The sequence below is a fragment of the Panthera tigris genome, chromosome E3, assembly GCF_018350195.1.
Source record: "Panthera tigris isolate Pti1 chromosome E3, P.tigris_Pti1_mat1.1, whole genome shotgun sequence".
In the NCBI taxonomy this organism is placed as follows: Eukaryota; Metazoa; Chordata; class Mammalia; order Carnivora; family Felidae; genus Panthera; species Panthera tigris.
In genome coordinates this window covers 3,594,512-3,723,976 of record NC_056675.1, presented here as the reverse complement: position 1 = coordinate 3,723,976, position 129,465 = coordinate 3,594,512, and the positions used below count along the sequence as shown (strand labels likewise).

At 49.9% G+C, this 129,465-nt stretch overlaps 1 long non-coding RNA gene across 3 annotated transcripts; it reads right to left on the bottom strand.

The window, feature by feature from the left end:
• Window positions 1-17,060: 17,060 nt before the first annotated feature.
• LOC107179538 lies at window positions 17,061-85,721 on the bottom strand. Of its 3 annotated transcripts, XR_006212666.1 has the most exons (5): window positions 85,602-85,721; window positions 84,926-85,074; window positions 78,001-78,132; window positions 60,992-61,117; window positions 17,061-17,203 (listed from the first exon to the last, which is right to left on the bottom strand). It is a non-coding gene; the product is annotated as an uncharacterized LOC107179538 (long non-coding RNA). The 3 variants fall into 3 exon arrangements; XR_006212667.1 differs by lacking the exon at window positions 60,992-61,117; XR_001510181.2 differs by lacking the exons at window positions 17,061-17,203; window positions 60,992-61,117 and adding an exon at window positions 76,528-76,811.
• Between the last annotated feature and the right edge of the window lie 43,744 nt (window positions 85,722-129,465).

Below are 129,465 nucleotides of genomic sequence, written 5' to 3'. Positions count from 1 at the left end.
CTATCCTGGGTGGGGGGAACGGGAAGGGACAGTTGGGTTGCGTCCAGCGCCTGGAACTGAAGGAGGCCCCGTATGCAGCAGACAGGTACTAAATTCTTAGCGACGGCTATTAAAATGATGTGAAAAACACAACCGCACCGGGAGGTTTGGGATTCCTGTCATCCACACGTGAATTACCATCTGGCAGGTAGAGGGCGGTATCCAGGAATGAGAGGGAGCCCGGGGGACAGATGTTGCAAGGAGAGATATTTATACATTCCCTTCTTTTGGCTAAAAGGTCGTTGGAAAGCCGGAGGTCCCCTCCCTCCCTCACCTGCTTCTAAATTGGGCGGACTCTCCTATTTAAATCTCTGCGAAAGTTCTGATTCTTTATGATAACATCATCCATTACGGAAGGCCTACTTTGGAGATCTAGGCATGGCCGCCACCTGCCTTGTAATTTATCCGCCTTCGCGTTTCATTTGGGATTTGGAAGGCCGAGATAGGTCAGAAGCTACACGCTTCTGCCTTTTTCGGTTTGGATTTACTGTCAGATGCAGCAACAGAGAACGAAGGCTGCAAATCCCCGCTCTCACCCCTCGGGCCCTGCAGAAGACTTGGGAAAATTCCTTATCAAAAATCAGATGCAGACATCCCTTCTCCATATTCAAGGACAGCGGCCTCGGGCAGGCCCGTCATCTGCTTTCACAAGGCTTTATCGAACCCTCAGACTCGGAGTATTTTTCAGGTTGTAAATCTAACACTAGGCGTAGTATGAAAATACTATGTTCCTTGCATCAAAACATCACTCGCGTTTATAATTAGCTTCCTATCTGCACCCCTTTGTTCCCACTTTCCTGAGACGCCCTTATTTCCCAGGGCCGCACAGATGGACCTCACGTTGTGTTTCCCACTTTCCCCCTCCTTCCTTCCTGTTTCTCGTAGTGTGGCCTTGATCACGCTGGTTCTCCTCTTGAATGTCTCATGGGCCACGTCGTGGCCACGATGCTCTGAGCATCTGACTCCCCTTCTTCTCCCGGTTCCCCGTAAATGAGGCGCCCGAAACCGTTTCTCCAGACATGCCTTCATGGCTCTCTTTCGTGCAAATTTTACTAACTGGCTCCCAAAACCGTCTGTCGTCAGGTGTTCATGGGCCCGGCTTGGAGACTCCCAGGGAGAGAGTAAGACCGCTTAGAATAAGAGACAGGTCCAATAAGATTATGGGAAAAGAAAAACGAATCAAAGCCATGAAAAAGAACAAGTAAGATTCCTCAAGGACTAAGCTACTGTGATTACATTTTAAAACTTGCACCGGAAATCCTAGTGGTCTGGGCAGTGAGGGAAATAGCACTGCCCGAGTCACGTTATTTAGTGGGGAATAAAGCTGGCTTGTTTGTCATTTTCTGGTTTTAAACTATAAAAGGACTTTCTCGGTGGATGTCATACAAGGGACGACGCTGAGTAACACAAAATGCAAGACAGAGACGACCTTGACCTGAAAGCTTCCTGCCCACCCCCCCACTCCCCGGGACCCGAGACATCCCCTCCTTGGGGACACTGCTGTGTGCCTGAACTACAATGCCCCCCACCATGGGACTGAACGGGCCGACCACCCGAGCACAGGGGACAGAGGCGCCCGTTCCTTGTGGGGCAGCACCAGCCGAGGTCCGGCATAGACTCTGCTCTCCAACTACCTTCTGCTCCCTGTTGGTGCCGCGAGGGGCGTGGGGTGGGCTCCGGGCCGACTGCTCCCTGGAGCCACTCTGGGTCTCTGACGATAAGACAAGCTCGTTAATTTTACCTGGGAAAGCGGGCAGCAAGCGGGTTTTTCCACAACCTTGGCTTCACCGCTGGCCAAAAATCATTACCTGGCCCAAGGGAAGGCCTCAAAAATGATGATGTGACGTCCGTGACCAATCAGCAAACCTCAGCCTCACCTTGGTTTACCTGTCCCTCGACCTTGGGCCTTTCCCTTTCTTGGTTTCTTCCCTCGTGTTGGTAGAGGGCACCTTCTTATTTTTATTTATTCCCAGGCTTACTGAGATGTAATTTACAAAGGACACTGTGAAGGCGTCAGGTGCACAACGCGACCGCCCAGCTACGTGCATACACGGCGGAGTGCTTCTCACGGGAAGGTTGCTTAACTCACCCTTTGCCTCACGTCTGGAGCTTTCTGAGAAGAGATGCATCATGGTACTTTTTTTTTTTTTTTTCTTTAAGAGCTTGCACACCTGAATGTGATTCTGCTTGGGGGCTAGTTTAAGCATACAATTGTAGGAAGGTCCGTAGGCTTGGCGTAAAGCTCATCGCTGGCCTCGGTGTGGGGGTGGGGGTGCTCATCTGGCCAGCTGACCAAAAACTGGGCAGCGGCTTGGCCAAGGGGACCCATAAAATTAACCATCACAGGAACAAAAAGACATTTCCCCCCTTTTTGCCTAGAAGAGAACTCCCCCTGGGCTATTACTGCTGGGTGAGTGCTGTCTGAACCCCCTCTTTTGCTGCGTATGGTTGCAAATCCCAGCTTAGTTCCTTAGTAAAAATGCTCCTTTTCGCAGGGGGAAGTTCTGGGGTTTCAGACTTTCCAGAAATGGTGCCAGAGGCCCCACCCAGTAGTGGCCAGGTGTAGCCCAGGGCTCTCTTGTCTGCTGTGAGGAGTCTCAGGTTTCCCCTCAGCTGGCAGCCCGGCCCTCTGGCTGATTCAGCCCAGGACTTCCTCTTCCAACTTGTAAGCATCACCGAGAGGCTTTTTTCTTTCCTGGCAGGTGCAGATTCCCAGGGAGGCACAATCGTACTTGGTATTGGGAGAAGCGCGTCCAGGGGGACCCTGGTAAAGGCTCGTCAAGCTCTGTGTGCTAGAGTCAGGCTGTTCTGTTCCTGGCACACGCTCTTAAGGAGGCTTGTTTCCCTGGATGGTTCTGGAACTTCAGTTTCCCGAGCAGCCCGAGATTCACCTTTGGGGAGTTTGCACACATTTGCAAACTCTCCCCCCCCCCACCCCCCCTTATTTCCAAGGCTGCTTTTCTTCGGGCACCTTCTCAGGAGGCGCCCTGGGGCTGACTTGAGCAGGGAGGGAGTGTAACTGAGGTGAGATGGTGCTTGTCTATTGATTTCAAGTTTCAACCTCCCAATGAGGGGTGTGTGTGTGTGTGTGTGTGTGTGTGTGTGTGTGTGTGTTTAACACAAAGGGAGAATCACTGATATGCTAGAAAAGAGATGCTTTGGCAAAATTATTAGGAAGTTAATGTAACAATAGACTCACAGACACACAGACGGAATGCTGGTGGGGCTGTTGAGGCTAATCCAGCTGTGATCCTTCGCCCCAGGCCGGGCCCCTGCGCGCGGAAGGTTAGGCGCTCACGACCAGAAGGCCAGCAGCCAGGGTCTCTACTGCAGGAGGCTCTCCGCTTTGGATTTCCTTTCCTGCAGACCTGACCTGAGCCTTGTTTCTGAAATCCCACTTCTCCCGCTCAGGCCCTCAGTGCCCAATTACTGCCTAAGAACTTCCTGGACTTCCTTCCTCCGAAAAAAAAAACCCCCAAAAAAAACCAAAAAAAAAAAAAACAAACCCGACAACAATAATTTCCTTTCCACTTTTCCCAGATCAACTCCTTCGTGGACGCACCCCCAGACTCACAATTCTGGGACCCTGTTTTGCACAGTGAAAACATCAAAATCACAGCCGGAACTCAGCGACGGGTAGTTTTGGTGTTATTTATTTAAGTGACAGAAGTGAAAACTCGGAGCAAGTGTTTTATTTATTTTTAAAATAACTGTATTCTTTTTTTAAGTTTATTTTGAGAGAGACAGAAACAGTGTGTGTGGGGGGGGAGGGGTGGAGAGAGAGAGAGAGAGAGAGAGAGAGAGAGAGAGAATTCTAAAATTCTAACCAGGCTTCACGCTGTCAGCACAGAGCCAGACCCGGGCTGGAACTCACGAACTGTGAGATCATGACCTGAGTGGAAACCAAGAGTCGGACGCTTAACCGACTGAGCCACCCAGGCGCCCCAGAGCATGTGTTTTAACATTAGCTCCATCTTTTTTGGAGAGGTGACACTGTCCCCTCTTGTCCATTTGCGGTGGACAACTGGAGGGCAAGTCTCCCTTGTCATTCATTCACTCATTCATTCATCTGTCCATCACTTTCTCAATCAACAAACACGTCTCAGACTTAATGGAAATCTGCTAGACTGAAAGAGGTCACCGGTGTCTTAATTTCCTAAATCCCCTGGAAATCTAGCAGGGCTCCTGAGATCAGTGAACAGGGTGGTAACTGGGGGTTCCGAGCGTGCAGGCCACGCTGGCTTTCCCTCAGCATCCGTTTTCCCACGTGGCCCTGGAGGTAAGAATTCAGACGGTTATGAGATTTAGAGACAACCCACGTCCCACCAAACACGTCAGAAAGCACGGGGTTATGCGGTCTTCACAGACAGGCTAAGATGTTCGGACTCTACAGTACTCGCAGACAGTTCGAGAGAGACTTGAAATTCTCCATTTCGATATTTCCTGTGTCCTCTCTCCTTTTCCGTAAGACGTCACGAACCCCTGCGGTGACAGGTAGTAAGTCGCATTTCATCTGCTCTGGGTCAGTTCTGTCCTCATTAGGGGCAGGGCTTGTTACATTTAGATTAGTAATATGTTTTCTTTCTTCTCCCAGGGATTTTGTGATTTTGATGCAAGATGTTTTATAAAGCAATGTGGGGGTGAGTTCTGGAAACTTCCAGCTGACAGGCTTGCTAGGATGAGGCCCCTGTGGTGTGGACGGTCTCTGTCGAGAGCCCCTTGGGATGAAGCCCTCTAGCGAAGGCCTCTGGAGCCTTCCCTTCCTGGATCCCATGAGTCACCAGGTCGAATGTGAGTCAGGCCGGGAGACCTGCAGGGCGTCACTGATCTGCGGCCATTGGTGCCCAGGGACCCCCAGCATGGCTTTCTGTCTCGTGATTACCCTTCTTCTCCATTTCCCCTCCTTACGTCCCCTTTAAGTGCATAAAATGCATTATTTCAAGCCCTTGTAATGTTTGCCCATCAATGCATGTCATTACCTCTTTCCCACGTGATTCACTTTTCATTAAAAGCCCCAAATCCCTTATTGAAATTTTGGATTAAATATGTCATTTTGAAAAGTGGGCTATGGGGCCATCGGTGGGGAAACCATTTCTGTTCAACTTTTCTTACTTTCTCTGCAAGTGTGGGGTTTGTTTGTTTTATGTTTTAACATTAAGCCAAGATTTTTCTTTCAATAAAAAAATACGGAAGAGGGGCGCCTGGCTGGCTCAGTCAGTTGAGTGACCGACTTCGGCTCAGGACATGATCTCACGGCTCATGAGTTCAATTCCTGTGTCGGGCTCTGCTGACAGCTCAGAGCCTGGAGCCTGTTTCGGGTTCTGTGTCTCCCTCTCTCTCTGCCCCATCCCTGCTCGTGTTCTGTCTCTGTCTCTCTCAAAAATAAATAAACATTAAAAAAAATTAAAAAATATGCAGAAGATTGGGGCGCCTGGGTGGCTCAGTCCATTAAGTGTCTGTCTCTTGATTTGGGCTCAGGTCACGATCTCATGATCTGTGAGTTCGAACCCACATCAGGCTCTGTGCTGACAGCATGGAACCCGCTTGGGATTCCCTCTCTCTCTCTCTCTCTCTCTCTCTCTCTCTCTCTCTCTCTGTCTCTCTCTCTCTCTCTGCCCCTCACCTGCTCGGCTCTCTCTCTCAAAATAAATAAACGAACTTAAAAAATATTTATTAAAAAAAAGTATACATGAATATTTCTGTACTCCAGTCTATGGACTTGAAGGCATGTAGGATATTTCTAGATCACGGTGGTTACCGGTGCGCTGGGGTTTGGTGAGGCCGAGGGAGGGGTGGAGTGTGGGGCTGGGCTGCTCACAGCCAGCGGGGGTGCCCCTCCCTCCACCCCTCTTCATCTTCTCTCAGTGGCCAAAGAGAGGAAAGTTGAATATATTCACACAGAACTGATATAAATAATAAATAGAAATATAAATAATAGAATAATGTAAATATTTCTCTATCTACCCATATCTAGTGAGGTAAAGCAACGTTGTCGCTCTCTCAGAAAAGAGCAGATTTATCGTGTATTTCTGTGACATAAATACTCCCATTGTGGTCCATTTCAAGCTGGTTTGGCATCCAGCTCACAAAATTCCATGGTGGTGGTGGTTGTGGTGTGTGTGTGTGTGTGTGTGTGTGTGTGTCCATCCAGGTGGGTGTTTGTTTACAGGTGTGTGTGTGTGTAAAAGGGTGTATGTGCATCAATATGGGTATGTTTGTGTATAAGTGTGTGTGTGTACAGATGTGCATACAGGTGTGTGTGTGTGTGTGTGTGAATATGTATGGGGTGTGTGCACACACATTAAAGGGCAGGATCCCAGCAGTTGTGTTGGGACATCGAGGTCCCTGGCGCCAGTGGGCTGTGCGGGTTGAGGGGCAGCGTCTCCCTGGATTCATTAGCCAGCTCGGCCACCTGAAAGCTGGGGGATGTAGTTATTCAATGCTGGGGAGCCTCAGTTTCCCCATCTGTGATACAGGGATGATAATGGCACCTATAGTGGGGTTTTGGTGACGTTGAGGACGTTAATGCAGTTGACGCTCTCCTGTGATACGAGACACCACCGAGCCACCTAGAGTGCTGGCCAAGGTCGCTGAGATTCGTACTTGCTGCGCAGGCTCTTGTCGGCTGCAGAAGCGACGCAAGTTGCCTGGTTTGGCACAGATCTATTTTTTTTTTAAGTTTTTCTAAACGTTTATTTATTTTTGAGACAGAGACAGAGCATGAGCAGGGGAGGGGCAGAGAGAGAGGGAGACACAGAATCTGAAACAGGCTCCAGGCTCCGAGCTGTCAGCACAGAGCCCGACGCGGGGCTCGAACTCACGGACCGCGAGATCATGACCTGAGCCGCTCAGGTCAGACGCTCAACCGACTGAGCCACCCAGGCGCCCCTAGCACAGATCTATTTGCTGAAGAGCCAGCTTGCTGAATGACTCAGTCCCTGGATTCCTGAAGATACTTTCTGAGGTTCAGTTCTTCCCCCACGCCTGACTCTGCTGCGAAGAAGACGGTTTTCCTGGAACACACTTTACTAATTTGCATCAGGACGTATGTCCTGCCGTGACACCTGCCCATCCCTTGCATTGTCCTTTCTTGGGCCCCCCTCGGCCCCCATTCTGTGGGCACACCTTAAGTCCACACTACTGTTGTATTTTTGTGGGGTGATGTCTCTGTCTCTGACATTGAAACGAGAGTGGTGGAAGTTTCTGGGCCTCACGTCTTGCAGTTTTGGCGAACAGACTTATCTTGAGTTAAGAACGAGAAGGAAACGCTGGGCTTAAAGCCAGACCACGTTGTCATGGCCGCGGCCACACTGGCCAAAGCCCGACCCTCCTGATCCCGGTGGCTTTCAAGAAGCTCACGTCATTAAGCCCACGAGCCTTTGTGTCATGCCACAGGAACGGGAACTAATGATTATTTAAGTGGCCTGTTTGCAGAGTAGTGTGGCCTCTGCACCCGCATCTGCCTCCGCGCACTCTGGCTGCTGTAACAAAATGGCACGGACGGGCCAGCGTATAAACAGCAGGCGTGCATTTCTTCAGTTCTGGGGGCCAGACGTCGAGGATCAAGACTTCGGCGGATTCGGTGTCTGGTGAGGCCACTTGCTGGCTCATCCCCTGGCACCTCACGTGGCGGGAGCAGAAGGGAGCTGGCGGGGGCGTCTTTTCTAAGAGCGTGAACCCCAGTCCTCAGGGCTCCACCCTCACGGCCCTCCTCTTAGTACCACCACTGTGGGGGGTAGGCTTTCAACCTGTGAATCTGGGGGGAGGGGACACGAGCCTCCAGACCACTGAATTAGAAGGTGGCCACGCAGAACAGATGATTCCTTCATTCATGATTCGTTCAAAATCAGTGTGCCCGCGGCGGTGCACCCAGGGCCCAGGAATGCAGAACTGAGCCAAGTGTGTTCCTACTCAGGGGGTCTCGTTATTATTATTTTATTATTATTATTATTATTATTTATTTATTTATTTTTGAGACAGAGAGAGACAGAGCATGAATGGGGGAGGGGCAGAGAGAGAGGGAGACACAGAATCGGAAGCAGGCTCCAGGCTCTGAGCCATCAGCCCAGAGCCCGACGCGGGGCTCGAACTCAGGGACTGCGAGATCGTGACCTGAGCCGAAGTCGGACGCCCAACCGACTGAGCCACCCAGGTGCCCCTCGTTATTATTATTAATGCAACGTCTTTAGTGTATATACAGTGTGACAGATGTCACCATAGGCACTTTCATGAGATGCCACCAGGTTTTGGAGGAGGAAGTCAGGAGAGGGGGCATGAAGCCGTGCCCTCCGTGGTCCCATGCCACCTGTGTGGGAGGTGCCCCGGTGAGGGTGTTCTACAGGCATTTCTCCGGCTGGATGTCTGGCCCGTGGGACCTGCCAGTGAATGGTGACAGAATCGACAATCTCGGTCATAAAAAAGGTGCCTTGGGACGCCTGGGTAGCTCAGTCGGTTCAGCGTCCGACTTCGGCTCAGGTCACGATCTCACAGTTCGTGGGTTCGAGCCCTGCGTCGGGCTCTGTGCTGACAGCTCGGAGCCTGGAGCTGCTTCCGATTCTGTGTCCTTCTCTGCCCCTCCCCCGCTCACACTCTGCCTCTCTCTCTCAAAGATAAACATTAACATTTTTTTTTTTTAAAACAAAAGAGGTGCCTCAGTGTTTGGAAAGAGCTTTTGAAATATTGAAAGACATAAAGGCAAAGGTAGCCAGCACCACACCCTACTGCTCAGAACCCAGAATTTAAACCATTAATGTGTTGTTTTGATTTCAGATCAATATTTTCTAATATTTAAGGGCCTCAGGATAATGCGATAGAGACGAAATACCCTCTGTACCCCTCCCCAGTTTCAAGCTCTCTTTTTCGCTCCCCAGAGGCAGTATCATCATAAATTTGTTATGTGTTTGCCTACTCTATTTAAAATGATTTCATCACGTTTCAATGAATATGTATTTCTATACCATATTGCAGACTATCATTTCATGCATTTTCAACTTTTACACAAGTTCTTCATTATGCATAACATCCTAGAGCTTGATTTCTCATTCAATGTTGTGTTTTCCAAGCCACAGACATCTTGACACATATATTAGCTTACTAATTGTAAATGCTGGACGGCATTCTTTTTTCTGTCGAATGACTATTCTATGATTTATTTATAATTTTTTCCCTACTGATGGACATTTAGGTTGTTTCCACTTTTTTTTTTTATTAATGTTTATTTATTTTTGAGAGAGAGAGAGAGAGACAGAGCACAAGTGGGGGAGGGCAGAGAGAGAGTGAGGGAGACACAGAATCTGAAACAGGCTCTAGGCTCTGAGCTGTCAGCACAGAGTCCGACGCGGGGCTCGAACTCGGGAATCGTGAACGGCGAGATCGTGACCTGAGTCGAAGTCGGACGCTGAACTGACTGAGCCACCCAGGCGCCCCGTCCACTTTTCTGGTCTTACCAACAGTGTTGCAAAGATGCCTGTACATTTCCTGGTGGAAGGCTGCAGTTTTGGACCGCAGCGTGCGTGTGCCGTACCAGATCAAGCCACAGCGCTCTCCAAAGCCGCGGGACCAATGTATAGAGCTTGCACGTTTTAATGCATCTTTCTATTAAGCCCCCGGTGTCGTCAGGCTTTTTGATTTGCCAGTTAGATGTGCGAGATGGTAGCTCGTCGCCAGCCATGTGCTGGAGCTGGTCTGGATCCCAGGAGAGCCGATCGTGGCCGGGCTCGGGGATGTCACGATGTTAGCGTGGAATCGGCTCTGATGGGAGCACCGGCACCACGGAAGCCGGCCAACACCGCCAGTCAGGGATTTCCTCTTGGGGGGCCAGGCGAGAAGCACTGACCAGCACAGCGCCGAGGTCCGCTTTCCTCCCCGAACCCCGTCTCCTTGACCCCCAGGTGACGAGGTTGAGGAGACTCCTCTTTTTGGTGGCCGTAAGTCTTACACAGGGTAGCTGTGACAGCCGTCACCATCACAGAATTTAACAAGGTGGCGGCCACCCCACTGTTCCAGACTGAAGGGGCGCCAGCGAGAGGCTCTCCTGTAAGCAAATTTTAAAATACATACAGACTGCACAGGTCTCTTTACCGAAAGGCTAGGCAAACACATATTTAAATACGTTACTACCCCCTGTTCTTAGACTCCTCTACTATCGAACTCTTTTGCAGCTTTATTTTTCTCAGTTAACAATATTTTTGGGAATCTGTTGTACAGATTATGTTATAATCCGCTTCGTGCCTTTTTACAGCGTCCAAATGCTCCATTTTAGGGGTCTACCACAGTAGGACTCAGTCCCCTACTCATGGACATTTGGGTTGTTTCCAGTCTTTTGCGTATACAAAAAATGCTACAGTAAATAGATTAACGCATGGCCATTTTGCATTTTTGCTAAGGTGTATTAAGGATCGATTCTTGGGTGCAGAGTTTCTGGGTAACATATAGAACACGTTTGTTTGTTTTTAAACAGCTTTATTGAAGTATAATTTATACACCATAAAACCCAACTGTTGTAAGGGCAGGCTCAATGGTTTTTAGTAAATTAGTATCTTCTGCACCCACCCGTTACCCTGTTTTAGAACAATTCTGTCACCCCCCGCAAATTTTCTTACGTCTGTTCCTAACCTCAAAGTCAGGCAATTATTGGTCTGCCTGCCATCTCTGAAGCGCTATCCTTTCTAGAAATTTCATATAAGTGAAATTATACAACATGTAGACTTTCGTGTTGAGCATAATGCTTTTGAGTTGCAATCGTGCTGTTTAATATATTAGCAATTTCTTCCTTTCTATTAGGGAGTCAGAGCCCAATGTGTGGATGTATCACTTTTTGCTTATCTATTCACCAGTTGATGGACCTATGGGTTGTCTATTATGAGTCATAATACCACGAACATTCGTGCACAAGTCTTAATGTGGACATATGTCTTCATTTCTCTCGGGTAGAGATGTATGAATGGAATTGCTGGCTTATAAGTGTACGCTTAACATTTAAAGCAACTTCCAAGTGTTTTCCGGTTTTACATTCCTACTGACAGTGTGTGAATTGAAGCCCCTCCAAGTCCTCGCCAACTGACAGTCCTCTCGATTACAGCTCCCTCAGGAGGTGTGATGGGGTTCCACAGTAGTTTTAACACGCGTCCCCTTGATGACTAATAATACCAAGCATTTTTGCTTGTGCTTATTAACTATTTTTTGGTGAAATGTCTCTTCAAACCTTTCACTCATTTCTAATTGGGTTGTCTTCTTATTATGGGCTTCCTAGAGGGGACTTACATATCATGCAGGTTCTTTGTCAGATACATGATTTGAAAATACCTTCTTGGGGCATCTGGGTGGCTCAGTTGGTTGAACGTCCGGCTCTTGATTTTGGCTCAGGTCATGATCCCGGGGTCGTGGGATCGAGCCCTGCATCAGGCTCTGTGCTGAGTGTGGACCCTGTTTGGGATTCTCTCTCCCCCTCTCTCTCCCCTCTGCCCCTCCCCTCTGCTTGCATGTTCTCTCTCTAAAAAAAACAAAAAACAAACTTTCTCTGTGGTTTGTCTGTTTTCTTAATGGTGTCTTTTGGAAAGCAACAGTTTTTAATTTTGATAAAGTCTCATTTATCCTTTTTAAAAACGATTGTGATTTTGTTGTCACACGTAAGATGCTTTGGCCTAACCCAAAGTCACAGGGCTTTTTTCTTCAATGCTTTTTTCCTTCTAGACGTTTAGGAATTTAATTCTTACAGTTAGGCCTAGGATCCATTTTGAGTTTGCTGTTGTACACAGTGTGAGGTAAGGATATCGACCTGTGCCATCACTGTTTATTGAAAAGGTGATTCTTTCCCTTTGGGTTGCCTTGGAGTCTTGGTGATAAATCAACGGGCTACCCATAGGTGGGTCTGTGTCTGAATTCATTTCTTGCTTCTGTGTATCTCTCTCCTTTCAATAGGCTTTTAAATATCCTTTGGATGGGATCACTTTCTTTTTCTTTGAATTGGTCTTTTTTTACTGTTCACTGTAGGGCCTCTTCTTCTTGGGAATCTGGCCCGGGTACCCTTAAGGTTTGGGTCAGGCGAGGTGTTCACGGGTGTCTAAGGCTGTCTTTTGAAAGCATTTTCGTTACTCAGCCCACCATTCCCAGTCCCGGTGAGCCCCTGCCCCATGGGACACAGTACTCAGCTGGGCCAGGAACCACCCATCTCCTCCGGTTTGCCTTTCCTTGGAGTCTTCCTAAGACCCTAGAGATGCCTAAAGTCTACGACCCTCTGCTATACACACCACAAAGTCATGAAGCGTGCATGTTTATGGTCATTATATGCCCACTGGAATTACATTCCATCTCCAAATATTTGGGTCTTTGCTCTCTGCCCTGAATGGCTGAGAAACTGCCCGGTTACCATCATTCCTTCATGCACCCTCCCCACAACAGCCCTGGCCTACCGGGGAGACACGTGTGGACCAGCAAACAAGTCACCATAATAGTACTTGAAAGGATGGGGCATCTGACTGGCTCAGTTAGTTGAGTGTCCAGCTCTTGGTTTTGGCTCAGGTCATGATCTCGTGAGCTCATGAGTTTGAGCCTCCATCCAGCTCTGCACTGACAGCGTGGGGGGGGGGGCTGCTTGGGATTCTCTCTCTCTCTCTCTCTCTCTCTCTGCTGCCCTCTCTCTCAAGATATGAAAGGACAACAACAGAAATACAGACAGGGCAAAGGGGTGGCTCCCAGAGAGACTGGTAAACTCTCCCAGCACGCTGTAGGTGGTCAGATGGGAGAGCCTTTGGAAAGTTGACGTGCGAACTGGGTTTGGTTAATAAGTAGGATAAGGAAAGGAAGATAACCCCGGGACAGGAAAGAGAAAGGTCTACCCTACTCTGGTATAGACCAGCAGAGGGTCACCAGGGAGTCAGGAATCGGTGGGATCGTGAAGCCCCAGGTTCGGCTGAGGGATTGCAGTAGTTGTGTGACTTCACCCCACTTAAAAAGATGTTATAGACTGTGATAAAATACATATAACAGCTTAACCATTCTTATGAGGAAGACTCCATGGTGCTGAGAGCATTCGCACTGTTGTGTGGCCATCACACCATCCATCTCTAGAACTCTTCATCTTGCAAAACTGGAACTCTGCCCCCATTAAATATGGACTCCCCACCCGCCTCCCCAGCTCTGAGGACCCACCCTTTCATCTTCTGTCTCTCTGAACTTGACTACTCTGAATCGAGGGGCACTCCATGATAGAATCACACAGTGTTTGTCTTTTCGGGACCGACGTTTCACTCAGCACAACGTGCTTAAGGTTTATCCGCACTGGAGCGGGTGTCAGAATTTCCTTCCTTTTTAGGGCTGAGTACTATTCTTTTGCACGTATGTATAGGCCATATTTTGCTTATCTGTTCATCCGTCAACAGGTACTGGGTGGCTTTCGCCTGTAACAGCGTCACCAAGTAACGCTGCCATGAACATCGGTGTGAAAATACCCCTTCGAGGCTGTTGTTTCTCCTCTTTAGGGTGAATACCCAGAAGGAGAATTGCAGGACCATATGGTCATTCTCTTTTTAGTATTTTGCAGAACCATCATACTTTTCCCACAACCACAGTACCAATTTCACATGCCCGCCTGGAGCGAGGGTTCCAATTTCTTCACATCCTGGCAACACTTATGGTTTTCTGTGTTTATTTTTCTTTGGGTGGAAGCCATCCTAACAGGTATGTTCACCCCACTTTTGACAAGAGACTCATTTATCTCTGAGCCACTGGATTGTAAAGATTAGCTACAGTTAATGAATTTAAAAAAAAAAATTTTATGACCAAGGACTTGAGTGAAGTCAGTCAAAGCTTGGTTCTTTGCAAAGCAACAAGTCAGTGAGGGTCATTTCTGGATCGTCAACCACCAGGTGGTATTTTCATTGCAAACCTTGCCAGATAGGTTCTAGCTCACCAGAGCTCTGACTGACCCCTGCTGCTGCCGAGCCCTCTGCTCTGTGAACATGAGCTGCTCCTTCTGGGACAAGGGAACAGGGAGGTGTACCGAACACAGGGAGGAGGAGAGAGAGCAGGTGAAAGTCAGGGAAACAAGGACTTATTTCTGAGCATCGCCACTGAAAGCTGGAAAAGGTTACCTTTTGGTCTCTCCTCTTTTTTTTCTCTAAGTGAAATTGTGTGAGTCCTTGGCTCCCTTTAATCGGATGAGAGAGTGTTGGATGTTCTTGACAAGCTCACGGGGCTGTTATAAGGATCAAATGAGATTGTAGATGAGCAAGCACTCAGGTTTGAAGTGCTACATCAATGTACGGGATTATTATTAATCTCCCATTGATCTCTTAATACAGAAAAAAATATAAGTCTCATCCCTTGGGGTTTCCATGGCAAAGAGATGGCTGTGACTCTCCTCGCCCCGGCCCCGCCTCCCTTTGTCTGCTGGATCCAAAGTTCCGGCCCTGGAAATTTAATCGCCTTTGTGCATTATTACCCATTAGACTTCACTGAAATTGGAGGTTTCGAGTCTGTTCTGAATCGGGCGCATGTATTTGTTTTGGCTGGCTCGTAGAATGTTTAAGAATCTTATTGTTTTGTTGGCAAATTACAGAAGTCAGGAGAGTCCCTGGCCAAAAAGCAAAAATCTGGGTTTCCGACATGTTGGGGAAAATGAGAAGACAGGGCCACGTCGGGACTGCATTTCTACCTGCTAACAAGGGTCCTTTCTTTCCCCTCCTGCCTGGCTCGCTCTGGGGGCTTGAACGGCAAGTCTGAGGTGAGCCAAGGACCTTCGTGAGGATGGCAAGCTTGAAACCGACCGGCAATCTCCTTGGGGAAGTTGTGGACAGCACTGAATGGGTTTGGCGAATGTCTGATTTTGGTGTGTCGTGGTGTGTGTGTCCTTCCTGGGGCCTGGATGTGTTCCTCGTCCCCGTCTCCTGGTGACTTAAGTCCCTCCGAAATGCTGGGAAGCAGTGTCAAGGCTCAGAGTGATTTTCAAAAACTCACTTTCAGGATAAGCCTACGTGACGGTTCGGTTTTGAGAGGAAACACATCCCAGACAAACTCGGAGTGTAATCGGATTAGGGGATCCGGGATGACGAAGGCGTCCAGAAACCAACGTGTGAAATAAAAAGTCCTGGGGTGATGCCAGCAAGATGGTCGAATAAGACGTTCCTCACACGTACTCCCCGCCCCAACATTCATGGACAAACACGTCTTTGTGGGAGCCCTGGAATCCACGTCGGAGACTGGAGCCTCAGCCCAGCCCGAGACCAAGGTGAGGATTTTGGGAAGGAGGGGTCTGAACCCAGGCAGCTGGTTTGCCAAGTGCAGTCCTTGCCACAGCCCCAGAAAGAGCTCTGTGCCCCCAAGAACTCGGCCACGCCCCACCGGGCTTGGTCCTGTCATCGGCACCGAGTGCACGGCACCGGTAAAAACAGACACGTAGACTGATGGAACAGAGTCGAGAACCCAGAAACAAACCCATGCGCATATGGTCAGCTAATATTTGACAGGGAAGCCAAGAATACTCAGTGGGGAAAAGACAGTATTTTCAGGAGCGTTGGGAAAACTGGGTGTTCACGTGTAAAAGACTGAAACTGGACCCCATCTCACACCACTCCCGAGAATGAACTCAAAATGGGTTGGAGATTTGGATGTAAGACCCGGAACTGGTCTAGAAGAAAAGGGGCAAAAATCCCCTTGATATTGGACTTGGCAATAATGTGATGATGTTTTGGATATGACACCAAAAGCATAAGCAAAAAATAAAAAAAGGAAAATAAACACACAGGCTTCCATAAAACTAAAAAGCTTCTGCACAGGGGTACCTGGGTAGCTCAGTTGGTTAAGCATCTGACTCGATTTTGGCTCAGGTCATGACCCCAGGGTCGTGAGATTCAGCCCCACATCAGGCTCTGTGCTGAGGGGGGGGGGCTGCTTGAAACTCTCTCTCTCTCTCTCTCTCTCTCTCTCTCTCCCCCCTTCTGCCCCTCCCCCACTTGTGCGTGCTCTTTCTGTCTCTAAAATAAAATTAAAATAAAGTAAAATAAAATAAGCTTCTGCACAGCAAAAGAAACGATCAACAAAGAGAAGAAGCAACCTACAGAATGGGAGAAAATACTTGCAAATCATTTATCTGATAAAGGGTGAATGTCCAAAATACATAAAGAACTCACACAACTCAGCAGCAAGTTAATAACAATAATCAATAATAATCTGATTAAATAAAATGTGGACAGAGGGCATGAACAGCCATTTTTCCCAAAGAAGCCGTACAAATGACCAAGATGTACATAAAAAGGTGCTCAACATCAGCCACCATCAGGGGAATGCAAATCAAAACCACAGTGAGGTCACCTCACACCTGTTCCAGTGGGTGTCCACGGGGATGTGGGGAACAGGGAGCCCTTGTGCACTGCTGGTGGGAATGTGAATTGGTGTAGCCACTACAGAAGGTGGCATGGTCGTTCCTCAAAAAATTAACAACCCAACTACCACATGATCCATCAATCCCACCTCTGGGTATATATCCGAAGGAAAGGAAAGCACTATCCCCAAGACGTGTCTGCACCTCCATGCTTGTTTTAGCATTATTCACAATAGCCAAGACACGGAAACAACGTAAGTGTCCATCAATGGATAAATAGACAAAGAAAATGTGGGGTGTGTGTGTGTGTGTGTGTGAGAGAGAGAGAGAGAGATGTGTGGTTTATATACATATAAAATGGAATATCATTCAGCCTTAAAATGATAAGGCACAATGCCATTTGTGACAACATGGATGAACACTTTGAGGGCATTGTGCTAAGTGAAATAAGTCAGACAGAGAAAGACAAATATGATACGACCTCACTCACATGTGGAATAAAAAAGAAGAGTCAAACTCATAGAAACGGAGAGTAGAATGGTGGTGGTCAGGGGTGGGTGGGGGGGGAAAATGGGCAGACCCATCGGTCAAAGGGCACAAACTTCCAATGATGGCATGGCTACGTTCTGGGGATCTCGCGTTGAACATGGTGACTGTAGTTAACAACATATTATATACTTGAAAGTTGCTAAGAGAGTAGATCTTGAATGTTCTCACCGTCCCCCCCAAACACCATCGTAATTATGCGATGTGATGGATACGGTAACTAACCTGGTCGTGGGAACCATTGCGTAATGTATACTCGTACTTTCCGGCTTGTTGGTCCGTTGTCTTCTAGCACCAGTGCTGCCAATGAGAAGATAGAACCCAATTTGACTTTTGTCAAATTGACAACATTGTAGTCAATGGACAGATTGTAGGCAATCTGTTTCCTTTTATTTTTGTCTGCTTTTTAGGACTTCCCCTTTATCCTTGACGTTTTGAAATTTCCCAGCGGTGCTCTGTAGGTCCTTATGTGTTTCATGCATTCTGATCAACTTCCAGTGAACTCACTCAACCCCGATACTCGTGTGTTTATTTAACCGTGGATAATTTTATTATTAATTTTTTCTCCCCTTCATTCCCACAATTCTCTGCACATGAAATTCATATTAGGTGGCTCTTGGAATGGTTTGATTATCCAGGAAGGAATTCGTTTTTAGCTGCATCGGCGTACTGGTCACCTGATCTGTTGAGTTTTGAGGTTTTAATATCGAATTTTAAACTTCTTTGACTTGTGTTAAACGTCTGATTCTTGGCTTCGGCTCAGGTCACCATCTCCTGATTCGTGGGATTGAGCCCCGCGTTGGGATCTGTGCTGATGGCTCAGAGCCTGGAGCCGGCTTCAGATTCTGTGTCTCCCTCTATCTCTGCCCCTCCTCTGCTTACGTGCACTCTCTCTCTCAAAATAAATAAACATTAAAAAAAAATAAGTTTCTTCGACTTGTACTTGGTCCTTTTGTAAAACTCATTCCCCTTCCACCTCCACTTCTACGCACATATTTGCTTTACTCTCACAAGGCGTTCTGTATCTGGGGCAACAAAAAACTTTATGAGAAAACAGAAACCTTTTCAGTGTTACCCAGTATTTCAAATAGCTTGAAAATTATGCATTCGCAGTTGACCTTCACCCTGGTCAAGTGCGGGAAGATCTGAAGGAAGTAACTCAGCCAGAAGCGCTGCTGTCTGAAAAAAAATTACTCCTGTCAAGGCTAACGTTACCGATCTTGAGATTCATTTTAAGCTGAAGCAGCATGGGACTTACTCTATTCCCCAAAGAGGGACAAGTAAGCGAAGCAGACATTGTCTAAAAAGATTCAGGAACTCTGCCATTGCTATTCCGACTTGTCACACAGCCCTATCCGTAAGCCTAATTTTAGAAGCGTTCCTTGTTACAAAACCAGGACATTCTGTTTTCGTTCAAAAAGGAATGACACACAAGTCAGTTCAGCTGCTTTTAATTCATAAAACAGATTTAAATTTAGCTGAGGAAATAGAGATGTTAATTACGGCATTATTTATAATAGCACACATTGGAAACAACCCAAATGGTCAAAAAGAAGGAAAGGAGAAAATAGATCATGCTACATTCAATCAAAGTATATTATGCAGACATCAAAAATGAGAGCTATGAGGAGTCAGTGGCAAGATGAAAAACACTTATATAAGGTTAAGTGAAAAGCGGGACATAAAATTATATATGTCTACAAATTATACATAAAAATGTATCATTATGCATATGTAAAATACACTCGAAAGTAGGGAAATAAAAAAGAAATATAAAATATAAAAGAAAAGGCAATGAACTGGGATGCTTTCCTATGAGTGAATCTTTTTACTTTTATTTTATTTTATTCATTTTAAAAGATTTTATTTATTTTTTATTTATTTTAATGTTTATTTTTGAGAGAGAGAGAGAGAGAGAGAGATACAGCATGAGTGGGGGAGGGGCAGAGAGACACGGAGACACAGAATCCCAAGCAGTCTCCAGGCTCTGAGTCATCAGCACAGAGCCCGATGCGGGGCTTGAACTCACAGACCGTGAGATCATGACCTGAGCTGAAGCCGGATGCCCAACCGACTGAGCCACCAGGTGCCCTGAAAGATTTTATTTTTAAGCAATCTCCACATGCAATGTGAGGCTCAAACTCACAACCCTGAGATCAAGAGTGACATGCCCCTCCCACAGCCAGCCAGGCACCCCTTGTTTGCTTTTTAACGCCGAAGTTTTGTAACCTGAGCTTACTTTTAAAGTATTAAATTATTTAGGAGAATATTTACCAGAGGTACAGAATGTGATAGAGAAGTCAGTGGACAGCCGGAAATTCTGGGTTCTGCTCTGGGCTTGGAGCGTCCCTGAATGGCTTTAGCTTTTGTGTTGCCTTTGGGCTATTTTTTGTTGTCTTTTCCCCTATAGCGTGTCATATCCTGTGTACTTCCTATTTTTTATTTTATTTTTTATTAATTTTTTTATTTTTGGGAGAGAGAATGTGTGTGTGTGGGGAGAGAGAGAGAGAGAGAGAGAGAGAGAGAGAGAGACTCTTAAACAGGCTCCATGGTCAGTGCCGAGCCCAACTTGAGGCTCGATCCCACGACTCTGGGATCATGACCTGAGCCAAAATCAACAGCCGGATGCTCAACCAACTGAGCCACCCAGGCGTCCCATATCCTGTGAACTTTCTATACTTCGAAAAACCTTCTAAAGTTCTGCTGTAGTACTATTAGGTGTTTATTTTCTTTAAATTATATTTTCTGCCATTTTATGGGATTTGGAATCAGAGGACAGTGACACTTCGGTACGTCATTTTGTTATGTCTCCATTGTTTATTTTTCATAGACTAATCGCAGTCTGTGTTCTTCGAATGGCATTTCTCCCATAAATCTTTGTTTCTTTTAAACCATAAAGCCTCATTCAGTTGTTTCTAGAAACTTAACCCATGAAGCCAGGCATAGGATAGTATATGCTATTTGTAACTCAACTTTAAGATTTATTTCAGCCTTTAGTAATTTGTCGCCTCTTTGAGTTAAATGAACGTCTTATTGCTCATGGTATTGATTATGGATCTAGATTTTTGCTCTTTGTTCCACACAGCCTGGGTAGGAGGAAATGTTCAGCACTGATTATGTGACATCACACTGAAAGTCACAATGCGTGGGCTCTGCTTTTAGCCGAGGCTCCAGCTTACGGAGCAATTTAATCTCGCCGTATCAAGTTTTGTTTTACTTGACACGTATTTCACGATGAACCACCCCCTGTATTGGCCAGCCCGGGACCCATTCCTTAAAAAACAAACAAACAAACAAACAAACAGCGTCAGTGGCTAAATGTTCATGGGACTGAACTGTGGCTGATTAAGACGGCGACGGCGGTTCCATAGCGGTCCACTTTTGAAAATGTGGCTACTAGAAAAATGTAAAATTACATATGTAGCTTACATTTACATCTTGCGTTGTATTTATATTAGGGCTGAAATAGAGAACCCAGAAATTGATCCATATGCATATGACTGATTTTTTTAGCCTTTGAAAAAAATGCTTATTTATTTATTTTGAGAGAGAGAGAAGGAAAAAATAGGAGTGGGGGAGGGGCGGAGAGAGAGACTGTGCTGTCAGCACAGAGGGCACAAAAATGATACAAAAGCAAATTATGAAATTTAAAGAAATTGATAAATTGGACTTTAGAAGGCATTTAAAACTTCCTGTTACAAAACCATTAAGTAAACAACAGGGATCATCGGAGGGGTTTTTCATTTGTTTGGCCACATTTGTAATATGTAGATTTTACAAAGGGCTCTGGTGATACATATCTTGTTACAGCTCGATGATAAGAAGATGAATTGCCAAATATTTGAAAAGACAATTCACAAAAGGTGATACTGTTGGAAGACAGCTCCTCATGGGTTTCTTGTATTCCTGCATGGTCCAGGCCACCTGCACAAAGAACACGCTGGAATAGCAAGCCCGTGCTGGAAGCGAGAGATGCTCCCACCAGAGAAACGTAGAGAAATACCTCCCTGGTGATGTCTCCAGATAGGAAAGATAAAATCTCCTTCCCCTTCTTGAAATATTTGCTTACGTTCCGGGGGAATGAATAATCTTTCTCTTCAGAGAGGAGGACAAGCAGATACGCCAGCAGCTTCACGAAAGTTCAGAGGCTTTCGAGTTTAGGGTCCTGTGGTGCCTGCACCCCAATGCACGTACGGATAACCTGGCCCTCGGTGCCTGGCCCTGTGGGGATTAGGGTAACACACAGGATGCTGCTCTGTTTATCGTTCTTGCTGTGAGTAGTAACCCCTCCCTGTCTCTGACCCAGGGGTCTTGTGTCCTTCTGCTAGGATATGGATATAAAATTCTGGCAAACCAAGCACTTGGGATGCAAGTTCAGTAAAATCCCAGGCCCTTCCCAGATTCGGACTTAACGCTTTTGGCAATGAGGCTGGAGTACTGGGCTTCTGGACGAGGCAGATGAGGGCCCTGAAGGCCAACTGGGGGGACCTGAGGGAAGTTCAGGAGAACTGGTACCTGACACAGTGACCAACCCGTATGGTCAGGCGGGTGACACGGTGTCCTCTGGTTTGTTGCCTGCAGATAGGATGGTTTGGAGGTGGCCGTGGGGTGGAAGCAAGTAGCCCACATGGGGTTTTGGGTGTTGCCCTCTCCTGCAGGTAGAGGGAAATGGTTGCTCGTCCCAGGGCTGGCAGAGGGCTTTGGGTGGATTGTGGACATTGGGAGACCGGTCGGTTGAGCCACAAGCGGTGGTCGTGCTGTTGAAGCCTGAATGCCAGAGACTCGTTCTCCATGTCACCCTCTGCCCCTCGGTGGCTTTCGCGGTTCAGGGTGGGGCCGAGGTCTCCTCGTGCCAAAGGAGGACTGGAAGCCTGGACATTCTGTGAGGAGAGCATCTCAACTTCTCTTTCTCTGTTGGCCATGGGTACCTGGGTCACCACTGTACCTGGCCTTCGGGGGAAGGGGCACCGGGCGTGGTGGGGGAGGAGAGAAGGTACTGTGACGGTTTATTTCATGCGTCACCTAGGAGGCTGGTTTTGGATGAGATTCACATTGAAAGTGGTGAACGCTGAGTAGGCGGGCCACCCTCCAAATGTGGGAAAGCTGTATGTGCAGAACCGAAGTGCGTTAAGCCCCTACTGTTCGCTGCCATCGATGGATCAGCATCTTGTGGGAATGCCTTTAGCTGTAGGGGACAGACCAAGCATGAAGACATTGCTAACTGCAGTCCCTGGGCTCCAAAGGGAGGCAGGCTTCCCCAGGAGGACCTTTGGGGTTTTGGACTTGTGGCTTTGGCTTGCCTACTAGATACATGACTTTTGAAAAGCAGCTATTAATACCTTGCTACTGACCTTTTTCTGAAACTGAATGCCTGACCTCTAGATGTCTGGGATTCTCCGCCCGACATTCCTATTTTGGGGGGAGTGAGGAGCCCTGAAGACAGTAGACGGTCTTGTATGAGAACGTGGCTGCCGGTCTCCCACTCCGCTGCCTTTAGCAAAGGAGTCGCTGGCTCTTTTGGGGTCGTTCATTCACAAAATTTCCCCCAAACACCTGCGCTTGGCTAAGCTGACACCCACCAGTGTCTCACAGGGGAACACGGCCTCAGCATGGGCCGTGCAGGCTGAGCACGGACAGGTCTGTTCCACCAGCGAGGGGAGCTCAGACTCTCAGACCAGGGTAGATCAAGGACACCCCGATTTCAGGTCATGAACTGTGGAAACAGATCACCATTGCTGAGTGAGCTGGCTGGGTCCCTCCCGGAGGTGGGACAGGGCGGGACAGGGTTCCTGCCGTGGATGGTAAGGTCTGCGTTCACCGGGCACTCGCTGTGTTCTCCGAGGAGACCCATGGGAAGCACGTGGTGGACGGGGCTTGAGACTTGTCTTCAGTATTTCACAAACAAGGCCGTGTGAACATCCAAGGGCATGACTTCTGTGCACGAGGGGAGGTGTGCATCCAAAGAGACAGAGCTCTGGGGTTGCAGGGTGTGAGAATTGAAAACCTTTGGGGACGCTGATAAATTACCTTCCAAAGCAGGATAAAATGTGTTTTTCCTTGTGCTTTTTAGTCTATGGCTTAAAATATATTTTCCTAAAACGTAGAGTGTCTGGCTTATGTTTCATAACAGTATTTTCGTTTGAAAAGCTCTAGTGCCGCCTAGCACCTGATACGTCGTTTTCCACTCGGAAACACTTCCCGAGCACCTACTCTCCACCGGGTGCTGTCCTAGATGTGAGAATGCAGCCGGAAGCAAAACAAAGCCCCTCTCCCTCGGAGCTCCAGCTGGGAGTGGGTCAAGTCAGCAGCACAACGCACGCTAGCGGAACGGAGGTCAGGCAGTGGCGGGAGCTAGGAAGAGAAGCAGACGCGGTCGAGGGGGTGGGGGGGTGTAAGGGGGTAGGGGGTGCAAGGGGGTAGGGGGCGCAGTCTTCTCTAATGTGGTGCCATACGCACTTAGAGCAGTACACGTCCAGGAGAGTCCACATGAATGGCCCCAGCCAGAGGCCGTGGATGGAGGACCATGGATTTGGATGGACCCCAGACCCCTCCTGGACCAAGCTGACGACAGTTGCCAGACCAGGGAGCAATAGGGCTTTTTTTTTTTTTTTTTAATGTTTATTTATTTATTTAGAGAGAGCGAGAGTGAGCGAGAGCATGTACGCAGGGGAGGGGCAGAGAAAGAGGGAGAGAGAGAATCCCAAGTAGGCTCCACTCTGTCAGCACAGAGCTCGACATGGACTCGACCTCACGAACCACGAGATCATGACCTGAGCCGAAATCAAGATCAACACTTAACCGCCTGGGCCCCACAGGTGCTCCACAATAGGGCTTGTTTTAACCAATGGTGCACACACCGAGGGGATCATTCCGTTCTGTCCACGGCCGAAGTTGTCAATTGTTCATCAGCAACCCCCTGTCTGGGATTTAAACCTTGCCTTTCCGCTCAGGGCTTTTCCTCATGGGCACACTCTCCTCTGCCTTTTGAACAGACTCGACTTTGTGCATTTTATTTAAGCTCTGATTAGTCTTTGTTTTCATTTTTGACGGTATCCATGCCGATCTAAATAAAATAAAGACACAAAGAGTCAAAGATGTGAAAAGGTCAGAAGTAATTTTTATTCATCTGCAAAGCCTTGCACGGAGGATTAGCTTAATTTCGGTGTCTTTGTTGTCTGTGGCCTCTGAGTACTCGGCTGCCGATCCCTGCTGAAACGTGCTGCCCCGGCGGGCTCCCGCCCCGGCAGCCGTGCCATCAAAGATGACCACCAGCAGAAACTAACTCCCCAAAGGCTTTCCAAGCAGGTCTCTCAGACCGTGGAAGGCCAGACAAATGTCTCCATGACACTCAGGAAACCGGAGAGAATTTACTTTCCATAAGAGCAGGTGATCCGCTAGAGGTTTGCGCCGGGCTTCCAGCTGTCTGGGCTTCGGAGGCATGTCATTGTGGTGCTGACGGAGCCTCCGCGAGGCTACTCCGGATGCCCGGTGAGTGGAAACGCACGGAGCCAAGAGCTGAGCCAAGATTCGACAAAGTTTTGCTCACGACGCTGAAGATGGCAGTGAACGTAGCAGCACTTGGGGCACAGACGGTGTCCTCGTGGTCTCCAGTATTATACTGTGCTCTTCAATAAAGATACGACATGGAAAACACTGTCTGATGCCTCGTACTTCTAAATGGAATGTATATACTATGCTGCACTCTGATGTTACTTAATTTTGATGTGTTATGTTTATAACTTGATGATATGATATAACGTGACACAACATGGCACAACGTGATATAATACGACACAATATGATATTCATAGGATTACTTGGTTGTTTGGGCATCTCAGTCCTTGGAGGAAGAGCTTTAAATCAGATAGAAAGAGCAGAAATCCAATCTGATTGTTAAATAGCTGGGATTTAATCCACCCAAACTTTGCTCGCTAATTAGGCTGGAAGTGTGCTTCTTGAGCTCTAATGAGCACATAAATCGATGGTGATCCTGTTTAAGATGTGCAGTCTGGTTCAGAGCGTCTGGGGCGGGCCCTGAGAACCTGTGTGTCTGACCGGCTCCCGGGGGGCCGGATGCCGCGGGCCCGTGGACCACATGCTGAGCAGCAGGGACTTGGGGCCTCTCTGTGGCCAGCCTGGAGACGCCGTGTGCCTGGTGTGGGTCCTGCGGGTTGAGATCTCTCTCTGCAGCCAGGCAGACCCTCTTGAGCCAAGAGCAGCCCCCACTTTACTCCAGCTGTTCTGTTTTTCTATGCGTTACACCAGGCCAAGAACCAGCGGAACCATCTGTATCGTCAAATTCTTTGGATTTCAAGGGACAGAAAACCACAATCCAAGATGATTTTGACGAAAAGGAGGCATGGGTTCCTGCATTTGGAGTGTCTGGGAACAGGCCTGGCTTGAAGCATTTAAGTGGTGTCACCTCGACCCAGTGTTTCCCCACATTCTCCTGGGTCCACGTGGCACCAGGAAGGGGCTGGCTCCCTTGTGTCCACACGAGCGTGGGCTCCTATCCTTCCGTGACGGGCCCCAAACAGCTGGCCACGTCGGACCTCACGTCCTCCAAGCTCCAAGCTCTGACCCAGAATCTTAGCGGTGTGTTGTTGCATCTGATTGGCTCCTGTTGGGTCACATGTGCCCATGACTATACAAATCACAACTGTCAGCGGGGTGCCTGGCTGGCTCAGTCAGTAGAACATGTGACTCTCCTTCTTTCTTTCCTCTTCTTTCTTTCCTTTCCTCTCCTTTCCTTTCCTTTCTTTCTCTTCCTTCTTTTATGTTTATTTATTTATTTATTTTTGAGAGAGAGATAGAGAGCCAAGTGGGTGAGAGGCAGAGACAGGAGGACAGAGGATCCTGTGCTGACAGCAGAGAGCCCGACGCGGGGCTCGAACTCACGAACCTCGAGATCATGACCTGAGCAGAAGTCAGATGCTTAACCGACTGAGCCACGCAGGCGCCCCAGAACGTGTGACTCTTTTTTTTTTTTTTTTTTTTTAAATTTTTTAATGTTTTTATTTATTTTTGAGACAGAGAGAGAGACAGAGCATGAACGGGGAAGGGGCAGAGAGAGAGGGAGACACAGAATCTGAAGCAGGCTCCAGGCTCTGAGCTGTCAGCACAGAGCCCGACGCGGGGCTCGAACTCACAGACTGTGAGATCGTGACCTGAGCCGAAGTCGGACGCTTAACCAACTGAGCCACCCAGGCGCCCCCAGAACGTGTGACTCTTGATCTCAGGGTTATGAGTTCGAGCCCCACGTCGGGCACAGGGATAACTTAAAAATAAAATCTTAAAAAAAAAAAATCACCATTGTCAGTGATTGTGATTGAATTGTGTCCCCAAAGAGATGTCGAAGCCCTAACCCTTAGTAACTGTGAATGTGACCTTATTTGGAAATAGAGTCTTTGCAGATGTAATTAGTCAAGACGAGGTCTCGACGGTGGCCCGATGACTGGTGTCCTCATAGAAAGGGAAGTTTGGGCACAGGGACCGGAGGGCACACAGGGAGAAGGCGGAGATGGGGGGGATCCCTCCACAAGCCCAAGGAGGCCCAGGGTTGATGGCAAACCACCCGCGGCCGGGAGAGAGGATGGAGCAGACGCCCCTCGCAGCCTCGCAGGACCCAACCCCACCACCCTGCCCTCAGACGCCCGGCCTCCAGACCGGGAGACGGTAGGTGCCGCGGGGTAAGCCACAGGCTCCGTGGCCTCTGTTTTGGCGGGCTCAGGAGACCAATACCCGGGGCAGCGCGGGACCCACCACGCTCTCCCGGCACTGTCCTCCGCTCCCTGCCCACCCCCGTGACCACCCCGGGCTGCCCTTCCTTCTCCCCTCTGCGCGCTGCCCTGCTCCTTCAAGCGGCCGGCGAGGGACGCTCACCACGTGCTCATTGTCCACCTGGAATCCCCGGGGGTCAGGGGGCAGCTAGGACAAGCGCCTTGGAGGCCCGAGTCTCGGGAAGCCGGCCTGAGCCGTCCCGTCCTCAAGCCTCCCTCGTTTGGGGTGCTCAGCTCGAAATCAGCACTCGCTCCTCACGGCACTGCCTGGACCGTCGCCTCCTCTCATCGCGGCTGCAGCCAGGCCTGGGAGCGGAGGGCCTCCGTCTCGCTCGGGCACCATAGGCGCACCAACTGGCAACTGGGGTCTAGATTTGGGAGGAGAAAACTGAGACCTCCCCTGTGGCCTGTGTGTCAGGAGAGGGACCCGTTTACCCACGACCTCTTTCCTCTCCACATCCTGCCATCGTTCACATTTGTGTACGGCCCGACGTGCCTCGGCGCGGTTCTGGAGAACCTGGCCTAATTTACGACGTTAGGAGGCAAAACCGCTCCTGCTTTTCCGAGAGTTTTAAAGCGAGGAGTTATTAGCGGGAGCGCTGGCTGTTCATCAGCCAGAGGGAAGCGCGGGCACCGCTCCGGTGCTGGTGCTGTGTGTGACAGCTTGCCCGCCAGCCCCCTGCCTGCTGCCGGCCACAGGCCCCTGCCACGGGTCTTCTCAGGCTGAAGGACAGGGGCTCCGTTCTTGCTCAGCCCGTAGGACTCTGGCCACACGCGTGGCTGGTGAGTCCCTCTGTGCCGGTCCCAGGGCTCTCCCCCGACTCCGGCTGCCAGGACTAAGAGACGAAAAGCTTACGCTAACGGTGGGGAGGGCCCTCCCTCTCCAAAGAGCCTTGAAACAGGATAAGAACTCGGTCAACAAAACATCCAATCGGCGTTTTATTTGCCCAAAAAGGACACCGAGCTTACCAGTGAGGCAAGGCTGGCTTTTTTCCTCCAGGCAGAATGGGTGGCTAGATAGGGCTGCGTGGGAACACCGGTGGACTCAGGAAGAGCGTAAGTGGTGACAGACACCTGCACAAGCAGCTATCATCGCTCCCCTCGAGTGCCCCCGTCTGTGGGCTTCCCCAGCCTGCTGCCGTCGGCACTGACCCTGGCCCAGGGGGTGTTGGCGGACATGACGTGAGCAGGAACGTGAAGCGTGCTTGTGTGACTGAGCATACACTCTTGACCTTGGCTTTCTACCCTGACAGAAGAAGAGCGTCCCCTAAGTTGCTTCTGTCCTTTAACCTGGACCCCAAGTGAATGCACGGAATCCCAGAGGAGGACGGGGAGAGGCCAGATAGACTCGCAGCTTGAAGAAGCTGGGACCCCCCGCCCGATTGAGCCCAGCACAGGCCAATAAATGCATGTCATCTTTCTCTGCCACTGAGATTTTTGTGGCTGCTTGTCAGGCAGCAACAGCTGACTGGTACAGGGGGCAAAGGCACCGGGAAGGAGTTGACAGGCGAAACTGTCTTCTGCAGGGGCCCTGCTCCCGTATCAGAGACCACAGGCCCACGCGTGGATTTTTCAAACACCGAACTCTTCTTGCCTCCCTCATTATGATTTGCGGGATAATGATGTCATTAAACAGCTTTTAGAACTTTCACATTAGCCAAGTGATGGGATCGTAACCAACACTTTGGCGAGATTTCAAAACTGAAGGGGAGTTGTGAGGTGGGTTCGTTCGTAATAAAATGAAACGACTCAAAGGTTTTAGTTTTCAATTATGAAAAGTTCTAGTGCCAAAGGCTCAGCTATGCAGTCTGGTCCTCAGCTGTTTTCACTAATATCTCTTCTGTACCTGACACCCAGATACTCAGTCAGTGGCCATCAGGGAGCTCTTATCATGGGCAGGGCTGTGTGTGCAGCCGGGGGGTGGGGGGAGGAACACAAGTGAAAATCCTCCCCACTCTTCGGGAACTTATAACTTAGAATAAACCTGAGCTGCCAAAGAGATCAATTATTCATTTAAAATGCTAAAAGAGCTTTCACAATGGGCTCTTTAGGCACCTTCTTTTTATAAACCATCATAATGATTTGTGTTTATTTTAAATAACTTACCAAATATAAAAAGGCACAAAGAAAATACAGATTGCCAGTAATCCTAACACTCAAATAACTGTTGTTAACGTTTTGATGAATAACTTCCCAGGCATTTTTTTCAAGGCATGAACACAGTAATTTTGTACACGCATTTCCTTTTTTTTTTTTTTTTTTTTAAGTATCGTATTGTTCTTTTCACTTGACATGGCATGGCCATCTTTGTGTATCAGTGACCATCGATCTGTAGCATAATTTTAATGGCTGCAAAGTAATCCTTTGCACAGATATGCCACGATTCGCTTCATCAATTTTCCATCAATTTAGATTGTTTTCTGATTTTCTGGTTATAAAGAGCAATGCAGTTCACACCCTCCTACATTTGGGTATGTCCAATGGTCCCCTTATGACCTTAAGACAAGTTGTGATGCCTAGAATTCTTAGGTCAAATGTAAGCTTTTTTTGTATCAAGCATTGGATATATTTGGGTACCCTGACTTGCAAGGGCTCAATTGCAAATGTCTTCTCTAAACAAAGTTAGTCATCATGATTAGATGATTATGTCACAATCCAAACATGTCATGGATCTGAGTCTCTCTCTTGAGGTCCAAGGCTGTTCTTTTCAAGTTTATAAGTTGGTTCTGAAAGCCTGATGCCCTCATGACTCCGTCAAAAACTTTGAGGGTCGTTCCTTTCGACTGATGTTTGTCAGTCCTTCTCTTCCCTGTGGTAAGGTCTGGCCCGAGGTAGGGACGGCCATGCACGCGCATCCATGGAGGGACTGTCGTGCACGCGCACCTGCGGGAGGGACCCAGGTGCTACTCATCTCTGCCGACTTCGGCCCTAACTTGCTCTGCACACTTTATGCTTCCCCTCCCAGCCCACTGACCCACGAACGCTTGTTTTCAGCAAACCAGTGCTGATCTCTCATCGCCACACACCTCTTTTTGAGCTGGCAAATTGTGGGTGTTGAAAACACGCAGCCTGTAGACTCACACGTCCCCACTGGTCCGCGATGGTTAAGGCTACTGGGTTCACCCACCTTCGCTCCCGCCTTGTTTCTGTGGGTACATGGGCGTCGGCTCTCCTGTTTCCCACCCTTTTCCACCCGTCTCTTGTCTTTAAGAGGCACATCTAAAGCATAAGGCCCACAGAGGTTGAAAATAAAGAGGATGGACGAAAAGGCCTATCGGTAATACACCACCCAAAAGACACTGTACTCGGGTAAACAGTAGGCAGAAAGAGTTCAAGCCAGAACGCGTGGGAAAGCATGAAGCCAGTCTCTGTGCGACGGCACGGGCTCTGTTCAGTGAGGAGAGACGGCCATCCCAGATGTGGAGTACCTAACAAGACCCATGCGGAGGAAGCCAAGAATGGACAGAGCTGCAGGGGAAATGGATAAATCCACCTTTACAATTATTCCCATTATTGGAAGTAATCAGACAGCAAATAAGCAAGGCTATGGGAAATCTGCACGGAGCTGAGCATTGGCCTAACGGGCCCGAATTCAGCCTGAGGGCTGTAGACCAGCCTGGCGCCCACGGGTGGTGAGCGGAGTAGGGGCCGTCGGGTAGCCCCGACCTGTCTGACGGGATGGCTTTCAGACAGCCCATGTCGTCCGATGGCATCGCTGTGAAGTCAGAAGCTAACACGGAAAGACAAATTAAAAAATGCACACTGGGCGGGGGGTGCCTGGGTGGCTCAGTTGGTTAAGCGTCCAACTCTTGGGTTTGGCTCAGGTCATGAGCTCAAAGTTTGTGGGTCTGAGCCCCACGTGGGGCTCTGCACTGATGGTGTGGAGCCTGCTTGGGATGCTTTCTCTCTACCTGCCCCCCCCTCCCCTGCTCAAGTTCTTTTTCTCTCTCTCAAAATAAATAAACTAAAATAAATGCACACTGGTTGGGAATTTAATAACATATGGCTGGATAACTTGGGGGTTAGAAAAGAATTCTGAATGGAAGTATAAAAAGAGCCAAAAAGTTGATTATCTTCGGGGGGAAAAAAAAACCCCAAACTAAGGATTGCAGACAAGTTTCTGGAGACACTGATCAAGGCCCAGATAAATCATGTTTTATATGAAGAATTATAATTATGGATGAGGTGGAGATTTAAAAAATAGAAGAATACTATTAACAGACACCGTTGATTTCAGTTCTTCCAGCAACTGTGTTTTAAAATCTCCTTAACCTTTATTTATTTTTCAGAGAGAGAGAGAGAGAATGTGTGAGCAGGGGAGAAACAGAGTGACAGGGAGACACAGAGTCAGAAGCAGGCTCCAGGCTCCGAGCTGTCAGCACAGAGCCCGATGTGGGGCTCAAACTCATGAACCGTGAGATCATGACCTGAGCTGAAGTTGGACGCTTAACCACCGACTGAGCCACCCAGGCGTCCCCGGTGTCTGTGTTTTATAAAGTCACCACGAACTCTGAGTTAGTGAATGCTGAACCGTGGCTCCCGGGCTGAAGTCGGGTTGTGTCACTGCCAGCCTCTCTGGTCACGACATTTTCATCAGCCGATCAATACATCACCTTGTTTTATGTGCATTTCTGTTTAAAGACACCTTATGGAATATATATTGTTGATTCATTAACATTGAACCCACAGCCAACAGCGCTATAATTCACGCCTGAATCAAGCTTAACTAAGTCGCGTATTTTCTCTGCAAACAGCCTCCTGGCACTTACGAATCCTAGAAAGCATGCTAGCACTGTGCTTTGGGGGCCTTTTAAATAGCAAAAAGCACAAAAATGCAAAAACCATGGCACCAAATAGATGCAGAAAGGACACTTGTTTGCACAGCGAGAACCAAACTAGAGGCCAAGGGCTGCCTCCCTCGACCGTAGCTAAGAACGCGTGGATTGTGCGAATCCAATCTTTCACTGCTCCGCCCATGTCTGTGGATGACCCCCCAAACTCTGCAGGTGTTTACCCTGAGGTTACAAATAGGTTTTAGTGTGTACGCAAAGTCAGAAATTTGGAATCTGTAAATAAGGAGAATCAACTCTATGTGCCAACGATTTTTTTTTTTAGAGCAGTTTTAGGTTCATAATGAAATTGAGAGGGAGGTACAGAGGTTTCCCGAGTGCCCCCCACCCCCAACACCGCGTCCCCACTGTCAACATCATTCATCAGGATCACACATCTTTTATAGAGGATGGACCGCACAGACGCATCATCACCCAAAGTTCATAGTTCACCTTCAAGTTCGTCCTTGGTGTGGTACGGCCCGTGGGCTTGGACAAATGGATAGTGACACTCATCCGTCACTGTAACATAACACGGGATGTTCGGTGCCCTGAAAACCCTCTGTGCTCCGCGTATTTATCTCTCCCCCCTCCCCCACCCAAGAAACCACTGATCTTTCTACTGTCTCCGTAGTTTTGCCTTTTCCAGAATGTCATATGGTTGGAATCACACAGTACGAAGCCTTTTCAGACTGCTTCTTTCACTTCAAAATATGCATTTGAGTTTCCTCTATCTCTTTTCGCGGCTTGACGGCTCATTTCTTTTCAGCACTGAATAATATCCTGCTGTCTGGATGGACCGCAGTGTATTTATCCGGCACCTACCGACGGGCATCTCGGTTGCTTCCAAGTTTGGCCGCGGTGAATGAAGCTGCCATAAACATCTATGAGCAAGCTTTTGTGTGGACGGACCTTTCCCGTCGGTCTGGGTAAACTGCCAAGGAGCGGCACTGCTGGGTCCTACGGTAAGTGTGTGCATGGGTTTGTAAGAAACCACCACACTGTCTTCCACAGCGGCCGTCCCACCAGCCCCGAATTCGAGAGCGCCTGCTGGCTGTTCACATCTTGACAGCGATTGGCGGTCAGTGCTCAGGGTTTTGGTCGTCGTCATGGACGTGCAACAGAACCTCTGTTGCTTTAACGTGCGTTTCCCTGATGACGCCTAATTTGGCCAAGGTCCACTCTCGTCGAGGCAAAGCACAGAGCTGAGATGATGTGGAGAATTTTACCGAGTTCCTGGACTCAGCCAGACTCCAAGCTGAATGAGGGGGAAAACTGGTGTTTTAGTCACTGCTGACTTTCTAGTAATGAGAATGGGGCTCGTCGGATGATAGAAGCCTTATCTGCTGAGTGAATCCTGTTCGTTAAGCAAGACATTAGCACGGATTTGTTCAGGAGTCAGCAAATGTGGCCTCGGTCTGTCATTATAAATAAAGTTTTATTGGGATACAGACACACCCATTTATTTCCCTGTTGTCTAAGGCTGCTTTTGCACTAAATGGCGGAGTTAAATAGTTACAAATAAGACTGTCTGGCTCCCAAACCTGAAGGCTATTTATTATCTGGCCTTTCGCAGAAGTTTACCTGGCCTCGGATTATCTGCCAGGAGGGCAGCATTTTGCAGAACGGATGGGGCACCTATTTCGATTCCTCGACACTTCCTTTTACTTTATTTGTCATTGGTTTAGTCACACGTTGTACCGAGGCCTCAGATTTTATGGACAGCCAGGGAGCCAACATGTCTTTGCTGGTGTTCAGGCTGGTGGGGTGGAAAGATATGTAAATGTCTTTTATATTTTATTAATTTTTTTTCATGTTTATTCATTTTTTGACAGACAGAGACAGAATGCAAGGGGTGGCGGGAGGAGGAGAGACAAGGAGACACAGACCTCGATGCGGGCTCCAGGCTCTGAGCTGTCGGCACAGAGCCCGATGCGGGGCTCAAACCCACGAACCGTGAGATCATGACCTGAGCCGAAGTCGGACGTATACCCGAATGAGCTACCCAAGTGCCCCAAGATATGCAAATATCTTAAAGGTCCACGATCCTCACATGTAACTCCGAAATCCGGAAGTTCTGCAAATGGAAAGAGTTTTGAGACTCTTTTGGTTGCAAAACCTGACCTGAACTGATGAGACACTACTTATAATCATTATTTTCCCCGCTTAGTCTGAATATTCATGTGTTTTTCTACAGAAATATTAATGGGTTTGATTACAGGGTGCTGTCCCCCTGGAGCCTTCGGGATTTTTAATGTAATACAGAGCACATGCATGCATTATCTTTTGGAAGCTGCAAAGTTCTGAATTCCCAAACACATCTGGCCCAAGGGTTTCAGATAAGGCACGTGGGCCTCTAATGGCAACATGACACGATGGAGTTCTAAGTCAGTTGTAATCAGCGCTCAGCTTGGAGCTGGAGGCCAGGTGCGCGCAGTTGGGGTTTTGGGGCCTTGAGGAACTTGGTGGGTACCTGGCAGCTGAACCCCGGCCGTGAGCGCACCTGAGGCACTCAGGGCATTGGGGCGAGACAGAGGAAAGATGGGGCAGTTGTGCCAGAGGAACTTTCTGACTGTTCCTAGGACTCATCCGCCTCCAGGCGAAGTCGTGATGTTTGTATTGCCCTGGTGTGCTGTCCATGCTCCCTCTCCCGGACACCTAGTGGTCTTGAGCTGGAGAAGCCCTGCCCCCCCATCACACTTCGGAACGGGTTCTGCCAGGACTGTGTGCCCCTGAAATGATAGGGAGCCCCCCTCCCTGGCTCCTGACGTCACTAGTGCAGGAGTCGGTGCGGGCAGCGCGTCCGGGGATGAGCCTGAGCTGCAGGTGGTTGAGGAGAGTGAGCGCCCAGCACTCGTCCTCAGCCCTTCCCCCACCACTGAGAAGCAGGGCCTCGTCGAATGTTCGGGCCGAGATGCTGGCTGGCAGGATGAACGGCAGGGCTGGAGTGTGTCAGAGAAGGGGGATGACAGGAGAGCAAGACGGAAGCAGAAAACCAATGAGGTTGTCCGCTATCCTTCGGTACCGGTTTTCTCTTCTTGTCCACGCTCGTCTTTCCATTTCCCCCCCTTCTCACTCGGGATCAAATTATGCTTTCAAAAGCTAGTCATTTTTTAGGGACTGATTGAATGACTTCATTGACTTGAAAAGAACTTTCTGCCAACTGGCTTTAATTGCTTTTTTTCCTTTAAATCAAAGGTGCTTATATTCAGTCCTGGATCTCCTCCAAATTAAGTGATTATACGTTGTTGCCTCGATCCTCGCCTCTAATTTCCTCCAAGTAAATGGACTATTCACATCCCTGCCTAAAAGTAATGACCCATTCACGGAGGGAGCACCTGGCAGTGTGCGTGATTGCCTTCCCGGGGAGAGGTGAATTTGCACAGGTAGGAAACTCCCTCAGAATTCTGATACAAAGGACCAAACTAAAAAGGCAGAAAAAGGTCAGGGGAACAGTTGGGCACCAGGATGATAAATTGAGAAGCACGGTGGCCGTGATCAAGTTGCTTCTCCCCTTGGAGTCGATTCATTAAAACGTGGGGAGAGACAGCGCTCATCCTGCGAGCGCATCCCTGCAGGAATTGTCAGGGGGACTCGGTGGCATCGTTGAGGAGGACGGTCCAGGAGGAGACACAGCTCCAGCACAGACACAAAGGCAGCCGTGAAAGGAGGCGTGATGGGGTATAACTGTGACGCCTCAGGCAGCCGACGCCGGGTCTCCGGCCCCACGTCTGTTTTCCCAGCCTCTGTGCCAGCAGCTCCTTGTGTGACACAAAACCCCTTGGAAAGTCAGTTTCTGGGGCGCCCTGCAAAGCACCGAATGCAAGTTGCTATCATGAAATATAATCTCGTTAGAACAAACTGCCCAGGCATGAAGGTGAATTAGCTAGAGACGCCGACTGGTGGGGAACTGCCTGATTTGGTGATTGCCATCTGCTCAATTATCAGGGTGATAATTATTTGAAATGACCTCTCAGCCCATCTCTAGGATAGCACAGGAATAGATATATTCCCCGACACATTAACTGGTTTTATTTATGTTTTTTCCTTCTCACTTTTGTGTCTTAGCTCAGTTTGAACGCAGGGAATTTAGGACAAACTGACACTAGATAGGGGCACGTGGGTGCCCGTGTGAGGTGGGGGGAGTTAGGAAATGTACACCAACAGCATCCCCAGATGGGAGGCTTCTGCTATGGGAACAAAGGAGGGAAGAATCCAAGAAGGTATCACAGCCGAGAGAAGAAAGAGGAAACGAAGTTCCTGCCTCGTGAAAGTCACTCTCTACTCAGCCTGTCACCTCCTGCAAACATCACCTTCCTTGGTGGCCTCTGTGGACATTCTTGGTGGCTCAGTCTGCAACGTGGGTGCCTTCGCTAACCTTTCCAGTGTCTCTCTCCTCCAGTGTTTCCAAGAAGAAGATGCCACCACGTGAGGGGTCAGGAAAACAGTGCTGAAAAGCAGACACAGTCCCCTCAAGGCCTCCAGTGCAGAGGAGGAGACAGAAGAAGCCTTCGTAAACCATGAATAAGTCATGGAATTACAGATTCTGAATGGCCACAAAGGAGAAAAGGCAGTGGAAGAGAGAAGCAGATGGAAAATGAGCTTAGGGAGGCTTTCCCAAGCCAAGACCTGGGGGAGAAGGCATCTGCTTTGCAAAGGAAAGATTGTTTTGAACAGGACCTACAAAAGTCCTGAGGCAGATTGCCGCAGGGTTGTGTCCAGTAAGTTTTTGGAGTTTCTCAAATAATTTGCTAGAGAAAAAAAAAAAAAAAAAAAAAAAAAAAGAAAGAAAGAAAAGATAAGAAAAGAAAAAGAACAGACTGGGAGTGAGGAAATCTTCATGGAAGGAAGTTGTCAGCACCTTCCCAGAAACTCGAGGTGTGTGTCTTCAAAGGCTGACAATCCCACCTTTGGCTTTGCCTGCGGGTGAATTATTTTTCTTGTTCCCGTGTTGGCAAGAGAAAGAAGTAAATTAATAACCCCTATAAGAGCATGTCCGGGCCTTACGGTTTATGTTTAAAGATTTAACATCACCCATTTATAACATCTTCATTAATTTACGAGGTTACAATGCTGTAAGTTACCTAAAACTCTTGTAGAGATGTTGTAGGGTGGGAATAAATACGTAAGTAATTACAATGATGGTGTCTTCTGAGCCTGGGGTCGGAGAAAATAAACCATCAACGGTTTCGGGCTATTTGCTCGACTGACCGCAGACTGCTGCTTTGTTGTTAATAAGTTCAGTAATGGAGAGCTTTGGAAGCATCAGGAATAAAACATAACACTTGGAGAAGAATTTCATAGAAATTAATGACATCATGCTCGAGGTGGCAAAGCGATCGATAAATACACAATAACAATACCCAGAGTAGCCAGAGGCCAGTCTCATGCGGTGTTGGAAGCTGGGCTCCAGGGGCAGACCCGATCGCTGCCACGCCACTCGTGACTGTCCGACCTTCCGGAGTCACTCAAAGTCTATGCCTCAGTTTCCTCATTGATGCAGGGGCAACTTCGCTATCACTCACCTCACCATTTTTTTTGGGCCCTCATGTAGTGTAATCTGACCTGACACTTTGTATGGGCTGTGAGCTGAGAATGGTTTATACATTTTTTTCTTCTAATTTTCTAATGTTTATTTATTTTCAAGAGACAGCACGAGCGGGGGAGGAGCAGAGAGAGAGGGAGACACAGAATCAGAAGCCGGCTCCAGGCTTTGAGCCGTCAGCACAGCTGACACGAGCCGTGAGATCGTGACCTGAGCTGAAGTCGGACGCTCAACCGACCGAGCCACCCACGCGCCCCTGTACATTTTTCAATGGTTGCGAACACGAAACAAAACAAAAACCCAGAAGAATAATATTTTGTGACACGTGAAAACTATGTGAAATTCAAATTTCAATGTCCGTAAATAAGGTTTTGTTGGAACACAGTCGCGCCCACCGGTTTAGGTACACCTTGTGGCTGCTTTTGGCCACACGGCAGCGTGGGCAGTCAGATCGAGACCGCACAGCCGGCCAAGCCCAGGGTGTTTTCACCAAACCCAGCTGCCCAGGGGTGTGGAGGTGCTAACCAGCACCTTGCCGTCAGAAACGCAAGCTGGACTGCGACAGACAGAAACCTGGTTTTGTGCCGAAGATACAATAAAGGTTACAATCATGCCGTGAACATTTAATTGTCAAGTAAATGAAAGGTAAGAATCACACCAGAAAAAAAAATGAGTACACTTGAGGAAAAAAAAAAAAAAAAAAAAAAAAAAAAATATATATATATATATATATATATATATGCTCTCTCTCTGTCTCTAAGTATGGATTTCAATAGAAACACAAATACAAGTTCAGTAGGACATCTAGTTTTCAAGTTTTTTTTTTTTTTTTTTTTTTTTTTTTTTGAGAGAGAGAGAGAGAGAGAGAAAGAGAGCTCACGTGGGAGAGCGACAGAAGGAGACAGAGAAAATCCCAAGCAGGCTCCACACTCAGCACGGAGCCCGATGCAGTGATTGATCTCAAGACCATTGAGATCACGACCCGAGCCAAAATCAAGAGTCAGCCACTCAACTGACTGAGCCATCCAGGCGCCCCTCAACGGTTGATTTTTAAATGTGTATCAGGTTAATAAAACCGCCTTCTTTCCTGAACATCTCAAAATGAAACTTTTCATTGAGCCCAGCTTTCTTTCTAACCAGCCCAACTGGCTGTTTATGCGGCATCATCGAGCAGTTGTGTGTTCTGTGGAACTTGAAACTTTATCTTCCAATTACCTTCCGTGCTCACTGGGTTTCAGGTTCAGGCGGAGACAGCGGTCAGTTTTGGCATTTATGGCACCCGCGTTTGGGAGTTTTCCGTGACGCGACCCTTTCCCCCAAGGACGGGTCTCCCGGCGTGTGCTCCTGTGACACAGTCTGAACCACGATGGGGCATCAACAGTTAGGGCAGGACGTGTCTTCGCCTTTCCCTGAAACATCTGCGGGAGGTAAGTCACGGTCTTCCTCTGAAAGTTCGAAGTTCTGTGCTTTTAGGTTTTCCAAAAATAGTCTCATGGCCTCTGCCTGCCAGAATCCCAGGCAGCCGTCTTCAGGATGCAGAGCTCATCTCAGAGAAAGAGTCGTCACGCTGCTCTGGGGAGTTCTGCCCTTGGAGTGGGTACTTCCTTAATGCATATTCTGTCCAGGGTCTTGGCACAGATGGGAAAATTGCTTTAGCGTTTCAGAGTATTCCTAATCGGCCCAAAATGTTTCACTGGCGCTCATAGCTATGCAATTCCACATGTGAGAATTTCTGACACAGGGGAACCAGTGCCCCACTTCCTACATAGCTCACAATTCAGAGGAAGAGCAAGGAGAGAGACGGACTTTCTTCTGAAGAGTAAATCACAGAGCTGTCACAGGACGGGGACACGGAAATCTCCCGTCTCCAAGCTGGGCCGGGACAGGCAGATGTCTGGTGGTTCCATCAGCACTAGCCTGCTTGGAGAGAAGGCAGAGAATTTACATGGGGCTTGAGAAGATGGGGAGAGGAGGAGCCCTTTGGAGCGGGAGCGGGTTGGGGTGCCTTTGCGAGAACCCTTGGGGTAACCTGACGCGAACTGTGTGGAGTGGGTACCGGGGTCCCTCCTGAGAAATGCAAGGTGACAGCCGTGTGGAGAGCCCCCTGGTGGCAGGGCAGAGAATGAGGGCTCCTCGGGAACAGGCTACACCCCGTCAATGGCGTCAATGGCGATGGGACCGAATGCACTCGCTGGTGGCGGTGAGCGGACGGTGACCCAATGTGGACTCAAGCACTGAGCCGCTCGAAAGTGACCCCCATCCTATGAAGACTGCCTGGTGGGCTTGGCGACTCAGCAGATGGGTGGACTGCAAAAAGCCTGGGGTTGTTGGAAGCAGTCAGATGGAGGAGGCCCTGCTTGGGCCGGGGAAGTGGAGTGAGATTTCCAGCAGAGAGTCCCTAAGGGGACCCCACAAACACCCTTCAGAGCATCTGCCGTATCCAGGACGCTCCGACCTAGATCACAACCATAGCAGCCAAGCAACAGCTTCCTTCTCGTTCCTCCCCTTCCCCCGACGGAGCCTGACCCTGGGGGACCGATGGTGACAGGTGGTGAGTGTGCATGGACACCGAGCAAGAAACAGGAAACACGGGGCCCTTCTTCTTCACACAGAGGTTGTTTCTGTTTTTGCTTTTGCTTTTTTTTTGTTTTGCGTTTTTGTTTTTTATTTTTTCCTAAAGGCAGCCAGCCCAGCTGATGGAGGAAAGACGTTTCAGAGTTAATGAAATTAGAAAACTACGCTTTATCTCTGAAAAACAAATGCTGTTTGTTGATGGTTTCTGGAAGTGACCCCAACCGCTTTGCGATCTGCCTGAGATTTCACGAAGGGGTGAGAAGAAACGGAGTTCCAAGAGCCAGTAGCAGGAGAGAAGGAAGGTGCTTCTGTCTGCTCCTCTGAGGCCAGCTCCAGGATCAGAATCTTCTGTGGGCTTCTCCAGGAAGGACCGAAAGGCATAAGCCAAATGAGGAGTTCATTGTCCTAATTCAAGGGAGCCCATCCCTTCCAGGCCGTATGTGGGGATCCGCGGCTTACGGTGGGTCCTCAAACATCCACCCTAAGAGGCAAAATGTACCGGCACATACAGCCAACAGTGCCCCGAGTCCGAGGGGCTTACGAGAGGTGTCCTCAAGCTTGGGTGAGGGCAGGGGTTTAGCACTGGGGCCGTATCTCTCAGGGGCACACGGGTGGGCTTCAGAGGTTCTCCAGACCCCACAGGACCGCGGGCAGAGACCGTACACGGTAACGTACATTTTTGTGGGGGGAAAACGTAGCCTTCGTCATTTTCGCAAAAGGGTGTTGAAGTTTCTAGGTCCGAGATGGAGCTGCTCCTGCCTGGGATGCCATGTCCGCAAACCCAAACGCTGGGGAGCGCTCGCGTCCCTGTGAATGCTGTGCTTGCCCAGACACGCACTACCACGGCAGCCAGTCCCCAGCCTGCACGGTTTCCTCGTTCCAGCCTCCGTGGTTTCGAAGGAACTCCATGAGTTCCTCACTCATGGTTTCCTCGTTCTAGATAAGGGCGGATTTGCAACCCCTCCAGTCGGCTAAGGACACACGCACGCTCCTCATTCCCTCGACTGACCTGCAAAGAAATCCCCGGCCTTCTGGCCAATCAGGCCGTTTCCTCACCGTGCTTCTAATGCCCCATAAAACTCGCTCTTGCCCGAAACCCCAGGGGAGGGGCCATGTTTTACAGTTTGTGGGGCACTGCACTCCCCCACCCCATGGATTGCTTTCCCTGGAATGAAGGATGTCACCCTCACTACACAATTGCTTTATTTTTGTCACTTGACAAGGGTCTCTGACCTAAAAACGGCAGCGCTTTTGGTGCCAGGAGCCATTTGAGCCAGAAGGGACAAAAGTCCCACCCCAGTGGCCAGGGGGAACGGCTTGGGGTCTCCAGAAGCAGACACAGTGATGAAGTGTGGGGCAGGATGGTCACGGCAGCCCCCAGCACCTGCAAAGGGAACCGGAGGAAGCAGGAACAGTCAGGTGGCCGCCGTACGAGCCCAGGGGCCCTGGAATGAGCAGCACCCTGTCCCCAGGCTGGGGTGGCCCCGGAGGCTGCCCTGGAGCTCCTTCAGCAGACGTGGAGCCCCCAGGAAGCGATGGCCTCTGCAGGGGAGGCTCCCCAAGCTGGGGGTCCCGTGGGCACAGCCCAGTATCCCCCACGGGGATGTTGCCTGTCGTTCAGGATCATCGAAACCAAGCCCTCCAGAAAGATGGTCTCCCTTCCCTGATTCGCCTTCCTTGCTCAGAGCATCGGGCGGGCACCTGTCCCTGCCATCCGGATAGCTTAGGCTCATGGCCATAGGCGGCTCATCTCACATGTGCTCTGGAACGCTACTGCAGAAGGCGCCCAGGCTTTTACAGAGCGTCACGTTTGATGTTCAACTTGGTACCTTTCCCACGAGAGATGCACCATTCCAGTTTCCAGAGCGTCTCCACCGCGATTTCTAGAGCGCCAGAGAACAATCGGAAGAATCCAGAGAACGCCCAGCAAGGTGCCCAGAAGGGGCATCCGTGGCTCCTTCCAGCGCCAACCTGCTCCGCCTGGCGTGTCCGCCCCAGGACGGAGCGCCCGCCTGCGCCGGCTCACGGCCTTGTGGGGAAGTCTCGCCCCCGTCAGACTCAGCGTGGACTCCTCTGCTGGAGCACGTGTCTCACGCTGCACTTGGCCAACCCCGCTTCTGTATGTGTCTTCTTGGGGTGAGGGGACAAGGCCCTCCTGTCTCAGCACGAGAGGGGCGTGGGTGGGCCACTGCCCTGCATCGGCTGCCGGCAGGGACCCGCGGGCCGTGGGGGGACAGACGCCCATTGCTGAGGCTGTTCCCGCTTAGCCTCTTGTCTGTGTGAGCAGAATGTTCCATCCAACAGTGGACTGTGCTGTGTTTTCCTTGGCAACCCCGATGCCAAAGTGCAGTGGGCCAAAGAGCTTGGATGTCCACGCCTGGCGACCGGCAACGGGTGCCCCGTGCCCAGAAGTCTCGCCCCGCAAAGTACTGGTGTGAGAACCCCCTGTAGGAAAACGTAAGGAGCAGCTAGAATATATCAGGTTGTACCTGAGTAAGCCGTACGTCATGCATGTCATCGTGGCATTTCAAGAGTCCTAGCCCAGTTGTAGGAGACACGGAACTGGTTTTATTTTCCCTATTAAGTAAGTTCCAGGGCCATAAATTTCATGGAACTGTCGCTGGTATGGAGATGAGGAACCATTGACCAACATGGCTGAGATGAACTCACAATTCTGAGATCTGATCTGACGTACCGCACAGACAATCGTAATCCTTCACTCCATCCCCCCCTTGGTCATGAATTTAGATCAGGATGCCGGGTCTGGGAGGGGGAGATGTCCGGAGGCTCCAAAGGAAGCGAATTCTGCGGTTTTGATTCACCGTCACCAGAGCCTGTGGCGGCTACAGACATAATGACCAGCGTGTGACCGGTGGGGGCGTGGGGGCAAATACTGATCCCTTGAGTAACCCAAGCGTTGGATGGAAAACCCATTTGTATATTAGTTATCATTCTTAGAAAGTCGCTCTTAGAAGTGAGACTGTATCGCTGCCTTGCTGTTGCAGAGAAGGAGAGAGACCACTCTTTCCAAGGCGGTGGGTCCGGGGCCACATGGCAGGCACCTCACTGAGGACTTCCGCATCCTTGACCATATTACTAATGCCCCTGATTTAGGGGAAACCGGCCCTGCTCACATCCAGCTTCCCGGCGCCCTCATTCTGGCTGAGCCCCGAGCCCTCTGCTAACCTAGAGGTTGGAGAAGCGCAGGCTCTCCCGGGAGGCTAGGGAAGGCCCGCGTTTGATGTCATTCCCTTTCAAGAACTTTAAAGGCACCCAGCTCTGCAGGTGTGGGAGACAGAGATGTCACTTGGCGATATTTTTTGTGGAGAAGATCTGTGAGTTCCAGTTAACCACAGGCTGACTTGGAGCCAAAGCAGCAATGTTCCTGTAAACAGACGGATAAATCGCTTCCCAATCATAGGAACTGCCACCACCAGTAAAATGTCCGTTTTCCAGAACACATTTGGGTATCGGGTTTGATTTCTCCTTCGCAGGTCAAGAGAGACGCTGACGGGGGTGCCTGGGTGGCTTAGTTGGGTGAGTGTGTCTGACTTGATTTCTCAGGTCAGAATCTCATAGTTCGCGAGATCAAGCCCCAAGTCTGTCAGCACAGAGCCCGCTTCAGATTCTCTCTCTCTCTCCCTCTGGCCCTTCCCTGTTCGTGCTCTCTTTCTTTCAAAATAAATAAATATTAAAAAAAAGAGACACTAGCCAATTAAAGAGAATTGTGATGTCGGGAGGAGTGAGCCTGGAAAGCACGTCGCAAGAGAAGGGGAAGGAAGGACTGGAGATACTTGTTGGTAAAGGCTAAGGCGCCTGCAGGCGGTGATTTGGTAGAGGAGGGTTCGTTCAACACCTGCGAGGAGACGCTTAGGGTGTGCTCTCCTCTGCTCTAGACGCCAGGATGTAGCAAGAACCAAATGGATATGGTACCCACCATCAGGGAACCGGCATCTGGGGGGCAGGGCAGGTAAGGGGACACATACTACAACAAACTAACCAGTATGGTGGGTCGGAGGGAGGTGGATAGGGCCTTGGGAGCGTGGGGTGAGGCTGCAATTTTAAACGAAAGGGTCAGGGAAGACTCTAGAGATGATGTGATGTCAGAATGGCCCCCGAGAGGGGAGCCCGGGTGCCACGTGGGTGATGCAGGACTAGCACGCCAGGCAGAGGGACAGCTGGAGCAAAGGCCCTGAGGCACGAGCGGTGGGAGGGGGGGGGATGGGGACTGGGTCAAGGAACTCCCTGTGGAACACTGAGCTACCTCCTAAGCTGGGACCTTGGAGGGCGCCGTCAGTGCTGACGTCAGCGTGGAGGCCCGAAGGGCAGCCCAGACAGCAGAGAGGGGCTGCGGGCTGGGTCCAGGCCAGTGGCAAGGAAGCGTCCAATTCTGAAGGGGCCTTGCGGGCAGAGGGACGGCGGGTCCTGATCAGTCCTCACTCCCTGGGCCTGAGCGTTGCAAGGACGGGGCCGTATTAGCTGAGCCAGGAGCACGGAGAGGGCCCGGGCCAGTGGCAGCGAGGAGGCCTGCTGGAATAGGAGGGAAGGGAGTGGGAATCTGAGTCTCAGGGGTGGGGGGGGACTCGGCTGGGGCCCCACCAGCATGAAGATGGAACCGAGAGTCCCCAGCACGGGTGAGGCGGCCACCCAGGCACAGAGCTTATTGGCAGAGGGACCAGAGCCTGTGCCTGCCCGACGTGACAGGGAGGGGAGGACGGTGGGAGGTGGCAGAGGGGTCCGGGGAGGAGCCTCTCCCCTCCCCCCACCGAGAGAGAGCCGGCAGGGAAGCCCAGGGGGCTGGTGTCCCTGTCCTGGGAGCCAGAGAAAGCGGCCGGACAAGAAGAGCGGGAGGGGGGGCAGGGGACCAGTGATGTCACGTGTTGCTCCTGGGAGCAGCGAGACACAGGCTGCACACAGAGCACTGCTCAGGGCGCCATTCTGGTGAGTCCACAGAGGGCGGCTGAGCCGCAGTGAGCCGGGGAGACGGCAGAAGGGGAGCCGGCCGTGGCTCCAGGAGCAACATCAGGACCCGCGCTGGGCGGCGTCTGGAACAAAGAGCGTTATGACCGCTAGGGTGGCCCATGGCGGACACTGACCAACAGGAGCCCCTGTACCGGACCCGGTCCGCCCGAAACCCACGCGCACATTCGTCAGGAACGCCGTGGCAAGGATGTCTGCAGCACGTGGAAGGCGGCGTGAGGTGATCTGGAAGGCCACCTGCGGCTCTAAGGCTCTGTCGTTCACTCTGTCGTGGGCTCCGTGGAAGTCACTGCGGTGGCCACACGGTCCGCGGGAGTGAGAACATCTCGTCCCGGGGGCAGCATTAAGGCAGACAGAAGCTCTCGCAGGAAGCCTCTGTTTCCGCCCTGCGTTCTTTTCTTTTCTACACTTGTATTTATATTCCCAGCTCCTCTTCTTAAGCTGCTGAATGATCCAACTCCCCAAAGAGGACGAGGATCCTTCGTCGGATCAATAAGCAAGATGGAAAGAAAATCGCCCAAAAGGAACTTGCACAGTAAGCAGGGCCTCCCAGCAGACAGGGAACAAATGTTCTTAAATTAAAGATGAGAATGAAAAGTCTCTCCAAGATGGAGCGGCACGGGGTGTTCACAGGCCGGGCGCGTTGTTTCCCTGAAAGGAAGGTTTCCAGGAGCCGCGGAGGGGCCGGCTGGGGAGGGAAGCAAAGTCACGCCGTCACTTTCAGTAAGAAGGCGGCTGGAGTTTTGAAAAATGTGCGTGGTGCTCAGTGTGGCTTTTCACAAACGTTACTCCATGTTTTGGCCCGAATGATTCATGTCTCTGGTATCACGACCCCATCGTGCCCTTTTATTTTCTGCGAGGGTCTGTCACACTTGAAAATGATTACGTGCCTCCTGCCGATGTATCCTCCCTAAAATGTGAGTTCCACGAGGAACCTCAAAAACCGTCTCTGTCTTGTAGATGGCTTGGCATCTAACGGATGCTCACTGTGAATCTGTTTACTAAATTTGATTCTAGGTGGTCGAGGTGACGGCATCAGCCTACTTCCCCAGGGTTGGGAGTAGGTGAAGCTCTGGGATGGGCCCTAATTAAAAGAGATGTTCACTGTCAGACAGCAACCATTCCCAGCTCCCTTCTCTATTATTTACCTTCCACTTTGAGAACGCAAAATGGCCAGATGTTGGCTTTCCAGTATCTTGTTTTTTCTTTTATTGCCACAAGGGATTGTCACATGTCACACTCCTAAGGGGATGCACTGATGGGCTTCAACAAAAGCTCTTCCTCTGGTGTTTAAAAGAGAGAACAATTACAGGAAATAACCTTTGGCCACTGCCCCTATTGTTTCCTGCTTTTGAGGTCATGACGCCCGGAGCTGCAGCAGCCACCTTGTGACCATGAGGCAACAAGCATGAGATCAAAATCTCACATCTTAGAGATGAAGGAGCAGAAGAATGCAGTGATCTTGGATCTTTGACGACTCTTTTAAGCTAAGGGCAGCCACCACATGTCTCCTTGCCAAGTGAGTAAGGCTCTATTAGTTGAATTTTCTGTTACTTGCAGCTAAGCGCATTTTATGTGATATGACAGCTGGCACATGGATGGCATCTGTAAGGTCAACGCTGGGCCTTCCAGTCAGTTCCCAGGATGCTGAGTCAGGTTCTTGGTTGAGTCTTGAGTTCCCTATGTCTAGGGCCACGTGGATGCCTGGCCATTGGTGACCGACTTCTACAGAATGATGGAGAGAGCCTCTGCCTGCAGCAATGGGTCTGCTGTAGGCATCTCTGAGGCTTTGTGTTGTCACTTTAAACATTTTTTTAAAATGTTTATTTTTGAGAGAGAGAGAGAGAGAGAGACAGAGCACGAGATGGGGAGGGGCAGAGAGAGAGGGAGACACGGAATCGGAAGCAGCTCCAGGCTCTGAGCTGTCAGCACAGAGCCCGACGCGGGGCCCGAACCCACAAACTGCAAGCTCATGACCTGACCTGAGCTCATGACCTCACCTGGCAACTGAGCCACCCAGGTGCCCCCGTGGTGTCACTTTATACAGGGTTAAGATTTCGGGTGGATCCCTGATGGAGGTTTGGACCTTCCTCCTCTGAGTGTTTCTTGCTTCAGATTACTGACAACAACTTAACATGTAAATGCAGATATAAATTCAACTCCGCTCCTCCTGCATCAGAAACACCAGAAATACACATGCGGATAAAGGACAGTCTCTGCCCTTGAGATGCGGTGGGCATGAGAGCACAGAGGAGGGAGAAGACAGAATCGTAAAATAATTGGGATATCAAGTTACTTATAATAAAAGCATGCATAGGGAGTGGCGTTACCATCGAGTGGAATGTTGATGAGCATCTTTAACGGCTATATTCTACTCGGCAACGAGAAAGAACAAACTCCTGCCATTTGCAACCACGTGGATGGAACTGGAGGATATTATGCTAAGTGAAATAAGTCAGTCTGAGAAAGACAGCTATCATACGTTTTCACTTATATGTGGAACTTGGGAAACTTAACGGAGGACCATGGGAGAGGGGAAGGGGAAAAAATAGAGAGGGAGGCAAACCGTAAGGGACTCTTAAATACAGAGAACAAACTGAGGGTGGATGGGGAGGAGAGGGGCAAATGGGTGATGGGCATTGAGGAGGGCACTTGCTGGGATGAACACTGGGTGTTGTATGTAAGCGACGAATGACGGGAATCTACCCCAAAACCAAGAGCAACCGTATATACACTGTATGTTAGCTAATGACAATAAATTTTAAAAATGAGTTAAAAAACCCAACTATATTCTATTTAATTCTTAGAATATTTTTGAAATAGGTGTTATTACATTTTTTGACTGAGGGCACTGGGGCACAAGAGTTTACTAACGTGTTTAGCCGTACACAGTGGGGAACTGGGTCACCAGAAATTGGCCTCAAACCTGCATTCCAATCAATTCCAATTTCCCCCGTACTTTCCAGCCATTGGAGGCAACGGATGAAGCCAGTGCACACGTAGTGGGTTGGGTGTGCGTGGTCTGTGACACCTGTGGAGGGGCTGTTTCCGAGGTGATGGCTTACTCCCCCCTGGTTCTCTTGGGGGGGCTCACTCCTGGAACCAGATGCCATGCGATGAGGGAGCCCAACTAGCCCCTGCCCAGGGACCGCAGAGAGGTCACAGGTGGGGATCCCGGCCACCAGCCCAGCGCGGGTCCCGGCGGCCAGCTGGCACCAGATGCCGACGCAGGAGTGAAATTGACTTTATGTGTGGGCTGTCCACGTGGTAAGCCATCAGCCACGTGACGCCATTTAAAGGTAAACTAATTGAAATTACGTAAAGTTTAAAATTCAGTTCCTTGGCTGCACAGGCCCTGTTTCAAAAATGCTCAAAGGCCGCATGATACTGTGTCACCCCAGCTTTCGAGTTTGCCCAGCGGAGGCCTCAGACCTGGTGGAGGAGACGTAGGCGACAAGCCGCCCCCGGTGACCCGAGTCTGGATCCACAGAACCTGGGAGCGTAAGAAGGTGGTCGCTTCCTGCCTCTAAGTCTTGGGTGGCCTGCTGGGACCCCGGGGAAGGGCATGCTGGGATTAGCACAGCTGGGTGTGCATGGGCAGTGCGTCTAGAGCTGAAGCCCGTCCCGGCCACCTTGCATGTCAGTGTAGGGGCTGGAAGGGACCAGAGTCACGCGGCTCCCGTGTGGAACCTCCTGTTCTTGGGTGCAGGCTTCCCGGAAGGTTTGCATCCTGGCCTTGTTTTGGCAGTGGCCTTGGAGCCTCGCCGTGAATCATGAGAAGCTGGGTCGCCTAAGAGGCGGCATCCCGTGGACAAATTGCCTCGCTTCACCTCCATTTTATTCCCTATTTGCCGTCCACCAAGGTTACCGGTGATTCCTTTTATCGTGACTTTTGGAAAGTGATAATAATAATAAAAAAAAAATATATATATATAAATTTCACCTTGGGTGTAATAAAAATCACATATATTTTATAAATAGGAAAGCAGCGGCTATGACCGAGGTGTTCCTTGGGTAATAAGAATGAATGTGTTTGAACGCTTTTTTCTCTACCTGGCTGTCAGAAAATCTGTCATTCGGAGTAAAAATCAGTAACAAGAGTAAAAAGTGGAGGAAAAAAAGCTGTTGGTTTGGAGTAACATTTAAGGTGTAGGAGACAAAGTTTAGATCTATTAAAACCATGTCTTCGGTAGCGATTTTTCTCTGTGAGATTCCTCCCATATGTAAGGTGCGGAGATGTGGAAGGGGGTGTCTCTGGACAGTGGCCTGCAGGCCTCGCTCCCTCTGGTGTGGGCCCCACGCTCTCGCAACACAGAGCCGCGGGCTCTCACTGGCGTAACAGTCACTGTCGCGACTGCCGTCTTCTCCGCAGAGAAGGCCGAGTAGGAAAACAAACCAGGATGGTGGAGATCAGGCACTCGTTTACCAATATTTCTTCCTTTCTTTCTCCAGAATTGTTGTCTGTTGTAGAAAAGTCAGACAATGAACTCAACCAAAAGATACAAGAGGAAAGTTGCCCAGAACTCTGTCCACCCACCCCCGGAGCCCCCTGCCAAGGTCTTATGTCTCGCCTTATCTCCATGCAGATGTGTGTGCAGCATTTAGAAACTCCGGGTTACACTACGTGGGTGTGTGATGCTGTGATCTGTCTCTCTCGCTTGAAAATATATGCTATTTCCCATGCAGTTTTCTTCGAATTCAAAAGAACTTTCTAACCTGAGTTGAGGAAAACAGGATGAATAATCAGTGCTTTTTATGCTTCTTTGCCAGTTGAAAACTTTAAAGATATGGTCTCTTGGGTCACAGGATACAAATATATTACCTGAGAAGATATTATTAACTAGAGGACTTAAATGGGTTCAGCAAGAAAAGGAACTGACGATACGCATCTCTAAAGGATGCTGTCTGTGGGGCTGGGCCAATTCTAAAACAACTCTTTTGGATGCGAACCGGGAGTACTGAATTTCATCGACGGAAGCAAGAGGGCGGTCTGTTCGTAGTAAATGTTCTCTCTGGGATCTCTTTGTAAAAGTTTAGGGAATTTTGGCTGGCTCCTTGGGGTTAAGGCCCTAGCATTTCGGGGTGAGGGTGAAGGTCCTCCCTGGCTAGTGGTTGCTATGGACTCTGGGTCTCCTCCAAACTCCTGTGCCGAAGTCCTGGAAGTGATGGTTTCAGCAGGGGCCGGGAAGGTGGAGCCGTCCTGAGGGGATGAGTGCCGAGCGGAGGAACTCGAAGGAGATGGCTTGTCTCCGTCTCTGCCCCGGGAGGGTGCAGCGGGAAGGCATCTATGTGCAAACCAGGCAGAGGACCCTCACCAAGAACCCGCGTATGCAGGCACCCCGCTCGGACTCTCAGCCTCCAGAGCAGCGACAAATAAATGTTTGTTGTTCAGGCGTCCAGGGTAGGGTAGTCCTGTTAGGGCAGCCGTAAGGTGTGCTGTGTGCTGTTGCCGTCCGGGCGCCTCCCAGACCGCCCCCAGGCCCAGCGAGTCACCGGAAGGGCTCATGAACGAGAGAAGATGCTACACCCACAGGGAGGGTTTATGGCAGCAGAAGGATACTGGCTAAAATCGGCAGACAGCACCCATTTCTCCCAGCAACGACCCGTGACCTTATGTGCGGAGTGCCGCCCACCGGGGACGTTCACTCACACCTCGGTGTCTAGAGTGCTCGTTGGGGTCCGTTTCGTAGGCGTGGCTGACCACCCACGTGGCTGAACTTAGTCTCCGGGCCCTCCGGAGGCCAAGCTGATACCGTGTGGCCCAGGGACGCCACCATAAATCACGTCGGCAGTGTTGACTGTGTGGCCGGGCCCGGGGCCCCAGGTAGACAAAGACACTTGTGTCAGGCAGGATATCCTAAGAGCTTTAGCAGTCAAGGGCAAACCTTTCATGTGCGGCCTGTGGACGACCCGGAGCTGCTGCTTAATCCTTTACAGGCACAGGCCCCCTCTCACGAGTGGCCACCTTATCCACGCGTGCCATGGTTTAGGCTTCTCCAGTGCCGTCCCTGCCCTTGACTTGGAGTTTGTCCGGGGGCCGAGATGACAGATGATGAGTGAGCTGTCAGGGATTCCCTCCCGCCCAGCTCTCGCCCTTGAGTCTAATTAAGAAACTAAGAAAGGACTTAAAATTTTTTTTTTTATGGCAGGTGGTGAGGTTCTTCCTGATGTGTCGGTAACCAAAGAATGGTTGGATAAAAAAGGAACGCCAGCTACACAGAGCCGGAAAAGCTCGGACTATGGTCAAAACATGAGGGGGCTATTCAGAATCTCACGGGCCCAGGCAGAGAGCTGGTAGTGTTTAGACTCCCCGGGGCCTCGCGCGGTTTAACGAACACAAATGTAGGCTAGTGGTTCGAGGGAAAGCGTAGTGGATGTGAAGGAATCGTGATGTGGTTTTTCTGGGGGGGGCGGGGGGAGTAGGGCTCTCTTCTCATCGGGATGTTATCGTTTATACGTTAGTGTTCCAGTGGTTCATATCATTACTATGATCTCCCCGTTAAAGGCACTTTTAAGTATTTTGCGTAGATGGCTTTTTTTTTTTTGCTTGAAAAAATCCTCAAGGTGAACAGAGAATCCACAGACACACACACACACACACACAACCCTCCCCATGCCGCACACATGGGTTAAGGAATCAAGCACTCAATATCAGACTTTTGCCGCAAAGCATTCAGTGGACAACAGGCACGTCCTCGTTAAAGACGATGGAAATGCAAATGACAGGCTTACGTATCAGTGGCAACACTTAGAGACACGGACTGTAGCAAAGGCTGGTGAGGACGTGAATCGGGAGGAATATTCATGAACCCGCCAGAGACCGCGGCAGTCGATGCGATGACCTTGCAGGCCATCTGCCGATACCCAGGGCTGGAGGGGCGCCCACACCCGCCGGAGAGCCACTCCAGCACCCGGGGCGGAGCCTGGAGGAAATCCGGCCCACGTTTGCAGGGACTTGTTTGGGAACATGCAGCACAGCGGCGTCACGAAGGCAAAACCACGGGAAGAACACGAGTGTCTGTCACCAGGAGACTGGGCCACACGACGGTGCCCGTGGGTATGGCCCCTGCGTCCAGTCGCGGGGTCCCGTGACGGAGCCCAATCAGCACTCATGCGGCGGGACTGGAACTGCGGGGTGTCAGCAGCCCCCAAGAGCTGTCCCCGACGTCGGCTGCTGGAGGGTGGTGGCTACTGAGCTCACGGGCCTGTCCTGTGTCTCTCGGAGCCCCCGCAGGGTGGAGCCCCACGCTCCAAGCCTGAGCCAGGCTTTCCTTTCCCTTGTTTGTCTGGAGTGATCCCAACAGGCAGGGGTGCAGATTGTTATTTTAAGAGTTGTCATTTATTACTACTATTTTTATTTCCCTCCAAATAAACGACCTGGCCCCCAATCCCCGTCTGAGGGTCGGCCTTTGGGGAAGGGCAGCCTAAGACGCGGCTGGCAACAAGCTGTCTCTGGGAACATTCCGGAAATCCTCTGCAGATGTCCTGCCGGCTCCACCGCAAGAAGCACTAATGGTCTCTACTTCCCTCATTTCCCTCTGCTGACTCCCCGCACCCTCTTCTCTGTAGCCGCCCCCCCGAACCTCGGGCAGGAGAGGGGGGCTCTGGCCCCTGACCATGCCCTGTGTTGTTTCTGGACGGGAGCACCAGCTCGGAACTTGCTAACCACGCTCCCCAGAGAGGTTTAGCTCCATAAAATTCCTCCGGGAAATCTCCACAGCTCTCAGTGCAAAAATCTCTCCTCTGCTCTCAGACGTTCAGACACCCGAGAACAGACTGACTTGTGTCCAAACAAAAGCACGTGCTTCTACCCGAATGTTTTCATAAAGGACCCTGCTGCTCACTGTGTCCCCTTGTCCTCATATTCTGGATGCTGGCTACCCCGCAGACTGGGGAGGAGCGTTCCTGCTGGAGTGACTGATCTTCAAATGGAACATGGACGGAAGCCCCTGAAGATTGTGTCCTCTCGGCAGTAAGGACGAGTCCGATAAGTGATTAAGGATGAAATAAAAGAAAAACTACTCAGTGATCCTAATTTGATTTATAGTAACAACTCATCAAGTCCATGTCATTCTAGCTTGAAACTAGTCATTTTAACGAAATGCAGGACGAAGACTAGAAAGGGCTCTGGGCCCCCAAAGCTGAGTTAGTGAGGCTGAAAGCCGGGGTGGCCCAGGTCTTTTACGTGGCCTCAATCTCTTCTGGAACAAGAAGGGTTATACAACGGGCTGACCACATAATTGTTTTTGGCCCCAACTGGGAAAAATCTGAAATGAAAAATCAATGCTAAAATGGAGATAATGTGAAAAATACTTATTTTTTGGCTGACAAATTCGTTTCATTATCTTGGTGGACCTACAGTTCTTTTCAAAAACTGTTTTCAAAACATATATATTTTTTAAAAACCTCCAAAATCTATGTGCATTAAAGGAAAAACAATTTAGAATTCTTTATATTTAAGAACATATCTATACCATAACATACTTAAGATAGTGTTCATCTGAACACTGGATAATCACGTGGGAAGGATAATGATCCCTGACAGCTCTTCTCTTGACATATTTGTTTTTAGCCACATCTTCTCCTACTATAACATCACTGATGTTCTTCTGAAAAACAAAGTTTTTTAACGTGTTCTAGTTTATTTTTCATCAAATTGCCTGCAGACTTCTTCAAAGTGGTTTCTTTTATGGTCCATGAATTTGAAATCCTCGATACCTTCCATCAGTTTTTTTTTCCGTTTTTCATATTATTTAAAATTTTTATTATTTATTTTTGAGAGCGCACAAGCGGAGGAGGGGCAGACAGAGAGGGGGGACAGAGAATCCGAAGCAGGCTCTGTGCTGACAGCATTGAGCCTGACGTGGGGCTCAAACTCACAAACGGGGGGATCATGACCTGAGCCCGGGTCGGATGCTCAACCAACTGAGCCACCCAGGCGCCCCTCATAATATATTAGATTGCAAGAAGGCTTCCGGAAGTCTTCCCCGTGCAGGTGCTGAGGTACCTGTAAGCTCAGGACAATTCCAGTGAACAGAGACTATTGTATATTCTATTAATTTTGTGTTAAAATGTCTTAACATTTCAGTCCAAATTTTTATAGGTCCTTTTTGCTTCCATCCAGAATACTTTCTGCTGACAAATATTTTTGTGAATCAAAATTCGTGAACTAAGTTTACTCTATTTATGATTCTTTTGAGTGTCTCGCCGACCAAGGATGCTGGGAAGTTGTATGTACTAAGTATCAGTGTATCCAATAAAAAATAGAAGCTTCGTCAAAAGAGTCTTCCTGTAAGTCTCAGTACTCTTAGACACACTTTTAGAATTTTAAAATTAAATCTTGTCGTGGGTTGAACTCATATCGCGTAATGTGTTTACCTCCATGCTTGCTTCTGTGGGAACACATTCAATACCTTCCTGATTGCAGACTTTATTTTCAATAATTGCATTTTGCGAAATCTTCAAGTGCTGAAGATCTTTTGGAACTCTGTGATTACTTTAATCAAATATTTCCAACTGATTTTTTTTTAAGTGCACGCAAAATTTGGAGGATTCAGGTATTTTTTAAGAAGTCACTTACCACTGTAGGATACTTCAACAGTTTTCTCTAAAGCTTCAGACATTTCTAAAACGCAACCATGGGAAACCAGGAGAGAAAGTGCCAAGTTTTAAAAAAGTTTGTCACCGGTTTCATTTCAGGATTTTTGTAGTCAGGTTCCTCTATGCCTAAGTAGAATATCGTAAACTGTGACAGGCAGGGTTTCTGTTTCTATGGGCAGAATATTGCTGCATATTTGGAAGTAACTGGGTGTGTACCTTATATGGGCATGTTTTTGTCCCGCAGATCTTAAAATTTAGTGCGAATGCTGGTTTTTTTTTTTTAATTTTTTTTTTAACGTTTATTCACTTTTTTGAGACAGAGAGAGACAGAGCATGAATGGGGGAAGGTCAGAGAGAGAGGGAGACACAGAATCTGAAACAGGCTCCAGGCTCTGAGCCGCCAGCACAGAGCCCGACGCGGGGCTCGAACTCACGGATCGCGAGATCATGACCTGAGCCGAAGTCGGACGCCCAACCGACTGAGCCACCCGGGCGCCCCGTGAATGCTGTTTTTATCTCAATGTTGTTCTCCATCAAATGTGTACTGTATGACCACCGGCCCCCACTTTTTAACTCTAACGTTGAACTTTTTAACTGAAGTTTCAAAGGCATTCATAATAATTTTAGACATCTTACCTTCAACAATATGATGCATTTTCAAAGGCTTTATTTTGATCATAGGAATGGGATGCGAGAAAAAATCAAACTCTACTTGGAATGAACTGATTTTCTATTATAAAGATTTCAGGGTGCCTGGGCGGCTCAGCTGGTTGAGCTGCTGGCTCTCGATTTCGGCTCAGGTCACGATCTCGCAGTTCAGAAGTTCGGGCCCCGTGTCGGGCTCTGTGCTGGCAGTGCGGAGCCTGCTTGGGACTCCCTCTCTCCTATTCTCTCTGCCCCTCCCCAAGTTGCACGTGTGCCTTCTCTCTCTCTCTCTCAAAATAAATAAATAAACATTAAAAAACAGAAAGAAACATCTCACGACTCTGATACACAAGTGGCATCACGTGGCTGCTTGTGAAATTCGTCCGCCAATGAAGTGAGCGCATTGGCAGCTACTCCTTCACTTCTGTGCAGAAGTGATGAAACTCAGGAGTAAAGATGAGCGACGCCAATTTAAAAAAGCGATCGTTTGATCCAAGGAGGAAGCCATGCTTGGAAGATTACTATGTGAACGTCACACCTGCCCACGCGGTCACGTGGTCGTCTTTGAGCAAAGTTCAACGGCAGTGAACTTGTGCAGTGGATGCTAAGCTTCTCTGCCTTTTTCCCATTTGCACACGGGGCGGCGGGGGGCGGGGCTATCACAAAAGCCAGTTGTTAGTTTGTGCTAAGTACGCACTTCGCCTTTTTATCTTCAGTTTATTACTATTTTAAGAGTTTGCTGCTAAATAACAAAAGCATCACTGAACCACGCGCTACACAACTATTTGCCGACTCACTCCGTGCAATCAATGTCCGAGCTGAGGCAGCAGCAGTATCCGGGTTCTTCTAACACACCCGCTGGCCGGGCTGCCTGGGCTGCATTTCCCACGCGAGTTTTGCCCGCTTGTGTGCCTTTCTCACCGGCCTCGCCAAATGGGCGCCCGGCAGTTAAAACCTTCTGCAGCCAAACCACAGCCAGCCGGGCTGAGTTCCTTCCCCCGCCCCCACGCTGGACGGAGTTAGCTGTGTCTGGCCTCTCCCGTCCGAGTTCCCCCCCTTTCATCAGCAAGCCTGCTTTGTTTCACCAGCGAGACCCTCACTAGGAAGAGAGGCAACTGTTTGTGCCGGAAATACGTGAGAAGCAAGGGACGGGTCATCACCACGGGCGCTGCACGCCTGTCTGGCGCTCGGCCCGACCGCCGGGTGGCCCCGGTCTGGCGCACACAGAGCGTGCTCTCCGCACGCGGCCATCGCAGCAGGTGTTGCTGCAAGTGGGGAATCTGAGATGAACACCAACCTGGGACAGAGGACGTAAACGGGTACTGTTCGAGGCACATCGGGAAGCGTCCCACCCTCGTGGTGACAGATGAAGAGACAGACAGACGGATGACAGAGACGAAGGCAGGGTAGCTGGTAGGTCGATACACAGGTGACAGACGGCACGGAGACCGGACAGATGACAGGTAAACGCATGACAGACGGACAGGCTCGCTAACGGGCAATTACTTCTAGAGCCAACTGTGCGCGAGTTGGTCGCTGATATTTGGCAAACTTTGCTCTTTTGTGATATGGGTGGTTTCACTGTGCGCTGAGAAGGCTTCTCTGCTAGGAATTTATAACTAAATTCCTTCCTGTTTGGTTTCCTTATTTTGTAACTGAAGGTAAGACACACTTCCTGCTCATAACATGAAGGTATGACATCGAATCGGACAATGTTTATGAGCGAGCACTGGAAAACGTGAACTAAAATCATCCTCTTTTCCTAAGAAAAGGATGTAAGAGCTCGGTCATTCCAGACTGTATCCACAACTCTGCCGGTTCCGTGAGGGGAGAAAAGGAAGGGATTTCTCATGCTGGCGACATGGGAGACACGGGGTAGAGATGGCTCTTTTTCCACATTCTTAGGTGTGTTTCCTCTTCTTCCAACTAAAAGAGATCACTTACTGTGCTTGATCTTTTTTTAATGTTTTATTTATTTTTCAGACAGAGAGAGACAGAGCATGAGCAGGGAAAGGGCAGAGAGAGAGGGAGACACAGAATCCGAAGCAGGCTCCCAGCTCCGAGCTGTCAGCACAGAGCCCGACGTGGGGCTCGAACTCACAAACCGTGAGATCACGACCTGAGCTGAAGTCGGACGCTCAACCGACTGAGCTACCCAGGCGCCCCTGTGCTTGATTTTTTAATTGAAATATTTATCCAAGTATTATGGACATGTGGTTAAAAAGTCAAATACGTAGTATCACAGGGCTTACCCTGAAAACCAGTCCTCCTTACACCCAGTCCCGCTTCTCACAGATAACCACCCGTAACGTTACTATGGCAGGAGACACTAACATAAATTTTACCATCATAACCATATTTCAGTGCAGGGTTCTGTGGCGTTAAGCGTGTTCACACTGTCTGTCCGTCACCACCATCCGTCTCCAGAACCCTTTTGTGTTCCCACACTGAGACCCTGTCCCGATCACACGCTACCCCACCCCCCTCAGCCCCTGGTTCCACCACCAACCTTCTGTCTGTGAATCAATGTCTCCTGGAACTCACAGAAGCACAATCATGCGGCATTCACCTTTTGGGCCTGGCTTATTTCACTTAGCATGTTTTCAAGGTTCATCCATGTGGTGGTAGCAGGTGTCAGAATTTCACCGCTTTTGAAGGCTGAGTAATCTTCCATTTATGTATAAATATATGTTTCAATGGAACATACTATTTATAAAACAACACGTATAAAACATATATACCACATTTAGTTCATCCATTCCTCTGTCCCCGGGCACCTGGGTTGTTTCTATGTTTTCTACTGGGAACAGCGCTGCTGAGAACATGTAGGCTCCAGAGCAGGTGGTACATTTAAAACATAAGTTTAGGGGGGCCTGGGTGGCTCGGTCGGTGAAGTGTTCAATTCTTGATTTCGGCTCAGGTCCTGATCTCATGGTTTGTGGGATCAAGAGCCATGTCAGGATCTGCGGTGATCATGGAGCCTGCTTGACATTCTCTCTCTCTCTCTCTCTCTCTCTCTCTCTCTCTCTCTCTCTCTCCACTCCCTCTTTCTCTCCTTCTCCCTCTCCCTCTCTCCCCGACCCTCTCTCTCAAAAAAAATGTTTTAAACATTAAAAAAAACCACAGACATTTACATTACACACCACCTAGCTACTGACGGACGAGAGAACTATTCTTTCAATCTTGACCGAATCTGATGCTGAGAGACCGCGGCACTGCTCCTTCGGTGTCCTCTGCACGTGGGGAAAATTCTCTACTGTGAGCAAAGCCACGTGGTGGGAAAGTAATCGCTGTCGAGAGGTTGGTAACACCAGGAATGTGACTCTACGTGGAAACTCACGGTAGCCTCGAATGACGGCACGGGGCGTGTCGGTCCTTGAGTTCTCTCTTGGGTATTAGGATGTCTGGGGATACGGAATCCAAGCGATGCTGGAAGGCTCCGCCCGGCCCCCCGCCTGCCAGAAGGGGAGGCCCGCCTGTAGGAGTGAGGGGCTCGGGGAGACGTGATTCAGCACACCTGTCAGCACACCTGGTGAGGAACCGCCCGTGGTTACAGATCGGAGCAACCAGAGGTGACGCGTGAGGTCGTGGCGGGATCTGGAAACTCTGGGGCCCCGGAAACGGCTCACTCCACTCCGATCCCTCCACCAGGGATCTTACAAGTGCCGTCCCGTAAGTAGTGCTTTGGTGACTGTAATCATTTTGCATTTCTTAGCAACGCAAGTGAGAGGCCAGGCAGACTCTAATCCCTTCCCTTCGGGACGCTAGTTTTGGGGGAGACACAAAGTATGCAGGACAGTGGCCTCATCTCCAAGCACAGTCTTATTAGATCTGTAGGCCACTCCAGCTTCGGACACGGGATAAAGGGATGTCACCAACCCTGCCCTTTGGCCCTCTGGGCTCCAGTAGCACTCAGGGCGACACCGTGACCCGTTTCTCAAGATAAAGCCAAGTGGGCAGTGGTGACACCGTTCTGCCTTTCCAGAAAGAAATCCCTGTGGCTGATGAGCCAGAGACAGCGGACTTGTAAAGGCCAGACAAGCTCTAATGCTCCCAAGACCAAGGGCGTCTTGGGCTGGATGTGTATTGTCCAAGAGGACAACAAGGACAGAGACTCTCTGGGGAAAGTAGAGAGAGGGCAGACGCGGGGCGGAGGGACGGCCCAGGTGTTTTCCAGAACACTGCGGAGCTGGAGTTACCTGCTCCAGGGAGCCATGGCCGCTGCTGGCGGAGCAGGGAGGTGATGCTCTAGGGTGCCTTCTGGCGAGCCCGGAGCTTCCTAGTCTGGGCGCTTCTCAACCCCATTTTCACGGTGCATCTTCCACCATGTCTCCATCTTCCCCCAAGGAGGCATCTGTGGGTACAGAGGCGTCCCCACCCAGGGCACTGGGTCAGGGAGCGCCCTGGCCTCACTCCTGCCGGGCTCCAGTAGGAGGCGCTGCCTCTCCCTGTGTGCGTTTTCTGGCTGGCGTCCACTGAGCAGTGGTCCTTGTCCAGATCCCAGGATTCGGTGGGCATCCGCAGGTGACTCCCAGCTAGGATAATCACAGCCTGGCCAGTGCCCTTCTCAGCGGGGACGCTCCTTGTTGGGGTTGGTGCTGAGACCCCACCTCATGCCCGATGCCAACAGTTGTCTCGCTTTGGTATCGTGTGCTTCAGGAACTCCTCCAAAACCAACTTATCTGAACCACAGATTTCCCAAACAGACTTTTTATAAGATATGAGGTTGCTCGACCGGTAAGACATTTGCTTATCAAACAACTGTATTCACCAAAACTCCTTCTACATCCTTGCCTTACTGTGCCCACCAAACCTAAATTATTACGTCGAGAACTCTGCACAATCCCAGAGACGAGGGGGCCAAAGGCGAGGTGGGGGCAAAGCGCAAGCTAGCAACCTACCCCCCGCCCCTGCCAGGTGGGGTATGTGTGACATTCCTCAGGCACTCGCAGCTGTCCGAGGACAAAGGAAGGGAAGAACCAATGGCTAACTGTCAGAGATCAGTCACCCAGGACATGAGCTTCCATCAGTTTACAGAGGTCTTAGTACATCACAAGAAAAAGGCAATCTTACCAAGAGCCGAACCTCCAGAAACCCACAGACTCAATTTCCTGGAGCCCCCACATCATCCTCCCCTCCACAGTGATGGAGGGGACAAAGGTAAGACGAAAATAAAATAAAATAACATTTCTTTATAACCTGCAGCCCACTGACAAACATTTGAGATAGGCAGAGTATAACATTCCTCCAATTAGCTCCCGACTGTCTTGTCTCAATGTTAATGCTTTACTAGAGGGAAAACAACCTCAGCTCGACAACAGCAAGGCCTCCAGTATCTTGTAGTAAACAGACACACGTGTGGTATCTCTGTAGCATATGAAAGTCCTTTCGCAAACCTCCCTTCTTCCTTACCTCCCCCAACTCCCAGGTCACTCCTCACAACCCCAGCACAGCTCTTTTTGCCCAGGGGTCCTGACCCTGTGCTCTGATGAAATCGAAGTCCTTCTGCACCAAAGACGTCTCAAGAATTCTTTCTTGGCGGTCAGCTCCAGACCCGCCCCCACCACCCCCAAACCCCATCACCGGTACGGTCTCCCTGTCCAAAGCCCCACCCTAAACCAGTGAAGACGCGTAGGGGGCTGAATGGTGGCCCCCAGACGAACGTCCACAGCCTCATCCCTACAATCTGTGAATGTGGCCTTATTTGGACAAGGGGTGTTTGCAGATGGAAAGAGGGGTCTCGAGATGAGGAGATTCTGCCGGGTTATGTCGACGGTGCCTGACTTCAGTGACGAGTGCCCTCACAAGGAACACGGGGGCGGGAGAGGAAGCAGCACTGCGGCCACGGAAGCAGAGACTGGAGTGCCAGCAGCCACGAGCAGCCGGGGGACAAAGACCGGATTCTCCCCTAGAGCCTTTGAGGGGAGTGTGGTCCTACCAACACTCAGCTCTGCACCTCCGGGCTCCGGAACCGTGGCAGAAGAAATCTGCATTTTCTTTTAAAGCCACCCGGTGTGTGGCGGTTTACCACAGCAGCCACAGGAAATGGATACAAGCCTCTCGCCGCGGAGACCCCACCCATGTGGGCCCCGGACCCCGCGTCCGAAGCGCGCCTACTGCCGACGAAGGGTCGTACCTCGGTTCCGGGGGTCCGACGCGCGGCTCTGCTGGCTCGGCAGTTCCACGCGGGCCTCTGGGGGGGCCGACGGCCGATCACTCTCTTCCCTCGTCCTGCACGCTGTGTCTCGGGGCTCCCGAGGCTCTACAAAGAGGACCAGCGATACTGGCGTAAAGACACGCGTGAAAGAGAGAGAAAGGCACGCGGAGGGGGCGTCGCTTCACGCGAGGATTCTCGCTTTGGAATATGTTGCGTCTGTCCCGGGGCATCTCGATCCAGAACACCGGTAGAGTAATTCATTTGCTGTACCGGTCACACATTTACTGGGTTTGTGTGTTTGTTTATACGACATTTTACCAGGGACCTGGGGAAACTAGGGTTAGAACAGAAAAATAGTTAACGGCGTGCAGAGTGGAGAATGCTTAAATAAAGTAGATTAAGTGGGAAGAAAACACACATCTAAAAGGTGCATTATGGAGGCTTAATGGGCTATATTGTAGGAGTATTGATGCTTCGCCCAGGACGGGGCCACTTCCTGCTAACAGCGGTCACTGCGCACAACAGGAGAATTACCGCATGCTCGAAAATACCCAGAAAGGGAAGGAATCGCAAATTTAGCACCACTCAACGTGGCTGCTTAAAGACGTGCCGTTGTGTCGGTATCGATACAGATCAGCGTGGCACCCACGTGCCCAGATCGTCCATAACAGTCTTCCTTTCAAATCCTGGTCCTTCGGTCAGATCCTGTGTTGTCACGTGAGCACGGGGTTACAGGGAGAAGCCCAGCCAACCCTGGGAACGATCTGTTCGTCTATTCAAGAAATATCCGAGTGACACCAAGTGGAAAGTCACAGATCTTGGACTCTGGTACTACATGACCTGTGACCTCGGGCCAGTCGCTCCGGCTCTCCCTGAATCTGTTTCCTCCTCGGTAAAGGAAGGTTGGTAACTGGTACGGAATAAATGAGATCACTCATGTGTAGGGATGACTTTGTGGCGAATTCACCCGGTTCCTCCTCTTCTCTGTTTGTCCCTGAATGTTGTCACTTATAGCCTGAGGACTCCACCCCCCCCCCCCCCCCGCCCCTCGTGGCCCTTGGCGCAGGGGGACAGGAACATCAAATCAAATCATCGGATTTCAGGTTTTAAAGAATTAAAGCCTGGAGAGGAGGCGGCAAAATTTGGTGTAAGTACCGTGGAGTCAGCATCTCCAAACTGGTGTCACAACAGGGGAAATATATTTCCGAATCTGGGGTGAGAAGCCAGTTGGAAAGAGGCTTCTGCACCCCACGTCCTCCACCGGGTGGACAAGAAGGGTAGAATCTTCTGGAAAGTTCTGGATCTGAGCATAGAGGGGATGCCTGCCTTCCTTCCAACCTGGGAGGGGTCCTCTTCACCACTGAGGTGTGGGGACAGCAGAACAGAGGCGAAGCAGGTGGCTGGCAGCTCACTGTGCTTTCTGCGGCCCCTGAGTAGGAGGGGCAGCAGCCAGGTTTCCTTTGCAGTAGGCTGTGTGGAGAAGGCAGCAGAGGTCTGTGAGCTCAGAGACCCGGCGGGAACACGGGGCTCCCAAGGACTTCCGAGCACCCTTTGGAGCCGTCTGGAACCCTCTGGAACCTTCTGGAAGCTTGTAACATCCAGGAAGAGGCAGAGTCTGTCTCCTCTCTTGCATCTGGGTGGGCTCTGACAGAGGAAGGGACAGCTTCCGCCATGCGTGCTGGAACGCTGGATCTTCAGAACCATGCAGGGAAGTCTGATTGTCCTGAGGTCACCATGTGGTGAGGAGGCCACGTGGAGAGGCCGTGAGACTGTGTGGAGTGCGCCCTGCCCCATCCTGCTGTTCCCGGCCCACATGCCGTGTGGGAATGAGAGACCCGTGGCCAGAAACGCCCAGCCAGACCCCTCGTGACTTCGTGACCCACGAGAACTGCAAAAATTAAGAAATAGATGTTTTCGTTTTAAGCCTTCAAGTTTTTGGGTGACTTGTTAACGTCGCAATCGAAACCTAAAACCAAGGCTGACACCACCGAGGACGCCCAACACTGTGAGTAAACCTCTCACTGGAGGGAATGGAAGTTGAAGAAAAGCTCACTTTAAATAAACTTGTATTTTATTCTTTGCGTGGTGGTTTCGAGCCCTGGAAGTTTATACGCACGCTGCCTGCGTCCCTCGGCAGCTAGCAGGGTCCCGAGGGCCCCCCAGTGCTGGGTGCACAAGGCTGGGTGTGATCCAGGCTCGAGGGCCTCACGCTCGCCTGCCTGGAGCTCTGCTGAAGAGGTGGGGGGAGCGCAGCCCCGGTGGTCCTTCCGGAATTTATTGGAAGAGTTGCGTAGAGAGTCCAGCCCATGAGCGGTCTGAGGGCAACGTGACATCCCAGCACCCCAGGGTCCTCTAGAGCCCATCTCCAGCTTGGGGCCCAGCCCATAAGGGAACCCAAATCAGTAGCCCCTCAACGGGAGCCCAGCTCGACCCGGTCCTGAGCGTGGTGTGGGATGGGGGCTGGGGAGGGGACTCCGCAGCCCATCCCAGGCGGGTCTCACAACTGTGCCTTGTATCCTCACTCCTGCTCCCACCACCCCCAGCTTGACAAGCGTGAGCTCATTCTTCCCAGGAGCTGGATAAGGAGGAGGGCACGACATCACAGCTTACCAAAGCCCCCCAGAGCACGCAGATTTGAGTTTCAGTATTGCCTTTCCAAGATACTCCCCTGTCCTGCAAAACGAAAATATGGCCGTGTGTAACAAAAGGAATATGGTCACTGAAGACAGGAAAAGGGGAGTTCGAACCCTGTCTACGGTGGCCAGCCTCCGAGCGGGCCCCTGATGGATACCGTCCTGGTATTCACAGCTTGTGTTGTGCTGGGCTGGTCCGTGTGACCTGTAGGACACAGCAGAGGTGACGGCTTGTTTCTTTCTACATTGGGTTATTGAAGACACTGCCCGTCTGATGAGGAGCTGAGGCCTCCTGCCAATAGCCTATCCTCCAACCCAATCGAGCCTTCAGATAACGTCAGCCCTGGCTGACAACATGGCTGCAGTTTCCCGGGAAACCCCAAGCCAGGACCACCCAGCCAAGCCATTCCTGAATTCCTGATCCTTAGAAACCACGGGGGATCATCAGTGTTGCTGCTTATATCTTCTAGGTTGTGGGATAATTTGTTACACAGCAAATGTAACTACTACACCATCTCTCCCAGTTATTTTTGGGTAACCTTGAGCACGTGGCTTCCCGTTTTTCATCCATAAAATGGAGACATCAGTGCCCCACCCATATCCCCTTGGCCCTACCAGGGGGTCCCCACGGCTGGGTCTTACACTCACTAGCAGCTCCCCGTGTCCCCTGCCCAAGTCCATTCTTGTGCCACAGGCGTGTCCCTGGCCCACGCACGTTAATGCCCTGGGAGAGGCCCTCCGCCAGTGCAGACGGGGTGGTGGGTGGGCACCCCAGCTCCCCTGCTCCTGGCGGGAGGGCACTTCCGGATGCCGTGCACAGCTTTTCGGAGGGTCTCAGGGGACAGTTGTCACATTCACACACCGGCTACCCGTCCTCCTTGTCTGTCTCGCTGGCCCACTCCCTGGCTGTGCTCCCTGGGGTCGCTCTCAGACGAAATACTTGTTCCCAAATCCTTGTCTCAGGCTTTGCTTTGTGGACAACCCAAACCAAGACGTCCTGATCAACTGAGGTGTCGTGGGTGATGGGTAGTTCTCTTCCTTTCAAGGAGCCTGGCCTGGAGCGCTTGGGGCAATGGTGTGCTGCCCCTCAGACACCTTATTCAGAGTGCTTCAATCATGGTGCGGCTTAGTCGTGGGTGACTTCCTGTGTATTGAGTCCCTTCCTCTCCCTCCTTTCTCCTTTCCTTTCCTCCCTCCCTCCCTTCCTCCCCCATCCCTCCATCTCCCCTTCCTTCCTTCCTTCCTTCCTTCCTTCCTTCCTTCCTTCCTAACTTCCTTCCCTCCCTCCCTCCTTCCTCCCTCCCTCTCTCCATCTCCCCTTCCTTCCCTCCTTCCTAACTTCCTTCCTTCCTTCCCCCCTCCCTCCTCACCTCCCTTCCTCCCTCCCTCCCTCCCTCCGTCTTCCCTTCCTTCCTTCTTCCCTCCTTCCTAACTTCCTTCCTTCCTTCCTCCCTCCCTCTCCTGTCCCTCCATCTCCCCTTCCTTCCTTCCTTCCTTCCTTCCTTCCTTCCTTCCTTATTCCCTCCCCCATCCCTCCATCTCCCATTCCTTCCTTCATTCCTTCCTTCCTCCCTCCCTCCCTCCTCACCTCCCTTCCTTCCTCCCTCCCTTTCTTCCTCTCTCCCTTCCTTCCTTCCTCTCTCCCTTCCCCCTCCCTCCCTCCCTTCCTTCCATCCTCCCTCCTCCCTCCCTCCCTTCCTTTCTTCCTCTCAATTACATTACGTGCTTTTTATTTCTTTTACATGTAAGAAACAATACCTAAGCATAGAAGGCTCAAATTTGAATGACGAGTTGATGCATGAATAGAAGAACTCAGGGAACAGTTTCTAAAATACGTGTAATTAAATTCTTTCTTTCCTTGGTGGTCCCTCTTCTAAAGAAACAACTGTACCGCAGTGATTTTTTTAATTTGTTTTTAATGTTTATCTTATTTCTGAGAGAGACACACAGAGTACAAGCAGGGGAGGGGCAGAGGGAGAGGAAGACACAGAATCCGAAGCAGGCTCCAGGCTCTGAGCCGTCAGCACAGAGCCCGATGTGGGCCTCAAACCCACAAACCGCGAGATCATAACCTGACCTGAAGTCAGACCTTTAACCCACCGAGCCGCCCAGGCCCCCGTGTACCCTAGTGATTTTAGGAAAACCTTTGTAAACTCCATAAAGGAGGTTGTGCAAACATCTGGACATTCAGGCTACGAGTGGTGAGAATTATCTGGGACCAGGGTGGGGGGGTGGGCGGGCAATGAATGAACTAAACAACCCGAAAGGCAGCTCAAGCGGCTCCTTCATACTGAATGGGCTGAGCCAAGCTTCGGGGGTTCTCTTATTCGTAGCTCTGTCCTATGAGGTGACTGAACACCCAACTGGCAGATTCCGGAGCGACTTCGTTTACGTTCCGGCCGGCCCCTGGTCACACTTGGGTCGGTCGGTCAGGTCAGAACGTGACTCTGTGCCGTCTGTATCCGGCTGGTGCGTCTTGGCCAGTATACGCTGAGGACGCGGGAGCTGAGCTCAGGACGGACAGCACCACGACCCCGGGCTGAACGGCGCTCAGCTCTCCGCGCCTCGGCCGCTCAGCTCGCGGCAACCTGAGCTTGGGGACACCGGCCGGCACCTCCGCGCCGCGCCCGAGGGCCACTGTGACGGCAAAACGCCCAACAGAAAGCACACAGAGGTGGAGCGCGTGCGCTACACGGTCCGTGAAGGGGACACTTGTCGGCAGCGCGGGAGCGGCCGTGGCAGGCAGAGCGGTGGCCTCGGCCAGCCTCCGCCCGAAGCGAGTGTCGGGCCACCGTGAGGGGCGGGACGGTGGCCCCTCCGCAGGTCCGTGCCCGGAAGGGGTGACCCCAGCGCGGCAGGATCTGACTGTCGGGACTCAGGCCTCTAAAGAGGCGGTTCGGTTCACGTGAGGTCATGGGGTGGGCCCCCGCCCAACCCGACCGGGGTCCCAGGAGGAGCCCGGGACGCACAGAGGGACCCCAGCGGCCCCTGGCCGCACACGAAAGGCCGTGCGAGGCCCCGGCGGACCGACGGGGACCCCTGTGCTGGCGGGCCTGCACGTGTTCCCAGGCGAGCACGGAGGCGCCGTGAGCACCGAGGGCGGTTTTGAATCAATCTTAGCGGGGACGTGGACCCCCCGAGTGCTGGGTGCACGCACCGCGGGGGTCTGCTGGACCGCCGCCCAGGCCGGCACCCGGGGTCTCTGTGCAGCCACCATCAACTCTGACGGCGCCACAGCCCCCCGGAGACAACAGGCCGGGACCTCGGAGTCCCACACGAGTGGGTAAAACGGGGCCCGTCGGGGAGAATTTCTCACCAAGAGCCCGGCTCAGCGCTCTCTGGGGTCTGTGGTTCCCCAGCGCAGTTACACTTGGTGTTCCCTCCACAAAGGTCATTCACTTCGTTTTAAGTGCTGAACATCGTTTAGGGGCCAGAGCCCGAGGCGGGGGACACCCCAAACCCGAGGGGCGCACGGGCTTTTCCCGCGCACCGATGCCACGTGGACGGGTGTCTGGCCGTGGGCCCCGGGCAGCCGCAGCTGGGCACCGAGCGCTGACCACTGAGCACTGGGTACTGAGCACTGACCGCCGAGCTCTGACCACTGAGTGCTGACCACTGAGTACTGGGTACTGAGCACTAACCACTGAGCTCTGACCACCGAGTGCTGACCACTGAGCACTGGGTACTGAGTGTTGACCACTGAGCTCTGACCACTGAGCGCTGGCCACCGAGCACTGGATACTGAGCACTGACCACCGAGCTCTGACCACCGAGCGCTGACCACTGAGTGCTGGGTACTGAGCACTGACCACCGAGCTCTGACCACTGAGCGCTGGCCACCGAGCACTGGGTACTGAGCACTGACCACCGAGCTCTGACCACCGAGCACTGACCACCGACTGCTGGGTACTGAGCACTGACCACCGAGCACTGGGTACTGTGCGCTGGGTACTGAGTGCTGACCACCGAGCTCTGACCACCGAGCACTGACCACTGAGTGCTGGGTACTGAGCGCTGACCACCGAGTGCTGACCACCAAGAGCTGGGTACTGATCATTGACCACCGAGCACTGACCACCAAGAGCTGGTACTGAGCACTGACCACTGAGCGCTGGGTACTGAATGCTGACCACCGAGCGCTGGGTAGAGCACTGACCACAGAACTCTGACCACCCAGAGCTGGGTACTGAGCACTGACCACCGAGCTCTGACCACCGAGCGCTGACCACTGAGTGCTGGGTACTGAGCACTGACCACCGAGCTCTGACCACTGAGCGCTGGCCACCGAGCACTGGGTACTGAGCACTGACCACCGAGCTCTGACCACTGAGCGCTGGCCACCGAGCACTGGGTACTGAGCACTGACCACCGAGCTCTGACCACCGAGCACTGACCACCGACTGCTGGGTACTGAGCACTGACCACCGAGCACTGGGTACTGTGCGCTGGGTACTGAGTGCTGACCACCGAGCTCTGACCACCGAGCACTGACCACTGAGTGCTGGGTACTGAGCGCTGACCACCGAGTGCTGACCACCAAGAGCTGGGTACTGATCATTGACCACCGAGCACTGACCACCAAGAGCTGGTACTGAGCACTGACCACCAAGCGCTGACCACCGAGCACTGACCACTGAGCGCTGGGTACTGAACGCTGACCACCGAGCGCTGGGTAGAGCACTGACCACAGAACTCTGACCACCCAGAGCTGGGTACTGAGCACTGACCACCGAGCTCTGACCACCGAGTGCTGACCACTGAGCACTGGGTACTGAGTGTTGACCGCCGAGCTCTGACCACTGAGCGCTGACCACCAAGCACTGGGTACTGAGCACTGACCACTGAGCTCTGACCACCGAGCATTGACCACCGAGAGCTGGGTACCGGGCACTGACCACCGAGAGCTGGGTACTGAGCACTGACCGCCGAGCTCTGACCACTGAGCACTGGGTACTGAGCACTGACCACCGAGTGGTGACCACTGAGCACTGGGTACTGAGCGCTGACCACCGAGCTCTGACCACCAAGCGCTGACCACGGAGAGCTGGGTACTGAGCACTGACCGCCGAGCTCTGACCACTGAGCACTGGGTACTGAGCACTGACCACCGAGTGCTCACCACCGAGTACTGGGTACTGAGCACTGACCACCGAGCTTTGACCTCCAAGCACTGACCACTGAGCGCTGGGTACTGAGCTCTGACCACCGAGCACTGACCACCAAAAGCTGGGTACTGAGCACTGACCACCGAGCGCTGACCACTGAGCACTGACCACCGAGAGCTGGGTACTGAGCACTGACTGCCGAGCTCTGACCACTGAGTACTGACCACTGGGTACTGAGCGCTGACCACCAAGCACTGGGTACTGAGCACTGACCGCCGAACTCTGACCACTGAGTGCTGACCACTGAGCACTGGATACTGATTGCTGACCGCTGAGCTCTGACCACTGAGCGCTGGGCACTGAGCGCTGACCACCAAGAGATGGGTACTGAGCACTGACCACCAAGTGCTGACCACTGAGCACTGACCACTGAGCACTGACCACTGAGAGCTGGGTACTGAGCGCTGACCACCGAGCACTGGGTACTGAGCACTGACCACCAAGCTCTGACCACTGAGCACTGACCACTTATTGCTGGGTACTGAGCACTGACCACCGAGTGCTGACCAGTGAGCGCTGGGTACTGAGCACTGACCACCGAGCGCTGACACCCTCGGCTGCCTGTCCGGAGGGATGGCAGCCACATAGGATTCGTGGTCCTGTCCCCAGCCTTCCTGGGCGCAGCCCACTGGGGTTGTGGCTCGTACTGGGCTTGCTGACGTCCCCCCAGGAGCCACTCGCCCTGTGCTTCAGGGGGACGCTGAGTGACTTCTCCGGGATCTCCCAGTTCCGCCCTCTAAGTGTTCATCTCTCCAGCCTACCCCACATGTCTGTAAGCGTCCAACGCCTGTCATGCACCCCCCATCCTGTCACACTTGGGGTGGCTCTGCTCGGCTGGCTGAACCCTAACAGATACACTGAGAAGAAAATTTGTGAGATGGCTAAAATTCCCAAGGTGGTTCCCGTGATTCAGAATAGGCTGGGAAGCCCTTGACTCTCAGGCCTGCCACTTGACCTGCCAACTCTCCAGGAGCTGTTACTGTTGTGCACGAGACAGCGTGAGCAGGGGACATCTTGCCCTGAGTGTGGAAGCTTACATTTTGGTCAAATGACGCGTCGGTGGGTTTTTTTTCTTTTTTTTTTCTGCCTGCGAGATCTCGGCCCACTAATAAGATTTTTATCCTTCTGTTTTCTTCTTTTTTCTTTCCAGTCCTTTGTGGGCTTGCAGAGCCTGTCCGTCTGGATGATATTGTCTGTTTCCGAGACCCTTGGTCTGTCTACGGCAGGCAGCGCCTAACGAGCAGGTCTCATCTGGAGGTTCCGGCGTTTTCCAAGGTTGTGATTCCATTTATTGTTGTACGGATTTCAGGTCAAGTTTTTCTTCCACTACTTCAAAGTCCCTCTTGAATCATTTTCAGGTTTTCGTGGCAGGTTTTCCTGCAGCGATTTTGGGGCGGTCGATGTTACACTCGCGTCGTAACGGCGTGCAGGGTGGGGCAAGCCCCCCGTCGTAACCCCATCCCTAGTATTCCTTCCCCTAGCGTTCCACGCTCCAGCCAGATCCACGGACGCTGCACACACTTCCTTTCCGCGTAAGCCTTTCCCTTCCCTGAGCCGCCTGTGGACTCTCAGTCTGAGCTGTCGTCTTGGGAAGGTTCTCCGGTCTCCCGGGGGAGCGCAGCCCTCCACCATGTCTCTGGGTCTCTGTGGCCCCGGCTCATACATCTGTAACGGCACCTAAGTGTTTTGTGCATGGGGCACAAGTCTGCGTTTATTTCCGGCTCACTCGTCGGCTGGGATTTGCTCGAGGCCGGGGTTGGCGCTGCTTGGCTCCAATGTGAGCTCAGCCCAGGTCTGCTCTGTGTGTCTCTTACTCTTCTAGGATCTCGTTCAGGGGCACCTGAGGCACGTTCTTCACGCGGGGACGGCCTACGTGCAAGGGGGCGAGCCCAACTGGATGAGCGTATTTTGACCCTTTGGATCTCACCCCGCTGGCCAAAACGTGATGTATGGCCAAGCCCTGTGTCCAGTCGTGGGGAAATCCTCTGCCTGCCATGAAGCCACGGCAGGGACGTGGATATACGATCTAACTACAAGAGAGCAAAGAATTCACGCCAGCGATTCAGTCTACCCCAGCGCACTTAAATATGTGTTGCGCCCACAAATATGGAATGTTCAGGACATCCAGGAAGATTCCTCATGGTTGTATAGAATCTAGCAACTGCTAATTTACCCACATGCGAGACTAAGCTTCTTCTCACCTGTCCCCAGCACCACTCCATCCATTTCCCGTTTTTAAATTTATTTAATTAAAATTTTAAGGTTTATTTATTTTTCAGGGAGAGAGAGACAGAATGTGAGTGGGGCAGTGGCAGAGAGAGAGGGAGACACAGAATCCGAAGCAGGCTCCAGGCTCCCAGCTGTCAGCACAGAGCCTGATGCGGGGCTCGAACCCACGGACCGCGAGATCGTGACCTGAACCGAAGTCATACACTCGATGGACTGAGCCACCCAGGTGCCTCCCCACCCCATCCATTTCTAAAGCAGCAACGACTGCCTCAAATCAGCCTGGGGGTCAGCACCCCAGAGGTCAGTGTCATAAGCTGACGAGAGCCCCTTGGCTGGGGTTGTCCAGCCGCATCGTGAAGCCACACCACACAGCGCCATCTGGGTAACCCTACGTTCAGCCCTATTTCTCTGTGAACATTCCCTCCTGCATCAACAGGGAACAAAGGGCTGAAACCATATGAAATTTTTGAAGACCATCTTCCTTATTAGCTCATCGTGGTAAGACGAGTTTTGGCGTATGCATGGCATTATTAACGAAGCTTGCAAAAGAGCAAATATTTTGGCTCTTTATTGTTCTTTTCTTAATGTTTGTTCTTTGGATTATTTGTGGAATTCTATTAAAGAAAACCGAGGGAGATGGGCCCTTTCCTGCTTCCGGCCCACTGATGTTAACCTGAGGGATTTTTTATACAGTGAAATTTGTTTTTCAGGTTCGCTTTTGTCATGTTGGTGCTGAATTTTCCATCACAATTTGCAGCGAGGCAGAGGTCAGGAATAATATGCATAAATATTTATTTCCTAAAAAGTTAATTCTTACTCCTAAAATGATTTTGGAAAGTTGAAGGGAATAAATTTTCATTATGTAGCAGAAAATGCTGAATAATTCAGTCGGCATTTTCAAACACCTGCCCACGAAGTAAAGGAAGGCGCATTAAGGGAAGGGATGTTTGGAGCTGTTCAGACAGGGAGATCGGCCGGCGGCACCGAGGGTGGGAGAGGGACGGGAGAGACACAAGGGATCGAACCAGTGAAGGACGCAAAGCCTACTGATCTGGTTCCCATCACTTGAAGCTGGAGAGGAGAGCAATGCCGACGCTGTCCTATCGTTCATTACTGGCACTGGGGCGTCCTGCCCGCCAGCCTGCCTGTGTACCTCCCTCGAGAGGGCAAAACTCCAGACTTGCGGAGGGGAGGAGGTTCTGCTGGGAAGTGTTTCATTATCATCATTTTCTACAGAAAGCACATGAACTGTTTTAGGGCGATGTCTCACTGCCATGGTACCGCGGCAATGATGAGTTTTATAAAACACCTCATCTGTGTGGGCGTCTTAGCTTGGGCAACGTTGACCTCGTTTGTGCGGCCGTGCGCTGCACCACAGAATGTGCAGTAGAAGCATCCCTGGTCCAGGGGGACAACCAAAAAATGTCCCCAGACATTGGCAAATTGTTCCTCGGGGTGGGGGGGTGGCGCAGGCAGGATCGCCTCTGGTTGAGAACCACTGCTCTCATCCAATCTCAAAACAATTATGTGGTTGGTAATCAGGGACATGCAAACCAAAACAGGAATTAAATACTATTTCCCCCACTAGGTTTGCAACCACATCGAGCTGGATGATGTAGAATGTTGGCAAAAGGACAGGGAACAGGTTGTTCCTGGCAGGAATGTTAGAACAAGTATTTAGGGGGAGGGCATTGGTAGTTTCGATTGAAATAAAAAATGCACATATCCAATGACAGAGACTTCTTTCCAGTATCAACCAGGAGAAATAGCGACACTTTTAGATAAGGAAGCACTGAAGCAACATTCACTGCAAAATTACTTGCTATAGGGAAAAATGGAAAGCCTACGTGTCCATCCACAGATAAGTAGCTAATTAAGTCATTGTGACTGGTGCTACGGACTATTTCGCAGCAGCTAAAAATAATTAGGTACATCTGTCTGTACTGACATGGAGTTCGACAGAACATCGAGACACAGCATTAAGAAATAAAAAGCAAAGTTACCAAATGAAAGGTACTGAATAATTTCACCCATGCTGCTCTCTGTCATGCACACAAACACCGCATTTTCTTTAGGTGCACGTTTCTGTACGCAAATAGGAATACGTAAAAAAAAGATGTAGAAACACTGGGAGTGGCAGGGCCACTATGACCCTCATCTCCTTTTCCTTAGGGATTGGTGAGGGCTGGGTGGCAACTACGCTGGGAGCCTGGAAGGAGAAGGACGGGGAGGATGAGTTGGAGAAGGAGAAGGAGTTGAGAGTCTGCCTTTCAGAGCAGTGCAGACATCGAAGAAGCTGAGGTGGGGGGGGCTCTGGGGAGAGAGACTAGGGGGAGGCGTCAGGGGAGACAACGCAGACCAGCATTTGTGCAGAGGGCATCATAAGTGCGTGTTCACAGCAGCGTCATTCACAACAGCCGAGATCTTGGAGGAAACAACCCAAGCGTCCACCAGTGGATGAATGAATCGACACAATGGAATCCATCCAATGGCTCTTATTCAGCCACAGAAAGAAAGAACTCCTGACACCTGCTACAACCTAGATTAACCTTGAAAACATGACGCTGAGTGAAAGGAGGCAGACACTAAAGGCCATATACCGTGGGATTCCGTTTATGTGGAACGTTCAGAGTAGGCGGATCTGTAGAGGTAGAACGCTGGCTGGTGACTGCCAGGGGGTGGGAGTGAACCTCATCATCAGTCATTGGGAAAAGTGATTTTTTTTTTAAATTTTTTTTCAACGTTTTTTATTTATTTTTGGGACAGAGAAAGACAGAGCATGAACAGGGGAGGGGCAGAGAGAGAGGGAGACACAGAATCGGAAACAGGCTCCAGGCTCCGAGCCATCAGCCCAGAGCCTGACGCGGGGCTCGAACTCACGGACCGCGAGATCGTGACTGAGCTGAAGTCGGACGCTTAACCGACTGCGCCACCCAGGCGCCCCAAAAGTAATTTTTTTTTAAAAGTAGGCACCACTGATTCTGAGAACTAGGGAAGAAAACAGGCTAAGCAACTCTTCCATAACACCAGAGCCAAGAGCGAACCCTTTACGGATTCATGTCTGCTGTCGGGGATGTGGAAATTTTCACCCTGTTAATTGACAGAAGGCAAATACTTGGACTCCTGGCAAAACACCAAGGTAGTAACTCAACTTTGCCAAACGCTTCGTTGAAAAACATGGAGGAGGCATTGACCTGGTCCTCAAGGCCTCGGCAAGTACAAACAGTCACGAAAACAATTATGTGATAGACTGAGTGCCAAAAGGATGTTTCTCGTTTAGGGGAAACACAAAGAAGGAAATTCCGAACTCCCTGGGAAGCTTGGAAGAGGAGGAAAACTCCTGAGGGAGGTCCTCAGTCTTGCTGGGGGGAGAGGGCCGGCAGGGGAGAGCCTGAAGGTACCTCCAAGGGCACACAGAGCACCGGTTTGAGATGGCAGGAGACGAGGTTTACCTGCAGGCGGGCCTCTAGCGTGAGGGGAAGGCCGTCCGGACTCTGGCACGTCCGTTAGGTTCCAGTCATGTGCAACTTTGTCCGCTATCCCGTGAGAACTTCAGCTCTTTTCAAACCCATGTCCACGTCCCAACTACTCCTGCCCTCATTTTAAGAAGATGACTCTGTGTCCTTCCCCACGGAGAAAAGGGAGGTCACCAGCTTGAAACGCCTCTTGACTTCCCAGTCTGTGTCTATAGGTCTCCCTTCCTTCCACCTGCTATGGCGGGGGGGGGGGGGCGGGGGGAGAAGGTGTTACCCCAAGTTAGGGCCCGGCCCTCCCCTGGGCCCTAGAGCCCCTCCTCCACAGTCTCCCTATGGTTTACATCTCACATGGTGTGGCACAAAAGGGGCACCTGGGTGGCTCAGTAGGTTAAGCATCCAACTTCAGCTCAGGTCATGATCTCACACTTGGGGAGTTTGAGCCCCACGTCGGGCTCTGTGCTGATAGACGGGAGCCTGGAGCCTGCTTCCCATTCTGTGTCTCCCTCTCTCTCTGCCCCTCCCCTGCTCACGCTCTGTCTCTCTCAAAAATGAAAAAAAGTTTAAAAAAATTAAAAAAAAAAGGAAACAGTGGAAGGCCCCGGTTGCTTCTGCTATCAGGCTGGGGGTCTCTGCAGCCGCGGCCAGGCTGAGTCTGGCCCGCTTACGTTGCTTCTCAGGCGCTGCTCGGTCCTGGGTCCCTGCTCACCTGGCCCCGCCGCCCCACGCCCTTGCGGTCCTGCGTCTTTTCCTGTGTTGCGCCTGTCTCGGTCTGTGAAGCGTCTCTGTTCTGGCTTCACTGGCTCCTGGTTCTCTCACGAGATCCTAAGGTCCAGTGGAGTCACGCCCCGCCCCCCTTACTTCTGCAGCACCAAGCACCGCGCCCGGCTGGTGAAGATGTGCTCAGTACACACTAACCACGTTTACTAACGTTAACGGAAACGCTGATTGGCTTTCACACACCTGGGAGGCTGTATCAATACTCTCCAAATGCGTGCAAAAATCATCACAATCGCTCTCGTCCTTGTTAGCCGAGAATAAATTTCTCACTATTGCCCATCTTTTGAGTTGGAAGGAAGTTTGGAGGAGACACGGTCATCGACCGTTTTAGGCCAACCAGCCCACAACCGAGCTAACCTTGTCGTCTGCAGGCTCCCGGTGGTGGGGGAGGGAAGGGTGTGTGGTTAAGTGGAGACTTGCACAGAAACCCGAGCTGGAACCCCGGAGTCCCCTTCATTTCCCTGTGAAAGGCAGGCCTCTGCCGGGATCTTGACGTGAACTTGGCAGACTCATTCACTCACGTCAGTCTTAGGTTTCAAGATCTTTATTGTTTCCCGAGAGCCTGTTATAAGGTCACAGAGAAGCATGAGAATGGGGGACTGATGTCAAGGCAACAGATTTTCCAAGGATAAAGTCGCACAACACTTAGCGAAGATCTTCTCTGACGGGGCCCAGCCTCCTGTCCAACCAGCAGCCCGTTATCGGTCTGAGCGGGCCGCCTAACAAGGCACCACAGGCTGGGCGACTTAAACTACAGACTGGTTTTCTCACACCTCTGGGGTCGTAAAGTGCAACACCAAGGTGTCAACAGGTCTGGTCTCCCCTGAGGCCTCTCTCCTTGGCACGGAGACAGCCACTGCCTCCCCGTGTCCTCACGTGGTCGTCCCTGTGTGTGTGTCTGTGTCCTGATCTCTTCTCGTAAGAACTTCAGTCCTCCTGGAGGAGGACCCACACTAATAACCTAATTGTAACCTAATTACCTCTTGAGTAGGAGACGCTGTCTCCCGATGCAGGCCTTGCAGGTTAGGACTTCAACATGTGAACTTGGGGCAGGGCACAATTCAGCCCATCTACGTGAGTAACAACGGACAAGGTCAGAGAGGACACAAGCACATACAACCCTGTCCCGAGGAGTAATGCCAGAATTAGATATTCTTTGAGTGATATTTGGATCAAAAGGAGAGAAAGCCCACCATGACTCATAGAACACACACACACACTTTTTATCAGCCTGACATGTTTACTTATCATCTAAATAAATTTGGAAGGCAGCCCCCACAATGTCAGCAAATCTGACAACGCAGTCACGGGGTATGACACAGATGGGGAGTAAATGTTTAAAGAATTAATCAAAGACATTTTCATCAGCAGGTGGCCCGTGCTCCTGTAAACAAAGCCCGTTTCTCATCCGATGGCAGGGCCGGGTACGGTCCTCTCCTCTCCGGGCATCTTCACACACCTCTGGAGATAATCCCTCTCCCCTTATTTTTCTATCCACTGCCTGGGGAAAGTGTTCAAGCTGCGCAGGTTGGATAAGAGGTGTTTTTAGGCAAACGGAACCTGTGGCTCTTCCTTGGGTCTTTTCTCACCAAGGGTCCCTGATGGTGCATCATCTGGCGAGGGGCTGGGGCTAAACTATCCTATACTTGACATCTTTGCTGGTTTTTGATTTCATAAACAAAAAATATTTTGCCTTTAGGGTTTTCCTTAGCAGAAGACCTAGGGAAAAAAACCCCATTTGTTCTGCTCATAATGCTTGTGGAGCCATTAGTATTTGCCAAGCATGAAGTAGGGTGCTTGCCTGGGTGGACCCGCGAGCTTGTCTCTGCCTTGGGGTTGAGCCTTTCCATTCAACGGTGAAAAATTTCTAGATGTTTCCAAAAGCGTGGCCCAAAGATTTCTTTTGGTCAACTGGGACACTTGTTAAAAATTTAGATTAGAATTCCCTTACGAACATATCTGTGAAACTCCCATTTCCTCTATGCTCCAAAAAAAAAAAAAAAAAGAAAAGAAAAGAAAAGAAAAGAAAAGACTAATAAAAGAAGCAAACTTTGTTTTCGGCAATGAAAGTAAACTCCACAGAAAGGGAGATGCTCCTGAGAGCATCTGCGTTGTGATGAGAGCTGGTGCAGGGAAACAGAGACACGCTGAGGCCAGACCTAAGGGGTGACAGTCCAGATGCCACAAAGCTCAGAAAACATCAGCAAAAACACAGTTCTGTAGAGCCAGAGACACATCCTGACGGGCACAGCTTTCATTTGCTGTTCCATTGTGGGCGGGGGGGGGGGGGGGGGCGGGGGAAGGATCGACAAATGCCCCCACTGGAACCACGCGGGTTTAGAGATGTCAAGAATCACGAAGACAGGCCATACAGGAAGCTGTCTGTTCTGGTTGTAACTCACAAGTAAGAGCTGGCATCATGAAGGCTACAACCGGGTCCTCCCTGCCCTGACTCATGCAGTAGTAAGTAATACATAGAGAGAGACATACGAATATGTCTTCTTACTTAATGTTACTACATTTACGTCTACATATGTCTCTATGAATACATATACACATATATCTACATGATGTACTAAAAGAAAAAAAAACAGCAGCAAATATTTATAAAGAATACTCAGATATTTTGCAATGTGTATTAGTTTCCTATTGCCACAAAAATTGCCACTAGATTAGTGGCTTTAAACAACACAAATTTATTATCTTACAGTTTTGGACGTCTGCTGAGACTGGAGTCGCTGGGCTGTGTTCCTTCTGGAGGCCCGGGGGATGACTGTTTTCTTGTCTTTTCCAGCTTCTGGAGGCGCCTGCATTTCTGGGCCCACGGCCTCTTCCTTCAGCTGCAAAGCCAGCAACGGCCAGTTGAGTTTTGGTTCTATTTCACCACTCTGACCCTCCCCTTCCACACTCCAGGGTGCTTGTGATTACATTACACCTACCCAGATAATCTAGGGAAATATCCCTATATTAAGGTAATCCGATTAGCAACCTTAATTCCATTTGCAACATTTATTCCCCTTTGCTACATAACACAGTGCATTCACAGGGTCCATGACCTAGCACGTGGATATTGTCCTTGGGGGCGACACTATCCTGCTTAGGCCTCCACAGCATCGAGAGGAAAACGGCAAACAACCATCTCACCGTTAATTTTTAAAACCTTAAGGAAATGATCTCAAATAAAGGAGACCATAGATACAATGGCCAAAATATCAGGTGAGAGAGAAGGGGGATAAAACAAAAGTTTACAGAACTCAGGAAAAAGAAGAAAGAAAGAAAGAAAGAAAGAAAGAAGAAAGAAAGAAAGAAAGAAAGAAAGAAAGAAAGAAAGAAAGAGAAAGAAAGAAAGAAAGAAAAAGAGAGAGAGAGAAAGAAAGAAAACCATCTCAGGAATGCAGAGAGAGTCGGAGGGAGCAAAAGGGATGCCACTGAGGCCAAAACTCATACAAAACAACAAAGCAGTAGCCTGCCTCTCATTAGAAGAGAGAAAGGAAAAGAAAAAAAAAAAACGAAAAGAGACACAGTTTTAAAATGGAGTGCAGAGCGGAAGACACAGAAGCTGTGGGAGAAGAAACCACAGATGTCGTAACTGGAGTCCCGGAAGGAGGAAACCAGAAAGGGAGAGAAGAAATATTTGAAGACATGGTTCAAGAAAACGTCTTTGAAAGAAAAGAAGCCTTGAGCCTGCGGAGTGAAGGAGCACGTCAGGGTACGCGGAGCGGATAACGCTGGAACTAGCTGGTCGCTATGCTTCAAGGATAAAGAAAAACTTCCTTTGGGCAGCCATGCAAGAAAAGGGAGACAAGCTGAAGAAAAACCCAAGCAGGTCTCAGATGTTTTTATAGCAACATTTAAAGCGAAAAGAAAGAAAGCAAGCAAGCAGAGAAATGCTTACAACATTCTCACGGAAAGAGGTTGTGAGCCACAATTTTACATCCATCCAAACTCTACATAGAGTGTAAAGGCTACCCACAAAATACCTCTGACATTAAAGACTAAGAAAACACCATGCTACGAGGGCTTCTTGGGGCAATTACCAGAGGATCTACTCCAGCCACGCAGTGTGTGCCCAGAAAAAGGAGGAGATGTTTCAAATTCTTTTTATGAAAAGAACGTAACCTTGACATTAATACCCACCAGATTGCGGTGGGAGCAGACACAGTGATGGCAACAATAAAAAAACTCTCACTCACGAATGCAGATGTAAAAACTCTAAATAAAATATATTAATGGCAAGATTTCATTCTTTTTTTATGGCTGAGTAATGTTAATTATACTTCAATGAAAATGTATTGGAATGAACTAACCCAGTAACATTTTCGAATCCATCATGACCAAGTATGTTACGTGAGGAGTATAGGAACAATTCAATTTGAGGAAATCTAATGAAATAATATAATTCAAGGGAAATGGAAAGATCATCTTCATTTTATGCTAAGGGGGCATCTGAAAAATTTCAATATCCGTTCCAATTAAAAAAAAAAGTACTCAGAGAAACAGGGGTAGATTCATACTAGCTTATCCACCATGGATACATAATAAAACATTTATCCTAGCTCAAAACCCAGCGTCATTCCTAATGGCAATCCCCTAGAGGTGTTTTCACTAGAATCAGCAACATGAAGACGATGCTTTATTATTATTTAATGTTGCACAGGGCGGGGGGGGGGGTTCTAGCCTATGCAAGGACACAAGAGACACCACCTAGAGTCTCACCAAAAGGATGATACATGGGCCGCATCAAGCCTTTGGATTCAGTTGCCAATTAAGCGAGGGTCACGCTGAACTGTGCTGTGGGGTTGCAATCAGCCCCAGATGCCCCAGATACCCCAGAACTTTCCACAGGTAAATTGCAAGAAAAAAACGGATGTAAGGGAAATGGCGAAATTGAACGCAACTTAAGAGACATAGCACGATTTTTTTAAAGTGGGCGAGACTGAACTGTAGTGTCCTAGGGATATGCACTGGGTGACCTGTTCAGGAATGACAAGAGGCGATGGCCACATAGCTCAGGAGAGTGGTCACTTTGTGCAGAGAGGGGGAAGTTGCGACGGGAAAGATGGCGATGGTTTCTGAGGCTGTTCCCATCCCAGGCGTAGTTTACAAGGGTGTCTGCCTTAAGACCACTCATTAAGCTAGACATCTCTCTTATGTGCTTTCCTGTACAGAAATTTTATTTTGCAATAAAAAGGTTCTAAAAGTGCTCAGCTCTGCACAGCATAAACCACCATAAAAATACCAAAAGACAAATTGCAACACTGTGTTGGCAACTTCGATCAGAGGCAAAGCACCGAAGACTTTCTTCAAATTAACAAGAAAAAAAAAAAAACCCCACCAGTTTATTGCAAAAACTGACAAAAGACACGAACACGGGGCCCCCAAATCTACAAAAGATCTATTTCTTTTCGCTTCACTTGTGGGGGTATCCATGATGGCGCTTGTCAGGATTTCTGGTTCCCCCTCTTTTCCGGCCCATGTGCCTTTGAGGTCATGTGACTGGCTCTGGCCAATGGCACGAAGCAGAAGGGAAACGTGTTAGTCGTAGGTAGAAGCATTTAAATGCCTGTGGAAGAGGGTCTGGCACTCCCCTCCCTCTCCCCTCCCTCCTGCCCAAGTGGTCCTGGGAGCGCGTTTACTCCCAAGAAACAGAAATGAACCCCTGCACGGAGAGCAGCTGCAGAGACATCACTCAGTTCCGCCAGGACTTCAAGTGGGCAAGACACAGACCATTTCTGTTCCAAGGCACTGAAACCCAGGGGCAGTTTGTTGCACAGTGTCACCTAGCCTATCTGAGTGTTACGGATGTCCTAGGCGTGCCCTGTGACAATTATTATCTCGGTCCAGACTAGGGAGAAAAATGCCACTGTTCCCAGCGGTGAGCCATCGACTGCATTACAAAGTGGCGAGGCTTCTAAATGCAGCTGATAAGATGAAAAAAATGACAGCCATTTTCGTAAAGCGGAATATCTTCGTATTTCAAAATGCTATGCTGCAGACAATACGTTTTGATGACCACACAATTTCATTTCCTTTGTGATCTCAACAAATGCACTCTATTATGAAAGAAATAACCGCCACTTTCTTTATTTCACTTATTTATTCAACAAATATTTATTGAGCGCCTACTCTGAGTCTGGCACTTTGCTGGGTGATATATCAGGGAATAAGGGAAGTAAAAATGCCTGCTGGCCTAGAGTTTACACTCTGGCGGGGAGACATGGACAGTAAACACACATAGTACATAAATAAAGGGCACAGCATGACACAAGGCGTTAAGGGCTGTGGAGTAAAAATAGAGCAGGATAAGAAAGATCGGGGATGCTGGGGGAGGTGATGGTATTTTAAATGAATGGACAAGAGAGAACTTACTGAGAAAGTGACCTTCAAGCAAACATCTGAAGGTGGAGAGATGCCGAGCCATACAGCTGTCAGGGGAAGGGTGCTCTAGGGAGATGAAGCAGTCTGTGCAAAGGCACTGGGGTATTAGAGGAACAATGAGGAGGCTGGAATGGAATGAATGATAATGGGTGAGTGAGAAACAAAAAAGGGTAGAGAGAGAGAGCAGTTGGAGGACCCTGCAATAACCCATCATACGGAAGCAGGGGAGGGGACGGAGGGGAGCTCAGATTCTGGGTTCATGCTTTCAAGGTGGAGGCTACAAGATGTCTTGACAGTTTGTGAAATGTGCAAGAGCGAGAAATCAAGACTGTCTCCCAGGTTGTAGCCTGAGCAGCTGGCAGGAAGGATGCAACCGACTCGGGCAAGGTCCTGAGTACAGTGGCCCGGGGAGGAACCCAGAGCTCGGTTTCTGGCACGTCAACCATGAGACGACTATTAATCACGGTGTCAGATCCCTGTACGAACTCCCGTGAACTAGGCGGTCTAAAACAACAGAGATTTCTTCTCTCGCAGTTCAGGGCACTAGTCCCAAATCCCACAGGGGGCTCCAGGGGAGACTCTGTTCCTGGCCTCTTCCAGCTTTGGGGTGATCGGTATTTCTGGGCTTCCGGTACCACACCGAACTCCCCCTCTATGGTTACGCTGCTTCCTCTCCGTCTGTGTGTCTTTCATAAGGGTGCTTGTCATTGGATTTAGGGCCCGTTGAGATAATTCAGGCTGCTCTCGTCACAAAGTCCCTCAGTTACATCAACAAAGACCCCTCCCCCCAACCCACCTTTTTTTTTTTCTAAATAAGGTCACAGTCACAGATTTGAGAGATTAGGATGTGGACATATCTTTGGGGCCCCCATTCAGCCCCCGCCATGTGTCTTCAGTGGTTTAGGGAGGGTCTTTCCGTGGGGAGACTATATGGGGATTGTGCAAAGCTCTCGACATAATGGTTTAGGTTTGGTGGGCACAATAAGGCAAGGATCTAGAAGGAGATTTGAAAAGTACACAGTTGTCTGCCAAGGAAATGCTTTGACCAGTGGAGCAATCTCGAGACCCAGAAGGCTTGTTTTGGGAACTCTACGGTTCAGATAGATTGATTCTGAAGACGTTCCTGAAGCAAAGAATGAAGTCCTTTACTGCCTTACAGCTGTAGGTGCCTGAGCGAGGATGCCCAGTTCTCAGCTCCGGTAATTAAGCTGATGCTTAGGAAAGCTGGACTCGGAGCTCCAAGGGGCAAGATGAATATCCTGACCTCCCTCCCTCCTCTGGCCCAGACGCTTGGAGCGGATGCATGTTACGGGCAAAGGAGAAAGCGGACCACAGAGAGCCTCTGCTGGGTCCACTGCCGGAGCCCTGGGTCAGTGCTGCTTCTCCACGGGCCCACGCGTCCCCCGGGGGGCACGGGCCCTGTGGCAGGGGACAACGGCACCACCTTTCCACCCAGAGCCGTCGTCCAAGCGGAGACACCAAGTCCCGTCACGTGGTTAGATACCACGTGATCATGTCTTCAGAGCTGGGTGAGGTCTTCAGGTCATTTGCTGTAACTCCTGCATTTTAGGTGGGGAGCCCCACAGGCAACGGTTAAGAATCTCACTGCGCTTCTCCAGGGCCCTGATGAGAAGGCTGGCTTTCGGATCCCAACTCCCGTGCTCTGCGTGACATCTTTGCCCTGGCTACCTGCAGACCCAAGGAACGGATGCTCAGAGCGCAGCAGCATCTCGGGTTAGGGGTTTTTGTGACTAGCGACAGAAACGGAAACTAGTTAATTAAAGCCGAGAAGGAATTTATTAAAAGGATCAGGGCGCTCACAGACCTCCAGGAGGTCTCCGAGTCGGGCGTGGAGGCCGCTTTGCTGTGAGCAGTGTCCCAGTTCACACTGGCTGGAAGACGCTGCGGCCCCCACCCCGGGGCACTGACAGATCTGTCCACCCCCCTGGCCTCTCCGGTCCCTAACACTGGGGCTCTGGACACTGGACACAGGGGCTCTGCCGCGGCCACTCCTGGCGGACCGGTCCCGTGAGGTCTCTGCTCCTTTGCCTACTGGCTCTGAATCCAAGCTAGAGCCACGAGCCCCCGTCTGGCTGGTTGGGAGGCGTGAGGGTGAGAAGCCGGCACTTCCGGCCTGTCTGGCGGGAGGTCTAGGGGCAGATTTCCGAGTCCCCAAACACAGAAGGGGCCCAGGGGCACGACGGCCACAGTTAACAGCAATGGTCACAGCAAGAAGCTGGGGTGTGCCCACTTGAGACAGTAACAAAATAATCCTACCTTCCTAAAATGCAATTTGGGTCACGTCAACTTTCAGCGCATCCTATCTAGTGGCCAAACAGTCCGGTCACCTGCTCAGGGCTCGGCGGTCAGCTCCGGGCTGTCTGACCAGGCTAGCTCTCAGCACAGCCCCCCACCCTGTCTCTGCTTGCCTACCACAGGCCACTTACTCGCCCCACCTCACCCACTGGGTTTCTTTCTTTCTTTTTTTTTTTTTTAGGTAAAACGCACTAGTCTGAAGTGATATGATTTGATGGGTGCTGACAAGTACACACACCTGTGAAAGCCAGCCCTCTATCAAGATCTAGACTTTTCTATCACCTGGCTCATTCCCTCGTGCCCCCTCCCTGGTCAATCCCTGGAAACAACTATTGATTTGCTTTCTGTCACTACAGATTTGCGTGTTCTAGAACTCCACGTCCATGGAATAAAACAGTACATCCTTTTATCGTGTCCAGCTTCTTTCTCTTATCAAGATGCTTGTAAGCATCATTCAGGCCACCGTGTGTGTGAGCAGTTAGCCTAGGGTTTCTGCCCAGTGTGACAGGATGCAGTGGCCCATGGCAGATCGCAGAGAAGCTGTGACCTCTGCCGTTTTCATTTGAATGAGGATGGTTCCGATCCCTGAGACCAGCTGAGAAAGGAGGAAAGGGGGTCGGGTGGGTTCAGAACCACCTTTCCCAAGCGCCACAGGCAGGCCCTCTCGTGTCTCCTTAGACACTGACGCTTTTAGGTGAGTTTTCGTTTGGGGATGAAAAGAAGTTTCTTGTCTAAACGTCATCTGGGAGAGCGTGGGCTGGTAACCTAGGTGAGCTCACCGGCATCTGTTCTGAGAACTGAGCGCACCTCCAGATAGAAACCACCTTCAGTCGAGCGAGGTGGAGATTTTTAAAGTCAGCGAACAAACATTTGGCTGCCCCGCGTGGGCAAAGCACGTGCACGACTCCGTGGAAGATTCCCGAAACCTCTAGACTGTACCTGCAGTGGTCCACAGCCTCACTGGCGAGAGGAGCCACAACACTTGTCAGGAGCCCTTGCTGCGTTTCCACCGTGAGCTACACTCGGTCCCGTTCAGAGCGCGCAGGCCTCGCAGAAAGCCTAGGCCCCTGACAGGCCGTGGCTGAGCTCTGAAATAGAAGGAAAAGACGAGAGGGGGTGACACGTGCCGTATGCTCACCGTAGGGTTGTTGGCGACACATTTTTGTATTTCTGCACAGGTGCAGCTTTTTGGGCACACGCTCCTGAAACGGGATCCTGGATGAGGACCAAGTTGGGGAGTTAACTGCAGAGGGAGAGAATTCCGGAGAGATTCGCCGAATGCTGCGGGAGGAGGAGGGGCGCAGTCCTGGGACGCCGGGCTTCCCTGGCCCCCAGAGAGGCTGATTTACACCCAGAGGGTTGGGGCGAAGACGCCCTCGGAGCCCCTCCCAGGCCACTAACTCACTACAGCTTTCTGTGTTGGCCACATCCCGCTTCTAGGTGCCAATTTACATAAGGGCACAAAACAGAGCCTATGGGTTAAGGACACAGAACAGAGGCGACCTGTCCCACGCGACAGCCCCGCGGTCCTGCGTCCTGGCCGTGGGGTGGGTGGGGCTCCACACCACACGAAGTCACCCGAGACCCAGGTCCCTTCCCTCCTGCGCTCTCTCACCCCCTAGACTCCTGTCCACACGGAACACAGTGGAAGCGGCATTGCTCCCGCATCTGCTTCCCAGCCTCCGAACAGAACGGAAAAGGGCAGACGTCTGAAACAAGCCGCCCGCGCTTACGCCTGACGCTGCTCACTTCTCTTCTCACACCCCATTGGCCCCTAATAGTCACATGACTACAAGGGGCTGAAAAGGAGGCTGGGAGAGTCCTTCTGCTTACCTCCCATTGGCCCCTAATAGTCACATGACCACATGTGCTGGGGGTGGGGGGAGGTTGGGAGCGACCTTTCTGCTCACAACCCTCTAATTGGCCTCTAGTAGTCACATGGCCACATGAAGCTGAAAGGGAGGCTGGGAGATGTAGTCTCCAGGTTGGCGGCCCTGTGCCTGGCTGAAAACTCCATTGACATGGAAAAGGAGAGGGAGAATTTGGGAACACGCTCAGCCCTAAGTCCTTGAGGGATGGCAGAATTAATTCGTCAACCTGGGTGGGTTTTCCTTCTCCCCTGCCAGGGTTAGGCTATAAACACAGCTCCTTTTTTTACAGCCCGGCCTCCCCTGCATCTCTGGACCGGATGAGGAGCCGGCAGGTGCGGCCGCCGGGTTTCGGGGCGAACCCCTCATCCTGGGACGTGCAGGTTACCCGGTGTGCTCCTCGGCTGCCAGCGGCCTTCCCGCATTCCTCCATTCCCCATCCCGCACGGTTCTGCTCCCTCCTGCCCGGTTGTCAGTCCGTACACGTCCTTTGAAGTCTGTGGGCTGTATCTATTTTCTGGTTTTCCCGAAAATGGAGTTTATGGGGTTTTTAAGTCCTCCTTGTTCTTTATGCATGATTTCCAGGAGGAGACGTAGAAAAATGGTCTTATGTGGCCACGTTCATTCCGAAAGGCAATGGACTAGTTTAACGAGTCACTTTATTCTGGTTAGGAGTCAAGGACTTAGCCTCTCTGGAGACGGTGTTAAAAGGGATTTCTCTGTGGGGCGAAGAGACTGCGGCAAGTAGCAATTTAGGCTGGCGACAGAAAATCGGCTTGATTAACGACGACAAGATCAGACAAGGAGGGGAGAATGCATCTGAGTTAGGGTGGAAAGCGGAACAACCTTGATAACATTGCTCTGGGCAAGATGTGAGCTGGTTTTCCAGCTCGGAAATTGGTCCAGATGTGCCTCGGGTAGGATCATAGGTAATGATCCCACAAAAAAAGTAAGAAACTACAGGAAGAGAATGTGTAAATGCCACTGAGTAAATGCAGAGAGATGTCCGTGGGCCCCGGCATCCTGCGTTGGGGGAAGGAACCAGCTTGTAGAGTTACCGAGAGCAGAAGTCAGGGAAATGTGCTGTGCGGGCCACACTGACTGCGTCCTGTGTCCCCGACCCATTCCGGCGCCACGTGACTGTACTTTGCAGCACATTTTCTCCACAGCATCCGGATTTTCCTTCTGAAGCAGAGTGCTGGTCTCAGAGCCAGAACCATGAACGCTTCTGTTCCCATAATGAAAACCACCACCAGGTTAACTCTAGACATTTTGCGATGGATTTGGATAGATAAAAGCAGCATGGCTTTCTTCCCGGAACGTCTCTGTTCAGGACATCCTCGGGAAGCCAGGTGCCCTGCGGGATGCTGGGGACATGGTGTTGCACTTTACAGGTAAGTAACTGAAGCTCAGAGGCCTCACGTGTCTTGCTCAAAGTCACTAGGATATGCAAGCGGTCAGGTGGCTTGGGTGGATACCACTAACTTGTCTGTAAAAATCCTCATGCCTTTCTTCCTTGCTAACAGGAACCCGGGTGTAAGGCTGCAATGCACCTAGCCCCAGATGATGACTTATGATGCAGACAATCATGACAAAGCTGTTTCCCAGTTCCTCAGTCCCTTCTGCAGCTAGGGGGAGCCATGTGATCCAGTTTTGGCCCATGAAACCTAAGGAAAACACTGCTACGTGTGGCTCTGAAAAGCTTTTTGGTAAAAAAAAAAAAAAAAAAAAAAGAAAGAAAGAAAAAAAAAGATGTGGCTCACATGACTTTTCGCACTTCCTTCCTCTCACTGCCTTGTTAGCAGATGTGATATCTGGTGCTGCTGCAGCCATCTTGTGACCATGAGTGGGGGAAAAAAAGAAAGAAAGAGAAAGAAGGAAAATCCTGAGTCTCAGGCTTAACATGGCCTGGGTCCCTTATGGTATTATTAAAACAGGTAAAGCAATGCCAACAGCTGCCTACCTCCAGATTTCTATGAGAAAAATAAGCCTCTCTTTTATTTATTTAAAGTGTCTTTATTTATTTATTTATTTATTTATTTATTTATTTATTTATTTATTTATTTAGAGACAGACAGAACGAGCCATCAGGGGAGAGGCAGAGAGAGAAGGAGAGAGAGAATCCCAAGGAGGCTCTGCACTGTCAGTGCAGAGCCTGACGTGGGGCTTGAACTCACCAACCATGAGATCGTGACCTGAGCTGGAGTTGGAAGCTCAACCCACTGAGCCACACAGGTGTCTCAAGCCTCTTTTAAAAACCCACGTTGTTCAAGCTGTCTCTTGATTGTAGGCAAATGCAAAATTAGAATGTCTTCAGAGCTGTCTGAGCCTAAAGTCCTGTGGTTTCCACTCTACCGTGGAGGCTGCTTGGCCAAAGACGCATAAGCAGGTTCTCAGACTCCCAGCGAGTCTGGCAAAAAAGTCACGCCACAGGGTCAGGCTGAAGGAGTCACGAGGCTGAGTCTCACCTTGCTGGATGCCAGTCACCCCGGTCCTTTTTGCCCAAGGCCTCACTCAGCCCTAAGCGGAGCCCGCCCACACGCGAGGTCTGCAGCGTGTGCGAGGGCGGGGCAGGTAGCTTTGCCGGCTGAGGACCAAGGGCACTGAGGCAGGGAATCGGTGGCGGGTCTCGTCCTAGAGGAGCGTTTGGAGTCTCCACCCCAGGCAGCCCTGGGTAGGCCAGCCTGCTGTTAACGCAGCACCGGCCCTTCCCGGATCCTTTGAAGCGACTGGCAAATTGCTGTTTTTCTATGGAGAAATATAGTTTCCGTTTTTTGCAAAACAAATTACCCTAAAACTTAGGGGCGTGCAACGATACTTCTTTTATTTTTCTCATGATTTCGGGGACAAGAAGGTGAGGAGGGTTTCAGGCAGTTCTCAGTTGGGCCACTCATGCTGTGGCCGCCAGATGGTGGTTGACATTCAGCTGTATGAGGACCTGGCGGGACGGGCATCCGGGATGGCACGTCCAATGGCCTCCCTCCTCAGGCTGGCGGTTAATGCGGCTGGTGGCGGAGCGCCTGTGGTGGCCTCTCCAACAAGGTAGTCTCAAAGCTGCTATATTTCTTTTATTTAAAAAATTTTTTAATGTTTATTTATTTTTGAGAGAGAGAGATGGAGCGCTAGCGGGGGAGGGCAGAGAGAGACGGAGACAAAGAATCCGAAACAGGCTGCAGGCTCCAGGCTCCGAGCTGTCAGCACACAGCCTGAAGCAGAGCTCGGACACATGAACCGTGAGATCATGACCTGAGCCAAAGTCGGATGCTTAACCGACTGAGCCACCCAGGCGCCCCTCAAAGCTGCTGTATTTCTAACATTGTGTCTGGTTTCCTCCAGATGCCTCCAGAGCAAGCATCCAAAGAGAGAGGGCTATTTCTGACCTGACCTTGGAAGTCATACAGCATCACTTTTCAATTCACCCTGCTGGGTCACGAGCAACTCACTGAGGTCAGCTTTGCTGTGGCAGGAGGGACATAGCAGCAAAGAATTCTGTGGATGAGTTTTTAAAACCAAACACAATCATCTGGAAGGAAATTCTTTCTGCTGGGGAACCATCTAGAAGGGAAATGCGCTGTTAGCCAAGAACACGGTACTGAAGGCAGAGATGTCCCTACACTGTAGGCCATTTTTATAATTGTTCTGTTATTTTTTTTATTTTTTCAACTTAGTTATTTTTAACTTAAAAAATTTTTAATTTTTTATTGATGTGGACTTTGTTTTTTTTTGAGCATCCATTGCCTCTTTCTGATAGAAAATCATATGTGTTAATTGTGGAAGCTCTGGAAAGCAGAAAGTTAAAATCATGCCGCACGTAATCTCATCAGAATTTGAACCACTGGTGACGTTCTGACAAGTTTCCTTTCAGCACTGTCGTCCCCAGGATGATCTCAGATCACATGTAGTTCTATGCAGGCAATGAAACGGGATGGTGACTAGAACAGGCCTGGGGACTGGGGAGTCACTGCCTTCGATGTTGTCAGGGAGGCCTCTCAAAGGGGGTTTCCACTGAGACCAAAATGAGGGGCGACTCGGTGGCTCAGTCACTTAAGCATCTGAGTCTTGATTTTGGCTCAGGTCACGATCTCACGGTTCGTGAGTTCGAGCCCCGCTTCGGGCTCTGTGCTGACAGCTCGGAGCCTGGAGCCTGCTTCGGATTCTGTGTCTCCCTCTCTCTCTCTCTGCCCCTCCCCTGCCCAGGCTCTGTCTCTCTCTCTTAAAAATAAACATTAAAAAAAAAAATGACAAAAAGACTTGGGCAAAGAACAGCCAGTGTAAAGGCCCTGAGGTAGCAGAAGATCTGGAAGGTCTGTGGATGAGAAGGGGGTCCGGTGAGCTTGGAGGGCACTGCATTTCGGCAGGAGGCATAAAGCAGGGTAGGTGTCGTCAAAGACTGGGCTGCGCAGGGCTTGTCTGCTTTGGTAAGGAGGGTGGATTTTATCCTAAGCGTGATGGGGAATTTTAAGCAGAGTGGAGAAAGGGTCCAATTTAAAAACAATCTCTCTGCGTCTGATAGTTTGCTGGGGCCACCATAACAGAACGCCACAAATGATGTGGCCTGAATAACAGAAATGGGTTGTCTCACCATTCTGGAGGCCACACGTCCGAGGTCAAGGCGCCTGTGTGGTGGGTTCCTTCTGAGGCTGAGAGGGAGGGTCCGCCGCAGGCCTCTCCAGCTCTGCTTCTGACGGGGCTCCAGCAGCGTGTGGCCCTCCTTGGCTTGTAGGGGCATCGCCCCCATCTCTGCCTTCATATTGATGTGGCCTTTGCTCGTGTGATGTCTGGGTCCAAAGTTCTCTTTTTTACGAGGATGCCGGTTGTATTGGATTCGATCCCGTCCCGATGACCCCATCTTTAGCCGATCCCCTGCAAAGACCCTATTTCTGAATCAGGTCACATCACAAGTACCGGGGGTCAGGGCTTCAGCATCTTTTGGGGGCTAGGCGGCACAATTCAACCCATAAAATCGGTGTTGTGTGGGTAGATGAGTTTGGGAGCGAGGGTGCAAGGCAGAAGTCTGACCTCATTTCCTGAGCTTTGTTCTCTATTCTCCAGTGGTCAGAGGCCAGAGGCAGGCAGAGTCCCTGTGCTGGGCTGACCGTGTCCCCGCCGGCGGCCTACCCCTGGCCCGCGGCTGTGAGGCTCCTGTGAAGAAATCAGGCTCGTGAAGGTCACCAGGGCCAGGCCGAGCAGGCCCCCCAGGACTCAGGGTCCAGGCTTCTTACCAGCATGAGCCTCGTTTTGGCCCCGCTGTGGCGAGGCCGCTCCATTCTCTCCTGTCCCATGACTTTCGTGGGACAGGGTGACAGACACCTTGCTGGCAGGTCTGCTTTGTCTGATATGTTCTGTATCTTTGTCGTTATCATGGGCCTAGACCCGGTAGCCTGATCCCAGGTCTGATTAGAAGAAAGCTCTTTCTGCTTATACTTAAAATTCAACACGGTAACTCTGAGAAAGGAAATATTTAAGATCCCGACGTCTTGAGTTGAGATAGTAAATCCATGGGGCTTAGCAGGCGCTTGAGGGATGGGACTCATATGGGCTGAACTGCACATTAAGCCACATTTTACAGTCCTGACGGCCGGTATCTAAGAAGGGCTTGCGTCTGTAAGTGGTACCTTGGAAAAGGAAGGGGTAATTAAGGCCAAATGAGGTCCTGAGGGTGGGCCCTAATCCAGTCTGACTGGGGTCCTTCTAAGAAGAGGAGATCAGGACACAGACGCACGCGGAGGGACAACCACGTGAAGCCACGGGGAGAAGATGGTCATCTACACGCCAAGGAGATTGGCCTCGGAAGGAACCAGCCCTTTGGAGCCTTGATCTTGGACCTCCAGCCTCTGGAAGTGTAAGGAAATAAATTTGTGTTGTTCAAGCCCCCCAGTGTACGTGCTTTTTTTTATGGGGACCCCAGCACACTGATACGGGGACACAGGATGGAGATGTGTTGATAGGGAAGGTGAACAGAGGTTTAGAGTATGAGGACTGTCCCTTCATCCAGGGATTCCACTTTTACAAGTTTGCCAGCTCCTTTAAATTTATTTGTGACCCTGAGATGAACACCCATGGCGCTTTCGTGGTCATTCACAGACCTGTGCACGGTGGTGACAGATCTGAGTCACCCAGTGGGCATGTTCCCAGCTACGATGGAGACAGGCCACCCTCTGCCTTCTTGTTTCAGCTCATACCTTTGACTTTCATGCCTTTGGCTGGTGACTCCACTGTTTAAAACGTCCCCAAGCTGAAGCCAGGAGTCCACGAGTCCAGCGGTGATGATTCCACGATATATACGGGTGAGGTAGGCTGACCTTAAGCAGAAACGCATGTACGCAAGGTTATATATTGATCTGTTCACAAAAACCTTGTGACCAGAGGCTCCCTCGGGAAGAGTGTATTTCCCCCGGGAGCGATGGTTCTGCACTGGAGATTCAGCTTTAGCAGTGGCTTCATAGAACACTTTACGGAAGGGACGTATCTTGGCTGCTCGTGCGTGAGCGAGGCGCTTTGTGTTCACGTGCGGACGTCATCCACCCATCCGTTTCCATTGTTTCTGTCAGCAGAGATGATAACTGAGTGTTCTTTCCACATGGGTTGGTCCCGATATCAGCATTTTTGAGTCACCTACCGGCCTTCATATTTAAAAAAGTTTTTTTTTTAATGTTTATTCAATTTTTGGGGGGAGGGGACAAGTGAGGGAGGGGGAGAGAGAGGGAGACACAGAATCCGAAGCGGGCTCCAGGCCCCGAGCTGTCAACACAGAGCCCGACGTGGGGCTCGAACCCACAAACTGTGAGATCATGACCTGAGCCAAAGTCAGACGCTCAACCGACTGAGCCACCCAGGTGCCCGTTGGCCTTAATTTTATATCAATGAGCGTTAGGAGCGAATACGGTTTGTGCTAGGATAGAGGCTAGAATGTCTTCATGTGCACTTGGCCACGAGCCCAAGTGCCATATGGTGGGTTTGTGGAATTAACACCTTCAGTTCTAGTAAGGTGGGGGCACTGGCATCTATTCACATTCTAAATTGGACAACAGGGGTACCTGGGAGGCTTAGTTGGTTAAGCATCTGACTTCAGGTCAGGTCACGATCTAGCAGTTTGTGGGTTTTGAGCCCCGCGTCGGGCTCTGTGCTGACAGCTCGGAGCCTGGAACCTGCTGCAGATTCTGTGTCTCCCTCTCTCTCTGCCCCTCCCCTGCTCGTGCTCGGTCTCTCGCTGTCTCTCGAAAACAAACATTAAAAAAAAAAAAAGTAAATTGGAGAACAAATTCGTTTCTCTTTGAGAAAAGGTTTTCTTGGTTTTATTTTATTTTTTTTAGTTCTTAGCTTGAACTTTGGTTTTACTTTTGATCACCTGGGGGCAGAGCTCTCTTTCCATAAGATGAACCATAGAAATTTCCCAGAAGGTACACGAGAGAAATTTAGCAGATTTCTAGAAGGGAGGACTATTTTAAAATAAGGGGTTGAGAGTGCATTTCACTGGAAAGGGAAGGAGAATAAAGTCCTTTTATCCCTACATTAACTCTGGATTCTGAAGTCTGAAAAGAAAGTACCGCCAGGGTCTCCCCCTTTCTCCCGGATAAAGGACCCAGAGCCACGTGACTATTGATTACAGACCTTGGAAAGGCGGAGAGGGAGCTGAAAGTTAAAATGAAGGGCCATCAAATAAGGAGAAATACATTTTTCCTCTATTGAGATATGCTCTATATTTTAGCCCAGCGCCCATTGGGAGATATAATTAACGTTGGGCAGGCGGACAAGACAAATCACAGCAAACTGATTCAGCAGAAATCATATCGGAGCTGGTTACTGACCTCAGCAGGGGAGAGAAAAAGCAATCAAGGAGGCTCCTAGCTGCCAGTAAATGAAATGCACGCCGCCCCTCCCCCCCGGCAGCGCAGCCCTCTACTTGGGATGAACGATTGGTAATCTGCACGCAATAAAATAAGAACGGCACATAAACAATACTCAGTGTCTTAAAAAATGGAACCATTAGTGTTACTGCATATGCAGCCCATCCTTTCCCTCCTGCAACGTGTGAAAGATTCCTTCGCCAGGGCCAATTAGGATCTTCCACCCCGTGTGCGAGAAGGCCACTTATTATGGGTGACAACATAATGCTGAGAAGATGCTTAGAAATAAAATCCAAGCCGTAATCATTTGCCTGAGTAAGAGTCCCCGGCTTTGGCGGCCTCCTGTATTTGCTAAAAATTCTCCTTTCCACAAAGGTTAGGTCTCTGTTTACTATTTATTACTGTGCGTGTGTGGGGGGGGGTGTGGGGGGACGGATGGGAAACTTGGTCCACAACTTGGGTGTGCCAGCAATGGTTTACGTCTTCCGTGTCTTTAAATCTGCGTAATTTTATCTCTGCTTGGCCGGTGGGAATACAAGAGGCATTTTTATGACGCCCTCCCTCTGAAGCTTCTTCTATAGACTGAGCCTCGCCTTTGGAGTTCCAGGCAGGGCAGAGGCGGCTGAGAGGGTGCTTGGGGTCATGGATGGGTGAACGCAGGGACCCCATCGCCAGCCCCCACGGACCCTGCAAATCTGAAGCTTTACTGCTGCCTCGGAGCTAGGTCTGGGGTCCTGGAATCTCTGGTGAAGCCGGGAGTCCAGACTGAATCCACATCCCTGGGGACGGCTGTCTCTGAGGTCTGGGCACAGTTTGGCAGAGGTCCCCGTCTGTCCTGTGGCCTGTGCTCCACACACCCAGGAGATACTCCTTTTTTATCTAAGAGAAACTCTCTGCCTCCACATTTCCCTCAGGAGCTCACTTCTCTCTTCAAACTTCTCTTTCCAGCAAAAAGGGTGGATTCATACTAATCCACGTTTCTCTTCTCCTTTTGGTTTCTAAGACCCCATTCAGGTCCCGGTTCTGGGTAAGAACCTGTGTTTTCCCCTGTATCCAATGACCCTGATTTAAAGCATTACCAGTGGCGATGCCAGCGGCTGCCATGTTTTCCCTCCAGCCTGGCTTTAATGCAGCTGGAAACCCAGATGTGAGCCGTGGGGCACAGCCAGTAAGTGCTCAGGGGAAGCTTCTAGCCCTGGCTCAAAGTTGGAAAAAGGGAATCCTAGTACCCAGAAAGCACAGCAGTGCCCTGGGCTTCCTTTTCTTCCTTCCCTCTCCATTCCCCCATTGTCTCATCTCCCAGCCCCCGGACGGTCCCAGAGACAGTGGCTGGCGAAGGGGCCAGTGGGAGCCCAAACTCAGAGAGGGGCGCTTCCTTCTGTGTTCAGTGGAGCTGGGACCCTCAAAAGGGCGCCAACCCTGGGGACTTTTCTCTCCCTGTCCCTCCTCCACGTGGGCCCAGGTGCAGTCCTGATCGCACAGGTGGCCAGCAGACCGCAGTGACCGGGGCCGTGAGCCTTGGCCAGAGGACCATGAAGGGGAGCCTCAGAGATGTGGAGACGTTGTACACTTAAGGTTGAAACGATCCTAAATACAGTTCCCAACAACAGTTGAATTACATGAGGGATTAATGGCGGGAGACAATTTGGGAAACTCAGAGAGACACAGAACCAAAAAACAAACTCCTAAGTAACCCATGGGTGAACGAAGAAATCACACAATTAAAAAGTATTTTAGCACGAACGAAAAAAAAATGCAACATACCAAGATTTACAGAATGCAGGCAAAGACTGCTTAAGGGAAATTTATAGGAGTTACACAAAACAAAACAAAACACAAAGAGGGAGGGATGGTTCAAACCAATCACCAGCCTTTCCACCTTAAGACACAAGAAAAAGAAAAGCAAGCAAAACCCAAAGCAAGTAGAAAGAAGGAAGTCTTAAAGATTACAGCAGGAATATGATAAAATAGAGACTAGAAAATCAGTGTAGAATAATATCAACAGAACAAAAATGGGTTCTTGAAAAGACCAACAAAATTGACAAACTGACCAAGAGAAAAAACCAGAAGAGTCAAAATACTAAAATCAAGACTGAAAGAGACGGCATGCTTAGTGACTTGACAAAAATAAAAGAGATTATAAGAGAATTCTATGGTCAATTACAGAGATAACTGTGGTAACAGAGGAGAGAGACAAATACCTAGAAATTCTCAAACCACCAAGAGTGTCTCAGGAAAAAGTAGAAAATCTGAATGGATCTATAAAAAGTAAAGAGATTGAATTAGCAATAATAAGAATAAGAATAAGAATAAGAATAAGAATAAGAAGAACAACTTCCCATGAAGAAAAGCCCATAACCAAATGGCTTCATGGGTCAGTTCTGTCAAACATTTAAAGAAGAATTAACATTAGTGCCTAACGAACTCTTCCAAAAAAGAAGAGGAAGAACATTTATGAACTAATTCTGAGGCCAGAATTACCCTGATAGCAAAACCAGACAAAGATATCACAAAAACAAAAACACCCCAACACTACCCATCAATATCCCTTATGGACAGTGATAAAAAGAATCCTTAACAAAATATTAGTAGATGAAGTCCAGCAATATATGAAAAATATTATATACTATGACCAACCGGATTGTACCCCGGAAAGGGAAGCTGGTTTAAGACATGAAAATAAATCAATATAGTAAAAATATTGATAGAATAAAGGACACAAACCATCTGATTGTCTCAATGGACACAGAAAAAGCATTTGACAAAATCCAATACTCTTTTGTAATACATTCAACAAACGAGGAATAGAAGGGAACTTCCTCCACCTGACACATGGCATTTATGAAAAACCTGTACTTATCACAGTTAATAGTGAAAAACTGAAAGATTTCCCACCAGGATCAGTAACAAGACCATTATGCCTGCTTTTACCACTTTTGTTCCACGTTGCACTGGAAGTTTCAGTCAGTGTAGTTAAGGAACAAAAAGATATAAAAGCATCCAGGTTTGAAAGGAAGAAGTAAAGCTCTCTCTATTTGCAGAGATGTGATCTTATATTTAGAAAATTTCAGAATATACACACACAAAAAAAAAACCCTATTAGGACAAAGGCCGAGGTTAGCAAGGTTTCAGGATGAAAGACTGACACACAGAAATCACTTGTATTTCTCTACACTAGCAGCGAACAATTCTAAAATAAAATGAAGAAAACAATTCCTTTTATAATAGCATCAGAAGAATAAAATAATTAGGAAGAAATTTAAAAAAGGAAGTTCAAAACTTGTACACGTTAAACTAGGAAGCACTGTGGAAAAAAAGTTCAAAAGATCTAAAGAAATGGAAAGACATCCCATATTCATGGATTAGAAGACTCATTTCTATGATGGCGATGCTCCCCACATTGGTCTACATATTCAATGCAATCCCTATCAAAATCCCAGCTACCTTTTTTTGTTGTTGTTGTTGAAATTCACACACTAATCCTAAAATCCATATGGAAATGTGAAGGACCCAGAATAGCCAAAAAAAGTCTTCAAAAGGAGAATAAAAATGAGTACTAACATTTCCTCATTTGAAAGCTTGCTACAAAGCTATAGTAATCAAGATAATATTGCACTGGCATAAGGATTGACATTTGGATCAAGGGAATGGAATTGAGAGTCCAGGAATAAATGCTTATATTTATGGTCGATTGATTTAGAAAAGGCTGCCAAGACAATTCAGTGGGAAACAATAGTCTTTTCAGGATATGGTGCTGGAATAAGTAAATAGCCACATGCAGAGGAACAAAGTGGGCCCCTTCCTCGCATGATACACAGGTATTAATTCAAATGGACTGTAAACCTAAGGACTAAGCTAACACTACAAAATTAGAAGAAAACACAGGAGCAAATCTTCATGGCCTTGGGTTAGCCAAGGGCTCCTTGGATATGACATCAAAAGCACAAATAATAAAAGAAAAAAAGAGAGAAATCTGACTTTATCAAAATTACAAACTTTTGTGTTTTCAATTAAAAATTTTTTTTTCATGTTTATTTTTGAGAGAGACAGAGCTCAAGCAGGGGAGGGGCAGAGAGAGAGGGAGACACAGAATCCAAAGCAGGCTCCAGGCTCTGAGCTGTCAGCACAGAGCCCGACACGGGGCTCAAACTCACGAACTGTGAGATCATGACCTGAGTTGAAGTCTGATGCTTCACCAACTGAGCCAGCCACCCAGGCGCCCCTTTTGTGCTTTAAAGGAAAACATCAACAAAGGGAGAAGACAACCCACGGACTGGGACGAAACGTTTGCAGACTCGTATCTGATAAGGAACGTAAAACCTCTTAACAGCTCAGTGATAATTGATTTTTAAAAAATAACCCAACTTGGAAAAATGCGGGCAAAGGATCTGAACAGATATTTCTCTGGAGAACACATGCAAAGAGCCAAAAAGCACAGGAAACGATGCCTAACATCCTTACCATTAGGGGAATGTGATCAAAACCATGAGAAGCAACCACTCCCTCCCCCGCCCTCCCACCCACAATGGCTGCCGTCACTAAGACAGAAGACGCAAAGCGTGGGCGGGGACGTGAAGCCAATGGGACCCTCCCGCGGTGATGGCAGACACACGGAATGGACTGACCACGTTGGAAAGCACTTTGGCATTTACTCGAGACGCTAAACACAGAGTGATCATCTAGCCCGGAAATTCTGCTCCTAGGTACATACCCAACAGAAACGAAGACACACAACCTTGTACGTCAGTGCGCAGGCAGCATTGGGATAAAAGCTCAAAAGTGGGACGCAACCCAAGTGTCCATCTTTACTGAGGAAATTATGTGCTATATCCATGCAGTGGGATCTTTTTCAGCGATAACAGAGAACGAATTACTGACACATGCTGCCATATGGAGGGGCCTCGAAAACATGTTAGATGAAAGAAACAGTGACCAAACAGCACATACTGTATGATGCCCTTTATCTCAAATGCCCAGAAGGCAGGTCTTTGGAGAGAAAGTAAATTAGTGTTTGCGTGGGGCTGGGGATGGAGGTGACGTGGGGGGTGAATCCTAAGGTACAGGGTTTCCGCTGGGGGTGATGAAACTCTTCTAAAATTAGATCGAGGTTGGTTGGTGTCAATATACTAAAATCCACTGAATTGTGCCCTTTAACTGGTGAATTGTATGGCACCTGAATTCTCTCTCTCCATCTCTCTCCGTCTCCGTCTCTCTCTCTTTCTATACATATATGTATTTAAAGAACCAGCACAGGATTCCAGCTGATTCTTATGACCTCTTTACCGCTGACATCAGAGTTTTTAAGTGTTAAAATATCGCGGTATTCTGGGCTGAGGTCTCACTGGTCAGCTCCTGTTTTGGCATGTGAAACGGCACTGGGCTTTGGCCCGGTATACTCATCAGGATGGAAGCCTCTGTCAATCTGGGCGAGAGCTAGCAGGTCTGTGACGCATACGTTCAGGTCCCAAGCAACCCCAAGCCCTGTCCTGGTTAGAAGCTCCACCTCTAGAGACGGCCATGGGCACAGAAGGGCCGCTGAAAAGGTAGAAGTCCTACCTTAAGGCGGTCCTGGTGCACAACTCCAGGGGGCACTGTTGACATTGCGATCTATGTAGGGGGCGACCTCTCGTGTGAATGACTGCACCTGCCGGCTCACAAGCTGTGTCCTTACACACTCTCCGTGAGTTCTCAAAGCCAATGATTGCAACCGGGGGATGTTTCTTTCTTTCTTGATGTTCCTGTGGCCCATTTGAACCTGCAGAAAGGAAGACAGGACACTATACAGAAGCTCATGAAACCACCCCAGATTTATGACTCTTGCAGCCTCAGGTTGCTGCCTGAGGAAATGACGGGGTCGCCCCCAACAGCAAGCCACACGGGGAGTCATTAAGGGAGCCCTGAGGAAGGGGAAAGTCTGGTAGTAGTTGTGTTTTCAACAACCTCTTCCTAGTTTAACTTTTATCTGCCCCCCCCCCCCATAGGATGGGCGTAGCGAATGACCTTCAGGCGAATGCTACAGGTGCCACACTGTTTTACCTTTCCCCAAATATCTAGACTCTGAAACCATAGTTTTAGGACCATGAGTATAAATGTGAATGAACAAACCAAAATCCACTGGAGTAGGTGGTGGGATAAACCAGACAGAATGACTGGGTTCATAACGCAGCTGGTTAATCCGAATCACATTATTTTGTTTGGCTCAAAAAATGACACTCAATCTTCTTTATTATCTGTGCCTCAGCTGCTCTCCAGGAACGTTTTAGTAACTGTTGTTGACAGATTATGAGACGGCCTGGCTCTCCGAGCTAAGAGGGCTTTTGGATTTCAGGGTTACATTTTATTTTTTCAACTCTCTAGAAATTTGGGTCACCTTGTGCATTATTAAGGACGTTTCACCATCCGTGTTCATCTGCGGTGGCCAAGGATGGAAAGTAAGCCAGGATTCTGCACAGCCAAATTCAAAATGTGGAGGAAGAGTGTTTTCCACGGGAGGCAAGTGGCCTTGAAGGACCAGCACCTGGTCCTGGTGTCCACAGGGACGTGCGTGCCTCTGAAGCGTTCTCCTGGTTTCTGACAAAACACCTGCCGTGAGCCAGGAGTGACAACCTCTTCCGATGAAAGAGATAGTAGATTATCGACTGGGAATCAAAAAAGAAAAAAGCAAACCCAATGACATGTTTTTGTTTTTGGTAACAGTTCAGTTTTTGTTCTACACAGGGGTCTGGAACGGAAAATTAAACCCTGATCTCCTTCGTTAAAAACAAAGAGCTGTTTCCTTATCCAGGTCCGACATCTGTCTGTTCTGCTTTTGCTTCGTCAGGATTTGTATTTGATTGTTTTCGCCTACTTGTGACTCATGGACAACTTTCAGTCTTTTTTTTTTTTGGTTTTTAGTGTTTATTTATTTTTGAGAGACAGAGAGACAGAGCACAAGCAGGGGAGGAGCAGAGAGAAAGGGAGACACAGAATCCCCAGCAGGCTCTAGGCTCTGAGCTGTCAGCACGGAGCCCAACGAAGGGCTCGAACTCACAAACCATGAGACTATGACCTGAACTGAAGTCGGATGCTCAACCAACTGAGCCACCCAGGTGCCCCAACTTTGAGGCTTTATCTGAGTTGACATCACTACAGACTTCTATTAAAAAAATTTTTTTTTTCTTAACGTTTATTTATTTTTGAGACAGAGAGAGACAGAACATAAACTGGGGAGGGTCAGAGAGAGGGGGAGACACAGAATCTGAGACAGGCTCCAGGTTCTGAGCTGTCAGCACAGAGCCCCACGCAGGGCTCGAACTCATGGACCGTGAGATCATGACCCGAGCCAAAGTCGGATGCTCAACCAACTGAGCCACCCGGGCACCCCAACATCCCTACAGGCTTTGAAAACTGAATCACGTGATTTTCTGATTATAAGGTCAATTCACGTTAATGGTAGAAAATTGGGGAAATGCACAAAGTCATGGATGCAACAACAATCACACCTCCCAAAAGCGAGCGTTCCAATCTTGCTGTGCTCTTATTTCCAGGCAATCCTTGCACGCTATTATCCAGTGCTTGCCATACGTCAGGCACTGCTCTGTTCAGTATTTTTTTCTGTGCACATTTCTCTCTGTATTTACTTACTTTAGATTCGGATCTTGCTTTTGCCCCCCTAATGTTTTATCGGTTGCATTTCCCCAGGCCATTTGGTAGCGTTCTCACTGGTACGGAGAACTGCCATACAGGCTTATGGTTTATTTAACCGTTTACTTATTTTTACATATTTAGGAGATGTCTCATTTCTGGTTGTTAGTAACTCATATCTTCACCTAAGCTTTTGTGTGTTTATTTAACCGCTACTTAAGCATAAGTTGCTAAGTGAGACTCGTAGTCAAAGGTATAAACATTGTACACGTGGTGAATGCTTATGCCCCAATGGTGCTCCAGAAACATTGTGGGACTTTTCTCTTCTGTGAGCAGTTGAATGAAAACATCCATTTCATTGCACTTATACTAATGGTGTATGCTTTTTTTTTTTTTTAAATCTTGAGGCTTCAATTTTTAAAACTTCATTTTTGCATTGTTTTATATTTTTGATGAATATATCAAATATTGTACATGTCTGGTAGCTATTTATTTTTTCTAGTTTCAGAACTTTCTTTAAAAGTCAATTTTTTTGAGGGGGAGCCTGGGTGGTTCAGTCGGTTGAGCGTCCGACTCTTGATTTCGGCTCAGGTCATGATCCCAGGGTCGTGTGTGGGATTGAGTCCTGCATCGGGCTCTGTGCTGGGTGTGGGGCCCGCCTCAGATTCTCTCCCTTTCCCTCTCCCTGATTTCCTGTGCTCTCTCTCTCTCTCTCTCTCTCTCAAGAAAAAAAAGCCATCATTTTTCATACACACTGCAAATGTTTCTTCCCACTTTGACTTTCCTCTTTTAATTTGGTTCGTGGGTTTTTTTTTTTCTCCCTGATATCAGCATGTTAGTATAATTTCATTGATCTCTGTTGCCATTTCTTTCACATTTCTATGCTTGGAAAATCCTTTCTACCTTCCTATATACTCCCTATATTTCTTGTTACATGTTGGCTTGGTTTTTGTATTTAACTCTTTAGACCATCCATCATTTATTCTGGCACATGATCCAAGGAGGGAAACCGACCATTTTTGTCCATTAGTCACCTATCTAGCTGCACGTCGCCAGTGAGTCGCGGGTGGTGTGAAACGCCCTGGCAGATATGGACGTAACGAAGCAGGATCTGGGGCCCCACTGCTGGCCTTCATGTCCCCAAACCTCTCTGTGCAATCCCTAAATTGCAGAGAATAGCAGACTTGTTTTAAACATCAAATTACTATTTTTAAATAGTTCTCCTTTGAGATGTAATTCACACACTTACGCATTCACTGATTCAAAGTGTATAATTCAAGGGCTTTTAAATATATTCACATGGTGGCATGTCTGTTACCATAATCAGTTTTAGAACATTTTTATTACTCCCCAAAAGCATCCTTGAACCCTCAGGCGTCACCGTTCAATTCCTCCATCCACCCCAGCCCTAGGTACCACTAACTTACTTTTCCGTCTCTATGGAGTTGACTATTCTGGCTTTTTCTTACAGAGGGAACCACACAATAGGTAGTCTTTTGCGGTAAGTTTCTGCCACTTGGCATGTTTGCAAGGCTCTTGCATGCCCCCGCACGTACCCATACTTCCTTCCTTTCTTTGCCTGAATTCTGTTCAACTTCGTGGCTATACCGCGTCTCACTCACCCATTCGCCAGCTGACGGACATTTGAGCCCTTTCTCCTTTTTGGCTCTTATGACTTACGCTGCTGTGGATATTCCTGATGCATTTTTGGGTCATCGTTTACTTTCATGTCTCGTGGGTGCATGCCTAGGGATGGAAATGCTGGGTCATACGGTGACTCTGTTTAATTGTTCGACGAACAGCCGGACTGCTTCCGAAGTGGCTGTACCAGCCTACGTTCCCGCCGGCAGCGTGTGGGAGTTCTGATTCCCCCACGTCTTGGTCAACCCTTGCTATTTATCTGACTTCTTAAAAAAATTCTTTTTTTAAATTTTCTTAATGTTTACTTATTTTAGAGAGAGACAGAGTGCGGGCAGGGGAGGAGCAGACACACACACACACACACACACACACACACACACACACAGAACTTGAAGCAGGCTCCAGACTGCCAGCACAGAACCCGATGCAGGGCTCAAACTCATGAAGGGCGAGATGATGACCCGAGCCAAAGTCGGACGCTTAACCGACTGAGCCACCCAGGCCTATCTGACTTCTTGATTACAGCCGTCCTACCTGATGTGAAATGTGGGTGTGATCTGCATTTCCCTGCTGCTAAGGAAGCATTTTTTCACGTGCTTATTGGCCATTTGTATATCTCCTTTGGGAAAAAAAAACATAGAATATATAGACAACCATGTCCTTTGCCCATTTTAAGTTGGGTTACTTGCTGATTATTGAGTTGGAATAGTTCTTTATACATTATAAATAGAGTCCCTTGTCAGATCTAGATTTATATACAAGCACAGTCCCAATCAGATATAGGATTAGCAGTTTTTTTCTTCCATTCTATGGATTTTCTTTCCAATTTCCTCATGGTGTCCTTTGAATCACAGAAGCTTTTAATTTTGATGATGCCTTACTTTATCTATTTGTTCTTTTGCTGCTTACTGTTCTGGTGTTGTATCTAAGAATTCATCCTAATATAAAGTCACGAAAATTTACACCTCCATTTTATTCTGAGAGTGTTATACTTTTAGCTCTTACGTTCAGGTCTTTGATCCATTTGGAGTTAATTTTTGTATTTGGTGTGACGTCAGGGTCCAGTAGTCTCAGCACTATTTGTTGAAGAGACTCTTTTTTTCCCCAATGAATGGTCTTGGCACCCTGGTGAAAAGTCGCCTGACCATAGATGTCTGGGTTTATTTCTGGACTCTCAGTTCTATTCCCTTGATCTTTATGTGTAGGCTATGCCAGCACCACACTTTCTTGACTGGCACAGCTTTGCAAGAAGTTTTGAAATCTGGACACGTGAGTTCTCCAGTTTCGCTCCTTTTCAGGACTATTTTTGCAATTCCGTGTCCCTTGAATTTCCACCTAAGTTTTAAGATCATCTTGTCAATTTCTTCAAAGAAAGGGATTCAGGAGGAATTTTGAAAGGGATTGTAGTGAATCTGTAAATCACTCTGAGGAGCACTGCTGCCTGGGAAACATTAAGTCTTTTGTTCCATTAATATGGGATATCTCTCCATTTATGTAGATCTTTAATTTCTTTCAACAGTGGTTTGTAAAGTGTGAACATTTTATACTTCTTTTATTAAGTGTATTCTAATTCCTTCCGATGCCATTGTAAGTGGGACTGTTTTCTTAATTTATTTTTGGATTGTTCAATGCTAGTGTACAGGCTTTTAACTGACTTTCTTGATTGATTGGTCTCGTATCTCGCAAACCTGCCGATCAATTAGTTAACATTTTAACCAGCAAGTATCTGGCCCCTAGTAAGAGTAATGTAGCTGCTGAAAATAATGAAGCAAAATAATACAGTGAAATGAAATGAAACTGTCATGTGACACCACAGAATGGTCCCCACGGCTTTTCTTTGTGGCACAGTACGACTCAGACCACTTTTTCAATTTCTTCTCCACCTTCTCAGGTGTCCTAAATGTTCGTGAGTTAACTTTGGCCCCTCACAGTTACCTGAGAAGTCATTTGTTTCATCTAAATATTCAGATTTGTTGGTTGATTAATAATTATTCATCCTAAATCCAGAGTTATTCCCACAAATATCGGGAAGTGGGAGACGGAACGTGGACAGAGAGTGAGCTCATTTCTGTGTCTCGTGTAGCAGGAGCCAACAGAGAGTAGTTCATTCTTACTAAAAAAACAACGGTTCAAGGTTTTCTTTTAAACTCAGCAGTAGCCACTAAGGGATAATTAAAAACCGTCTTTTGTGGGGCGCCTGGATGGCTCAGTCAGTTAAGCATCCGATTTTGGCTCAGGGCATGATGTCTCAGCTCATGGGTTCGACCCCCGCGTCGGGCTCTGGGCTGACAGCTCGGACCCTGGAGCCTGCTCCGGATTCTGTGACTCCCTCTCTCTCTGCCCCTCCCCTGCTCACGCTCTGTCTCTCTCTCTCAAAAGATAAATATTAAATAAATTTTTTAAAAAGTTTATTTTTTTAATTTAAAATTTGAGTGTGGTTGAAACTAAGGGAAAGTTTCTGATTTGAGGTGGGGTGATCCGGTCATGGCACAGTGTCATTCTCGGTCTGTGCACCGTGCTCCTGTGTCGTGCTCGCCTGTTCATGCCACCTTAACGCCTTGTCCCGCTCCCGTCGCCTTCCTCCACCCCCACCATGGGCATATATTCTTTCAACGCCTATCTTTCATTTGTGTTTTTTTGCAAAATGCGTCTTGTTGCTTTGTGTGGCTGGGTCTTTAATTTATGTAGTTGTTTTGTGCCCTGTTGTCATTCTTTTTCCATTTTTCCATTCTTCACCGGGCACCATGAATGTAATTAAGATCCATGTTTCTGTCTATACGTCTAACCCGCCAACTCCTAATGCGTGCATTGCGCATATTGTATGATCCACTGTGTTGTACCCATCAGCCTCCTGCGCTGATGGCCCAGCTGGCTTCTGTCTATTGTATGTGCCCTGCAGACTGTGGGAGAGGCACCCTGGGACGTATTTCCTGGGGCGGGACAGCTAGGTCATCGTGGGGATGATGGCCATTGCTCTCCAGACTGGCCACTCCGCTCTGTATTGCCACCACCAATCTACGAGGCTCCTCCACCACCGCCCCCCCCAACCCAATCCCACCCAGTAGGAATGATTTGATTCACCAAAACACCCTAGCCAATGGATCTATGGATCCCTCACTGTGTCATTAAAGACATAGCCCAGCAAGGGGTCTGGCCCTTGCCCCGTGGCTTTGGGAGGTGAGCTCAAAGCCCTTGGGATGTCATGCTTGATAGAAGTGTGTCTGCTCACCCAGGGGCCTTGGGTCACGCCAAATAGACGCATGATGTGAATTAGGGTGGGGGCCGTGGGTGTTGCAACATCAGTGCGACCTCCAGGGGGGCCTGAGGTCAGCCACCAGGAAGTCAGTCGAGCTTACACCCCAGGGAAAGTTGAGGGCACCCCAGGGAAATTCCTGGCTCAGAGGAGCCTCCTTGGCTGGCGATGCTCTGCACGCTGTGTGACATCATTGCAGGAAGGTCATACTGTGCATGGCTCCGCCTGGGAGGGGGCAACCGGAAGCCCCAGGCTTGGAACCTTCTGGGACCCTGCCCTGAGCACCGCTTTCCTGGGCCTTTCACTGTATCCTTTCGCTGCCTGAAACAATTACCGTGAGCCCAACAGCTTTCAACAGGTTCTGTGGGTCTTTCGGGAAACCACCGAAGCTGAGGGTGGTTTGGGGGACCCTGACCTTGTAATTGGTATTAAGAGTGAGGGCGGTCTTAGGAACTGTCCCTGACAGTGCATTCCCAAGCCAGCCCGGCTTCTCGTGGACACACCCCAAAGCCCACGGGGACGTCCAAATCAAATCCGATGAAAAGTAAAACAGTGCCGTGTTGTGTCAGTCTCTCTGCAAGGCTCCATGAGAATGGCCGGGGACGGGCACGACCGGGGAGGACCTCATAGCGAGGAGTGCACACCTCCCTCAGGGCGGCACCACAGGGAGGGATAAACCCGGGGCTCCAGTTCCCCGTTTCCTGCACGGATCCGAGGTCCAGGCAAGGAGAGCGTTAGGACCAGGAGAGAGCGGAACATCTTTGCTTTTGGACATTCATGTAAATTCAGATGATGGAAGAAGGCCAATGAGTGCTTGGCTCACTGCTTTCCCCCAGTACCTGGCGAGTACGGACGAGGCCATACTGGTGGCTCTCAAGTCCAACGTGACCGGTGTCATCATACGAAGAACGCCACATGAAGAGACAGACACGTGGAGAACGCCATGGGAAGGTTGGAGTGACGCCATCACAAGCCAAGGAGCCACCAGGAGCTGGGACGGAGGAGGACGGACGGGAGGCGGGGCTTGTGACGGATCTTCCCCCGCGCCCGCACAGTAGTGTGATTCTGCCGACACCTCGGTCTCAGACGTGTGGCCTCCACAACCGTGAGCCGATATTCCTGATGGTTAGGCCCCTGGGTTGGTGGTACCTTGTTAGGGCAGCCCGAGCAAACTCATACAGCGGAGTGGAGCCGTCGTCCAGGACCCAGGCTTGCAGCGACCGCATAGCCGCACGGCGGCTCTGAACGGGGACGGGCTTTGCAGCAAAGGCTGGGCCTGCCTGGCTCGTGACATTCTTACTCCAGGTGAGTGCAGAATTAATCCCTGCTGTGCCTGACTTGTTGTGCAAAGCGATTTAGTTAAATAGGTTCCAGGTGATTCCCCTGATTGTGACCAAGAGGCTTTATGCGAAAAAGGACGCAGACTTAATATCCTTCTTTGAGGCTGTGCTTGTTACGGATCCAGCCCACACACGGGGCTGCTAAATCTTCCTTGGTTCGCTGCTCGCCTGGGCTTCCGATGCCTCCGTGCCTGCCTCATTTGTTAGGCTGTGACCCCACGGCGAAGCCGGAATGTGACTTGCTCATAACCACAGCTGGAAAATTAAATTTTATTTTCAACACATCTTTACCCTTCTTGCCGCTGATTTGTCTGGCTCTAAGCCAGTCTCCCTATGGCTTTGGTTTTAATATGTGGCCATAAACCCCTCTGTGTTACAGCCACTATAAGGTGGTCGTCACTTTTTCTCAATACAGTTAATTAAATTCCAAGCACAGTGTGCAGACGGAGATGATAAAACTCCTTGGCTGGAGAGGGTTGGTAGGACACATCCAGGCGAACATTCAGATTATCTTTTTACAATGGTGTCAACGCGGAATGGGAGGAGGCCATCTGTGACCGGACGGAAGTGATGCTTTTAAGGTCCTTCCAGAAATTCCACGAGGCTCCCACCTTGAGATATCTACCCAGGAGAAATGAAGACACGGTCCCCAAAAGGCTTTCCCGAGAATGACGACAGCGCTATTACTGGCTTTAGCCCCAAACTGGAGACACTTTAAACGTCTGTCACCAGGAGAATGGTACATTGCTGGGTAATAAAAAGGAACAAACAACACAAAAATACATACTGGATGATTGCATTTTATGAAGTTCAAACAGCCAGCAAGACTAACCTATAGTCACAGAAGGCAGGACAGCGGTTCCTTCTGATGGGCGCAGATTGCCTTGGGAGGAGCACGCGGAAACCGTCGGGGGTGATGACCATATTCCATGTCTTGATATGTGTGCTGACGGCAGTGGTACGTGTGTTTATCAAAGCTCAACTGGGGCGCCTGGGCGGCTCAGTAGGTTAAGCGTCCAACTCGATTTCGGCTCAGGTCATGATATGACAGTCCCGACATCGAGCCCTAAGGCGGACTCCACGCTGACAGCACAAAGCCTGCTTGGGATTCTCTCTCTCCCTCTCTCTCTCTCTGCCCCTCCCCTGCTCATGTGCGCACATGCTCCCTCTGTCTCTCTCTCTCTCAAAAAAAAAAGGTCCAATTTATTAAGTGTGCTCTTATGACCTGGGCATTTCACTATATGCAAATGTCACCTTGTAATGACAAAAAGGTCCATGACTATAAAACCCTGAGTTACCAGAAATCTGAGTGCCCCGCCCACTTACCTCTCAGGACAGAACTCCTCGGGCTCCGGCTAGTGCTTGGGACGGCGGTGTAGACGGCAGGTGGGGATGGTGGTGTAGACGGCAGGTGGGGATGGTGGTGTAGACGGTAGATGGGGATCATCACCAGCATTCCCTTGGAGGTAGTCACCCCTTGAACTCTGTGGTTTTATTCCAGACCCTTCCAGACATCCCCCTGGGGATAGAGCCTGTGGGATTCATTCACACCTTGTTTAGATTCTCCGTCTGAAGGAGGACCTCACGGGCAGGGTCCGCCTGCCGGAGAGAAGGGTGTTTATTAAGTAGCTGCTGAATGGGCCTGGCGTGTGCTGCTAAGAAAATAAGGACTTCTGTCTTTCTGAATTCTACGAGGGCGCGTCTGCCCGCTCAGAGCTATCTCTAGAGGAGGTGCTGTGAGCTGCAGGTGACATTGGGTAGAACTGTCCACAGCTCACTGGACGTCATCACGACACGTTTATGTCTCTTCCAGGGGGTTAGGGGTGGTTTGGCTGTGCGCTGCAGGCCCACTGACTGCGTGTAGGGTTGGTACCACCTTTCCTTTCTCAGAATAGTCTGTGTCTACGTGCATATGGACGTCTGGTGGGCACTCGCCGTCTCCCTGGGACGGCGGACTCAACGTGGCCTAACTTCTCTGACCCTGTCAAAATGTTCTTCCCGACTCCCCCCTTTTCTGTCAGTGGTGCAACCATCCACCCGCTGTCTCAGGCACAAAACCTACACGTTTTCCTCGATTCTTTCTTTTTTTTTTTTTTTTTTTTTATTTATTTATTTATTTATTTATTTTTTTTTTAATTTTTTTATTTTTGGGACAGAGAGAGACAGAGCATGAACGGGGGAGGGGCAGAGAGAGAGGGAGACACAGAATCGGAAACAGGCTCCAGGCTCCGAGCCATCAGCCCAGAGCCTGACGCGGGGCTCGAACTCACGGACCGCGAGATCGTGACCTGGCTGAAGTTGGACGCTTAACCGGCTGCGCCACCCAGGCGCCCCCTCGATTCTTTCTTTTTAAACACACCCCGTCCAAGCCATCAGTCCCACCTCCCAAAAGTCTCTCTGATCCAATCGGTTTCTCTGTATCCACCGCGGTCTTCTTCCCCACCTGGACCTCCGCCTCCTCACTGACCTCCGTGCCTCCATTTTTGCCCCCTGCATCTATCCCGTCACATCCCCCCCCCTGCTCAGTGCTTCTCACTGCAGTGAGGTCAGAAGCCCCACTCCATCCCATGGCCTACAAAGCCCCTCAGGATCTGGACCCTGCCCTCTCCCCCTCTGTACCTCCTTGTCCCTCCACCCAGAACTTTCCATGGTAAGGCTGCCTTCTCAGGATCCTCCCGAACACTGGCTCTGAGGGATGCCCTGCACCCAACCCCAGCCCCAGCTCTGCCCCCTCCCCATTCTCTAACCTGCTGTCCTGTTGTATTTTCTTCACTGAACGTATCACCATTGCCTTTCTCTTGCTTATCACCTGTGTGCCTCCTCCCCATCCAGGAGCATTTATGTATTTGCAGGGCTCAGGGCCAGATGGAAATGCGGGTCCCCTGTCTAAAAATTAAGAATTTCAAGATCACGACGGTGGAACGTTAAACCCAGTGTGGGACTCTTATGTTTGTCTGGGTGTTCCCACCCACGAAGCCATCCCTGTCTCCACCTGTCATACCTGGAAGGTGAGCTTCTCGAGGCCAGAACCCTTGTCCTGCTTGACCACCACCAGACCCCTGCGGCCCTCCACCTGGTCTGCTCAACAAAGGTTTGCTGCATGCACAAAAGTCAGGCTACTTTGCGCACACTGGGTAATTTCAGCGTATTCTTAACTATATTTATTCTCTCAACACATTAGTGCTGTTGAGGCAGGATTCCCACTCTGCACCATTCTGTGAGATCCTGGAGTCAATATCTGGCATCATCTAACACATAATTATTGGTTCAATGGTGTCAGCGTTCCCCCATCTGAGAACATTCTAGAATTTAGGCTCACACTTAAAACACGAGCCTTCCCTATGAAGGCTCCCAAGCCACTTGACCTTGTTGGGCAAGGCGCCATTTCCTCCCGAAGTTTCTCTTGCCCCTCTGGGTGAGTGGCCGGGTTCCAGGAAGCAGAAACCCTGGCCAGGCAGGTGGTGGCTTGCAATCACCCATCCCATGATGTTTAGTTGGAAGATGATGGTCTGGGGAAGGTCCTGGAAGGGGAAGGATGACGGAAAGATGGCAAAGGCTCACGGAATTTTACGAGCTGGAGGCAAGAGCCCATAAAAGCCAAGCCCCTCGAATTACAAATTGAAACCACAATGACATATCCCTTTACACCCATTAGGATGGATATTAAAAAGAAAACGAAACCAACAGGCACACAACGTAGGCAGAAGCAAGTGTCGGCAAAGATTTGGAGAAATCTGAACCTTGTGCACTGCTGGTGGGAAGGTAAAATGGTACGGCCGCTGTGGAAAACAGTATGGCGGTTCCTCCAAACATCTAGAAAATGACCACAGAACCCAGCAGTTCCGTTTCTGGACAAATACCCCAAAGGACTGAAACCAGGGTCTTATTTGCACATCTGTGTTCACAGCAGCATCACTCATGATGGCGAGAAAGGAGGAAGCCACCCAAGTGTGCACCGATGGATGAACAGATGGACTGGCGACCCACACGCTCACACGCACACGCACACACACACTGGAACGCCACTCAACCTTAAAAAGGAAGGAAACCCTGACACCTGCTCCATCATGGGTGAACCTTGAGGACACGATGCTGAGTGAAAGAAGGCAGACCCAGAAGACATTACTGGCTGAGTCCACGTCTGTGAGGTCCCAGAGGAAGCAAACTCACAGAGAGGGAGAGCGGGACGGTGGGTACGGGGGGCTGGGGGGTGGGGAAATGGGGACAGAGTTTCCATTTTACGAGACGAGAAGTCATAGAGATGGAGGGAGGTGATGGCTGCACAAAATCCGTGCCCACAGCCCCTGAACGGCACACTAAAAACGGTTAACACAGTCAATTTTATGGTTTGTGTATTTTACCCTGATTTAAAGAACAAGCCAGCTCTCCGTTCGGGAGACAGGCCCCTGGGCGCCTCTGGGACGTTACCTTTGGGGGCTTGGTCGTCCGCGCCGATTCCTGGCCGGCCTGGGCGTCCGTCGATCGTTTGCTGTAGGAAACCCATCGGGTCCGGGCAGAGACTCGGGGGCGGGGGGAGTGACGATGGCGAAGCTGACAGTGACCGGTGTCCGGACGCCCCTTACTGCTCCCTTGGGGAGGGCAGGGAGGCTGCCGCCTCGATGCCCCCAGTCTTCGGCCGTGTCACATCCGGACCGTCCCCGCAGAGCCAGAAACTGGCCACCTCCTGCCCTTGTCTGCTACTGTCTGCAGCCCAGTGCCCACCTCCTGCCCTGCCCGTTCCCTTGCAGAGCGCAGCCTAAGCAAAATTACTAAGCAGGAATTTCTGCCTCTATTTTCATGTGAATTATTTTTTAGATGTCTGTAATTTTTGGACATTCAAAACTATGATAAAAATTAATTGTAAGGCAATTGCTAAAGATACATGGTGTTGTGCAGTTACGTGTTTCTTCCCAGGCTTTTCTCAAGCAATGTTTACATGGATAAGCTGACATTCCACGCACAGTCTTCTGTTTTGGTGTTTTCCACGTAGCATTATCATTTTGGCCTTTTCTCGTGCCGTAAAAGACTCTTCTGCAGGCAGCTAACGGCACCGGGACGAGATCCCAGCATGTGACCGTGCCGTCTTTTCTGTCACTCTTGCTGTGTTTCTAATTTATTCCATTTTGCAAATAATGTTCCAATAAACATATCTTCTTGAGAATCTTTTTTTTTGGGTACACATTTCCAACTGTCGTATTGGAAAAGACTTCCAGATTTTTTTTTTGAAGTGGAATCACCAGGTTAAAGGTGGGAATTATTGTATTTTATATTTATCTTTTTTTTATAAGCATTTTTTTTCCCGAAGTTTATTTATTTATTTTGAGAGAGGGAGGCGGGGGTGGGGGGTGGGGGGAGGGAGAGAGAAAATCCCAGAGCCTGATGTGGGGCTCGAAGTCAAGAACTATAAGACCATGACCTGAGCCCAGATCAAGAGTTGGACGCTTAACCGACTGAGCCAGCCAGGTGCCCCTATTTTATTTGAGAAAGAGAGAGAGGGAAAGAGCCTGCAGGAGCCGGGGAGGGGCAAAGAGAAAAAGAATCTCAAGCAGGCTCTGTGCTGTCAGCGCAGAGCTCGACGTGGGGCTGGAACTCAAGACGCTGGGATCATGACCTGAGCTGAAATCAAGAGTGGGAGGCTCAACGGACTGAGCCACCTGGGTGCCCCAAGGGTGGGAATCATTTTAAAACTTGCCCCTTTTAAAACTTTCCTTGTAGGAATGTGAGCTGAACACTTTTTACTTTTTTCATTATTTATTTTTCATTGTTTTCTAGGGACTTTCTACCAATGTATAGTTTCGGTGAGAGTGTTATGCCTCTAACACTTCCCACATTTCATATGTATACTTCATGTATATGTAACGTGTACATATTATATGTATGTACATATATATACACACATAATATACACATACATATAATATGTGCACATATATGTATATGTATACAATACATATGATAATATATAATTATAATTGTAATAATTTAAAAATTCTAATTTGTTACTAAAATAGAACACAGCGCTTAAAAAAAAATCTCTGTTTTCAGTTACTAGTGAGGTTGAATGTCTTCCCACACGTTTATTTACAGCTGTATTTCTTCTCTTATAAAATTTTTTTTAACATTTATTTATTTTTGAGAGAGAGAGACAGACAGAGCATGAACGGGGAAGGGTCAGAGAGAGGGGGAGACACAGAATCTGAAACAGGCTCCAGGCTCTGAGCTGTCAGCACAGAGCCCGACGCGGGGCTCGAACTCGCGGACCGCGAGATCATGCCCTGAGCCGAAGTCGGACGCTCGACCGACGGAGCCACCCAGGCGCCCCTGTATTTCTTCTCTTATGAGCGTCCTTTGAATGTCCACCTGTGGGGCCTGGGGTTCTTCTCACTGATTCACACAAGCTCTTGATAAATTCAGTCTGGGAACACCTCGTCATATTTTGGCAGATACTTTGCCCCCCTTGCTGTTTGCAGGTTGAATGAGCTGGTGTTCTTGGGGTTTCTCTCTCCTCCTCCTTCCTGCTCCCGGGGGGCTCTCTCCCGCTTTCCCGCGAGGGTCAGCGTGAACGGGTGCCGTGTGGAGGCGGCCTGGGCGGTCGGGGGAGCCTCGGGGGCCTGGGGGTCTCCGCGTTCGGGCAGCTGCTCACCGCGGGGTTCGGGCAGATTCTGTAACTTACGTGAGCCTCAGAGAAACGTGGGACGGGGTCAGGGGGACGGTGAGGACAGAGACCACTACGTGGGAACACCCAGCCCTCGTAAGAGAGCCCCGCTCTCGGGGCACCACCGCCTCCTCTGCCAGCGTCGCTTTCAAGCACCATTTCTGCTTTCGTGCCAGAAGGACAGCACCGCTGCGCTCAGAGAGGGTGGTGGCCAGGTGAGAACACACGGCGAGAGGAGAACGGCCGTAAGTAAAGTAGGCGGGTCTGCCCGCAGGGAAATGCGGCCGAGGAAAAGCTTTTTCTGTGCCACGAGCCTCGCCATTAAAGAGAAATCTGAGAACAGAGCGGGCGTGCCGCGTCTGGGGACACGCAGAGCAGTCTTTGGGAGTGCAGAAACTGCTTTTGAGACTTCTCTTTGCATTATTTTTCGTCGAGCCTGCAAAAAATGCCAGTTTTGGAGTATGCTTTATTATGTACATAATATATTCTCACAGAACTACATGTGGTGCTTCATAAATAAATAAATACACGCACACGTGCGAAGCTCAAAACGTGGTTGCTCACACGGGTGTGCGGTCAAAAGAGCTCAGAGCGCCCGGAACACACGGGGCGTGTGGATAAAGGCTTTGCTCTTTTCTAATCGACTCCTGTGACACCGCACTGCAGCACGTGGGGAGTCCTTCCTAGCCATGTGGGGCATTTCTTGACTTCTTTATTTGTCAGCCGCAGGCTGGCAAACCGCTTCCCCACACTTGAGCTTATTAGATGCCCACAGCAGCCCGGGGAGCGGGCGGGTTTTCGGTTTCTTCCAGGGCAGCTGCGGGGAGGGCAAGGTTCCCCAGGGAGCACCGTGTGCTTCAGGGTGGGGCAGGGAGGCCCCCGTGCTGCATTTGCTGGGAGGAGCTCTTTCTGCCCAGAGGAGGACCAGAGGGCTCAAGAAACGGCACATGATCTCCGCGGCAGCAGTGGTGGGGAAAGTCACCCCCATTATTGACGGGATCTGTGTCCACACCGTAGGAGGTGCTGCTGAGGACGTCCAGACTGTGGCCCCCCAACATCCGGAACTCAAACGGGACTCAAACTCTAAGGGAATAAAGCAGAGGCGGCAAAGGGGTCAAGAGTATCCGGGGACCCCCTAGCGCACCTGTTGGCCTCCTCGCTGGTCCCGGAGCCCTCGCTCGGAGCGCGGTGGTGTTGGACCCCCCGGGCAGATCAAGGGAATAAAGGGCACCGTCCTCCCATCACACGTGTCCGTGGCGTAAAGGCTCTGCCTGGGCCAGCGAGCGATGTTACGACGTGGGCGCGGGAGAGTCTATGAGGGGACACCCACGGTCTCCCTCGCAAAGCTGGTCGTCTGTCTCTCCGCAGAGGGTCGGAGAAGGAATGAATCATGGAGGTCAGCGTCGCAAGGGGCTTCGTGGAAAAGGTGAGCTACAAGATGAGCCTGGAGAGTGGGAGAGAATTTCAGAGAGCGGAGCAGAGCACGAGTGGGTGAACGTGTTCTCTGTTCGGGAAATGCACACGAAAGCCACGATAGGCGTCCTCTGCGCCCCTGCCAGAATGAGGACCCGCTGGGACGCACAGACCTCGTTGCTGGACACACAGAGTGGCCCTCGGGACTTGGGAAAACAGTTGTGCGGCTTCTCCTGAGGACAGACACGCACACGCTCTCACGACCCAAGAAACCCCCTCCCGAGTAGGTCTCCGGGAGAAATGGGTGCTTACGTCCCTGAGAAACTACGTCCAAGTATCTTTGTAGGAGTTTTTGAATTATTTTTAATTATTATTATTATTTTTTAGAGAGCAGGAGAGAGGGGCAGAGGAAGAGAGAAAAAGATGGAGGGGGAAGAGAGAGGAAGAGAGCGAGAGAAAGAGAGAGAGGAAGAGAGCGAGAGAAAGAGAGAGAGGAAGAGAGAGGGGAAGGGAGAGAGAGAATCTCAAGCAGGCTTCACGCTCAGCATGGAGCCTGACTCGGGGCGCGATCTCACCATCCTGGGATCATGACCTGAGCCCAAATCAAGACCTGATGCTCCACCGACTGAGCCACCCAGGTGCCCTGTTTGTAGCAGTTTTAATTGTGAGAGTCCCAACCCAGACATTCCCAGCCCTTCGTGAACCGTGGGCTGGAGATGCCTGGCGTATATTCGCAGCGAACTGTAGCCACGCGCGGTACAGACAGTTCTCTCAGACACAACACGGAGCAGAGGAGACCGGATGAATGAGAGCCCAGAACAGCCCTAGGGCGTCACCACACGTGCACGAAGTTCAAACACAGCCGAACCTCGTCCACAATAAAGAGGATGGACAGGAAGAGAAGTAGGAAACTGGCTGGGGGTTGGGGCGCGGGTGGGGGGGAGAACAAGGGAGAAGGACCACGACGGAACCTTCTAGAAGCTGGAAATAGTCCGTATCTTGATGTGGGCGATGGTCACACAGGTGGGAACAGATATAAAAATGAGGCCACTCTACACTTAAGATTTGTATGGTTACTGCATAGGAGTTATATCTCAATAAAAGCGGTTTTAAAAACGACCAAAAACAGCGGCATCTGGGTGGCTCAGTCGGTTCAGCGACCGGCCCTTGATTTCGGCTCAGATCACGCGTGATGTCACAGCTTGTGAATCTGAACCCTGCATCAGATTCTGCCCTGACAGCACGGAGCCTGCTCAGGATTCTCTCTCTCTCCCCGCCTCTCTCTGCCCCTCCCCCTTGAGCGCGCTCTCTCTCAAAATAAATAAAACAAACAAAACAACCAAAAATAATCATCAAACTAAGAAAAAAAAAAAAAGGCCATTCAGGTAAGGAGAAGAAACCACATTCCAGTAATTCACGGGAGAGGCTTCTTCTGTCTTTTTTGGGAAACCAAAGTCTGATCTTTTGAGTCATTTGTCCCCCTCACACCCTTCCCGAAGCAGAAATCCATACCTTTGCAAAAACGTTTGTCCAAGTCGTTGCCTGCTCGGGTCCTCGTCACCGAAGGCTGTAACGTGTCGTTCGCCCAGAGCTGCAGGGCAAGTGCTTTGAAACGCATCAGTTTCCAAAGCAAAATGGTCCTTTCCTTGAAGCTTCGTTGAACAAGATGTGTTTCGGAGACTGGAAACATGCAGATTTATTTCGTTTCTGAGAACGACACCCTGTACTTGAGGGCCGCTGAGCGAGTCTGCTGAGGGAGACGGGGAAGGCTGTTGGGACGTTCGGAAAACCGTGGGCGGTGGCTCCTCGGGTCGCCCGTCGGCACCGGCGGGGGCAGGGCAGAGACGGAAGAGGGCCCAAGGCGGGCGGGCGGGCGCCTTTCCTGGTACGGGTTTCCCACGGAGAAGAGAGTTACAGGGGATCCGCTGGGTGGCATGAAACGTGCCCGTGGCAGGCGCCCAGCGAGTACTCGGATGTTGAACGAATCAAAGAATAACCAGAAGGCCTGAAGTCTCTCTTCTGCTAATAGCACAGAGCCGGCTCCGGATAAACCGTCCAAGTTACCCCCTGGCTTTTCAGTTCTGTCCCCTCGGCCTCCCTCGAGGGCACCCCCCCCAGGCCCCCACAGGTGCACCTGCCCTTCCCCAAGTCTCCCCGGCAATTGAGCCTCGAAGACACCTGTGACCCGTCTTCACACTGAGGCGCTGAGTTGGGCCGGGAGGGGGTCATGGATGAGGGGCAGGGGAGGGGGATCTGCACACTAATGGGGATCAGCACTGGAGCCTCTGCCCCGAGTGTCCGTTCCCTGGCAGAATCCCGGCCACGAACCCCGGCAGCTCCACAGGACGCGCGTTTGCACGGTGCGATGTGCCTCTGGGCTTCACGGCCTGGCCAGCAGGTGCCGGAGGCCTCGGGCCATAATTTCCAGCTCCAGTAAAATCCTCACATATCTTTTTATACCTGTTCTAAATTCATTTGGGCTCTGGGCCTTTTAGGCCTCGCTAATAATGTGCAGGACTGGGACGAGGCAAATGGGGCTCGTCTGGCCTCGTGCTGTCGTCTATAAAAAGGGGAAAAGAAAACCCTGAATATTTATGCCTGGGCGCCTGGCCCCAGACCCCCCTCCATCCATCTTTTCCAGTTCCCGGACGCCGTAAAGAGCCAGCGGCCGCCCCCCTCCTCCCCGAGGGCCACACCACTCGATTCCACGGATGCGTTCCCAGCCACCGCTTTCCTGGGATGTTACACCAGAAACTCTCTGCAGCATTTGGTGCGGGGAGACATCTGGGGGCACAAGTGACATCAAAGCCATTTGGCATTTGGTCACTGATGTGTCCGTGGGTGACCGGCGCGGAGAAGGACATTTGGGTGCTCAGGGATGCCCCGCTTTCCGAAAGTTCACTCGATGCCACCTCGCTTTTACGAAAGGTCAACAGCAGTGCCTGTTTGCACTAACTGGAAGAAAGCTGAAGAGGGATTTTGGATTTTACAAAAAAAGCTGGTTTCCGTGCTAATGAGGGTCTTTTATGAACGGGCATGGCGGACTGCGGACTTTCAGGAAGCAGGGATGCTTTGCCGTACGTCACGGCGGCTTACGGAAGGTTTTACGGACACGCTCTCTCTGGGTGACCGGGGGAAGCCTGCATCTAATGTAAGCCCTCTAATGGCCAGAACTGTTGAAGTCAAAGGGTTTCGGGTGGATGAAAAGAGGCATGACATATTCTGATTCATTAGCTTGAGCATGAAAAGGACTTTAACTTCACTGCGGCTGTTCAAATGTTTCTGGAGCCCGAACTGACTTCCTGCTTTTGCAAATCCTGTGAATATAAATCTTCCTAGGACATAAAGATCATCTTAGTTGAAGCGATCACCACGCTGGAGAGGCAACTGGCCGGAATTCTAGATGGAGGGGTCTCGTGGGTGTGTTGGCAAACATTTACCGACTGGCTCCCTCCAAGGGTAGACAGTCTGGTTCGCGGTGTTTCCCAGTTTCATGATGCAAATACTCGTGTGTGGCTGACTTCAAGTTACCTGCTTGATATCCCCGCACGTCAGTGGGGTTGACGCGGGTATAATCGGCTCTCACAGCTGATTCCGGCCAGTGGGCGTGCCATTTCCAGAAGACTTTTTTTTTTTTTTAAATTTCAACTATGAATGTATTTTGCCTAAAAGCAAGTGCACATAAAAAACAGAGGGCTGAAATGGTACCATAGGGGTCATCCCACTGTATCCCAGTCTGGCCAAATTGAGGGTTTGGGTTCGTTTTTGGCTGAGAAAAAATGTTGAGATGGTCCTTTCCTTTAAGGCACTGTTAGTCGAGGGGCGCTTGGGGGGCGCAGTCGGTTAAGCGTCTGGCTCTTGATCTCAGCTCAAGTCACGATCTCACGGTTCATGGGATCAAGCCCCACGTTGGGCTCTTACTGACAGTGTGGAGCCTGCTTGGAATTCTCTCTCTCCTTCTCTCTGCCCCTCCCCCGCTTGTGCTCTCTTTCTCTTTCAAAATAAATAAATAAACTTAAAGAAAGATGCTAAATAGTTGGATAGGAACTAGTCCAACAAAGCTCATTGTGGAGCTTGGCTTTTACATTTCTCTCTGCTGAGAGACTGGTCTGGACTGGAGAGCACGCCTCACCCTCACCCCCCTTCCCCCCACCCCGCCTGCCCCCCACGCCTTGTCCTTGAAGAAGTCCTCCCCACCCCTGGCTCCGGGGGAAGGGGAAGCCACGTGGGTTCTGCCGGCTGCTCCTGTATCACTGCCCTCCACCTGTAGAATTCCCAAGACATCCCTGGGTCCCCTGGGTTGGGCGGATGGGGACAGAAGACACAACGGAAAACAATGGCATCGCCATACTTACGTTCGAAAACTTGAGTCCTGGATACCTGCTCCTCCCCTTCCCTCCACCCTTCTTAAAAACACAGATTCAGGCACGGCTAAACCATCCTGGTAGCCACGGGTACTTTCTCCGGCGCAGAGAAGCCAGAAGGAGGGGTGTGCTGCCTCCTCAGGGAGACCCCCCTGGACCCGGGTTACCCAGGCTGGTGGAACTGGTTCCTTCCCTTCGGCGTCATAGGAGTCTGCCACTACAGTGTGAGTAGCATGGTTACAGGTGCCATTTTACCGTCGGTGGCTGGCTCCTAGCAAAGCCGGATCGGGGAGAGACAAGCCGGATGGGAGAGGATGACAAGGACAGAGGAAGAAAGGAAGGGAAACCGATGATGGAAAATGAAAGATGTTTCAAGACCCTGACTACCCCCCCCACCCCCGCCACAATAGCTCTTTGGGGCTGGCTGATTGGCCAGCACTTACCTCCTGGAGGTTTCTGGGGGCGAAGGGTGGGGACGTGACAGTTCTGAGCCGTTTTCATTTGTCATCCTTGGCGAAGATGAGGCTTGATTCCAAACTTCCATTTCAACCTCGGTTCTAAAGCAGATTAAGTGAATGAAAACAGGTACAGCTCGGGGTCGAGAAATGGCTTGGGAGTTTCTCCAAGGAAGGATTAGATGCATTACCGAGAAAAGAAAAAATAAATGGACTCGGATGATGTGCGATGCTGCCTCTTTCCAGAGCATTCTGAAGGGGCACGGAGGCAAGGTGGCAGGCTTGGGCGCCGTGTGTGGACAGCCACGACCGAGCTCCGCGTGCGCCCGAGGCCGACGGACCTCTGTTATCGTTGTCAGGGTCTCAGACTCGTCCCCTCTGCTGTGCAAGCCCGTCTGCTTCCCTGCTGGGAGTCCAGCTGGGGGAAATCATTAGGCATGGATGTTTCTGAGTGAATCGTTTTTAATCTAATGTAGCTCGCCCGAGGGAAGGCTGTTGAAATCTTGCATGAAGAGTAGATAATCTCTTGGATGGTCATCCTTTTGGAAATGTGAAGAAACCCGGGTGTCTAGGGGACCTGTGGCTGATTTGAACCAAATCTGAGGCTGGAAACTGGGACTTTGGGACTTTGGCCACTAACAATACGTTCAAAACGTGGGCAGGATGGTGAGGGAAGGGATTCACATGTGGTCTTGACCCTGAAGTCCCCACCTAACTAATGCCCAGTGGTAGAGATTTGGTTGTGACGACCAGTGGTGGTGAGACAGATTTTTGGACAGAGGCCTGCCCAGGACCTCTCGAACTCCCTGCCACGGAGACCGCTGCTGGTGAAGGCTTGTAATCCACTGAAAGTGCTCAGATCCTGGCTGCCTTGATATATGGCCATGTTAAGTTCAGCAAAAGGATAAATTGTATTGTTCTGGATGCCACCATTGGCCAGATCTAGTCATTTTACATTAACCTGCCTTCATTTTCCAAGTGTGGCTGCCAATTCACCGACGACCCCTCCACATCTTAGATGCTGGTGCGGTTGCCAAGAGCCACACTGTCTCTTTCAATGCCATCAGAGTCTGAAATGACTCCAGGACTATGAAAAGGAGCTTCAAGCCTATCATCTGATGATTAATTCCTTTCTCAGGTTGAGAGGGAGGGAAGCGTTGTCACCAGCCCAGAAAGCTCAAGTCTAACTAGCTTCTGGTCGGAAACAGGCAGGGAAGAAGTGACCTCAGGCTCCAACCCACCCTTTGGTTGGGGAAAAGGGTGTGAAAGTCCTTCATCGGAACACGCATGATGAGAACAGTGTCCAGGAGACCAGGACGAGCTGTCTGCCTCCAAGATGCTGTTGCACACACCACGATTGCCAAAGAAACAGGCAACGACGTTATTTAAGAAAGGTGCCTCCACGGGGCACCTGGGTGGCGGAGTCAGTTAAGTAAGCGTCCGACTTCAGCTCAGGTCATGATTTTGCGGTTTGTGGGTTGTGGCCCCGCATCAGGCTCTGTGCTGACAGCTCAGAGCCTGGAGCCTGCTTGGGATTCTGTGTCTCCCTCTCTCTCTGCCCCTCCCCAACTTGTGCTCTCTCTCTCTCTCAAAAATAAACATTAAAAAAAAAAAAAAAAAAAAAAGAAACATGCCTCAAGCCAAAACGTCCTGGTTGGCTAGTCTGGCATTTTGATGATTTCTTTTCTGAGAACATCAGTATTATGCAAGCTCCTATCATTTCCCCCTTTATAGCATAAACAATCTGAGTGCTTAATTTTCAGGATAATGCCTGACAGGATTTCTCTCCCTAGCTGGTTCCATCCACCTCCCATTTTATCAGGCACCTTATGCTCCAGCCGGGTGGAGAGCTTTAGTCTTCACTGTGTCCAGAATATTCCAGGACCCTTCTTCCTCATTCTGCTCTGGGACACGTAATTTTAAGAGGTCAGTTTTAAGAGTTTTGGCAATTGTGATCACCAGTGTGCAAACTAAGATGTACACATGTCCACCACCTAGAAAGGCATGGTCGATTTGCTACCCACCTCCCATCCCCCAAACCACCTTCTGGTTTCTACCACCACAGGGTTGGGGTTTTTTGTCTGTTCTCGGACTTCATAGGTGACATTATTATCTGTATTCTTTCCCGTCTGGCCTCCTTTGCACAACATAGTGGCTTGGGAGATTCGTGCACACTGTGTGTCACTAGTTTGTTTCTTCTTACAGCCGAATAGGATTCCATTGCATGGAATTTACTTATCGACTTTCCAAACAGATCCACAATGCAATCCATTTCGTGTTGATGAATGTTGGGATTACGAACAAGGGTTTGTGTTTGACCCATTTAAATTTTTCTCCGGTGAACTCCCAGGTAAAGACTCTCTGGGTCACAGAGTAAACGTGCGTTTCATTTTATAGGAGGCACAGATCTTCAACGTGGTGGAGTCACCTTACACGCCCACCAACAATGCGGGAGCTTCAGTACCTCCGTCAACCTTTTATATCGTTAGCCATTCCAGTGGGTGAGAAAACAGTTCTCTCCTTTCTGTTTGACTAACTGCTCTTCATCCTTCGAGACCGCTCGGGCACCACCCTTTCCGTGTGGCTTTCTGGCTTTCCGCTGTGCTGAATTTTCATGGCCTCAGTGACGAGTTTGAACCATCCGTGAACTGTCTCTTATAGCCGTGAGCTCCCTGGGACAGAAGTTGTGCTTTATGGGTCTCTGCCCCCAAACAGTGCTTAGCAGTGTTCCTGGCCGGTGGCAAGAGCCCAAACGAATGTGACAAATGAATGAGGAGTAGAGACGGAGTTAGAAGCTAGTTTCTGGTTTTGAAATCTTGGCATTTCTGATTCTTTTAAAATGGGCATTTCAAGAGATGTTGAGGTTAAATTGTATAAAGTGTGATCAATATACTGATTGATGGTTTCCTTTTTTTTTTTTTCAAAAATTTTTTTAACATTTATTTATTTTTGAGACAGAGAGAGAGCATGAACAGGGAAGGGTCAGAGAAAGAGGGAAACACAGAATCCGAAACAGGCTCCAGGCTCTGAGCTGCCAGCACAGAGCCCAACGTGGGGCTCGAACCCACGGACTGTGAGATCATGACCTGAGCCGAAGTCGGACGCTCAACCGACTGAGCCACCCAGGCGCCCCTATGGTTTTCAATACCATCTCCCCTGTCCTCAGATTCCTTACTGGATCACAGTGGGCAGCAGCACTAAAATCTGTTTTGTTTGAAGCCCACGACGGTAGAGGGAGATTGTGAAGGCCAGGCTGCACTGTCCACAGCACAGAGTGCCTGCCTAGGTTGTGTCTCTCATGTGAACCTGTTTTAAAGAAGTCAACCTCCATGCACACTGGAGAAGGTGCCCGTCTTGCTACAGGGTAGTGGTGGCCTTCTGCTTCACCCTCATGGTGACCGCTAGTGCCCTTGAGGCCACCTGGGCCAGCTGGGTCCCCGGTGACTCTGTGTCCTCTGTATCCTGCCCCAGCGTGTTGCATGTGAATTGATCCACATCTCACCCACAGGACCCCAAGCTTCTCACGTAGCCAGCTCTGTTCCTACACATTTCTCAAGACCCCACTCAGGTATCACCCCATCCGAGAGGATTCTGGAAATTCTAGTCCTTGCCCCATGCCCGATTCAGGGCCCTGCCCACAACGGAGGTCCGAATATTGGTTGATTAATTTTCAAGTTGATGAAGCTATAGCAATGCCTCCAAATCCACCACATGAGATGGGGTCTTCTACAGCTGACATGACAGTGGGCACTGTGTTGGCTGCCATATTCCCCGACTGGCTGACGGGCGGGCTTTTGTACCGCATGGCGGAGAGGGAGAAGGCCCAAACTGCCTTACCTTGAGGAACATTCCAGTTCACATTCCAAAATCCCCTGGGGAAAAAGAAAGCCCTGTTCCAGGTGATCTACTCTTATGTCAACACTGCTCAGACGCTCAAGGGCCCCCCTTCCACCTTCCCATCCGTTGTGTCCCGACGTGGCCCCGCGTGATGGCTCGGGCAGCACACACACAAACACTTGTTAGGTCAACAGGAACTATTTTAAGGTGAACTAGAAAAACATAGAGTTAGTACATGTAGTTTAGAATTTCTAAGATATTATTTCATAAGATAAAGCGACATTGATTTAGGTTAAAAAAAAAAGTACAAAGTTCAACGTAAAGAAAATCATGGAGTGGATTATAGTACAGTGTTTGAATATGGATAAAATGGTGAAGGTAGTACCTGAATGTCGAAAAAGCAGTGGACTGTCCCAAAGCCCTGATCACGACAGAAGACGATGTGTCAAGTCATCCCCTCTGGGCCTGTTGGGTTCCCACCCCGGGGGTGGGAGAGGAAGTGATCTACGCACCTGCCTGTGGGGCTCAGCCACCGTTTGACCTGAAAAATCAGCACTGGTTGGTATCTGCACTTGCAAATTAGTCTAAGACGTGGCAATGAGCTTCAGTGGATGGGCCTTTCCTCACGTACAGACCTCGTTCTTGAGGACGCCCCACGGACAGGGACGCTGGGTCCACTCACTTCTTCCCGAGCTCTTCCTGCCTCGCTTCCAGGGTTTTGAAATCTTTCTCTCTCCTCTTCCCACCTATGGCCATGTCTGTTCCAGAACGTTCTGTCCCTCTGTCCCATGACACACTGATACTGCTCTCCTCTGAGGCACCTGCTGTCCCTCGTGCCTGTCGTGAGCACCACGTCCTCTGAACATCTGAAGTGACAAGGTGATGGCTAATGTCTGCAGTGTGGGGGCCGTCTGTCTCCTCACACCTTCGTCTGGGGCACTTGGGTCCACATGACTTAGCCGAGGACCCCCAGCATCTGGCATGTCACACACAGCACTTTACTCGGCCTTGTCTCCTCGATGGTAGTTCGTCTCAGTGAAGCCCTCCTGTCGCTCACAGATGGCTCAGCACACATCGCAGGGATGAGCAGGGAACCCTCTCAACACCCTACTGACCCTCCCCGAGACCTCATCCTGCTTTGGGAATTCTTCCCTGCCTGGATCCCTGGATTCCCCCTTCCACCACCCCCAGGACTGTCCCAAAGGCCCTGTCGAGGTGGACAGGAGCTTCCTGAGGGTCCGACAGATGCGTATCTGAGGGCCTGGAGATTTCTCATGCTTCTCCAGTGTCAGGATCCTCCTCTGTCACCCCTACTGCCCTCCCACCCCATCCTCACCCCTACCTAGCTGTCCTCAGGCCCCCAGATTCCAGGGGAGAGACAGCACCTCCCCTCCCCAGCCCCCCCCCCCCCCCCCCCCCACAGCGACAGGCTCAGGAAGCTGCATTCCATTGGCGACTCAGCAGCAGGAGCGTGACGCAGGCCAGCAGGTGCGTCCACATCTCCGAGGACAGGCCTAGAAAGATGTTCATGTCCACAGCCTGGAGAGGACTGGGCAGGCACTGAGAGCTGCAGGCACATCTACAGAAGTCCTTCTGTGTCACTCATTTGACTGCTGTTATGAGTCTGTCCCCAGAATGCCAGCCCGTGCCGTCTCTTGCATAGTTTCCCTTTCTAATAAAAGAGAGGTGAAGGCTTTGCCCCCCACTAACTTCCTGGCAGGATCTGTGCTTTGGCTTCCAAGTGCTGGGCTTGTCCCTGAGCCAAGGGCACTCGGTGCCCCCAGCCTGCTTCAGGTACACATGCCGAGTCCTGGGAGGAAGCTATACGGTCCCTGCCAGCCGGAGGGATTTAACGATGTGTGTCAGACGTCCCTGAACACCAGGGTTTGCTGAGACCCAGGGCACTTGTAAGGAGTGACAGGATCTGTATCTGCGGTCCTCGCGTCAGCTTTCCTTCTCTTCCTGCAATGTTCCCTTCAGCACCGCCACGGGGCTGTGTGGTAAGGACACAATTTTTACACCTAAATGTGGATTGGGGGTCACAGGGGGAGCCTCATGGGGCTGCAGCAAAGACTTGAGACCAGTGAAGGTGGCACATAGTAGCCAGAGTCCATGCGGAGGGATGGCCACACACCCCGCTGTGGCTGGCTGCCTGGGTGGGAGCGGACTGGGGGGGCAAATGCCACCCTGAGCTCTGGTGCACCATCAATTCTCCCCAAAGAGTGTATTTTTTTCTTTGTTTTTATCCTTACGCATATAATCCACAAATACATCTTGTTTTTCAATGTTAGCAGCTTTATTGAGGTATAACAGACCTATCACAAACTGTACATATTTAAAGAGAACAGCATGAGATTACACACAAACACACACAAGTCTGCACCCCCATCAAAGCAGCCAACATATCTGCTCCCTCCCCAGACTTTTCTCGAATCACGCCCTCCTGCCCATCCCCCATGAAGGAACTGCCTCCTGTCGCTGTGGATTTGTTTGCGTTTCCTAGAATTTTCTTTTTTTTTTTTTTTTAATGTTTATTTATTTTGAGAGAGAGCATGTGTGAGCAGGGGAAGGGCAGAAAGAGAAAGGGCAGAAGGAGAAAGAGAGAGAGAGAGAGAGAGAGAGAGAGAGAGAGAGAGAGAGATCCCAAGCATCCACGCTGTCAGCATGGAGACCGATGTGGGGTTCCATCCCGTGAACCGTGAGATCATGACCTGAGCTGAAATCAAGAGTCAGATGCTCAACCGACTGAGCCACCCAGGCATCCCTGCCTTTGCTGGAATTTTCTATGGGATGCAATCATGTTCTCTGGTTTGTCTGGCTTCTTCACTCAGTGCACTTCTTTCGAGACTTGTCCGCGAGGCCACGTGTATTCTCCATCCATTCTTTCTGTGGCCGAGCAGTGTCCCGCTATCTGAATGTACCGTGGCAGGCTTATTACTTTCCTGCCGATGGACATCTTAAACAGCCTTTCGTTCTGTGGGGTAAAATACCCAGAAGACCTAAGTTATAGGTCTAACCAGTACGTGTTATAGTCAGTCATTTTCATTTTAGTCCCTGATAGGTGGGCAGGGGTATCCCACTGTGATTTTTAAAACTTATTTTATTAATAAAAATTTTTAAGATTTATTTTTGAGAGAGAGAGAGACAGAATGTGAGCAGGAAAGGGGCAGAGAGAGAGGGAGACACAGAATTGGAAGCAGGTTCCAGGCTCCGAGCTGTCAGCACAGAGCCCGACACGAGGCACGAGCCCACGGACCACGAGACCATGACCTGAGCTGAAGTCGGACGCCCCACCAAATGAGTCACCCAGGCGCTCCTAAAACTTATTTAAAATGGTCACAGATACACAGGGGGTTGCAAAGTTATCACAAAGAGTTCCGATATACCTTCACCCCGTCACCCCCAATGGTTTCATTGTACACAGTGATTGTACAACCAGGAAGCTGACACTGGTACAATGTGCGTGTGAGTAGTTCTGTGCTCCTTACTGCATCCTGGATCTGTGGAACCACTGTGGCAATCGAAACAGAATTATCCCATCACCACAAAGCTCTCCCCGCTGTATCTTTTCACAGGGACAGCCACCTCCCCACCACCTCTGTTTTCCATCTCTATAATTTTGTCATTTCATGACCGTTATATAGATGGGACCGTACGTTTGTCTTTATGTTCACGCAGCACGTTGGTGAGCAATTTTCTTTTTTTTGAACTGTGCTCCTCTGATTCTAGCATCAGCCTAGTACTTGCTTCATAAAATTGGCTGGGAACAGTTTTCACCTCTTCTATTTCCTGGAATAGATTCTACAGAATTGGTGTTAATTTTTCTTTAAATATTTGGTAGCGCTCTCCTGTGAATCCATCTCAGAAATTTCTCCATAGGAATCTTTAAATGACGAATCAATTTCCTTGATAGCTATAAGGCTATTCAAATGATCTATTTCCTACAACTCCAGTGAGTTGTGGTAGTTGATCCTTTTCAAGGAATTCATCCATTTCGTCTAAGTTGTCAAATTTATGTGTGTAGAGGTATTTGTAGTATTCCCTTATTATCCTTTGGACGTTTGCAGAATCCATAATGACGCCCCCAGTTTCATTCATAATAACTGTGTCTTTTATTCTCAGTCTTGGTGGAGGTTTGTCCGTTTTCCTCACTTTTTCAAAGAACCAGCTTTTTGTTTTACTGATTTTTCTCCTTATCTGTTTTTTAATTTCTTTGATTTCTGCTATCATCCTTATTATTTACTTCCATCTCCTTGCTTTGGTTTTATTTTTTGGTTCTTTCTCTGTTTCTGGAAGTGGAGGCTTTAACTATTGGCTTCAGAATTCCCTCACTTCTGATGTAAATATTCAGTGCTATAAATTTCCTTCTCAGAGCTCTTTTAGATGCTTTGTGTTTTCATTTAAATTCAGTTATACATATCTTTAAAATTTTTCCCTGAGACTCCTTTGACCCATGGATGATTTAGAATTGTATTTTGTGGATATCAAATATGGGGAGAACTTCCTGTTATCTTTCTGGTATGGGTTTGCAGTTTGAGTCCGATGTGCTCTCCGAGTATGTATTATGTACAATTTCAGTGCTTTTAAATACATTGAAATGTGTTCAATGGTTCAGGATATGATCTTGGGTAATATTCCATAAATACATGAAAAAAAAGTGTATTCTGCTGTCTTTGAGTGGCTTTTCTATAAATGTCAATTCATCCTGATGGTTGATGGTGGTGCTGAACTTTTTATGTCACCTTGTTGTTTTTTTTGTCTAGTTGTTCAGTCAACTGTTGTGAGAACGGTGTTGAAGTCTACAACTGTGATTGCAGATTGGTGTTTTTCTCCTTTCAGTTCTATGAATTTCTGTGTCATATTTTCAGTTCTGTTGTCTAGTGCGTACATATTTAGGATTGCTGTAACTTCTCATCAGATTGACCCTTTATTCATTATGTAATGTCTTGCTCTGTCTCTGGTAATTTTCTCTGCTCTGACATTTACTTTATCAGATTTTATATAGCTCGATTTTATATTCCTTATCTTTTTATTTCTATTAACTTTTTTCTATTCTTTTACTTGCGATCCACCTATATCATATTTGAAGTAACTTTACTAGAAAGAACAGTTTGATCATTTCCTCCCTGCCAATCTCTGCCTTACACCTGGCTTATTTAGATGATTTACATTTAATGTAATTA